The 144179-nt window shown below is 45.4% G+C and overlaps 1 pseudogene; it reads right to left on the bottom strand.

Moving 5' to 3' along the window:
• Nucleotides 1-56289: 56289 nt before the first annotated feature.
• LOC143817693 (piwi-like protein 1) lies at nucleotides 56290-106353 on the bottom strand (annotated as a pseudogene).
• Between the last annotated feature and the right edge of the window lie 37826 nt (nucleotides 106354-144179).

Here is a 144179-nt window from a genome sequence, read left to right as displayed (position 1 = left end):
GCTCCAACACCGCTAGTTGCCGTCCAGAAGTGCTGTACGCACAGTCAACAGTCGCTCCTCTGTGTTTGGGGTTCAGTAACGTCAGCTGTTCCCCTGCTGTGTGTGTGGCAATCCCTCCTACCTCCTCCAACCTCCTCCAACCTCCTCCTCCTCCACCTGTCCCTGGGCTCCAACACCGCCAGTTGCCGTCCAGAAGTGCTGTACGCACAGTCAACAGTCCCTCCTCTGTTATTGGGGTTCAGTAACGTCAGCTGTTCCCCTGCTGTGTGTGTGGCAATCCCTCCTACCTCCTCCAACCTCCTCCTCCTCCTCCACCTGTCCCTGGGCTCCAACACCGCCAGTTGCCGTCCAGAAGTGCTGTACGCACAGTCAACAGTCCCTCCTCTGTTATTGGGGTTCAGTAACGTCAGCTGTTCCCCTGCTGTGTGTGTGGCAATCCCTCCTACCTCCTCCAACCTCCTCCTCCTCCACCTGTCCCTGGGCTCCAACACCGCCAGTTGCCGTCCAGAAGTGCTGTACGCACAGTCAACAGTCCCTCCTCTGTTATTGGGGTTCAGTAACGTCAGCTGTTCCCCTGCTGTGTGTGTGGCAATCCCTCCTACCTCCTCCAACCTCCTCCAACCTCCTCCTCCTCCACCTGTCCCTGGGCTCCAACACCGCCAGTTGCCGTCCAGAAGTGCTGTACGCACAGTCAACAGTCCCTCCTCTGTTATTGGGGTTCAGTAACGTCAGCTGTTCCCCTGCTGTGTGTGTGGCAATCCCTCCTACCTCCTCCAACCTCCTCCAACCTCCTCCTCCTCCACCTGTCCCTGGGCTCCAACACCGCCAGTTGCCGTCCAGAAGTGCTGTACGCACAGTCAACAGTCCCTCCTCTGTTATTGGGGTTCAGTAACGTCAGCTGTTCCCCTGCTGTGTGTGTGGCAATCCCTCCTACCTCCTCCAACCTCCTCCTCCTCCACCTGTCCCTGGGCTCCAACACCGCCAGTTGCCGTCCAGAAGTGCTGTACGCACAGTCAACAGTCCCTCCTCTGTTATTGGGGTTCAGTAACGTCAGCTGTTCCCCTGCTGTGTGTGTGGCAATCCCTCCTACCTCCTCCAACCTCCTCCAACCTCCTCCTCCTCCACCTGTCCCTGGGCTCCAACACCGCCAGTTGCCGTCCAGAAGTGCTGTACGCACAGTCAACAGTCCCTCCTCTGTTATTGGGGTTCAGTAACGTCAGCTGTTCCCCTGCTGTGTGTGTGGCAATCCCTCCTACCTCCTCCAACCTCCTCCTCCTCCTCCACCTGTCCCTGGGCTCCAACACCGCCAGTTGCCGTCCAGAAGTGCTGTACGCACAGTCAACAGTCCCTCCTCTGTTATTGGGGTTCAGTAACGTCAGCTGTTCCCCTGCTGTGTGTGTGGCAATCCCTCCTACCTCCTCCAACCTCCTCCTCCTCCACCTGTCCCTGGGCTCCAACACCGCCAGTTGCCGTCCAGAAGTGCTGTACGCACAGTCAACAGTCCCTCCTCTGTTATTGGGGTTCAGTAACGTCAGCTGTTCCCCTGCTGTGTGTGTGGCAATCCCTCCTACCTCCTCCAACCTCCTCCTCCTCCACCTGTCCCTGGGCTCCAACACCGCCAGTTGCCGTCCAGAAGTGCTGTACGCACAGAGCCAAACACCTCGCCTATGTGTTAGTGGGGTTCAGCACCGCCAGCTGTTCCCCTGCTGTGTATACGGCAACGTGTACTGCGACCACCACGCAGGCACAACAAGTTAAATTTAAGGGAACCTGTCCCCCCCCCCCATGCGTTTGTTACTGAAGGAGCCACCTTGTGCAGCAGTAATGATGCAAAGGGAAAAAGTGCCTCTTTTCGTGGTGCTCCTTGCATATGCTGAACCTAACACTTATGAAATGTGTCCCCTCACAGCGTTCAACCGTCCGGTAGGTGGAACTTTCCTTTGTCATGTGACGCAGCACAGCCGTCATTTTTACCCCCTTGTCGCCGTGCGCCGCCTCCTCAGCGTTGTTTGAATCTGTCCCGGAGCCTGCGCTGTTAGGTTACCCCTTGGCCATGCACACATTTTGCGCTGCCCGTCTTCTGACATCATTTGCTGTCAGGCTGGCTGCGCCTGTGCGGGTGCGCTGTCCGAGATTCAGCCTCGCGGTGTCGTCTAATGTAATCCCACCGCGGGCCTGGGATCCGTGTCCATGCGCAGTGCATATCCTCGCCTCTCACTCCCCTCCCTACGGCTTCTAATGACTGTTCGGTGTCAGCTGGTCCCTAATAGCATGCCACGGCCGTGACACCGCACAGTCTTTAGAAGCCGTAGGGAGGGGAGTGAGAGGCGAGGATATGCACTGCGCATGGACACGGATCCCAGGCCCGCGGTGGGATTACATTAGACGACACCGCGAGGCTGAATCTCGGACAGCGCACCCGCACAGGCGCAGCCAGCCTGACAGCAAATGATGTCAGAAGACGGGCAGCGCAAAATGTGTGCATGGCCAAGGGGTAACCTAACAGCGCAGGCTCCGGGACAGATTCAAACAACGCTGAGGAGGCGGCGCACGGCGACAAGGGGGTAAAAATGACGGCTGTGCTGCGTCACATGACAAAGGAAAGTTCCACCGACCGGACGGTTGAACGCTGTGAGGGGACACATTTCATAAGTGTTAGGTTCAGCATCTGCAAGGACCATAATTAAAAGAGCTAAGTTTACCTTTTCCAGCATTAGTGCTGTACACGATGGCTCTTCCAGCTACAAACGCCTGGGGGGGGGGGTTAAAGGTTTCCTTTCAACTTGCTCCAGTGCAGGCTTCGGCCTACACTCCGCTCCCCCTGCTCCTCCTGCTGTCCCTGGGCTCTAACACACCGCCAGTTGGGGCCCAGATGTGCTAGCTGCACAGAGAAAAACACCTCGCCAATGTGTCAGTGGGGTCCAGCACCGCCAGCTGTTCCCCTGCTGTGTAGCCGGCAACGTGTCCTGCAAAAGCCACGCAGACACAACAGACCCAAAGCTGCCGCCAGTGCAGGCTTCGGCCTACACTCCCCTCCCCCTGCTCCTCCTCCTCCTGCTCCTCCTCCTGCTGTCCCTGGGCTCTAACACACCACCAGTTGGGGCCCAGATGTGCTAGCTGCACAGAGAAAAACACCTCGCCAATGTGTCAGTGGGGTCCAGCACCGCCAGCTGTTCCCCTGCTGTGCAGCCGGCATCGTGTCCTGCAAAAGCCACGCAGACACAAGAACTGAAATTGAAGGGAACCTGTCCCCCCTCCCCCAGGCGTTTTTACGTTATCCAGCCACCTTGTACAGCGGTAATGCTGCATGTGTGCAAGGTGGCTCAGAAACGTATTCTCCTCGCACATGTGGAACTGAAAACACGTCTGAAATGTGTCCTCTGTGTGACCAGTTAACCGTCCCGGTGGTGTGACTTTCCTTTGTAATGACACGCTGCAACCCCCTTGGTAGCGCTGCCCGTCTTCTGGCATCATTGTTTGGCTGGCTGCGCCTCTGCGGCCGCCCTGACCCACACAACGCCCCTCGGTGTCTTATTTATTGGGACTGCGAGGGTGTGATTCATGGGCAGGATCAGTGCATCAGTTCGCCTGTCCCTCCTCTCCTTCCGCCTTCTTCGGACTGTGCGGCTTCATGGCCGTGGCATGCGATAAGGGATCAGATGACGCCGCACAGTCTGAAGCGGGTGTAAGGACCCGAGTGTGAGAGGCCAACATATGTGCTGCGCCAGGCCCTGAATCCCAGCCCCGCAGTGTTTTAACAATGTTAAGACACTGCGGGGCTGGGATTCATGGTCATCGCGAACCGCACCGGCCGACATTACATGATGCCAGAAGATGGGCAGCGCTAACGGCGCTAGGCCAGGGGATAACACGACAGCGCAGACTCCTGTACAGCAAATAACAACGCTCGGGAGGCTGCACCCAGCACCAAGGTGGGATTCTTGACACCTGTGCTGCGTCTCATTACAAAGGGAACTCGCGCCTCCATTACACAGTTTGACTGTATAAAGGGCTGAATGTTATACGTGTTCCATTCAGCGTGTGCAAGGAGAAAAATTACAAGAGCAACCTTTGACTTGCGCAGCACTGCTGCTGCATAAGCTGTGGCTCTTCTACTTTGTAACCCCTGAGGGGGGGTTAAAGGTGACTTTTGAAATCGGTTCAATTAGGCTTCGGCCTACACTCTGCTCCACCTGCAGAGCCCGGGCTCCAACAACGCTAGTTGCTGTCCGGAAGTGCTGGCTGCACAGAGCCAAACACCTCGCCAATGTGTCAGTGGGGTCCAGCACCGCCAGCTGTTCCCCTGCTGTGTAGCCGGCAACGTGTCCTGCAAAAGCCACGCAGACACAACAGACCCAAAGCTGCCGCCAGTGCAGGCTTCGGCCTACACTCCCCTCCCCCTGCTCCTCCTCCTCCTGCTCCTCCTCCTGCTGTCCCTGGGCTCTAACACACCGCCAGTTGGGGCCCAGATGTGCTAGCTGCACAGAGAAAAACACCTCGCCAATGTGTCAGTGGGGTCCAGCACCGCCAGCTGTTCCCCTGCTGTGCAGCCGGCATCGTGTCCTGCAAAAGCCACGCAGACACAAGAACTGAAATTGAAGGGAACCTGTCCCCCCTCCCCCAGGCGTTTTTACGTTATCCAGCCACCTTGTACAGCGGTAATGCTGCATGTGTGCAAGGTGGCTCAGAAACGTATTCTCCTCGCACATGTGGAACTGAAAACACGTCTGAAATGTGTCCTCTGTGTGACCAGTTAACCGTCCCGGTGGTGTGACTTTCCTTTGTAATGACACGCTGCAACCCCCTTGGTAGCGCTGCCCGTCTTCTGGCATCATTGTTTGGCTGGCTGCGCCTCTGCGGCCGCCCTGACCCACACAACGCCCCTCGGTGTCTTATTTATTGGGACTGCGAGGGTGTGATTCATGGGCAGGATCAGTGCATCAGTTCGCCTGTCCCTCCTCTCCTTCCGCCTTCTTCGGACTGTGCGGCTTCATGGCCGTGGCATGCGATAAGGGATCAGATGACGCCGCACAGTCTGAAGCGGGTGTAAGGACCCGAGTGTGAGAGGCCAACATATGTGCTGCGCCAGGCCCTGAATCCCAGCCCCGCAGTGTTTTAACAATGTTAAGACACTGCGGGGCTGGGATTCATGGTCATCGCGAACCGCACCGGCCGACATTACATGATGCCAGAAGATGGGCAGCGCTAACGGCGCTAGGCCAGGGGATAACACGACAGCGCAGACTCCTGTACAGCAAATAACAACGCTCGGGAGGCTGCACCCAGCACCAAGGTGGGATTCTTGACACCTGTGCTGCGTCTCATTACAAAGGGAACTCGCGCCTCCATTACACAGTTTGACTGTATAAAGGGCTGAATGTTATACGTGTTCCATTCAGCGTGTGCAAGGAGAAAAATTACAAGAGCAACCTTTGACTTGCGCAGCACTGCTGCTGCATAAGCTGTGGCTCTTCTACTTTGTAACCCCTGAGGGGGGGTTAAAGGTGACTTTTGAAATCGGTTCAATTAGGCTTCGGCCTACACTCTGCTCCACCTGCAGAGCCCGGGCTCCAACAACGCTAGTTGCTGTCCGGAAGTGCTGGCTGCACAGAGCCAAACACCTCGCCAATGTGTCAGTGGGGTCCAGCACCGCCAGCTGTTCCCCTGCTGTGTAGCCGGCAACGTGTCCTGCAAAAGCCACGCAGACACAACAGACCCAAAGCTGCCGCCAGTGCAGGCTTCGGCCTACACTCCCCTCCCCCTGCTCCTCCTCCTCCTGCTCCTCCTCCTGCTGACCCTGGGCTCTAACACACCGCCAGTTGGGGCCCAGATGTGCTAGCTGCACAGAGAAAAACACCTCGCCAATGTGTCAGTGGGGTCCAGCACCGCCAGCTGTTCCCCTGCTGTGCAGCCGGCATCGTGTCCTGCAAAAGCCACGCAGACACTTGCTCTTGTACCTTCTGCTCCCCATCCTGGTTCCAGTACCGTCAGCTGGTTCCGGGCAGAGCCTTTGGCTTAGGTGCCTCCCTTTGGTATCCGAGTTCCACCAACGTCAGGTGGTCCTTGGTAGTGCTTTCAGGCACGGGTACCTCCTGCTTAGTAACCGGGTTCCAGTAACGTCAGCTGGTCCTCGGTAGTTCCATTGGCTCTTGGACCTTCGGCTACCCATCCGGGTTCCAGCACCGTCAGCTGGTTCTCGGCAGTGTCTTTTGCTCTTGTACCTTCTGCTCCCCATCCTGGTTCCAGTACCGTCAGCTGGTTCCGGGCAGAGCCTTTGGCTTAGGTGCCTCCCTCTGGGTATCCGAGTTCCACCAACGTCAGGTGGTCCTTGGTAGTGCTTTCAGCACAGGTACCTCCTGCTTAGTAACCGGGTTCCAGTAAAGTCAGCTGGTCCTCGGTAGTTCCATTGGCTCTTGGACCTTCGGGTAGCCATCCGAGTTCCAGTTCCATCAGCTGGTTCTCGGCATTTTCTCAGCCTTCTTGTACCTTCTGCTACATTTCCAAGTTCAAGAGACTAAACACAATGACCCAGAAGACCACCCCTAAGATGACGACGACACCAGAGACGACAACCACCGTGATGACGACGACCCTGGAGACGATGACCCCGAAGACCACCCCGATGACGACGACCCCGGAGACGACGACCCTGAAGACCACCCCGATGACGACGACCCCGGAGACGACGACCCTGGAGACGACGACGACCTGGAAGACCGAGAAGCAGAAGAACAAGAGGCTGCAGAACAAAGAGCAGAAGGACATTAAGCATAACACAAAATATCAGAGCAAAAAATATTATGTAAATTATAAGCAGAAGAAGACTAAGCAGTGTATGGGGGTGAGTCCGTTCCTCCTCGTGGTGCCCCTGGATAAAGCCTGATGCTGCAGGCCAAACTGAACGCGGACAAATGTAACTGTTTTGTGACAGGCAGAACGGAAGGTGTAATCTTCAAACTTTTATAGATAACAACTACGGGAATGCCTGTCACAAATAAGAATATGATGAAGAAGTTGAATATGATGAAGATAATAGTAAAATAAAAAGAATATGAACAATGTAACCCAAAAAATAATAGGTAGAAGATGAAGAAGAAGATGAATAAGGTGAAGAAGTTGATGTCAAAGAAGCTGATGATGAGGATAATTAAGAAGAAAGCGTGGGAGAAGTAAAAAAGAAGGTGAAGGGCGTGGAAGTAGTGAAACATCAATATCTGACATAAAAAAAAAAAAAAAAACATAGTCAAATTCTTTCTAACGCCGAACTTCATAAAAAAAAAAAAAAAATCCTGCTATTCTATTACATTGGGCTAAACCTCTGTCCCTTTAATATCTCCGCCACGTCCCCCAATACATCCTACAATATTTTTAGTTGTTTTCCTTCATGTAGAATGAACCTACAAGTGTATAAAGGGTTTATTTTAATTCCGATATTTTCGTCCCATTGACTTGCATTGGGATCGGGTATCGGTATCGGATTGGATTCCGATACTGTGACGGTATCGGCCGATACTTTCCGATACCGATACTTTCCGATATCGGAAAGTATCGCTCAACACTACTGATGACAGTTTCACTTTAACCCCTTTCTGTCATTAGACGTACTATTCCGTCCATGTGGGGTGGGCCCTACTTCCCAAGGACGGAATAGTACGTCATACGCGATCGGCCGCGCTCACGGGGGGAGCGCGGCCGATCGCGGCCGGGTGTCAGCTGCATATCGCAGCTGACATCCGGCACTATGTGCCAGGAGCGGTCACGGACCGCCCCCGGCACATTAACCCCCGGCACACCGCGATCAAACATGATCGCGATGTGCCGGCGGTGCAGGGAAGCATCGCGCAGGGAGGGGGCTCCCTGCGGGCTTCCCTGAGCCCCCCGCAAGCAACGCGATGTGATCGCGTTGCTGCGAGGGTCTTACCTCCCTCCCTGCCTGCTCCAGACCCGGATCCAAGATGGCCGCGGATCCGGGTCCTGCAGGGAGGGAGGTGGCTTCACAGAAGCCTGCTCAGAGCAGGCACTGTGAAGCAGCCTGCACTTCTCGCAGATCGGTGATCTGTCAGAGTGCTATGCAAACTGACAGATCACCGATCTGTATTGTCCCCCCCTGGGGCAAAGTAAAAAAGTAAAAAAAAAATTTTCCAAATGTGTAAAAAAAAAAAAAAAAAAAAAAAAATTCCAAAATAATGAAAAAAAAAAAATATATATTATTCCCATAAATACATTTCTTTACCTAAATAAAATAAAAAAAACAATAAAAGTACACATATTTAGTATCGCCGCGTCCGTAACGACCCGACCTATAAAACTGGCCCACTAGTTAACCCCTTCAGTAAACACCGTAAGAAAAAAAAAAAACGAGGCAAAAAACAACGCTTTATTATCATACCGCCGAACAAAAAGTGGAATAACACGCGATCAAAAAGACTGATATAAATAACCATGGTACCGCTGAAAATGTCATCTTGTCCCGCAAAAAACGTGCCACCATTCAGCATCATCAGCAAAAAAATAAAAAAGTTATAGTCCTGAGAATAAAGCGATACCAAAATAATTATTTTTTCTATAAAATAGTTTTTATCGTATAAAAGCGCCAAAACATAAAAAAAATGATATAAATGAGATATCGCTGTAATCGTACTGACCCGACGAATAAAACTGCTTTATCAATTTTACCAAACGCGGAACAGTATAAACGCCTCCCCAAAAAGAAGTTCATGAATAGCTGGTTTTTGATCACTCTGCCTCACAAAAATCGGAATAAAAAGCGATCAAAAAATGTCACGTGTCCGAAAATGTTACCAATAAAAACGTCAACTCGTCCCGCAAAAAACAAGATCTCACATGACTCTGTGGACTCAAATATGGAAAAATTACAGCTCTCAAAATGTGGTAACGCAAAAAATATTTTTTGCAATGAAAAGCGTCTTTCAGTGTGTGACAGCTACCAATCATAAAAATCCGCTAAAAAACCCGCTATAAAAGTAAATCAAACCCCCCTTCATCACCCCCTTAGTTAGGGAAAAATAAAAAAATTAAAAAATGTATTTATTTCCATTTTCCCATTAGGGCTAGAGTTAGGACTAGAGTTAGGACTAGAGTTAGGACTAGAGTTAGGACTAGAGTTAGGGCTAGGGTTAGGGCTAGGGTTAGGGCTAGGGTTAGGGCTAGGGTTAGGGCTAGGGTTAGGGCTAGGGTTAGGGTTGGGGCTAGGGTTGGGGCTAGGGTTGGGGCTAGGGTTAGGGCTAGGGTCAGGGCTAGTGTTACGGCTAGTGTTAGGGCTAGGGTTATTGCTAGGGTTAGGGCTAGGGTTGGGGCTAGGGTTGGGGCTACAGTTAGGGTTGGGGCTAAAGATAGGGTTAGGGTTTGGATTACATTTACGGTTGGGAATAGGGTTGGGTGTGTCTGGGTTAGAGGAGTGGTTAGGGTTACTGTTGGGATTAGGGTAAGGGGTGTGTTTGGATTAGGGTTTCAGTTATAATTGGGGGGTTTCCACTGTTCGGGCACATCAGGGGCTTTCCAAACGGGATATGGCATCCGATCTGAATTCCAGCCAATTCTGCGTTGAAAAAGGAAAACAGTGCTCCTTCCCTTCCGAGCTCTCCCGTGTGCCCAAACAGGGGTTTACCCCAACATATGGGGTATCAGCGTACTCAGGACAAATTGGACATCATCTTTTGGGGTCCAATTTCTCCTGCTACCCTTGGGAAAATACAAAACTGGGGGCCAAAAAATAAGTTTTGTGGGAAAAAAAAGATTTTTTATTTTCACGGCTCTGCGTTGTAAACTGTAGTGAAACACTTGGGGGTTCAAAGTTCTCACAACACATCTAGATTAGTTCTTTGGGGGGTCTAATTTCCGATATGGGGTCACTTGTGGGAGGTTTGTACTGTTTGCGTACATCAGGGGCTCTGCAAATGCAACGTGACGCCTGCAGACCAATCCATTTAAGTCTGCATTCCAAATGGCGCTCCTTCCCTTCCGAGCTCTGTCATGCGCCCAAACAGTGGTTCCCCCCCACATATGGGGTATCAGCATACTCAGGACAAATTAGACAACAACTTTTTGGGTCCAATTTATCCTGATACCCTTGTGAAAATACAAAACTGGGGGCTAAAAAAATCATTTTTGTGAAAAAAAAAAGAATTTTTATTTTCACGGCTCTGCGTTATAAACTGTAGTGAAACACTTGGGGGTTCAAAGTTCTCACAACACATCTAGATAAGTTCCTTGGGGGGTCTAGTTTCCAATATGGGGTCACTTGTGGGGGGTTTGTACTGTTTGGGTACATCAGGGGCTCTGCAAATGCAACGTGACGCCTGCAGACCAATCCATTTAAGTCTGCATTCCAAATGGCGCTCCTTCCCTTCCGAGCTCTGTCATGCGCCCAAACAGTGGTTCCCCCCCACATATCGGGTATCAGCATACTCAGGACAAATTGGACAACACATTTTGGGGTCCAATTTATCCTGTTACCCTTGTGAAAATACAAAACTGGGGGCTAAAAAATCATTTTTGTGAAAAAAAAAAAGAATTTATTTTCACGGCTCTGCGTTATAAACTGTAGTGAAACACTTGGGGGTTCAAAGTTCTCACAACACATCTAGATAAGTTCCTTGGGGGGTCTAGTTTCCAATATGGGGTCACTTGTGGGGGGTTTGTACTGTTTGGGTACATCAGGGGCTCTGCAAATGCAACGTGACGCCTGCAGACCAATCCATTTAAGTCTGCATTCCAAATGGCGCTCCTTCCCTTCCGAGCTCTGTCATGCGCCCAAACAGTGGTTCCCCCCCACATATCGGGTATCAGCATACTCAGGACAAATTGGACAACAAATTTTGGGGTCCAATTTATCCTGTTACCCTTGTGAAAATACAAAACTGGGGGCTAAAAAATCATTTTTGTGAAAAAAAAAAAAGAATTTATTTTCACGGCTCTGCGTTATAAACTGTAGTGAAACACTTGGGGGTTCAAAGCTCTCAAAACACATCTAGATAAGTTCCTTAGGGGGTCTACTTTCCAAAATGGTGTCACTTGTGGGGGTTTTTAATGTTTAGGCACATCAGGGGCTCTGCAAACGCAACATGGCATCCCATCTTAATTCCAGTCAATTTTGCATTGAAAAGTAAAATAGCGCTCCTTCCCTTCCGAGCTCTGCTATGCGCCCAAACAGTGGTTTACCCCCACATATGGGGTATCGTCGTACTCAGGACAAATTGCACAACAACTTTTGTGGTCTAATTTCTTCTCTTACCCTTGGGGAAATAAAAAAATGGGGGTGAAAAGATCATTTTTGTGAAAAAATATGATTTTTTATTTTTACGGCTCTGCATTATAAACGTCTGTGAAGCACTTGTTGGGTCAAAGTGCTCACCACACATCTAGATAAGTTCCTTAGGGGGTCTACTTTCCAAAATGGTGTCACTTGTGGGGGGTTTCAATGCTTAGGCACATCAGGGGCTCTCCAAATGCAACATGGCGTCCCATCTCAATTCCAGTCAATTTTGCATTGAAACGTCAAATGGCGCTCCTTCCCTTCCGAGCTCTGCCCTGCGCCCAAACAATGGTTTACACCCACATATGGGGTATCAGCGTACTCAGGACAAATTGCACAACAATTTTTGGGGTCCAATTTCTTCTCTTACCCTTGGGAAAATAAAAAATTGGGGGTGAAAAGATCATTTTTGTGAAAAAATATGATTTTTTATTTTTACCGCTCTGCATTATAAACTTCTGTGAAGCACTTGTTGGGTCAAAGTGCTCACCACACATCTAGATAAGTTCCTTAGGGGGTCTACTTTCCAAAATGGTGTCACTTGTGGGGGGTTTCAATGTTTAGGCACATCAGGGGCTCTCCAAATGCAACATGGCGTCCCATCTCAATTCCAGTCAATTTTGCATTGAAAAGTCAAATGGCGCTCCTTTCCTTCCGAGCTCTGCCATGCGCCCAAACAGTGGATTACCCCCACATATGGGGTATCAGCATACTCAGGACAAATTGTACAACAAATTTTGGGGTCTATTTTCTCCTGTTACCCTTGGTAAAATAAAACAAATTGGATCTGAAATAAATTTTGTGTGAAAAAAAGTTAAATGTTCATTTTTATTTAAACATTCCAAAAATTCCTGTGAAACACCTGAAGGGTTAATAAACTTTTTGAAAGTGGTTTTGAGTACCTTGAGGGGTGCAGTTTTTAGAATGGTGTCACACTTGGGTATTTTCTATCATATAGACCCCTCAAAATGACTTCAAATGAGATGTGGTCCCTAAAAAAAAATGGTGTTGTAAAAATGAGAAATTGCTGGTCAACTTTTAACCCTTATAACTCCGTCACAAAAAAAAATTTTGGTTCCAAAATTGTGCTGATGTAAAGTAGACATGTGGGAAATGTTACTTATGAAGTATTTTGCGTGACATATGTCTGTGATTTAAGGGCATAAAAATTAAAAGTTGGAAAATTGCGAAATTTTCAAAATTTTCGCCAAATATTCATTTTTTTCACAAATAAACGCAACTTATATCGAATAAATTTTACCACTATCATGAAGTACAATATGTCACGAGAAAACAATGTCAGAATTGCCAAGATCCGTTGAAGCGTTCCAGAGTTATAGCCTCATAAAGGGACAGTGGTCAGAATTGTAAAAATTGGCCCGGTCATTAACGTGCAAACCACCCTTGGGGGTGAAGGGGTTAATGATAAAATTGCTTCTGGAAAGAATAAAGGCGCATATACAGTGAAAATAAAAGTAAATACTCAATTGATCTTTATAGCAAGATTGTGAGCCCTCTTAATTGCCACTTCTAGAGATGAGCAAATATTTGAATGTTCGGTTCGGATTACAATTGCCGAAATTGCAATATTCACCGATTAATTTGTTGAATATTTGCTGAACATATGAACAAATGCATGTGCAACACCTTATAATGGCCCCAAATTCTGCCAAAACACATCAAATGAGGGACAGATGAAATGTCATAGTAAGACGAGGTGGGTGAGGGACCGGTGTAGGCCTCCTTTGCTTGAAGCCCTGCAACCACATGCAACACCTCTACCTGCATTCATGCTGAGCCACACTCGGGTGGTGCAAATATCAGTTTTGTAGACTACCATTGTCAGAAAAATTTAAGGACAGTAACTCTGGTAGTTGAGTCCAAGGAGGTGAAGGCCTGAGGGTCTCGGAGGCCTACTGCTACAGGTAACATGCATGAAAGAGACCCAACCAGGAGTCTACACATTTTCAAAAATTAGTGGCAGACACTATCAAAGTGGCATCAATTTCACCACAGTAGAAATAATATAATAGGGACTGAGAGGTCTTCCACTACACCCAGTCCAGCAGATGGACACCCAACCAGGAGAGCTCACATTTTAAAAATGAGGGCCTGACACCACCGAAGTGGAATAAATGTCACGAGAATAGAAATAGCATAATTGGGATCAACACATCTTCCACTACAGCTAACCCAGCAGATGTAGACCAAGCATGACCGTTCACATTTCCACATTAATGCATCACACTAAAAAAATGCAATATATCCTAGTCTGTACAGTCTGCGATTGAGGTGCAAAAGTCCTCGGACATCCATGACTTTTTCATCTTGATAAAAGTTAGGCGGTCTACACTTTCAGGGGACAGCTGGCTGCACTTATCCATCAGGACAAAAAACAGCAGAATCTGACTCAAAGCCTATTAGTGACGCCATATGGCGGGCTTTGAGTCAGATGCTCTGCATTTCTGTGTGAACATGCCACATACAGTTTATTTGTCTGCACTGGTGTGCCATGCGGCCAATCCCTGATTGTAGGCTGGCTGCCTCATCGGTATTATTGCACCTTTGTAGTTGCCATTTTAACTTGGGTCCGCTGCACCTTGATAGTGCATTTGTTTGGAGGCCGCGACAGGTAAGCACCTTTACCTGTGCACTGGGTTCTTTTTTTTTTTCTAGAAGTTAGTGGAGGTTTTTCCTCTTATGGTGTTTTTTGTATAGAGTAGGACTGGCAAAATACAAGGACCTTTGATGCGGGTTGCCGGCTTAAGTATTGTGGCCATAATATGAACCAATACCTTGCATACATTATTATGTTTTTGTGCACTTTTTATTTTTCGGGGTGCAGTTGGACCCTAGTTGGCTCTGTATACTGTGGCCACTGTTCACACAGGATGCATTAGTCAGCACTGATTAAGCCCGCCATATGGCGTCACTAATAGGCTTTGAGTCAGATGCTCTGCATTTCTGTGTGAACATGCTACATACAGTTTATTTGTCTGCACTGGTGTGCCATGCGGCCAATCCCTGATTGTAGGCTGGCTGCCTCATCGGTCAGATGTCCCGTACTGTATGATGTTGAATGCAATAATGGCCTCTGGATCAGGCCTCTATAACAATAATGCTACAAACTATTTTAAAGTCAAGTCCCCCACTGTATGATACTAAGAACAGAATAATTTTTATGGCTTCTGGATCAGGCCTCTATAGCACTCTAGATGCTACAAACTATTTTAAAGTCACATCACCTACTGTATGACACTAGAAACAGAATAATTTTTTGGTGGCCTCAGGATCAGGCTTCTATAACACACTAGATGCTAAAAAGTATTTTAAAGTCAGGTCCCCTACTGTATGACACTAAGAACAGAAGAATTTTTTGTGGCCTCTGCAATTAGGCCTCTATAACACACTAGATGCTATAAACTAGATGTCCGCTCTTTATGTGGAAAGGGACATATGATTTCAGCAGCCAAAGGCACACGCCATGGTGTCAGGAAATTGTGGATGTTTCCTGCTTCCTGCGCCCTGATTGGCTAGTTGAAATATGCACACATAAAGTTAGGGAAAAAAGTTTACAAGAGCCTCTGAGCCTGAGCCTCTGAGCTCTGCAAACCCCATCCTCTCATCAAACACATGCAAAGCACTCATGATACAACACCATTATCATTGCAAAAGTGCTGAAAATACTTTTGTGGCAATACAAATATTTTCCCGCACTTATTACCAAATGCTACCAATTTTTACCGATTTTATAACATTTTGCTTGTGTTTCCGATCACAAATCCGAATGTGCCATATTCGTGCCAAATTTATGTTTGGAGATTGTTTTCTGAACAAATTTTCAGTACTTATGCTGGCTAACAGATGTAAATCATTCAGCTGCGGCAATAAAAACTAAATTTCCGAGCACTAAAAAATACTCGAAGGACAGCGGAGCGTGCTCGGGAAATCTCGAGTAACGAGTATATTCGCTCATCACTAATAATGATTCTTAAATTTCCCAGTGTCAACAATTCATTGATTTGACTACACTTATCTATGAAGATATTGTGCATAGTTTACAATGACGATGAAATTAAACATTTGTGAAGAAAAATTAAACATGATGTGAAGAACAAGTAGAAAATGAAATCTTTGGACTTAAAATGTCTGGAAACTATGAATATACTGTGTGCCAGTAACTGAGTTAGACAATACAGTTTGCTGTCATAAAAGGCTCCTTATTATAATTTGGCTACAGAATTTGAGTCATGCAATGGAATATGGTTATCACTACAGTGAATCTCTGCATTGCTTTATGTTCTGCAGAATAAGTCTCTCCATAGAATTCTCAACAGCAGAACAATTAGAATCTACTTTTATGTTTGCTACATTAATACCTACCTTACTGCCTACAATGCTCTGCAATAACCATGAGTATGTTCCAGAATATCTTTACATATCAAGATTTCTTTATTAGTACAGTCAGCTAGTATTTTGTTAATCATATTTTTAAGAAATATGCCCTGAAAGTTTTATTTTATTAATATCTTTTAGAAACTTCATATTCTGATATTTATTGCATTTAAATATAATGTATCACGTAACAAGCAATTTTACGGGGAGTCTAACCATGCAAAACTGCTGACAGAGATAGACAGGAGACTTGGACACCTGCTTGAGCATATTGTACCTTCATGTTCTGTTTTCATTGCAACATGACTACAGAAATTAAGTTTTATTCTGTCATGCACTGGTCCATAACACAAAAGGGCACTTGGCCTTTCTACATTCTTGATTAACAGTTGTAGCATCCAATCTGGAGCCTGTTAGAGTTATCATTCAAGGACGGAGGGGAGAAGCTTTGGAGCCCTTAATAGAGAGGAAAGATGAGAAAGCTTCATCATCTGGGATCATCTCCAAAGCACTTGCAGGAGAGGTAAATGCCAAAATAAAATTTAATTTATTTAGTCAAGCGGCAAGAAAAGAAAGTCTTGCTATAGTACCATGGCTTGCAGGCAGCTACCCTATAAATCAATGTCCAACCCACTAACAAGCTTTGGTACGTGGCTAATTAAAGAGTCGGACATTATTGAAAAGAATATCTACCTGTAAAATAGGGTACTAGCTACATATTTTTCTTTCTTTGAAGACAAATAATTGACTTTACCATCACTGGTAATAGCTCAGAATACGTTAGAGAGGTGCACAGCAGTAAGCCCCTGCCTGAACAATAGTACAATATAAATTCAAACTGTAAAGTGTAGTTACTCTTTAAAGAAAGAGCTCTAATTTAGTTACTGTGAAAAAAGTTTAGCTACACTTTATGGAAAGGGAGCTTATTTAGTTACAGTAAAAAAAAATAAGTTTAGCTACTCTTTGAGAGAGGAGAGCTAATTTACATAGTTTTATTTTCATGGGACATTGGCAATCAGAGTCCATATACTGTTGGTGTAATTAACGCAAACCTGTCAGCAAAATTTCACAAAACTACAGGCATGATGCTCGTGCTCTGGGGCATGTCTGTAGGAAGAATCTTATCTTCCTGCTCTAAGCCAGAAAAAACAAGGAAATACCTGCCCACAGGACCACCCAGAAGCACAAACATGTTCCTCATCACAGAGACAGAGCGAGACAGACTGTTTGTGCTTCGGGGCGGGCCTGTGAGCAAATCTTTCTTTTTTTTCTTTGGCTTAGAGCAGGAAGATACAACTCTGTCTACAGCTACAAGAACCAAAAGACAGATTTCTTCACTCCAGGTATCATTTTAGTCAGTTTAACACTGCCAACCTGACAATGTCTGTAGTTTACATATCAACATCCTGCTGACAGGCTTGCGTTAAGGAATGCCAGTTCCTCCCTCTCCTTCCAATCCTCAATTAAAAGGGTGACATTATAATTGCCAGTGGTTTGGATGGTCCTTGCAATATATATTGATTTTTATTGATTTTCATTAACTAGACTGTAATGAGTGTGCTGGATAGCTTTACACTTGTTGGACAAAATTGTTCCCTCAAAAGGGATGCAGTTGGACACCAATAGGTACAATGGATTTCTACTCACTGAGAGTCACCATGCTTAATAGTTAAAGAGTCTCTTTATAAGGTAGCAGGCTTTATCGGGGTAGATAGTTGATATATAGCAGCAAGCCAACATTGTTGACACTTTTCTCATACTTGCAATCGTCTGCTAGCAAACACTTTAGCAGCACAACCTTCACTCAGACACCATCTTGTTGATGCTTTTGCAATGGAGCGCAGCATGCGTCCACTGTGCTGGTCATCATCTTTTCTCGCAGTTACTTCTCTTGGTAGCAATGCTCTGAAGTAGATTTTATCTGACATTGCCAGTTGCTATTTGTGTGTCAATCCTCTCTCAGGAATTAGGCTATATACATTGTGCCAGGCTTGGACAGGCCCACAGGGGAACAGGGGAATCCCCCGGTGGGCCCCTGTGTAGATCTGGGCCCCCAACCTTACTATATAGGTAGTACTTGGTATAATTCATATGATTTACTCTATATAGAAAAAAAACAGCATCTCATCATTCATTAACCACGCTACCTAGTTTATTATTATATAGATATATAGGTAAATTTGTGAACGAAGGTACTGTAATATTTGTATGCAGATGAAAAGTGGGCCCCCCAAAGTCATTGTTACGGTTGGGCCCTTGGCACCCTGGTGCAACACTGCATGGTGCATCTAATTTTTGCTCTTATAGTGGTTAAATTTCTCTTTATTGGCAGGTATTCTCTTCTCTCAATGAAACATCATATTTTCTCAATTCTGTAATGGCATTTTTTTCATCAAAAGGGCTAAACTCTTTCCCCTTGGGCAGACTACACCTCTGGCAATATCTAGGTCACTGGGGTAGCACTCCAATTTGCAAATGTTATTTGCTACTTTTGTATATTGCAGACATCTTATGCTGGCCTGCCTTTTTCTCCTGCATATGACTTCACAGTGAATTAGTAGATTATCCTTTCTACAATACAGCAATGTATTTTATTCCATTTATAATATATTACTAGTGATAAGCGAACGTGTTCGCCACTACTCAGTATTCGCACGAGTATCACTATGCTCTGTGTACTTGGAGAGCACCGAGTATTTCCGGGATTATTCGGCCGGAGCTCGTGTCTCCGCCCTGCAGTTCTGGTGCTCTTTAGAGTGCCAATGACAGTGCAGGGATTGTCAGCCATGCACTGCAATGCCGCAGCCATCTTTGTTGTGGTATTACAGTGATTGGCTGGCCGCACAGCATCATCAGGTCTATAAGAGACCTGGAGCCGCCCTGCTCCCCGCATTCTGCTCCGAACGTAGTGAGTGTAGGGAAAGCTGCTGCTGAGATCAGGTCAGAATCGTCCTTTTAATAGTTAGTGTAGGTCTGTGACTGTTCTGTCCACAACTCCTGAGAAACCAACAGTCCTTTTTAGGGCTAAGTTCGGGGTCCCAAAATTGCAGCGCTAGGTACGCAGGGGAGTCTATGTGTGCATATCCACATCAGTGCAAGGCCTGCAGGCACTGTATGTGTGTACATAGCTCTCACTGCATACCTCCAAAAGCTCCATTCCTGTCTGAAGCTGCTGCTTATTTACTATATACCTAGCTGCAGTTATCTGTGGCTTTTTTTTTCTTCACCTTATACCTGCTCCTTTTATTCTAAAGCAATCCTAATACAGCCAGGTTATTGTAATCGAAGAAAGTGCAAATCTACCATTTTTTTTGTTCCAGACACCAGATATGAGTGCGCCAAAAATTTTTTTGTGTGTGTGTTATAGCCAACTTGTTTACACAATTTAGTTGTACCCAAAAAAATCAAAGCCACATTTAGATCAGTCTGTTATCTGAGGCTGACGACTGGTGTATCTGTGGTGGAAAAATTGTAGCTTCGCAGGCATAAGTTTCATAGTTCTGTCTGCTATCCTTGTTGTACTCATTTTAAACTTTTTGCCAAATTTCACATACAAAAAAAATATATATATACAGTCTGTTATCTGTGGCTGCGGCGTGGTATATCTGTGGTGGAAAAATCGTAGTTTCGGCGGCATACATATGATAATTCTGTGTGCTAGCCTTATTCTCCTTTTTATTTCTATTTTTGTAAATTCACCAAAAAAAAAAATATTTTATACAGTCTGTTATGTCAGGCTGAAGACTGGTGTATCTGTTTTGGAAAAATCATAGCTTCACAGGCATAAGTTGCATAGTTTTGTCTCCTAGCCTTGTTCCTCTCGTTATTTTAATAAAAAAATCAATCACCAAAAATAAAAAAAAATGTATAAAGTCTGTTATGTCAGGCTAAGGCCTTGTGTATTTGTGGTGGAAAAATTGTAGCTTCTCAGGCACAAGTTTCATAGTTCTGTCTGCTAGCCTTGTTCTACTTATCTTTAATTTTTTTGCAAATTTCACATATAACATAAAAAAAAAATACATAGTCTGTTATCTGTGGCTGCGGCTTGGTGTATCTGTGGTGGAAAAATCATAATTTTGCAGGCATATGTATCATAGTTCTGTGTGCAAGCCTTGTTCTACTTTTTTTTCAAAAATTCACCAAAAAACAAAAAAAATATACAGTCTGTTATCTGTGGCTGTGGCCTGGTGTATCTGTGGTGGAAAAATCGTAGTTTCTCAGGTATATGTTTCACATTTCTATGTGCTAGCCTTGTTCTTTTTTTTTTTCAAAAATTCACCCAAAAAATTATGTATATATATTTTATACAGTCTGGTATGTCAGGCTGAGGTCCGGTGTATCTGTGTAGGAAAAATCGTAGCTTCGCAGTCATAAGTTGCATACTTCTGTCAGCTAGCCTTGTTCCAATCTTCTTTTTAAAAAAATTCTCCAAAAACCCCCCAAAAATGTATACAGTCTGTTATGTCAGGCTGAGGCCTGGTGTATCTGTGGTGGAAAAATCATAGTTTTGCAGGCATACGTAGCACAGTTCTGTCTTCTAGCTTCGTTTTACTCACTTTTAATTTTTTGCCAAATTTGACATACAAGAGAAAAAAAAATTATACAGTCTGATATCTGTGGCTGCGGTCTGGTGTATCTGTGGTGGAAAAATCGTAGCTTCGAAGGCACAAGTTTCATAGTTCTGTCTGCTTAGCCTTGTTGTACTTATCTTTAATTTTTTTGCAATTTTTTTGGAATACTTGGGTACTCGGCCAGAACAACGAACCGAATGTAAGTCTATGGGAGACCTGAGTATTTTTACCTCGATACCCCCGGGGGTCCTTTTTTAAGGTCTAAAAATGTCTGAAAATGATGGAAACACTGCCTAAATGACACAGGGACCTCATGGGGATCGCCCCTGGAAGCACTCCTGACTCCGAGTTCACAGCCAAAATCATTTTTTTCTGAGATTCATGCCATTTTTCCTGATGCCACAAAAACACATGAAAACAAAACCAAAACGGGTTTTGCTTGGAAATATGTCAAGGTACATCCTTTGAAGGTTAATGACTTGCCTGTAAGGCAAAATATTTAACCCCAGACCGAAAATCCACTTCATACTATGAATTTTGTGCTTCATACTCCTTTGTTTTATACATTGGCAGGAAGGCAAATCCTGATGCATAGTCATATGCACCCCATTAGGTCTTGGAACCCACATACTGGATGCGCCCATGAAAATCCACTTCACAATATGCATTGTGTGCTCCATACTCCTTTAATTTATGCATTGGGAGGAAGGCGAGCCATGCTGCATAGTCAGTCATATGCACCCCATTAGGCCTTGGAACCCACATACTGAATGTGCCCATGAAAATCCACTTCACAATATGCATTTTGCACTCCCGTACTCCTTGGTTTTACACATTGGCGGCAAGGCCAGCCCTGCTGCACCCCTGCTGCAGTCATATGCACCCCATTAGGCCTTGGAACCCACATACTGGATGTGCCCAGGAAAATCCACTTCACAATATGCATTTTATGCTCCATACTCCTTTGTTTTTTGTACATTGACAGGAAGGCGAGCCCTGCTGCATAGTCAGTCATATGCACCCCATTAGGCCTTGGAATCCTCATACTAGATGGGTCCAGGAAAATCCACTTCACAATATGCATTTTGTGCTCCATACTCCTTTGTTTTATACATTGGCAGGAAGGCGAGTCCTGATGCATAGTCATATGCACCACATTAGGCCTTGGAACCCACATACTGGATGGGCCCATGAAAATCCACTTGACAATATGCATTTTGTGCTCCATACTCCTTTGTTTATTCATTGGCAGGAAGGCGAGTCCTGATGCATAGTCATATGCACCCCATTAGGCCTTGGAACCCACATACTGGATGGGCCCATGAAAATCCACTTCACAATATGCATTGTGTGCTCCATACTCCTTTGTTTTATACATTGGCAGGAAGGCGAGCCCTGCTGCATAGTCAGTCATATGCACCCCATTAGGCCTTGGAACCCACATAATGGATGTGCACATGAAAATCTACTTCACAATATGCATTGTGTGCTCCATACTCCTTTGTTTTATACATTGGCAGGAAGGCGAGCCCCGCTGCATAGTCATATGCACCCCATTAGGCCTTGGAACCCACATACTGGATGGGCCCATGAAAATCCACTTCACAATATGCATTGTGTGCTCCATACTCCTTTGTTTTATACATTGGCAGGAAGGCGAGCCCCGCTGCATAGTCATATGCACCCCATTAGGCCTTGGAACCCACATACTGGATGGGCCCAGGAAAATTTACTCATATTTGTTAATGGTATGATGGTTCCCTCTGCACAATTATTTACAGGAGAATTTTGCAATTTTATTTGACATGTTTTTAACACTAAGGTTCAGATACGGCTTTAAAAAAGCAAATACTTGCAATACAAGGCAATTTTATTGCAAACTACAAAATTCAAGAAATAGTGTGATTGAATAGTGTGAGTGCATACAGTTTTGTATGTGTTAACATGCACAGGTTAATAAGTACATATAAGGATTAAAAAATATAGTGATTACGTTTATATGAAGATTGACTACATACAGTATAGTGAGATCATCACCAAGAGGCTTTTAAACATCATCGGTCTGGAATGTCAGAGAAGCAACACCAAGACAGAGAACCGCTGGGAGATTACCTACACTGCATGAGCATCCCGAAATATGCAGGTATCAGCACACTGTACATGTACAGGTACCCCAGTTTTGGCATCGTCTTAGTCATGTTTCTCTGGTCCTATATAGTGAATAACACTATGTAGTAACTCTAGTTTCACCCACACCTTCAAGTGGCCACTTTTCAAGGTTGCATGAAACTGAGATATCATGGAGTCATCAGACGAGGGGCCATAAACCCCTAGAAAATAAAAGCCACAAGGATTTAGATCAAACCACCACCGGCATAGTTTCAGTAAAACTTAATGTTTTACAATGACAAACAGCAAACATATAGAGGCTTAGAACTGTTTGTGAAATGAATAAACAAACATTTATCTAGATTGTGTCACTATGAGCATTGTCTGTCACATCTCTAAATGTTTTACAAGAAATGCAGCTATGTGTCTGAATGCATTCGGTATACAGTATTTCAATCTTGCTTACAAATCGCCATTTGTATATTCTCGATTTGTACATTTGAGGCAGACAAAGTTAAGGCTTGTAAGGAGAGAAACAAATATAGTGGACAAAGCTATATTTTTAATGAACTACTGAGGCAATGTAACAGCATTGCTTTATCAAATTTATATGAAGTGTATTGTGTCCAATGTTAGCAACCAGGCAACACAAAAAGGAGCTTTTCAAGCGAGCTCTTTAAGGTACACAAATGTTATGAAGTGTTTTCCAACAAGGATGTGGTTTCACCAATGGGGGTACCTTTTGTAAAAACAGACTCGTGCCATCACAGCCCCCCTGGACCAAACTTCACCGGCCTATAACAGTACAAAGCACGTTCATCCTGGTGATCTTGTGGCAGTTAAACAAGAGACATTGCAGGAGAAAAAGTTAGAAGTAGGCCCAATGGAATGCCATGCCTAATTCCCCAATGTGGGGTCCTTTTTGGACTGATTAAAATAGTGCCATCACAGCCCCCTAGACCTAACTGCCCCGTACAGACCTCTTTCACCCTGGTGATCTACTGGCAGGAACTTGACAGATTGCAGGAGATAGAGTTATGAAGTAGGCCCAAAGTAATGTCATGCCCAATTCCCCAATGTAAAATCCATTTTTAAAAAAAATAAAAGAGTGGCATGACAGCCACCTTGGCCAAAATACACAGCACAGTGCACGTTGACCCTGATAATCAAGTGTCAGGTACAGGACAGATTGCAGGAGACCGAGTTAAGAAGTAGACCCATTGTAACGTCATGCCAAATTCCCCAATGTGTTGTCCTTTTTTTAAAAAAATAAAAGAGTGCCATCACAGCACCCTTGGCCAAAATGCACCGTACAGACCAAGTTCACCCTGGTGATCTACTGGCAGGTACAGGACAGATTGCTGGAGACCGAGTTAAGAAGTGGGCCCAAAGAAATGTCATGCCCAATTCCCCAATGTGTTGTCCTTTTTGGGCTTAAAAATATAGTGCCATCACAGCCCACTTGCCCAAAATTCACCGGCCTATAACAGTACTGAGCACGTGCACCCTGGTCATCTAGTGGCAGTTAAAGGACACATTGCAGGATACAGACTTAAGAAGTAGGCCCAATGTAATGTAATGCCCAATTCCCCAATGTGGGGTCCTGTTGTTACAAAATGAAATAGTGCCTTCACAGCCCCCCGTGCCCAAAAATCACCAGCCTATAACAGTACTGAGCATGTGCACCCTGGTCATGTCGTCGGAGATAAGGAAGAGACATTGCAGGAGACAGAGTTAAGAATTAGGGCCAATGTATTGGTGTGGGTCTCTGAGACTTTTAATGCAGTGCATGATCTGCCAAACAATTCCCCAATGGGGGTACCTTTTTTAAAAAAAACACTAGTGCCATCGCATGCCCCTAGCCCAAACTTCAACAGCCTATAACAGTACTGAGCACGTTGACCCTGGTGATCTATTGGCAGGTACATTTTAGATTGCAGGAGACCGAGTTAAAAAGTCAGCCCAATGGAATATCATGCCCAATTCCCCAATGTGGGGTACATTTTTTAAAAAATACAAGAGTGCCATCATAGCCCTTTTGGCCAAAATGCACTGTACAGACCATGTTCACCCTGGTGATCTACTGGCAGGTACAGGACAGATTGCAGGAGACAGAGTTAAGAAGTAGGCCCAATGTAATGTCATGCCCAATTCCAAATTGTAAAATCCTTTTTTTTTTAAATAAAAGAGTGCCATCACAGCCCCCTTGGCCAAAATGCACCGTACAGAGCACGTTCACCCTAGTGATCTAGTGGCAGGTACATTTTAGATTGCAGGGGACCGAGTTAAGAAGTAGGCCCAATGTGATGCCATGGCCAATTCCCCAATGGGTTGTCCTTTTTTAAAAAAAATAAAAGAGTGCTATGACAGCACCCTTGGCCAAAATGCTCCGTACAGACCACGTTCACCCTGGTGATATAGTGGTTCTGGATGAGGAGGATGAGGGTAAGGAGGAGGATAAAAACAAACAGACTAAATCTAGAAGCGTATACCCATGTGTGGTTGTGAAGAGGTGCATGAGAATACACCTCCCCAAAAGAGAGAATGTATTTGAGGTTATGTTTCGCTGTTTTCACTTGGTGGTGTACAGAAGTCTTTCCCAATCCAGACCTTGTTCATTTTGATAAGAGTCAGCCTTTCAGCATTTTCAGTTGACAGACGGATGCGCTTATCTGTTATAATTCCACCAGCGGCACAAAAAACCCTCTCTGATAGAACGCTAGCAGCAGGGCAGGCCAGTACCTCCAAGGCGTAGAGAGCCAGTTCATGCCACGTGTCCAGCTTGGATACCCAAAAATTAAAAGGCACAGATGAATCATGGAGGACGTTTGTACGATCGGCAAGGTACTCCCTCACCAACTTCCCAAACATTGCACTTCTTGTGAGAGCACCCCTTGCCTCTGTGCCACCATGATGGGAGGGTCTGAGAAAACTGTCCCATGACTTTGCCATTGTTCCCCTGCCTAAGCTGGATTGTACTTCTGCCTCTCTCGCTTGGAGTACTTGGTTGTACAACAAACTCTGAAGTCTGCTGCCAGCGTTCTCACATGGGAACTTTCTAAGTAATTCTGCTACAAGGGCCCTGTGGTACTGCAACATTTTAGTACACCTCTCTGCCTCAGGCAGAAGAGAATGAAAGTTCTCCTTGTAGTGTGGGTCTAGAAGTGTCACCAACCAGTAATTAGTGTCACCCAAAATTTTGATAATCCGAGGGTCACGTGAATTGCTGCACAACATAAAGTCAGCTATGCATGCCAGACTGCTAACAGGCAAGACTTCCTTGTCCTCACCAACAGGATGACTGATCATGCTGTCCTTCTCCTCTTCATCCTCCTCCTCCTTGTCCTCAGGCTATCCCCGCTGAACAGAAGCTAATACAGATTTGTTTGTAGTACCATCTAGAGCACATGAAAATATCTCCTGTTCTTCCTCCTCCTTATAGCCTACCAATCCACATTGAGAAGACATGAAGTTGGGCTGAGTGTAATCCCCCTGCATGTTTCCTTGCTCCATGTCCTTGTGCTCCGCCTGCAATGCATCCTCTTTGATTGTGAGGAGAGAGTTTTTCAGAATGCTAGAAGCTGGATGGTGATGCTAATTATGGCGTCATTGCCGCTCAACATCTTGGTGCATTCCTCAAAGTTTTGGAGGATGTTACATATGTCTGACATTCATGTCCACTCCTGAGGTCTTATGTGTGGAGTCTGACCTGAAATTCGACGGCCTTGTTGATGTTGGTAGTCAACAGTGGCCCTCTTCTGCTTACAAATCCTTTCCAACATATGCAGCGTAGAGGTCCAGCACGTGGGGACATCACACAACAGTCGGTGAGCTGGAAGCTGAAACTGCTGCTGAAGCACGGCAAGGGCAGCTGAAGCTGTAGCTGACTTTCTAAAATGGGCAGACAGATGGCATACTTTCACTAGCAGATCCGGCAGCTCCGGGTAGTTTTTCAGAAAACGTTGAATCACGAGGTTAAGCACATGTGCCAAGCAAGGTACGTGTGTGAGCTCACCTTGCCTCAGAGCCGCCACCAGGTTCCAGCCATTGTCACACATGACCATGCCTGGCTGTAGGTTCAGTGGTGTCTTCAAAATATCTGACTGCTCTTTCAACACTGTCCACAACTCTATTGCATTGTGCAGTTTTTCACCTATGCAGATTAGCTTCAGCACAGCCTGTTGCCGCTTGGCTGAGGCAGTGCTGCAGTGCTTCCAGCTTCTGACTGATGTGTTGATTTCAGAGATGGAGGATGAAGAGGAGGAGGAGGAGGTGCAGGAGCTGTAGACTGTGGGGGCAACCTTGATTGAAGTTGGGCCAGCAATCCTCGGTGTGGGGAGGATGTGTTCCATCCCAAGGTCCGACTGGGTCCCGGCTTCCACTATGTTAACCCAGTGTGCCATCATTAAGATATACCGTCCCTGCCCACAAGCACTTGTCCACGTATCAGTGGTTAGATGGACTTTCCCAGTAACAGCATTGTTGAGGGCACGGGTAATGTTGTGGGACACATGCTGGTGTAATGCGGCTAGTACGGCTCACCAGGAGAAATAGTGGCGACTGGGGACCGAGTACCTTGGGACGGCCGCCGCCATCAGGTTGCGGAAAGCGTCCATTTCACCAAGCCTAAAAGGCAGCATTTCTAGTGCAAGCAGAAGAGAAATATTATAATTGAGGACTGTGGCCTGTGGGGCGTTGGCTGGGTATTTCCGTTTGCGTTGCAAAGACTGGGTTGTAGACAACTGAACGCTGTGCTGGGACAAGGGCGGGGGCGGGCTTGCTGATAGTGGGCCACAATAGGTGCAGGGCTAGGGGCATCTTCACTTGCACGGTGTACTGGGGATTGGCTTCTATGCAAAACAGTGGAAAAAGCAGTGGTGTGACCAGCAGGCAGTGGTCCTGTAGCCTGGGGTTCGGCCCACAAAGTCGAGAGCTTTGCTTGCATGTGCCTGATCATGCTGGTGGTGATCAGGCTGGTTGTTTTGCTACCCCTGCTGATGCGGGCATGGCAGGTGCAGCAAATGGCCTGTTTGGGGTTATCGGCAGAGTCTTTAAAAAATAGCCAGACTCGCGAAGATCTCACAGGTGGAATGGCAACTTCACTCATGTTGATGTTACAGGAAACGAATGCACACCTTCTGTCTGTGGCCACCACACTGCTTCTTCCTGCCTGTTGGGGGATATGCTTCCTTTCCCATTTGTGCTGCTGTCCTTGCTATGTATGTCCTCCTGCCAGGTTGGGTCAGTCACTATGTCATCCACCACCTCGTCTTCCACATCCACACCCTGCTCCTCCTCCTGACTTTCTGGCAATTGTGTCTCATCATTGTCCACCTCTTGTGACAGTTTCCCACCATCGCCTTTGTGTGACGGGGCCTGGTCAAAGCTTTGGACAGCTCTACATGCGATCTCATCTTTCCCCACTTCAAGTTGACCAGCGGAGATTTCTGAATCTTGAAATGAAAAACTGAACAGCTCTTCAGAGTGTCCAAGTGTGAGATCAGTTGTCTCAGGGCACTCGGCATGGTGGGAGGAAGGAGGATCAGGGTGAGGAATATCCTGGCCACACTCACGGCTACTCAGACTTGACCATGTGGAAGACAAGGTGGTGGTGGTGGCTAAGTGACTGGAAGCATTATCTGCTATCCAACCAACAACCGTTTCACACTGCTCTGGCATCAATTGTGGTGTGCTGCGTTCCCCTGAAACTGGGACAGGAAGGTCGAGAGAGAAGATGTGGGTCTTTGCTGTTGCCCGCTTTCACCTTGCCCACGGCCTCGTCCTCTGGATGCACCATCAGCATCACGTCCACTTCCCCGTCCCTTGCCCCTTGCCTTTACCATTTTAAATGGACTACTGCACTATTACTACTATTTCAAATGCTCAACACAAATGTCTTTATTACTAGCGAAATGATATGTGATCAGTATGCTTGCAAATCTACGATTTTTCAAACCAATACACCAGGCAGGCCTCAGCCTGACCTAACAGACTGTATTCAATTTTTGTTTCTGTTTTTGTAAGTTAATTTATGCGAAATAGCGCTATATAGAATTTGAGTATCACACAGCCACAAAGTAAGTATACCAGCCTCCAATGCCCAAACTTAGAGCACAGAGATATATGACGGCTGTAACGGAAATACCACACTGGCAAATCTGTGGCCTTTCAAATTTTTTTTATGCTAAATAGCGCTGTATAGAATTTGAGTATCACACAGCCACAAAATAAGTACACCAGCCTCCAGCGACTAAACTTGGAGCACAGAGATATATCAGGCCTTTTTCAGTGAATTTAAAACACCCAAAAAAAAGTGGCACAAGGGTAGCACACACAACTGTGCTACGTATGCATGACAAACTATCACTTTTCAACAGGCCTCAGTCTGACAGAACAGACTGTATATACATATTTGTTTTGGGTAGGTGTTGGAACTTGAGGGAAAAAAAAGGTATATAGACAGTAAATAAGCTGCAGCAGGCAGTTATGGAGCTTTGGGAAGGATATAGTGGGAGCAATGGACGCACATACAATACCTGCAGGCCTTGCACTGATGTGGATATGCTGTGCCCTGCCTGCCTAGCGCTTTATTATCAAGACCCACAAATTAGCCCTAAAAAGGACTGTTGGTTTCTCAGGAGTTGTGGATGTAAGAGTTGCAGACCTACACTATCTCTAAAACCACGATTCTGACCCTATCTCTGCAGCAGCTCTCCCTACTCTCGCTGAAACAGGAACAGAATGCAACGAGCAGGGAAACGCCTGGTCTCTTAAACTCGGGATCATACTGTACGGCCCAGCCAATCACTGCACGACCACAACAAAGATGGCTGCGGCGTTCCATGGCATGACAGACAATCCCTGCACCATTATTGGGTCTCTAAAGTCCATCAAAAACACGGGGTGGAGACTGCAGTTACCGCCGAATAATCCCGGAAATGGTCGCTGTTTGGCGTGTACCCCGATACTTGGGCGAGTAACAAATAGTGGCGAGTACGTTCGCTCATCACTAATAGTCTGTTATCTGTGACTGCGGCCTGGGGTATCTGTGGTGGAAAAATCGTAATTTTGCAGGCATACGTATCATAGTTCTGAGTGCTAGCCTTGTTCAACTTTTTTTTTTCAAAAGCTCACCAAAAAACAAAACAAAATTATGCAGTCTGTTACCTGTGGCTGTGGTCTGGTGCATCTGTATTGGAAAAATCGTAGCTTTGCAGTCATAAGTTGCATAGTTCCGTCTGCTAGCCTTGTTCCACTCTTTCTTTAAAAAATAAAATTCTCCAAAAATCCCACTAAAATTTATACAGTCTGTTATGTCAGGCTGAGGCCTGATGTATGTGTGTTGGAAAAATCATAAGTTAGGTTTGTAGTCATAAGTTGCATAGTTCTGTCTGCTAGCCTTGTTGCACTCTTAAAAAAAAAATTCTGCAAAAACCCCCAAAAAATGTATACAGTCTGTTATGTCAGGCTGAGGCCTGGTGTATCTGTGGTGGAAAAATCGTAGTTTTGTAGGCACACATAGCACAGTTCTATCTGCTAGCTTCGTTTTACTCATTTTTAATTTTTTGCCAAATTTGACATATGAGAGAAAAAAAATTATACAGTCTGTTATCTGTGGCTGCGGTCTGGTGTATCTGTGGTGGAAAAATCGTAATTTTGCAGGCATACGTATCATAGTTCTGAGTGCTAGCCTTGTTCAACTTTTTTTTTTCAAAAACTCACCAAAAAACAAAACAAAATTATGCAGTCTGTTACCTGTGGCTGCGGTCTGGTGCATCTGTATTGGAAAAATCGTAGCTTTGCAGTCATAAGTTGCATAGTTCCGTCTGCTAGCCTTGTTCCACTCTTTCTTTAAAAAATAAAATTCTCCAAAAACCCCACTAAAATTTATACAGTATGTTATGTCACGCTGAGGCCTGGAGTATTTACGTGGTGGAAAAATTGTAGTTTCGCAGGCATACGTAGCATAGTTCTGTGTGCTAGCCTTGTTCAACTCTTTTTTAATTTTTTTCAAAAATTCACCAAAAATCCCCCAAAATTTAGACAGTCTGTTATGTCAGGCTGAGTCATGTATCTGTGGTGGAAAAATCGTAGCTTCACAGGTATAGATTGCATTGTTCTGTCTGCTACCCTTGTTCCACTCATTTTTTTAAATCAAAAATAACCAAAATAAAAAAAAAATGTATACAGTCTATTATGTCAGGCTGAGGCCTTGTGTATCTGTGGTGGAAAAATCACAGCTTTGCAGGCATAAGTTTCATAGTTCTGTCTGCTAGCCTTGTTGTACTCATTTTAAATTTTTGGAAAATTTCACATACAACAGAAAAAAAATTATAGTCTGTTGTCTGTGGCTGCAGCCTGGTGTATCTGCGCTGGAAAAATCGTCGTTTTGCAGGCATACATATCATAGTTCTGTGTGCTAGCCTTCTTCTACTTTTTTTTTCAAAAATTCACCACACACAAAAAAAAAGTAAACAGTCTGTTATCTGTAGATGTGGCCTGGTGTATCTGTGGTGGAAAAATCATAATTTTGCCGGTATACGTAGCATAGATCTGTGTGCTAGCCTTTATGTACTCTTTTTTCTTTTGTCAGGAATTCACCAAAAACCAAAAGCATTTTTATACAGTCTGTTATGTCAGGCTGAGGCTTGGTGTATCTGTGGTGGAAAAATCGTAGTCTCGCAGGCATACGTAGCATAGTTCTATGTTCTAGCCTTGTTCTATTTTTTTTTAAATTCATCAAAAAACAAAAAATATTTTATACAGTTTTTTATCTATGGCTGCTTCCTGGTGTATCTGTGGTGGAAAAATCCTAGTTTCGCAGGCATACATAGCAAAGTTCTGTGTGCTAGCCTTGTTCAACTCTTTTAATTTTTCTCAAAAATTTACCAAAAATCGTAGCTTCGCAGATGTAAGTTGCATAGTTCTGTCTGTTAGCCTTTTTCCACTCTTTAAAAAAAAATTCTCTAAAAAACAAAAAAATATATATACAGTCTGTTATGTCAGGCTGAGGCCTGTTGTATCTGTGGTAGAAAAATCGTAGCTTTGAAGGCATACCGATCAGATATAAATTTGCTCCAAATAAATACTTTTGTGTTGTGCTTTTGAAATAGTTCAGTAGTCCATTTAAAATGGGCAAGGCAAGGGATGGGGAAGTGGACGTGATGCTGATGGTGCATGCAGAGGATGAGGCTGTGGCCAAGCTGAAAGTGGGCCACAACAAAGATCCACATCTTCTCACTCGATTTTCCTGTCCCAGTTTCTAGGGTATCGCAGCACACCACTATTCAAGCCAGAGCAGTGTGAAATGGTTGTTGGTTGGATAGCAGATAATGTTTCCAGTCACTTAGCCACCACCACCACCAAGTCCTCCATACAGTCAAGTCTGAGTAGCCATGAGTGTGGCCATATTCCTCACCCTGATCCTCCTTCCTCCCACCATGCCGAATGCCCTGAGACAACTGATCCCACACTTGGACAATCCAAAGAGCTGTTCAGTTATCCCTTTCAAGATCCCGGACTTTCGGCCGGTCAACTTGAAATGGGGCCAGATGAGATCGCATGTAGCGATTCCCAAAGCTTTGACCAGCCCCGGTCAAATAAAGGCGATGGTGGGAAAGTGTCACAAGAGGTGGACTATGATGAGACACAATTGCCAGAAAGACAGGAGGAGGAGCAGGGTGTGGATTTAGAAGACGAGGTGGTGGATGACATAGTGACTGACCCATCCTGGCAAGAGGAAATGCAGAGCAAGGACAACAGCACATATGGAGGAGATATATCACCCCAATAGGCAGGAAGAAGAAGTGTGGTGGCCACAGCAGAAGGTGTGCATCCATTCCCCGTTACACCAACATGAGGGAAGTTGCCATTCCAACTGTTAGATCTTCCTGAGTCTGGTTATTTTTTAAAGACGCTGCCGATAACCCCAAACAGGCCATTTGCAGCACCTGCCATGCACACATCAGCAGGGGTAGCAAAACTATCAGCCTGACGACCACCAGCATGATCAGGCACATGGCAGCAGAGCACTTTGTGGGCCAAACCCCAGGCTCCAGCAACATTGTCTGTAGGTGACCCCACTGCTTCTTCCACTGTTTTGCGTAGAACCCAAGCATAAGTACACCATGCATGTGAAGATGCCTCTAGCCCTGCACCTGTCGTTGCCCACAGTCAAGCCTGTCCACATCCTTGTCCTAGCACAGCCTTCAGTTGTCTATACCCCAGTAATTGGAACACAAGCGGAAATACCCAGCCAACGCCCCACAGGCCACAGTCCTAAATTTTAACATTTCTCTTCTGCTTGCACTCAAAATGTTGCCTTTTAGGTTCATTGAGACAGAAGCTTTCCGCAACCTGATGGCGGCGGCAGTCCCAAGATACTCGGTCCACAGTCGCCACTATTTCTCCATGTGTGCCGTACCAATATTACACCAACATATGTCCCACAACATTACCCGTGCCCTCAACAATGCTGTTACTGGGAAAGTCCACTTAACCACGGACACGTGGACAAGTGCTTGTGGGCAGGGACGGTACATCTCACTGATGGCACACTGGGTTAACATGGTGGAAGTCGGGACCCAGTCGGACCTTGCGATGGAAAACATCCTCCCCACGCCAAAGATTGTGGGCCCTACGTGAATCAGGGTTGCCCCCACAGTCTACAGCTCCTGCACCTCCTTCTCCTCCTCAGCCTCCATCTCTGAAATTAACACATCAGTCAGAAGCTGGAAGCACTGCAGCACTGCCTCAGCCAAGCAGCAACAGGCTGTTCTGAAGCTAATCTGCATAGGTGACAAACCGTACAATGCAGAAGATTTGTGGACAGCGCCATAATTAGCATCACCATCCCGCTTCTCAGCATTCTGAAAACCTATCTGCTCACAATTAAAAAGAATGCATTGCAGGCAGAGGATGAGGTCATGGAACAAGGAACCATACGGGGGGATTACACTCGGCCCAGCCTTATGTCTTCCCAATGTGGATTGGTAGGCAATGAGGAGGAGGAGGAAGAACAGTAGCTACTTTCATGAGCTACAGACGGTACTACAAGCACAGCTGTCATACCATATGTTGAGCGGGGATGGCCTGCAGACAGGGAGGAGGAGGGGGATGAGGATGGGAAGGAGGAGGACAGCATGGTCAGTCGTCTTGTTGGTGAGGAAAGGGAAGTCTTGCCTGTTAACAGTTTGGCACGCATGGCTGACTTCACGTTGAGCTGCGTTTTAAATTAAATTAAATTATAAAAATTTTGGGTGACACTCATTACTGGTTGGTGACCCTTCTAGACCCACGCTACAAGAAGAACTTTCAATATCTTCAGCTAGAGGCAGAGAGGTGTACTAAAATGTTGCAGTACCAGAGGGCCCTTGTAGCAGAATTACTTAGAAAATTACCATGTGAGAACGCTGGCAGCAGACGTCAGAGTTTGTTGTACAACCAAGGATTCCAAGCGAGAGAGACAGAAGTACAATCCAGCTCAGGCAGGGGAACAATGGCAAAGTTCTGGGACAGTTTTCTCAGACCCTCCCATCGTACCTTGCAGATTGTACAAACGTCCTCCGTGATTACTCTCTGCCTTTTATTTATTGGGTATCCAAGCTGCACACGAGGCATAAACATTGCTCTCTATGCCTTGAAGGTCCTGGCCTGCCCTGCTGCTAGCGTTCTGTCAGAGTGGGTTTTTAGTGCCGCTGGTGGAATTATAACAGATAAGCGCATCCGCCTGTCAACTGAAAATGCTGTCAGGATGACTCTTATAAAAATGAACAAGGGCTGGATTGGGCAAGATTTCTGTACACCACAAAGTGAAAACAGCGAAACATAACCTCTAATACATTGTCTTTTTTGTGGAGGTGTATGGTCATGCACCTCTCCCCAACCACACATGGCTATCTGCTTCCTGAGTTTGTCTGTTTGGTGTTATCCTCCTCCATAGGCCGGGGACACACACAACGTATAAAAATACGGTCCGTTTTACACGGACGAGAATCGTCCAAATGTTGCCAAAACAGTGATCCGTGTGCAGTGCGAGGATGCGATTTCCTCGCATCAAATTATCCGTGTGACGTCCGTGTGACATCCGTATGGCATCCGCACTGCGATATTTTCTTGTAGGCTTGGAAAACCGACATCTAATGGATTTATGTGCTCAAATGTTCGTTAAAACATATATACAGTATGTATATATATATATATATACACTCACTGGCCACTTTATTAGGTACACCTGTCCAACTTCTTGTTAACACTTAATTTCTAATCAGCCAATCACATGGCGGCAACTCAGTGCATTTAGGCATGTAGACATGGTCAAGACAATCTCCTGCAGTTCAAACCGAGCATCAGTATGGGGAAGAAAGGTGATTTGAGTGCCTTTGAACGTGGCATGGTTGTTGGTGCCAGAAGGGCTGGTCTGAGTATTTCAGAAACTGCTGATCTACTGGGATTTTCACGCACAACCATCTCTAGGGTTTACAGAGAATGGTCCGAAAAAGAAAAAAAATCCAGTGAGCGGCAGTTCTGTGGGCGGAAATGCCTTGTTGATGCCAGAGGTCAGAGGAGAATGGGCAGACTGGTTCGAGCTGATAGAAAGGCAACAGTGACTCAAATCGCCACCCGTTACAACCAAGGTAGGCCTAAGAGCATCTCTGAACGCACAGTGCGTCGAACTTTGAGGCAGATGGGCTACAGTAGCAGAAGACCACACCGGGTACCACTCCTTTCAGCTAAGAACAGGAAACTGAGGCTACAATTTGTACAAGCTCATCGAAATTGGACAGTAGAAGATTGGAAAAACGTTGCTTGGTCTGATGAGTCTCGATTTCTGCTGCAACATTCGGATGGTAGGGTCAGAATTTGGCGTAAACAACATGAAAGCATGGATCCATCCTGCCTTGTATGGAGCATCTTTGGGATGTGCAGCCGACAAATCTGCGGCAACTGTGTGATGCCATCATGTCAATATGGACCAAAATCTCTGAGGAATGCTTCCAGCACCTTGTTGAATCTATGCCACGAAGAATTGAGGCAGTTCTGAAGGCAAAAGGGGTCCAACCCGTTACTAGCATGGTGTACCTAATAAAGTGGCCGGTGAGTGTATATATGTCATTTAGACACACACATATATATATATATATATATATATATATATATATAAACTGTATTCATATTTAATTCAGCACGAGATATGTGAAAAGCTGGTAATTCAATTGCCGGCTTTTCATTTCTCCTTCCGAAACCCGACATGATATGAGACATGGTTTACATACAGTAAACCATCTCATATCCCTTTTTTTATGCATATTCCACACTACTAATGTTAGTAGTGTGTATGTGCAAAATTTGGGCTCTGTAGCTTGTCAAATAAAGGGTTAAATGGCGGAAAAAAATGGCGTGGGCTCCCGCGCAATTTTCTCCGCCAGAGTGGTAAAGCCAGTGACTGAGGGCAGATATTAATAGCCTAGAGAGGGTCCATGGTCATTGCCCCCCCCGGCTACAAACATCTGCCCCCAGCCACCCCAGAAAAGGCACATCTGGAAGATGCGCCTATTCTGGCACTTGGCCAGTCTCTTTCCACTCCCGTGTAGCGGTGGGATATGGGGTAATGAAGGGTTAATGTCACCTTGCTATTGTAAGGTGACATTAAACCAGATTAATAATGGAGAGGCGTCAATTATGACACCTGTTGTGAACTCTATTTTTGGGCTCCCTCTAGTGGTCACAAGCGGTACTGTGTAGTGTTGTCTTTCTGCAGGTTGGCAGCATCAGTTGGTTCGTTATCCTTGGTTGGTTTCCTGTTTAGCTCACCTGGATACTCAGTTCCTTGCCTGCTCTCAATGTATTCAGTGCTCTTCAGATTCCTTGTGACTACCTTGCTCCCAGTCTCTCCAAGACATGATAAGTTTTTGTTTGTTTATTTTTTGATTATCAGCATTCATCATGTTTCTTGTCCAGCTTGCTAAAATGTGATTTCCTCGCTTGCTTGTTGCTCTAGGGGACTGAGTTTCTCCCCCCACACCGTTAGTTGATGCGGGGGTTCTTGAAATCTCAGTGTGGATATTTTGTAAGGGTTTTTTACTGACCGCACAGACCCCTTTTCTATTTTCTGCTATCTAGTATTAGTGGGCCTCATTTGCTGAATCTGCTTTCACCCCTGTGTATGTGCCTTCCTCTTACCTCACCGTTATTATTTGTTGGGGGCTTCTATATCTTTGGGGATTATTTCTCTGGAGGCAAGTGAGGTCTTTCTTTCTCTCTAGGGGTAGTTAGTTCCTCAGGCTGGCTCGAGACGTCTAGGATTTTAGTCACGTTCACCGGCTACCTCTAGTGTGTTGGATAGGTTCAGATTTGCGGTCATTCCAGTTTACCACCTCCCTAGAGCTTGTCCTATGTTTTGTTACTTAGCTGGAGTATTTTGTGATCCTCAACCACTAAGGATCATAACAGCAGAGCAGGCCAAAAAGTGTTTAATGCATCGCAGAAGTGGGATAAAAAGAAGACCTGAGTACATTTTTTTTTTCCTCCCGCTTTTCCTTTGCTGCAGTCTGTTTAGCTTCTTTCATCCCCTTGAACTCTGGGTGGTTTTGAGCTCAGCTGCAGACATGAATGTTCAGACTCTGGCTTCTAGTGTGGATCATCTTGCTGCACGGGTGCAAAGTATTCAGGATTTTGTTATTCATAGCCCTATGTCAGAACCAAAGATACCCATTCCTGAGTTGTTTTCTGGAGATAGATCTAGGTTTCTAAATTTTAAGAATAATTGTAAGTTATTTCTATCTCTGAGACCTCGTTCCTCTGGTGATTCCGCTCAGCAAGTTAAAATTGTTATCTCCTTGTTGTGTGGCGACCCTCAAGATTGGGCTTTCTCTCTGGCACCAGGAGATCCTGCATTGCTTAATGTAGATGCATTTTTTCTGGCTCTTGGACTGCTTTATGAGGAGCCTAATCTTGAGAATCAGGCAGAAAAAGCGTTGCTGGCTATCTCTCAAGGTCAGGATGAAGCAGAGGTGTATTGTCAAAAATTTCGGAAATGGTCGGTGCTTACTCAATGGAATGAGTGTGCCCTGGCTGCAAATTTCAGAGAAGGTCTTTCTGAGGCCGTTAAGAATGTTATGGTGGGGTTTCCCACCCCTACAAGTCTGAGTGATTCTATGGCTTTAGCCATTCAGGTTGATCGGCGTTTGCGGGAGCGCAAATCTGCTCATCTTTTGCGGTATTTTCTGAACAGAGACCTGAGTCTATGCAATGTGACCGAACTCTGACAAGAATTGAGCGACAAAGTCATAGACGTCAAAATGGGCTGTGCTTTTACTGTGGTGATTCTACTCATGTTATCTCAGCATGCTCTAAACGCTTAAAAAAAAATCGCTAAACCTGTCACCATTGGTACTATGCAGCCTAAATTTATTTTGTCTGTTACTTTGATTTGTTCTTTGTCGTCCTACCCGGTTATGGCTTTTGTGGATTCGGGTGCTGCCCTGAATCTGATGGATTTGTCGTTTGCCAGGCGCTGTGGTTTTGTCCTGGAGCCTTTGGAATTTCCTATTCCTCTGAGGGGAATTGATGCTACGCCATTGGCTGAGAATAAGCCTCAGTATTGGACGCAAATGACCATGTGCATGACTCCCGTACATCAGGAGGTGATTCGCTTTCTTGTTCTGCATAATTTGCATGATGTTGTCGTTTTGGGTCTGCCATGGCTGCAGGCTCATAATCCAGTTTTAGATTGGAAAGCTATGTCTGTTTCAAGTTGGGGTTGTCAGGGAATTCATGGCGATGCTCCGTTGGTGTCTATTGCTTCTTCCACTCCTTCTGAGGTCCCTGAGTTTTTGTCTGACTACCAGGATGTATTTGATGAGCCCAGGTCCAGTGCCCTGCCCCCTCATATGGATTGTGACTGTGCTATAAATTTAATTCCTGGTAGTAAATTCCCTAAGGGACGACTTTTTAATCTGTCTATACCAGAGCATGCCGTGATGCGGAGTTATATAAAGGAGTCTTTGGAGAAGGGACGTATTCGCCCATCCTCTAACCCTCTTGGTGCAGGATTTTTTTTTGTGGCCAAGAAGGACGGTTCTTTGAGACCTTGTATAGATTATCGTCTTCTGAATAAAATCACAGTCAAATTTCAGTATCCTTTACCACTATTGTCTGATTTGTTTGCTCGGATTAATGGTGCCAGTTGGTTCACCAAGATAGATCTCCGTGGTGCATATAACCTTGTGCGCATTAAGCAGGGAGATGAATGGAAAACAGCATTTAATACGCCTGAAGGCCATTTTGAGTACTTGGTGATGCCTTTTGGACTCTCTAATGCTCCTTCTGTGTTTCAGTCCTTCATGCATGACATCTTCCGAGAATATCTGGATAAATTTATGATTGTTTATCTGGATGACATTTTGGTCTTTTCTGATGATTGGGAGTCCCATGTGAAGCAGGTCAGGATAATGTTTCAGGTCCTGCGTGCTAATGCTTTATTTGTGAAGGGCTCAAAATGCCCCTTCGGAGTACAGAAGATCTCCTTTTTGGGTTTTATTTTTTCTCCTTCTACTGTGGAGATGGACCCAGTCAAGGTCCAGGCTATTCATGACTGGACTCAGCCCACGTCTGTTAAGAGTCTTCAGAAGTTCTTGGGTTTTGCTAATTTTTACCGTCGTTTCATCGCTAATTTTTCTAGCGTGGTTAAACCTTTGACGGATTTGACCAAGAAGGGTTCTGATGTGACTAATTGGTCTCCTGCGGCCGTGGAGGCCTTTCGGGAGCTGAAGCACCGGTTTTCTTCGGCTCCAGTCTTATGTCAGCCAGATGTCTCTCTCCCCTTCCAGGTCGAGGTTGATGCTTCTGAGATTGGAGCAGGGGCTGTTTTGTTGCAGAGAAGCTCTGATGGCTCTGTGATGAAGCCATGTGCTTTCTTTTCAAGAAAGTTTTCGCCTGCCGAGCGGAATTATGATGTTGGTAATCGGGAGTTGTTGGCTATGAAGTGGGCATTTGAGGAGTGGCGACATTGGCTCGAAGGAGCTAAACATCATGTGGTGGTCTTGACTGATCACAAAAATCTAATTTACCTTGAATCTGCCAAGCGCCTGAATCCTAGACAGGCTCGTTGGTCGTTGTTTTTCTCCCGTTTCAACTTCGTGGTCTCATACCTGCCTGGTTCGAAGAACGTGAAAGCTGATGCACTTTCTAGGAGTTTTGTGCCTGACTCTCCGGGAGTTTCTGAGCCGGCTGGTATTCTCAGAGAGGGAGTGATTTTGTCTGCCATTTCCCCAGATTTGCGACGAGTGCTGCAGAAATTTCAGGCGGATAGACCTGACCGTTGTCCACCAGAGAGACTGTTTGTCCCGGATAGATGGACCAGTAGAGTTATTTCCGAGTTTCATTCTTCGGTGTTGGCGGGTCATCCTGGGATTTTTGGTACCAGAGATTTGGTGGCTAGGTCCTTCTGGTGGCCTTCCTTGTCGCGGGATGTGCGTTCCTTTGTGCAGTCTTGTGGGATTTGTGCTCGGGCTAAGCCTTGCTGTTCTCGTGCCAGCGGTTTGCTTTTGCCTTTTCCTATTCCGAAAAGGCCTTGGACGCACATTTCCATGGATTTTATTTCAGATCTTCCAGTATCTCAGAAAATGTCTGTCATCTGGGTGGTGTGTGATCATTTTTCCAAGATGGTCCATTTGGTGCCCTTGCCTAAGTTGCCTTCTTCCTCCGATTTGGTTCCTCTATTTTTTCAGAATGTGGTTCGCTTGCACGGCATTCCTGAAAATATTGTGTCTGATAGAGGATCCCAGTTTGTGTCCAGGTTTTGGCGGACTTTTTGTGCTAAGATGGGCATTGATTTGTCTTTTTCGTCGGCCTTCCATCCTCAGACTAATGGCCAAACCGAGCAAACTAATCAGACGTTGGAAACTTATTTGAGATGTTTTGTTTCTGCTGATCAGGATGATTGGGTGACTTTTTTGCCATTGGACGAGTTTGCCCTTAATAATCGGGCTAGTTCTGCTACTTTGGTTTCGCCTTTTTTCTGCAATCCTTGTTTTTCCTCGGGTCAGGTTGAGCCTTCTGACTGTCCTGGGGTGGATTCTGCGGTGGATAGGTTGCAGCAGATTTGGAACCATGTGGTGGACAATTTGAGGTTGTCACAGGAGAAGGCTCAGCGCTTTGCCAACCGCCGCCGCGGTGTGGGTCCCCGACTTCGTGTTGGGGATTTGGTGTGGCTGTCTTCTCGGTATGTTCCTATGAAGGTCTCCTCTCCTAAATTCAAGCCTCGTTTCATCGGTCCTTATAAGATCTCCCAACATCGTTTGCCATTCATAATGTGTTCCATAGGTCTTTGTTGCGAAGGTATGTGGTACCTGTGGTTCCTTCTGTTGAGCCTCCTGCTCAAGTACGTGGAGTACGTGGTGGAGAAGATCTTGGATTCTCGTATCTCTAGACGGAGGCTTCAGTATTTGGTGAAGTGGAAGGGCTATGGTCAGGAGGATAATTCCTGGGTTGTCGCCTCTGATGTTCATGCGGCCGATTTGGTTCGTGCCTTCCATGCGGCTCATCCTGATCACCCTGGGGGTCTTGATGAGGGTTTGGTGACCCCTCCTCAAGGGGGGGGGGTACTGTTGTGAACTCTATTTTTGGGCTCCCTCTAGTGGTCACAAGCGGTACTGTGTAGTGTTGTCTTTCTGCAGGTTGGCAGCATCAGCTGGTTCGTTATCCTTGGTTGGTTTCCTATTTAGCTCACCTGGATACTCAGTTCCTTGCCTGCTCTCAATGTATTCAGTGCTCTTCAGATTCCTTGTGACTAGGGTTGAGCGAAACGGGTCGATCATTTTCAAAAGTCGCCGACTTTTGGCTAAGTCGGCGTCTCATGAAACCCGATCCGACCCCTGTGCTTGTCGGCCATGCGGTACGCGACTTTCGCACCAAAGTCGCGTTTCAATGACGCGAAAAGCGCCATTTCTCAGCCAATGAAGGTGAACGCAGAGTGTGGGCAGCGTGATGACATAGATCCTGGTCCCCACCATCTTAGAGAAGGGCATTGCAGTGATTGGCTTGCTGTCTGCGGCGTCACAGGGGCTATAAAGGGGCGTTCCCGCCGACCGCCATCTTACTGCTGCTGATCTGAGCTTAGGGACAGGTTGCTGCCGCTTCGTCAGAAGCAGGGAGAGCGTTAGGCAGGGTCCACTAACCACCAAACCGCTTGTGCTGCAGCGATTTCCACTGTCCAACACCACCTTCGGTGTGCAGGGACTGTGGAAGCTATTTTTTTTTTTTTTTCCCCTCAGCGCTGTAGCTCATTGGGCTGCCCTAGAAGGCTCCGTGATAGCTGTATTGCTGTGTGTACGCCACTGTGGAAACCAACTGCTTTTTTCAAAGCACATATCCTCTTGTTCCTTCCTTTCTGCACAGCTATCTTTTTTGTTTGTCCACACTTTTTATTTAATTTGTGCATCAGTCCACTCCTATTGCTGCCTGCCATACCTGGCTTAGATTACTGCAGGGAGATAGTAATTGTAGGACAGTTTTTTTTTTTGTTTTGTTTTTTTTTTGTGGGAGATTAAGATTGGCATTTCTGCTACAGTGCCATCCCTGTGTGTGCCATCTCTCACTGAGTGGGCCATAGAAAGCCTATTTATTTTTTCCGTGATTTGTGTTCTAAAATCTACCTCAACACAAAAACACTACATCAATCAGTGGGAGAAAAATATTGGCCTCAGTCAGGGCTTGTGTGCCACTGCTGTGTGTGCTATCTCTCATTCAGTGGGCTATAGCAAGCCTATTTTTTTTTTTTTTTTTTAATATTATTTGGTTTCTAAAGTCTCCCTGAAAAAAAAAAAAAAACCTAAAAAAACAGTGTGAGAGTAATATTGCCCTTTCAGCTTGTGTGCCAGTCTTGACTCCTGGGTGTGCCACCTCTCTCCCTCTCATTCAGTGGGCCATAGAAAGCCTATTTATTTATTTTTTTAAATATTATTGGGTTTCTAAAGTCTCCCTTAAAAAACAAAAAATACATAAAAAAAAAAGTGGGAGAGTAATATTGCCCTTTCAGCTTGTGTGCCAGTCTTGACTCCTGGGTGTGCCACCTCTCTCTCTCATTCAGTGGGCCATAGAAAGGCTATTTATTTTTTTGTTTTTTTTAATATTATTTGGTTTCTAAAGTCTCCCTGAAAAAAAAAAAACCTAAAAAAACAGTGGGAGAGTAATATTGCCCTTTCAGCTTGTGTGCCAGTCTTGACTCCTGGGTGTGCCACCTCTCTCTCTCATTCAGTGGGCCATAGAAAGGCTATTTATTTTTTTTTTAAAATATTATTGGGTTTCTAAAGTCTCCCTTAAAAAACAAAAAATACATAAAAAAATAGTGGGAGAGTAATATTGCCCTTTCAGCTTGTGTGCCAGTCTTGACTCCTGGGTGTGCCACCTCTCTCCCTTTCATTCAGTGGGCCATAGAAAGCCTATTTATTTTTTCCGTGATTTGTGTTCTAAATTGTACCTCAACACAAAAACACTACATCAATCAGTGGGAGAAAAATATTGGCCTCAGTCAGGGCTTGTGTGCCACTGCTGTGTGTGCTATCTCTCATTCAGTGGGCTATAGCAAGCCTATTTTTTTTTTTTTTTTTTTTTAATATTATTTGGTTTCTAAAGTCTCCCTGAAAAAAAAAACAAACCCTAAAAAAACAGTGGGAGAGTAATATTGCCCTTTCAGCTTGTGTGCCAGTCTTGACTCCTGGGTGTGCCACCTCTCTCCCTCTCATTCAGTGGGCCATAGAAAGCCTATTTATTTTTTTTTTTAAATATTATTGGGTTTCTAAAGTCTCCCTTAAAAAACAAAAAATACATAAAAAAACAGTGGGAGAGTAATATTGCCCTTTCAGCTTGTGTGCCAGTCTTGACTCCTGGGTGTGCCACCTCTCTCTCTCATTCAGTGGGCCATAGAAAGGCTATTTATTTTTTTGGTTTTTTTAATATTATTTGGTTTCTAAAGTCTCCCTGAAAAAAAAAAAAAACATACAAAAAACAGTGGGAGAGTAATATTGCCCTTTCAGCTTGTGTGCCAGTCTTGACTCCTGGGTGTGCCACCTCTCTCTCTCATTCAGTGGGCCATAGAAAGGCTATTTATTTTTTTGGTTTTTTTAATATTATTTGGTTTCTAAAGTCTCCCTGAAAAAAAAAAACCTAAAAAAACAGTGGGAGAGTAATATTGCCCTTTCAGCTTGTGTGCCAGTCTTGACTCCTGGGTGTGCCACCTCTCTCCCTCTCATTCAGTGGGCCATAGAAAGCCTATTTTTTTTTTTAAATATTATTGGGTTTCTAAAGTCTCCCTTAAAAAACAAAAAATACATAAAAAAACAGTGGGAGAGTAATATTGCCCTTTCAGCTTGTGTGCCAGTCTTGACTCCTGGGTGTGCCACCTCTCTCTCTCATTCAGTGGGCCATAGAAAGGCTATTTATTTTTTTTAAAAAATATTATTGGGTTTCTAAAGTCTCCCTTAAAAAACAAAAAATACATAAAAAAACAGTGGGAGAGTAATATTGCCCTTTCAGCTTGTGTGCCAGTCTTGACTCCTGGGTGTGCCACCTCTCTCTCTCATTCAGTGGGCCATAGAAAGGCTATTTATTTTTTTTTTTAAATATTATTGGGTTTCTAAAGTCTCCCTTAAAAAACAAAAAATACATAAAAAAACAGTGGGAGAGTAATATTGCCCTTTCAGCTTGTGTGCCAGTCTTGACTCCTGGGTGTGCCACCTCTCTCCCTTTCATTCAGTGGGCCATAGAAAGCCTATTTATTTTTTTTTTAAAAATATTATTGGGTTTCTAAAGTCTCCCTTAAAAAAAAAAAAAAACATACAAAAAACAGTGGGAGAGTAATATTGCCCTTTCAGCTTGTGTGCCAGTCTTGACTCCTGGGTGTGCCACCTCTCTCCCTTTCATTCAGTGGGCCATAGAAAGCCTATTTATTTTTTCCGTGATTTGTGTTCTAAATTGTACCTCAACACAAAAACACTACATCAATCAGTGGGAGAAAAATATTGGCCTCAGTCAGGGCTTGTGTGCCACTGCTGTGTGTGCTATCTCTCATTCAGTGGGCTATAGAAAGCCTATTTATTTATTTATTTTTTTTCTTATTATTTGGTTTCTAAAGTCTCCCTGAAAAAAAAAATACATAAATTAGGTGGGAGATTAATATTGACATTAGTGCTTGAGTGACAGTCCTGCGTGTGTGTCATCTCTGTGATTTTGTGCCACAGAAAACAGAGTGTGTAACATTGTGCCTGATTTTCCTTGTGGTCTCACCAACCTGTTAAGGGATATTGAAATCATACTGAAGTTATAGCTCACCGTGTAAGTTGTTTGACAGCAACAAATAAAGTTACTTTGGTTAAGATTTTAAAACAATGAGGAAGTCTGGTGCAAGAGGTCGTCGTGGGCGTTCATTGTCAGCTGGTAATGATGGTAGTGGTAGTGGAGCATCAGGTGGTCGTGGGGATAAAAATATTCCACCTAAGTCTGGAGCTGTGGAGCCAGTTTCGTCGTCAGGCTACACAAGGCCTCGAACGCTCTCTTTTCTGGGAGTAGGAAAACCGCTTTTAAAGGCGGAGCAGCAACAGCAAGTTTTGGCTTACATTGCAGACTCAGCCTCTAGCTCTTTTGCCTCCTCTTCCGAAACTGGTAAATGTAAAAGCAGCGCGTCGCTTGTGGATGTTCACGGTCAGGGACAAGTCGCTTCCTTGTCCTCCTCAGCAAAAACTACAACAAGAGAGAAGGATGCAGCAGGCGACACAACGGGTCACTCCATGGAGCTCTTTACACATACCGTCCCTGGCTTAGAAAGTGAAACATTTAACAGGCCATGCCCATTACAAGTATATTCTGACATGGAGTGCACTGATGCACAGCCACAGCCAGAGTACTATGCTGCTCCTTTGACTCAGACCACCACATTGCCCTCTCAGGGTACAGATCCACAATCAGACCCTGATGAGACTATGTTGCCCCGCCACGAACGCTATACCACCGACCGACACAGTGACACAGACGAAGTTGCACACGAGCTCGAAGAGGAGGTAATAGATGACCCAGTTATTGACCCCGATTGGCAGCCATTGGGGGAACAGGGTGCAGGCGGCAGTAGTTCAGAAGCGGAGGTGGAGGAGGGGCCGCAGCAGGCATCAACATCGCAACAGGTTCCATCTGCCGGGCCCGTATCTGGCCCAAAACGCGTGTCAAAGCCAAAACCTGTTGGAGCACAGCGTTGCCATCCGGTTAAAGCTCAGTCTGCAATCCCTGAAAAGGGATCCGAGTCTAGGAAGAGTGCAGTCTGGCATTTTTTTAAACAACATCCAACTGATCAGCGCAAAGTCATCTGTCAAAAATGTTCAACTAGCTTAAGCAGAGGTCAGAATCTGAAAAGTCTAAATACTAGTTGCATGCATAGACACTTAACCACCATGCATTTTCAAGCCTGGACTAACTACCAAACGTCCCTCAAGGTTGTAGCACCCTCGGCCAATGAAGCTAGTCAGCAACGCAACATCCCTTCCGTCACTGTAAGGCCACCATTTTCCGCACCACCGGCAGTATCTGTGCAGGTTTCTTTGCCAGCCAAAAGCAGTCAGGGTCAGGGAATCACCAGTTTTGTAGGAGGAAATATTGCATCTAGGGCACCGGCGGAAACAATACCGTCTCCAACCGTCTCTCAGTCTGCCATGTACACCGGCACACCCGAAAGTTCCACGATCTCCAGCTCTCCAGTCCAGCTCACCCTACATGAGACTCTGGTTAGAAAAAGGAAGTACTTATCCTCGCATCCGCGTACACAGGGTTTTAACGCCCACATAGCTAGACTAATCTCGTTAGAGATGATGCCCTACCGGTTAGTTGAAAGCGAAGCTGTCAAAGCCCTGATGGAGTACGCTGAACCACGATACGAGCTACCCAGTCGACACTTTTTTTCCAGAAAAGCCATCCCAGCCCTGCACCAGCATGTTAAACAGCGCATCGTCCATGCACTCAGGCAATCTGTGAGTACAAAGGTGCACCTGACTACAGATGCATGGACCAGTAGGCATGGCCAGGGACGTTATGTGTCCATCACGGCACACTGGGTGAATGTGGTGGATGCAGGGTCCACAGGCGACATCAATTTAGGGACAGTTGTGCCTAGCCCACGGTCTAGGAAACAGTTGGCTGTAGGCGTTCGCACCCCCTCCTCCTCCTCCTCCTCGTCCTCCTGCAGAAGCTACAGCTCTTCCACAGAACGCAGTCTGCCAACCACTCCATCGGCAGATGACACTGTTGCACACCAGTTGTCCCATTATGGGCCAGCTACTGCCAAGCGTCAGCAGGCTGTATTGGCTATGAAGTGCTTGGGCGACAACAGACACACCGCGGAAGTTCTGTCCGAGTTCTTGCAACAAGAAACACAGTCGTGGCTGGGCACAGTAGATCTTGAGGCAGGCAAGGTAGTGAGTGATAACGGAAGGAATTTCATGGCTGCCATCTCCCTTTCCCAACTGAAACACATTCCTTGCCTGGCTCACACCTTAAACCTGGTGGTGCAGTGCTTATTGAAAACTTATCCTGGGTTCTCCGACCTGCTCCTCAAAGTGCGTGCACTTTGCTCACATATCCGACGTTCACCTGTACACGCCAGCCGTATGCAGACCTATCAGCGGTCTTTGAACCTTCCCCAGCATCGCCTAATCATAGACGTTGCAACAAGGTGGAACTCAACACTGCACATGCTTCAGAGACTGTGCGAGCGTGCTGTTATTTATTTGTGGGAGGATACACGGGCAGGCAGTAGGATGGCAGACATGGAGTTGTCAGGTGTGCAGTGGTCTAAGATACAAGACATGTGTCAAGTCCTTCAGTGTTTTGAGGAATGCACACGGCTGGTTAGTGCAGACAACGCCGTAATAAGCATGAGCATCCCCCTAATGCGTCTGCTGATGCAAAGTTTGACGCACATAAAGGAGCAGGCGTCTGCACCAGAGGAAGAGGAAAGCCTTGATGACAGTCAGCCATTGTCTGGTCAGGGCAGTGTACAGGACGAGGTAGCGGGCGAAGAGGAGGTGGAGGACGAGGAGGATGATGGGGATGAGTATATTTTTAATGCCGAACCTTTCCCGGGGGCACAGGAAATTGGTTGCGTGTCACGGCCGGGTTCTGGTTTTTTGAGGGACACAAGTGACGTAGATTTGCCTGCAACTGCCCCTCAACCAATCACAACCGGAGATTTGACAACTGGAACTTTGGCCCACATGGCGGATTATGCCTTACGTATCCTAAAAAGGGACACACGCATTACGAAAATGATGAACGATGACGATTACTGGTTGGCCTGCCTCCTTGATCCACGCTATAAAGGCAAATTGCAAAATATTATGCCACATGAGAACTTGGAACTAATATTAGCAACCAAACAATCAACTCTTGTTGACCGTTTGCTTCAGGCATTCCCAGCACACAGCGCACGTGATCGTTCTCACACGAGCTCCAGGGGGCAGCAGACTAGGAGTGTTAGGGGTGCACACATCAGAAGTGGCGTTGGACAGAGGGGTTTTCTGACCAGGTTGTGGAGTGATTTTGCTATGACCGCAGACAGGACAGGTACTGCTGCATCAATTGAAAGTGACAGGAGACAACATTTGTCCAGTATGGTTACTAACTATTTTTCATCCCTTATCGATGTTCTCCCTCAACCGTCATTCCCATTTGATTACTGGGCCTCCAAATTAGACACCTGGCCAGAATTGGCAGAATATGCATTGCAGGAGCTTGCTTGCCCGGCAGCAAGTGTCCTATCAGAAAGAGTATTCAGTGCTGCAGGTTCAATATTAACCGAAAAAAGGACTCGTCTGGCTACCCAAAATGTTGACGATCTAACATTCATTAAAATGAACCACAACTGGATTTCAAAATCTTTTGCCCCACCTTGCCCGGCCGACACCTAGCTTTCCTATGAAAAGCTCTTGCCTGTGAATTACTTTTCTAATGTCTAATTTGCTGCAGCTGATTGTACAGCATACGACATGTTTACACCTCCCTAAATGGCAAAACTCCCCACACGGGGCCGTGGTATCGCGACTTGGCGCAAGCACCCGTGAGACTGCTGTTTGTCTGAAGAGGTGGGTGTGCTCGCTTTTGGTTGACGGCATTGCTACTGGGTCCCTCATAGTACAATGTAGTGTCTCTGGCGGTGGTGGTGCGCACCCAACGTCAGACACACCGTTGTAACATGAGGGGCCCTGGGGCGGTCCCGCCGGCCTCAAGAGAGTTCCCCCCTACCCCAGCTCAAAATGTGCTCTACCACGTCCAAAATTATGTCGCACAGCTCCACCAATCTTTAGTCTATTCGCTGACATCATTCAATGTCTGGCACTGACAATACAAATTTGTAGACATCTATGATGCAACTTAAAGTAGTCTGTGTCTGTGTCCTATATTGGCACCATTAAATAGTTACTGCCAAATTACTATGTCAGAAACTCAGTAGATGAGCCCACCCCTGTACCTAAGTATGCCACCTTTTTTTTTGTTGTGGTTGTTTTGCGAGACATTAACATCTATTTATATTTTGGGAGTACTGGGACAGACACTCCTTGCACTACTCCTCCACTCACCACCAAGCTGCCTGTGTATCCATGTAACCGCTGTAAAGCTGCCATGAGCCTATTGTTTGTTATTTTAGGCCTTTGAAGCCTGTCTGCGGTCCCTCCTTCCACTAGTCCTCCACTGACCAGACCACTGCTGCCCGTGTACCCCTGGAACCAATTATTAAGTGCCTACAGCCAGCCCATTTTCTTATGTTAGGCCTTTGAAGCCTGTCTGCGGTCCCTACTTTAAATACTCCTCCACTCACCACCAAGCTGCCTGCCCGTCTATCCATGTAACCGCTGTAAAACTGCAATGAGCCTATTGTTTGTTATTTTAGGCCTTTGATAGCCTGTCTGCGGCCCCTACTTGCAATACTCCTCCACTGACCACACCAATGCTGCCCGTGTACCCCTGGAACCTATTTAAAAGTTCATAGAGCCTAGTTATATATTTTATTTACTATTAATAAGGCCATGATGGACTACGCTGTACCACGCTACAAGCTAACCAGTCGACACTTCTTTTGCGAGAAAAGCCATCCCAACCCTCCACCAGCATGTAGAAGACCGCATTGTCCATGCACTCTGGCAATCTGTGAGTACAAAGGTGCACCTGACAACAGACGCATGGACCTGTAGGCATGGCCACGGAAGATTACGTGTCCATTACGGCGCAATGGGTTAATGTGGTGGATGCATGGTCCACAGGGGACAGCCTACTAAGTCTGTCTGCAGTCCCTAATTCAAATTGTCCTCCACTGTCTAAATCGGAGCTTCCACCTTCTGGCTTTCGGCCTATAGTATCAGAAATTAAACTGCATTTGGCCTTCAACTTTGGTTAGGGCCTACTAACGGCTTCTGCCCCTCCCTGGTGTTGCCCTCAACTAAATAAAGCTGAGCTTCAACCTTCTGCTCCAAATTACCATTTTGAAAAATGCAATAGGCTTTTCCGGCCTACTAAAGGTGTCTGTCTGTGTGCCCCTGCCTGGTGTTGCCCTCAACTAAATAAAGCTGAGCTTCAACCTTCCGGCTCTCATTAAGTGGTTTTAAAAAAAAAAAATGGTGGTTAGGGCCTACTAACGGCTTCTGCCCCTCCCTGGTGTTGTCCTCAACTAAATAAAGCTGAGCTTCAACCTTCCGGCTCTCATTAAGTGGTTTTAAAAAAAAAAAATGGTGGTTAGGGCCTACTAACGTCTGTGTGCCCCTGCCTGGTGTTGCCCTCAACTAAATAAAGCTGAGCTTCAACCTTCTGCTCCAAATTACCATTTTGAAAAATGCAATAGGCTTTTCCGGCCTACTAAAGGTGTCTGTCTGTGTGCCCCTGCCTGGTGTTGCCCTCAACTAAATAAAGCTGAGCTTCAACCTTCTGCTCCAAATTACCATTTTGAAAAATGCAATAGGCTTTTCCGGCCTACTAAAGGTGTCTGTCTGTGTGCCCCTGCCTGGTGTTGCCCTCAACTAAATAAAGCTGAGCTTCAACCTTCTGCTCCAAATTACCATTTTGAAAAATGCAATAGGCTTTTCCGGCCTACTAAAGGTGTCTGTCTGTGTGCCCCTGCCTGGTGTTGCCCTCAACTAAATAAAGCTGAGCTTCAACCTTCTGCTCCAAATTACCATTTTGAAAAATGCAATAGGCTTTTCCGGCCTACTAAAGGTGTCTGTCTGTGTGCCCCTGCCTGGTGTTGTCCTCAACTAAATAAAGCTGAGCTTCAACCTTCCGGCTCTCATTAAGTGGTTTAAAAAAAAAAAATGGTGGTTAGGGCCTACTAACGGCTTCTGCCCCTCCCTGGTGTTGCCCTCAACTAAATAAAGCTGAGCTTCAACCTTCTGCTCCAAATTACCATTTTGAAAAATGCAATAGGCTTTTCCGGCCTACTAAAGGTGTCTGCCCCTCCCTGGTGTTGTCCTCAACTGAACAAAGCTGAGCTTCCACATTCTGGCTTTCGCCCTATACTATCAGATATTAAACTGCATTTGGCCTACTAGTGTGGTTAGGCCCTTGAAACAGTGTCTGCTGCTCTTGGGTTTGCTACTCCACTGAACAAAGCAATGCCACCTGTTTAGTCCTGTTACCAATTTTGAACTGCATGTAGCCTACTTTATTCTTTGGCCCTATATCTGTTTCCTCCTCATCCTGCCCATTGCCCAGCCACTGCTAAATGAGTCTGCTGGTACATTGACCTAGACCACTACATTCCCCTTGTACTCTACACAGCCAGAATCTGTCCCTGCTGAAAGTAAGGTTCCCCTTCCCGCATGTTATACCACCTTACACAGGGACAAAGAGGAAGGTGCAGATGAAAGTGCAGGTTCCTTCATCAGGTGGGGGGGCATACTCGTTGGCGACGTCACTGGCACAGGGCCCCTCAGAGTACGCAAAAGTGTCGCTGCTGGTGGGAGGCGCCCCCGCCATGCAAACACACCGCCGTACTTTGAGGGGCCCTGTGCCAGTGGCAATGCGAACGAGTGGGCCCCCCCCTGCTTGCTCAGGATCACAGCACTTGCAACTTTTAAATACTTACCTTTCCCTGCAACACCGCCGTGACGTAGTCCGCATTTCCTGGGCAAACGAAAAACTTGAGCCAGCCCTACTCCCCCCACAACTTTCCCCCAATTCCCTATGCCCAACTATTATTATACAGTTAATTAAGATTGGCAAGCTTCAGAAACAAGAATGGATGTTTTTGGCATTAAAATGGGCACTGTAGGTGTTTTCCTGGCCTCCACTCACTGCCGACTATGCTTCCCCATTGACTTGCATTGGGTTTCGTGTTTCGGTCGATCCCCGACTTTTAGCGATAATCGGCCGACTGCACTCGACTCGACTCTGGACAAAATCGGGTTTCCCAAAACCCTACTCGATCTTAAAAAAATGAAAGTCGCTCAACCCTACTTGTGACTACCTTGCTCCCAGTCTCTCCAAGACAAGCTAAGTTTTTGTTTGTTTATTTTTTGATTATCAGCATTCATCATGTTTCTTGTCCAGCTTGCTAAAATGTGATTTCCTCACTTGCTTGTTGCTCTAGGGGACTGAGTTTCTCCCCCCACACCGTTAGTTGGTGCGGGGGTTCTTGAAATCTCAGTGTGGATATTTTGTAAGGGTTTTTTACTGACCGCACAAACCCCTTTTCTATTTTCTGCTATCTAGTATTAGTGGGCCTCATTTGCTGAATCTGCTTTCACCCCTGTGTATGTGCCTTCCTCTTACCTCACCGTTATTATTTGTTGGGGGCTTCTATATCTTTGGGGATTATTTCTCTGGAGGCAAGTGAGGTCTTTCTTTCTCTCTAGGGGTAGTTAGTTCCTCAGGCTGGCTCGAGACGTCTAGGATTTTAGTCACGTTCACCGGCTACCTCTAGTGTGTTGGATAGGTTCAGATTTGCGGTCAGTCCAGTATACCACCTCCCTAGAGCTTGTCCTATGTTTTGTTACTTAGCTGGAGTATTTTGTGATCCTTAACCACTAAGAATCATAACAGACACCTATCCATTATTAATCCAATAGTACGAAATGGTTAAAAAAACACACACACATTATTTAAAAGTATTTTAATGAAATAAAGACACAGGGTGTTGTAATATTTTATTAGACTCTTAATCCACCTGAAGGCCCTTGTCACCTGAAACAAAGTTTCAAAAAAACAACAATATTCCATACCTTCCGTCGTTCTGTCCCACGTTGTAAATCCATCTGAAAGGGTTAATTAATTTTACAAGCAGAAGCCTGTTAATGCATCCGCCCCTGCCTGTAAAAACCCGGGGAATGAATGGGAAGCAGGGTGACCTGTAGTTACCTTGAGTCACGGTGAGGTGCCCTCTGCTGGATATCCTCATATGAACTCGAGCGTGGGAAAAATTCCAAGGCTCCAGTTTATGAGGACATCCAGCAGAGGGAGCCCACGCCAATTTTTTTCCGCCATTTAACCCTTTATTTGACAAGCTACAGCGCCCAAATTTTGCACATACAAACTACTAACATTAATAGTGTGGAATATGCATAAAAAAAGGGATATGAGATTGTTTACTGTATGTAAACCATGTCTCATATCATGTCGGGTTTGGGAAGGAGAAATGAAAAGCCGGCAATTGAATTACCGGCTTTTCTCTAACACCGGTGCGTATTTCTCGCAATGCACACGCATGGTCCGTGTGTAATCTGATTTTTTCTCGCACCCATAGACTTGCATTGGCGAGTCTCGGCCGAGATGCGCTGACAATCGCAGCATGCTGCGATTTTACTCGGATCCTGAATACGGCGGAGAAAATATCGGATGATGGGAGCTGCACCATAGATTAACATTGGGCCGAGTGCTATGCGATTTTTTATCGCATAGCACTCGTCCGTATTACGGTCTAGTGTGACCCCGGCCTTATTCTCATCCTCATCATCCACAACCAGTACAACACCAGGGTGAATGTATTCCGTGATGCAAAAGTCACTCAATCTTTGTGCAAGGGTGTTTTTCTGATGCCCGTTACTAATTAGAAACCAAAATAAACTCACAAGGGGAAATTGTCATCAAAATGAGATGTACGTATATTTTTCCCATTTATTCTTATATATTCCAGTTTTAATATCTCTGCACCGTCCTTTTATAACCCAGTGTATACCTCTACTATATGAAAATATTAAAATAATATTAGATATATTTTTTTATATCCCTGTCTCTGAGCTGTTTCTAGGGACAAATATATCTCGTTGGACACAATCTAGCATCATATATATGAACCTGTGTTTGCCCCTCCCTTTTGTTATTTACTTTCATCAGTGGATTCTGTGGATTTTTTTTTCAGTATGATTTATCTTTATGTCTCCTCATTCTCCACCACTAGATCACCAGGCTTCCCGTTTTCTGTGCCGCTACAGGCAGTCCAATTTTTGGCAAGGGCTTCTATGATGGCCATAGTATATTTTTAAAAAATGTATCCCCCTTGGGGAAATGTTTGTCAGCCCATGCACTGCGTGTATGGGCATTACAAGTCTAGGAGACATTGGGCCTAGTTTTTAATGAGGCCTTCAGCAATGTCTCCTCATTCTCCACCACTAGATCACCAGGCTTAACATCTTCTGTGCTGCTATAGGCAGTCCAATTTTTGACAAGGGTGTCTATGATGCTGTCAAGGGAAGCCTAGGTAGGCAAGAGCTAATAACCCAGGCCACTGCGATTTCCCTCAACTCTGGGAAACCCTGACTGACCCTCTCCCAGAATTTACACTGATGGTGTGCATGTCTGGGCCTCCATCCTCACCCTGTCTCCTGTTTCAACCCTAGGCTGAAACCTCCCCCACCACCCAGTGAAGAGACCTCACACCAATACCCACAGTTAGCACAGACAAGGATAACGGAAAATATGCACCACGCCGCAGTCACACAGGAATACACAATAATTGCTCAGGGCAAAACAAATACAAATAAAGGAAGGAGAAAATATGACAAAAGGGAAATACACCACCAGATAAGAAACTCCTTCTCCTAGACCACCACTCCAGATCGAGATAACCAAGCACAAGACAGAAGCTATAATCGGCGACGCCCAATGTTCAGGAGAACTATTTAAAGGCAGTGGGCGTGACCCAGCTTCCAATCCGAGCACCAGCTAAATTAACCCCGGTACAGCTAGATAAAATCTAGCCAATGCCACTGAGTCCATAGTGGACAAAAGCGGAATTACCGCTGTCTGTCGAACGCCCTAGTATGAACAGCGTCCAACATGACAGATGCCCATAGAATATTTTTAAAAATGTATCCCCCTTGGAGAAATATTTGTCAGCCCATGCAATGTGTGTATTGCCATTACAAGTGTAGGAGACACACTCCTTTAAATTGGGTTTAGTTTTTAATGAGGCCTTCAGCAATGTCTCCTCTTTCTCCACCACTATATCACCATTCACCATGCTTAACGTGTTCTGTGCTGCTATAGGCAGTCCGATTTTTGGCAAGGGTGTCTATGATGACCATAGTATATTTTAAAAAATGTATCCCCCTTGGGAAATGTTTGTCAGCCCATGCACTGTGTATGGGCATTACAAGTCTAGGAAACACACTCCTTTACATTATGCCTATTTTTTCATGAGGCCTTCAGCAGTGTCTCCTCATTCTCCACCACTAAATCACCACGCTTAACGTGTTCTGTGCTGCTACATGCAGTCCAATTTTTGCCAAGCCTGTCTATGATGTCCATAAAAGATTTTTTTAAAAGGTACCCCCCATGGTGAAATGTTTCTCAGCCCATGCACTTCGTGTATTGGCGTTAGAAGCCTAGTAGACCCGCTCCTTATCATTGGGCCTAGATTTTAATTGTCCTAGCTGGGCAGGGGAGTCTATGTGCACATTTGCTTGGTCATGCTGCAGACTACAGCCATGTCATTGCAATACAAGAGTGTGAAAATGTAATTTTTTTACCAATTTTGTGGGGGACCAGGCATCAGATGGGAGTGAACCTAAAAATCTGTCTTTTTTGGGGGGTACTATCTAATATTTTGTAGTGTCTTATAACATTTTTGGACACCAGTTTGCTGCTCCAAAAAACTTTAGCTTGCCCCCCAAAAATTAGCCACAGTTGTTATATTTATCACTGCGTGTTGTACACCACACGCATCGCTTATCATTGCACTAAATATCTTAAAATTTTAGTACTCCAATTTTATTTTTAGGTGTCATAGTCAACTTTTTGACAAAATTTTGGTGTGCCAAAAAAAAGGCAACATTTTGATCAGCCTGTCTCTGGCTGATGCCTGATGTATCAGTGTTGTCAAAATCCTTGCTTTGCAGGCATACATTGCAGTCTTCTGTATGCTACCTTTGGTCTACTCAGTATTTATTGTTTTAAAAAATAAAAAAAATTATACAGTCTGTTATCTCCATCACACGCCTGGTGTATCTGTGGTGTAAAAATCTTCTGTTTGCAGGCATATGTTGCATTGTTCTGTCTGATAGCATTGATGTACTCAGTTTTTATTGTTTAAAAAAAAAATTCAAGAAAATTTATACAGTCTGTTATGTCCGGCTGAGGCTAGTCTTGTTCAACTTATTTTTATTTAAAAAAAATCTGAAAAAAAAACAAACAAAAAAATATACTATCTGTTATGTCAGGCTGAGGCCTGGTGTATCTGTGGTGGAAAAATCATTGCTTCGTTGGCATAAGTTGCATGGTTGTGTCTGCTAGCCTTGTTAAACTCATTTTTATTTTTTTTCAAAACATCAGAAAAAAACTAAAAAAAATGTATACAGTCTGTTTTGTCACTCTGAGGCCTGGTGTATCTATGGTGGAAAAATCGTAGCTTAGCAGGCTTAAGTTGCATAGTTCGGTCTGCTAGCCTTCTTCTACTCTTTTTTTTTCTTTTTCAAAAATTCACCCAACCCCCCAAAAAAACTCCTTGACTTCAACCAACACCCTGTTCATCTTGATGCACATTTGCTGTGTGATCTTGATCAGGTTCTGCAGAAGAGCGATCGCCGCATCCTAATTTCTCCAGGTGTAAAAGAGAAGCCAATTATTCATATCTCGGAGGCTGATCAGAACAGGACCCCCCTGCTCTCGCAACCAATCAGCAAACTCTGGATTATATTCAGCAGATTTGTCTTTTTGCATGATTTATTTCTGGAGGTGCGATTATCCCTTCGAACTGTAGCAGTTCGGTATCGAAATTCAGCACCCAGTCACGTAGCTCTTTCTGAACACTCTCATCCTTGCGCATGTAGTTCATGAACTTCCCAACTTGCCGCTCCCTCTGTTCTGATGGTAAGCGGGTGTGAACGGCCAGATCTTTCGTGCCATTGAAGTCATTTTTCATTCTGTCTGTCAGACCTGTTAGGTTACAGAACTCTGGCACCAGTATGATTGCTCCGTCTGTGGCTCCTGGCTTGGGCCTCTGGGGATGTTCGCGATTAGCATCTGGATCATGTCTTTCACTTGTTCATTGTATCGGTTATTAGTCCACAAAGCTGATCTCACTCACTTCCATCTGCCTTCTTGAAGGTGGATGCTGTAGTCATATTCCAAGCGATCTCGTCTATATGGTAGGTTTTAGTGTTGGACTTGGTGAGGACGATCTGTCCGATCAGCTCCTTGCAATAGATGTCCTGGAACCTCTGAGGGCCACACGAGGAGTAAAGGCTGCTCATGATGTCATGCACAGTCTCGTTCCTGAGGACTTTATGGCTGACATCAATGCTCAACATAATGCTGGACTCGAACTGGAGGATGGAGGTGGAAAACCCCAGGCAGATGGCGAGTTGGTGGGCTCTAACTTCGGTGGCGTCGCTCAGGTTGTAATAGTTTCATCCTATCTGCTTCATATCCATTATCTTCAGGAGTCTTCGGAAAATGATGTTATAGAAATGGAAGCAGGTGGGTGAGGTCGGTGGAAGCTCGTTTGTCAAGGCGATTGTTATCCACACGTTCTCTCCATTTCTAGTTTGGCTTAACACCTCGATGACGTTATTCAGTCTTTTTGGTAAAAACAACATGGTTCCATCAAATGCTCGCGCCTTCCCGATGGTTTCTTTATGCTGGTACAGGAGGCCATACCGCAAAAGCTTGGACTCCATGGCGGGGTTGAAGGCAACGTGATACTGGTACAGGGCCCACTGTGGTCGGGACACCACCTTGGTGTAAACAAAAAAGAGGAGAAGCCAGCACTGCTTATGGTCAGGACACAATATATAAGGACCTGATCAGCCTTTACCTGCACTTCCCCTTTCCGGCACCAAGGGAGTGATTCTGAAATGTTCCAGGTACAGTTTGCATGTTATGGTAATGTTATTTAATGTGATCTTTCCTTTTTTTTTTTCTTACTCTCAATACACTTAGGAGGCCGTAATGGCACAATGTAAATAAAATACGTAGAGTAGGACTGCCCCATTATGAGAATGCCGTGAAGTGGTGGGGTAGCTCAAAGAATTGATCAATTGTTTGCTAAATGTCTCATATATGAAATACAGATAGAATTTAGTATGTGCATGTGCACCTTATGTATTGTGTCCTGACCATAAGCAGTGCTGGCTTCTCTTTTTTGTTTCTACATTGGTAAGTGGCTGACCACCACTGTTGCCGTGCACGCTGGGTTAGGTACTCCTTTCTTTATGTGTTCATTGTGATTGATAGGCTGCTGTTCACACACACAGCAGCCCTGCCCTGCCTCAGGCTCTAGTTAATTGTGCACCTGTGTCTCAGCCTGTCTCACCCTTTAACTTTGGTGCTGGTTTGGCAGTGTGGAAGCCAGATCTGAAATGTCTGCACAGGACCTGATCGGCTTTTACCTGCGCTTCCCCTTTCCGGCACCAAGGGAGTGATTCTGAAAAGCTCCAGGTACAGTTTGCATGTTATGGTGATGCTGTTTAGCGTGGTCTTTCCTTTTTTTTTTTTACTTTCAATACACTTAGGAGGCTGCAATGGCACAATGTAAATAAAATACATAGAGCAGGACTGCCCCATTATGAGAATGCCGTGAAGTGGTGGGGTAGCTCAAAGAATTGATCAATTGTTTGCTAAATGTCTCATATTTGAAATACAGATAGAATTTAGTATGTGCATGTGCACCTTATGTATTGTGTCCTGACCATAAGCATTGCTGTCTTCTCCTCTTTTTTGTTTCTACATTGGTAAGTGGCTGACCACCACTGTTGCCGTGCACGCTGGGTTAGGTACTCTTTTCTTTCTGTGTTCATTGTGATTGATAGGCTGCTGTTCACACACAGCAGCCCTGCCCTGCCTCAGGCTCTAGTTAATTGTGCACCTATGTCTCAGCCTGTCTAACCCTTTAACTTTGGTGCTGGTTTGGCAGTGTGGAAGCCAGATCTGAAATGTCCGCACAGGACCTGATCGGCTTTTACCTGCGCTTCCCCTTTCCGGCACCAAGGGAGTGATTCTGAAAAGCTCCAGGTACAGTTTGCATGTTATGGTGATGTTGTTTAGCGTGGTCTTTCCTTTTTTTTTTTTTTTACTTTCAATACACTTAGGAGGCCGCAATGGCACAATGTAAATAAAATACGTAGAGCAGGACTGCCCCATTATGAGAATGCCGTGAAGTGGCGGGGTAGCTCAAAGAATTGATCAATTGTTTGCTAAATGTCTCATATTTGAAATACAGATAGAATTTAGTATGTGCATGTGCACCTTATATATTGTGTCCTGACCATAAGCAGTGCTGGCTTCTCCTCTTTTTTGTTTCTATATTGGTAAGCGGCTGACCACCACTGTTGCCGCGCACGCTGGGTTAGTTACGCCTTTCTTTCTGTGTTCATTGTGATTGATAGGCTGCTGTTCACACACAGCAGCCCTGCCCTGCCTCAGGCTCTAGTTAATTGTGCACCTGTGTCTCAGCCTGTCTCACCCTTTAACTTTGGTGCTGGTTTGGCAGTGTGGAAGCCAGATCTGAAATGTCCGCACAGGACCTGATCGGCCTTTACCTGCGCTTCCCCTTTCCGGCACCAAGGGAGTGATTCTGAAATGCTCCAGGTACAGTTTGCATGTTATGGTAATGTTATTTAATGTGGTCTTTCCTTTTTTTTTTTTACTCTCAATACACTTAGGAGGCCGTAATGGCACAATGAAAATAAAATACGTAGAGTAGGACTGCCCCATTATGAGAATGCCGTGAAGTGGCGGGGTAGCTCAAAGATTTGATCAATTGTTTGCTAAATGTCTCATATTTGAAATACAGATAGAATTTAGTATGTGCATGTGCACCTTATGTATTGTGTCCTGACCATAAGCATTGCTGGCTTCTCCTCTTTTTTGTTTTTACCAGCTTGGTGTGGTTGATCATAAGAGCAATCTTGGTTCCAGAGGTGCCAGCTTTCGATTTTTGGACATGTTCGATAGTCTGCTGGGTGTTCACCCCGACGTAATGGAAGTCACACGTACGGCTGCCCTATTCCCGACAGACACTTCTGCAAGTCCAGCTGACACCTGCAGAACCTCGGGCGATGGTCTCTCTGCTGCTGCTGACGGCAGACCTCTCTGGCACCCTCTTCCAAAAAGCAAAGGCTCAGGTGCTGGTTGCTGAGATCTGACTACTGGCTGGGGTCCTTGGGCCTGCTTTACCTGTCCAGTTGGTCTTTGTGGGGCCTGCTCCTGCACACAAGCTCGGCCACGGGCCCGGGATCTCTCTCATCAGCTCATCTTTTACTGTACTTCGTACATAAACCACGCACTAGTGTGTATTGTGCCTAGTCTTTAATGAGGCCTTCAGCAATGGTTCCTCATTCTTCACCACTAGATCACCATGGTGAACATGTCATATGCTGCTACAGCCATAAATTTTTGGGCAAGGGTGTCTATGATCCTACCCTAAATAATTTTTTTAAGCTGTAACCGCTGTGGGGAAATGTTTGTCAGCCCATGCACTTAGTGTATGGGCATTACAAGTCTAGGAGAAACGCTCCTTCAAATTGGGCCTAGTTTTTAACCCCTTACTGACATCGGATGGTATAGTACGTCCGATGTCAGCTCCCCTGCTTTGATGCAGGGCTCCGCGGTGAGCCCGCATCAAAGCCAGGACATGTCAGCTGTTTTGAACAGCTGATATGTGCCCGCAATAGCGGCGGGTGAAATCGCAATTCACCCGCCGCTATTAACTAGTTAAATGCCGCTGTCAAACGCAGACAGCGGCATTTAACTAACGCATCCGGCCGGGCGGCCGGAAATGACGTCATCGCCGACTACCGTCACATGATCGGGGGTCGGCGATGTGTCAGGACAGTAACCATAGAGGTCCTTGAGACCTCTATGGTTACTGATCGCCAGTAGCTGTGAGCGCCACCCTGTGGTCGGTGCTCATAGCACACCTGCAATTCTGCTACATAGCAGCGAACAGCAGATCGCTGCTATGTAGCAGAGGCGATCGTGCTGTGCCTGCTTCTAGCCTCCCATGGAGGCTATTGAAGCATGGCAAAAGTTAAAAAAAAAGTTAAAAAAATGTGAAAAAAAATAAAAAAATATAAAAGTTTAAATCACCCCCCTTTCGCCCCAATCAAAATAAATCAATAAAAAAATAATCAAACCTACACATATTTGGTATCGCCACGTTCAGAATCGCCCGATCTATCAATAAAAAAAGCATTAACCTGATCGCTAAATGGCGTAAAAAGAAAAAAAATCAAAACGCCAGAATTACGTTTTTTTGGTCGCCACGACATTGCATTAAAATGCAATAACAGGCGATCAAAAGAACGTATCTGCACCGAATTGGAATAATTAAAAACGCCAGCTCAGCATGAAAAAAATATGCCCCCATCCGACCCCAGATCATGAAAATTGGAGACGCTACGAGTATCGGAAAATGGCGCAATTTTTTTTTTTTTAGCAAAGTTTGGAATTTTTTTTCACCACTTAGGTAAAAAATAACCTAGTCATATTAGGTGTCTATGAACTCGTAATGACCTGGAGAATCATAATGGCAGGTTAGTTTTAGCATTTAGTGAACCTAGCAAAAAAGCCAAGCAAAAAACAAGTGGGATTGCACTTTTTTTGCAATTTCACCGCACTTGGAATTTTTTTCCCGTTTTCTAGTACACGACATGGTAAAACCAATGATGTCTTTCAAAAGTACAACTTGTCCCGCAAAATATAAGCCCTCAAATGGCCAAATTGATGGAAAAATAAAAAAGTTATGGCTCTGGGAAGGAGGGGAGTGAAACACAAACACGGAAAAACAAAAAATCCCACGGTCATGAAGGGGTTAATGAGGCCTTCCTCTACCTCTCATCATTTTCCACCACTAGATCACCAGGGTTCACGTGTTCCGTGCTGCTACAGACAGTCAATTTTTTTGCAAGGGTGTCAATGATCCCTATTAAATATTTTTTTTAAAAATTATCCCCCATGGGGAAATGTTTTTCAGCCCATACACTTAGTATATGGGCATTACAAGTGTAGGAGACACCCTCCTTTAAATTGGGCCTAGATTTTAATGAGGCCTTCCTCCACCTCTCATCATTTTCCACCACTAGATCACCAGGGTTCATGTGTTCGGTACTGCTACAGACCGTCAATTTTTTGGCAAGAGTGTCTATGATCCCCATTAAATATTTTTTTTTTTTTAATTACCCCCCATGGGGAAATGTTTGTCAGCCCATACACTTAGTGTTAGTGTATGGGCATTACTAGTCTAGGAGACCTGCTCCTTTGTAATGGGACAGTTTTGTTATGAGACCCTCCTCCATATTTCTTCCAAGGGGGATTGGGTGCATGCAAAATTGGGTCAAGGCAGCCCTTGCATTCAATTCATAAGGAAACAGTATGGCAGGACCAAGTGAAGAAAGTGAAGTTGGTTTTCCTGTGGCAATCCATTAACTGGGTTCAAAGGCTTATTGGGGTGCATATGACTTGGTAGCACGGCAGAGAGCAACCCCAGGCACAAGTAGTAACCAGGCTCATCTTGGGACACCTCAAAGCCTTCTGTCTTAGTTGCTTCCTTAGCCAACTCCTCATGTGTTGGTGGCAGGTAGTGTTCCAGGAGAGATTCAGACCTAGTTAGTGTAGAATCCACACAGTCGCTCATGATCTTCACAACACGGCTTTCCAGGACAGTGTTAATGCTGTCATATACAACAGCCCTAGTCATCTCCACACCATCCTGTACAGCTCCCTTCATTTTATCCACTACTCCTGTGATACTATGGACTACAGCATCTCTGGCACCAACAACGGCTTCTGAGACATTAGCCTCAACCTTTCCAGGAGGCTGATGCAGAGTAAGCAACCAGTACTTGGGTTCAAAGGCTTATTGGGGTGCATATGACTTGGTAGCAGGGCAGGCCTTGCAGTTAACACATAAAAAAACAGTATGGCAGGACCGACTGAAGAATGTGAAGTGGGTTTTCCTGCGGCCATCCAGTACCTGGGTTCAAAGGCTTATTGGGATGCATATGACTTGGTAGCAGGGCAGGCTTTGCAGTCAATACATAAGAAAACAGTATGGCAGGACCAACTGAAGAGCGTGAAGTGGGTTTTCCTGTGGCCATCCAGTACCTGGGTTCAAAGGCTTATTGGAGTGCATATGACTTGGTAGCAGGGCAGGCCTTGCAGTTAATACATAAGAAAACAGTATGGCAGGACCAACTGAAGAATGTGAAGTGGGTTTTCCTGTGGCCATCCAGTACATGGGTTCAAATGCTTATTGGGGTGCATATGATTTGATAGCAGGGCAGGCCTTGCATTAAATGCAACATTTTTTCAGGAAGCCCCCTGTACCTCTCGTGAAAGGGGTATTGGGGTGCGTTGTAATTGTTGACAGCCCAGCCACTCACTGCATAGGCAATAACAGCATAGGAGACCCGCTGTTTAATAATGGCCCTTTTTTATATTCTTACCTTCCGGCGTCCCCCGCAGCCTTCCTGCGGCCTTCCTGATGCTCCTGATGCTGCTGGCAGCTCCCGTTCCCAGTAATGCCTAGCGAGACAATGACCTGTGATAACATATCGGTCTCATGAGACCGCTACATCATCGGGTCATTTCGCAAAGGCATTACTGGGAACCAGAGCTGCTGGCTTCATCGCGAGCATCGAAGGCTGCGGGGGACGCCGGAAGGTAAGAATATTATTTTAAACATTATATCTTTTTACTATTGATGCTGCATAGGCAGAATCAATAGTAATAAGAGAGAGAGAGAATTTCCCTGACGGGAAATTCTTCTGCACATGCTCAGTTTCAAAAGACGGCATCCGTCGCGGGATTCCTGCTTTTGACAGTCAGTGATGCATCCTGCGTCCATAGGCTTCCAATATAGCCAACGACGGACAGCGCAGGATTTACCACTGAACAATTTTTCGACGTACAGAAAAATGTTCCTGTGTGCGTTGTCTCCACCCGACAGACAGCAATTTTACAATTTTACTATGGATCCAGTGCATGACGGATGAAACGGAAGGCCATCCGTCACAATGTCGCTAATACAAGTCTATGCGAAAAAAAAAGATCCAGCAGAAACATTTGCTGGTTCTGTGTTTTTTTCACAAAACGACGCATTGTGATGGAAAAAGAAAGACAGAAGTGTGAAAGAGGCCTTATATGGCACACACCACATGGCCAGCTAGGGTTGTAAAATGTTACAATTACATTTCCCAGTGAATGCATTTGTATTGGTTGAAAGCAATGTTAAAGTTGAAAAACGCATCAAAAAATGCTGCGTGTGAACATAGCCCAAGTGTTGGAGGAACATTTTGGTCTGGGGTTAATTATTTTGCCTTGTATACAAGTCATCACCCTGGAAAGGATGCACCTCAACATATTTCCCAGCAAAACCCATTTTGCTTTTGTTTTTGTATGTTTTTTGGTGCACCTGTAAAAATGGCGTCAAACTCTGACAACATTGCTTACAGCTGTGACCTAGGAGTCAGAAATGATTCCAGGGGCGATCCCCATGATGTTCCCATGTGATTTGAGCAGTGTTTCCATCATTGTCAGACATTTTTAGACCTTAAAAGGACCCCCGGGGGGATCGCGGTAGAAATACTCAGGTTTCCCATAGATTTACATTGGGCTCGCGGCTCGGGTCGAGTACCCGAGTATTCCAATTTGCTCGACCCGAGCAAAGAGCACCTGAGCATTTTAGTGCTCACTCATCACTATTTATTACAATTACACAATATATGTGAAAGAAGGCTCGGGACGATCTATCACAGAACTGATCTCGGTGTCACATCAGCACACCAGTGCACACAATATTGCCCAGTTCCTAACCTGAAATGCTATTGCTCTAGTTGCATTTATTTTTCTTTTTTTTAAAGAAAAATGGTAATCTAGCCCTTTTAATGGAACATCATAGCATTGCTAAAACTTTCTGTTGATAATGTTTTCCTTATTGGATATGCTCTTATTTTTGTTTAAAAAGAAAGAGTGGGCTTGCAAAGTTAAATCTGAACGAGAGGTAAAACTCACACCCCCACCAGCGCCACCACCGCATTCAACTATACTGGCATCTATGACGCCGCTACAGTTGAATGCAATGATGGAGGAGAGAGCGTCTGCTGACGCCCCCTCTCCCATCATTCCGCAGTGCAGCGGCAGCCACCGAGACAGCAGCAGGGAGCAACGTGGGCTCGAGGAGAGGTGAGGAGTGTATTTTTTTTTACTGGACTGTGGGGCCATTCTCAGGGGGAGGAGAGATGCGGGCTATGCTGTATACTACTATGTGGGCTGTGCTGTATACTGCTAAGTGGGCTGTGCTGTATACTGCTAAGTGGGCTGTGCTGTATACTGCTACGTGGGCTGTGCTGTATACTGCTATGTGGGCATGCTGTATACTGATACGTGGGCATGCTGTATACTGCTACATGAGCTGTGCTGTATACTGCTACGTGGGCTGTGCTGTATACTGCTACATGGGTTGTGCTGTATACTGCTACATGGGCTGTGCTCTTTACTGCTACGTGGGCTGTGCTGTTGTCATGTCGGACGCTATTCACACTAGGACGTCCGACAGACAGCGGTAATTCCACATTCGTCCACTATACGCTCAGTGGCGCCGGCTAGACTTTATCCAGGTTGTCCGGGGTTAATCTAGCTGGTAATTGGGTTGGAGGATGGATCAAGTCCATGGCCTTTAAATAGTCTAGTCCTTAGTCTGAGGGATATCGCAGGGGCCTGGGTAATCAGCTGTAGCTCCGGGTCGTCACCATCAATGCTACTCCACTCCCACAGGGGGAGATTACTGAGTTTGTGGCTGAGGTTAAACTCCACATTGGGGTCCTACATTCTGAGCAAGTGACATGTAGGGTGCTCAGTAATCTTCCTGCACAAATGGTTCTGGGTTTTCCATGGTTGTCTGTGCACAACCTGGTGATTGACTGGAAAACTCAGGACATAATTCAGTGGAGCGGATTCTGCCAGGAGAATTGCCTGGCCACATGTGTTTCCGCTGTGACTCCTAGCATTCCTGAGTCACTGCTGGATTTTGCAGATGTGTTCTCTGAGAAGGGTTGCTCAGAATTGCCACCACATCGATCCTATGACTGTACTATTAGGTTTAAACCAGGGGCCAAATTGCCGAAAGCTAGGATGTTTAACATCTCTGGTCCTGAGAGGCAAGCTTTAAAAGACTACATTGCTGACAGTTTGAGCAAAGGGCACATCAGGCCTTCGTCCTCGTCGGTGGCAGCAGGGTTCTTCTTCGTTAAGAAGAAAGATGGCGGACTACGCCCGTGTCTGGATTTCAGGGAGTTAAACCAGATTACGGTCCGTGATCCATACCCTATGTCACTGATACCAGATTTGTTCAACCAGGTGGCTGGTGCTAAGTGGTTTTCCAAGCTGATCTCAGGGGGCGTACAACCTCATAAGAGTCCGTCAAGGTGATGAGTGGAAGAAGGCTTTTAATACTCCTGAGGGTCATTTTGAAAATTTGGTGATGCCATTTGGGTTGACAAACGCGCCTGCTGTATTTCAACATTTCATAAATGATGTGTTCTCGCATGTACTGGGGAAATTCGTTATTGTGTACCTAGATGACATTCTCATTTATTCATGCAATCGTGATACTCATTTAGAGCATGTGAGGCAGGTGTTACAGCTACTCAGAGAAAATAAGCTCTATGCAAAACTGGAGAAATGTGTTTTTTTGGTTCAGGAGTTGCCTTTCTTGGGTTATATTGTGTCTGCTTCAGGGTTTAAAATGGACGCCGCTAAGGTGCAAGCGGTGCTGCATTGGAAACGGCCTGATAACCTAAAAGCACTCCAGCGGTTCCTTGGATTTTCTAATTATTGTAGAAAATTTATCAAAGATTTTTCTACCATTGCTAAACCGCTTACTGACATGATGAAAAAGGGTACCAATTTCTTCGCCTGGCCTGAGGCTGCTGTGCGCGCATTCGAATTTCTGAAGAATAGTTTTGCTTCGGCCCCCATTTTGGTGCAACCGGACATATCAAAACCATTTACCATGGAAGTCGATACGTCTGAGGTTGGAGTGGGGGCGGTGCTGTCACACGGCTCATCCTTGGGCGAGTTGCGTCCATGCGCCTACTTTTCCAAGAAGCTGTCGCCCGCCGAACGTAACTACGATATCGGCAACAGGGAGTTGTTGGCTATCAAGTTGGCTTTTGAGGAATGGCGACACTTCTTGGAGGGGTCGGTCCACCAGGTTACAGTTATCACCGACCATAAAAATCTGCTTTATTTAGAGTCAGCCAAGTGTCTGTCCCCCAGGGAGGCTCGCTGGGCATTGTTTTTCACGCAATTAGACTTTATCCAGGTTGTCCGGGGTTAATCTAGCTGGTAATCGGGTTGGAAGCTGGGTCACGCCCATGGCCTTTAAATAGTCATTCTGGACTTTGGGCGTCGCCGATTATAGCTTGTGTCTTGTGCCTGGTGATCTCGGTCTGGTGTGGTGGTCTAGGAGAAGAAATATCGTATCTGGTGGTGTATTATCCTTCGTCATATTTCTCCTTCCTATATTTGTATTTGTTTTGACCTGTGCACATTAGTGTTTTCCTGTGTGTCTGGGGCATGGTGCGTTTTTAGTTTTCCCTGTCTGTGCTTTCTGTAGGGGTTGGTGTGTGGTCTTATCACTGGGTGGCGGGTGGAGGTTTCAGCATAGGACTGAAACAGGAGTCAGGGTCAGGCCTGGAGGCCCAGACAAGTACACCATCAGTGTAAATTCTGGGAGAGGGACAGACAGGGTTTTCCCTAGTCTGAGGGATATCACAGGGGCCCGGGTAATCAGCTGTAGTCTACCCAGTACCCGCGTGACATCTGTATACTGCTACGTGCGCTGTGCTGTATACTACTGTGTAGGCTGTACTGTATACTACTGTGTGGGCTGTGCTGTATACTACTGTGTGGGCTGTGCTGTATACTACTGTGTGGGCTGTGCTGTATACTACTACATGGGCTGTGTTATCTGCTATGTGGGTTGTGCTATATACTATGCGGGTTGTGCTATATACTATGCGGGCTTTGCTATATACTATGGGGGTATATTATATTCTATGGGAGAGGCCGTGTTATATACTATGTGGCTGTCTTATATACTATTGTGGGGGTATATTATATTCTATGGGGGATGCTGTGTTATATACTATGGGGGTATATTATATTCTATGGGGGAGGCTATGTTATATACTATGGGGGGCTGCATTATATTCTATGGGGGCTACATTATATATTATGGGGAGGTGGGCTGTATTATATTCTATGTGGCCTGTATTAAATTTTATGAGGGATGATTGTATCATACTCTTTGATGGGGCTGCATAATATTCTGTGGGAAGGTGGGCTGTATTATATTCTATTTGGGGCTACATTATTTTCTATGGGGGGCTGTATTATATTTATATTCTTTGAGGGGTGATTGCATCATACTCCATGAGGGGGCTGCATTAAATTATGAGGGGGGGCTGCATTATATTCTATGGGGTGGCTGCATTATACTCTGGGATGGCTGCATTATACTCTGGGGTGGCTGCATTATATTCTGTAGGGTGGTGGCTGCATTATACTATATGTAGGCTGCATTATACTGTATCGAGGACTATGGGGAATATGTTATACTATACGAAGAACTATGGGGTGCATTATACTATGGGAAGTGAATTGTACTACATGGATGACTATGGGAAGTGTATTATGCTATATGAAGGACTGAGCAGTGAATTTTAATATATGGAGGACTATAGGGAGTATATTATACTATATGGAGGACTGTGGTGCACATTATAATATATGGAGGACTACGGGGTGTATTTTACTAAACAAGTAAAATGCTGCATATTCAGATTGTTTTTGCTGGGACAAAAATCATTGTTCTCAGCAGCACATCACCAGCAAATGAATACTGCACTTAAGCAGCGACACACAGTTTCTCCAGCACTGATTCTGGGGAGAATCTGTGTGTCCGGGGGAGAAGGCAGCAGCAGCAGGGGCCAGGAGATCGCTGCATACCTGCCTGTGCTGGACGCTGAGCTGTCTGTGGTGCACAAGGAGGACCTGTGTGATGTCAGAAGTGGGCGGGCTGGAGCATCACATGGCAGCTCAGAGCCCTCCCTCTTCTGACATCATCATAGGTCCTTCAGACTCCCACCTAGAATCTGCAGCTTCCTCTTATGTCCTGCGCGTGCGCTGTGGAAAGGCAACAAGAGAGAGGGCTCTGTGTGTGCAGCCATGGGATGCTCCAGCTTTTACCTCACCACAGGCTGGCTCCCACAATTAAGAGGTTAGTCTTTACAAAACACAATAAAGCACTGTGCCACTCCTTTGGTGAACTATAACTCCCAGCATGCCATAGGATCTGCAGGACATGCTGGGAGTTATAGTTCTCCCATGGGATTTTAAAGCAGCACTCCAGTGTTATTTTGCAGTGCTGGAGTGGTGCTTTCACTATAAGCCCTGTGCCCCCATTCTTATACTCACCCTCCAGTGTCTTCATATAGTATACAGACACCACACTGGTCCCGCAGCTTCCAACATAATAACATACTATTATATATAATAACACCACATATAATAGTGTTATTTATGTTATTAAATATTTTACCACATTTTTTTTGCTTCAAATATTTTTTTCCCTATTTTCCACCTCTAAAACCTGGGTGCGCCTTATAGTCCGGTGCGTCCTATAGTCTGAAAAATACGGCATTTATTTATTTTTTTTACAAATAGCAGTCAAGGGCACCTCTACTATAATCTATTGAGTATTTCACGTCCTATATTAACATTTACCTTATAAGACACAGTAAAATCTTCCACCTCTTCTAGCGACCACTGAAATTTTCAGCAGATTGGATCTAGTTGGAAACAGATATATGCTAAGGGATGAGATTGTATTATGGAGTATCCTTCAATAATATACAGACACATGTATATTAAAACATATTAAAAATCATAAACACCCAGGGGAATTTCTTAGAGGAGAATTTTCGGTGTCACTAGGAACTCTTTATCTCTTGTGGCTCAGTTAGCTCCTCCGTTCCTTGGTTCTTCAGTGATTCTCCATACAGTGAATCTGGGTATTGAACTGGTGTTCTTGAAAACCGGTGTATTAACGATGAGAGTGCGGGTAGTAAGCACTGCCCCGGCCGGCAGCAGAACTCACCAAAGCCGTCACTCGTTATCGGCGTGGAGTAGGTGTGCGCTGTAGAAAGTAGCCGCTCGGTTCACTGACAGTGCAGGACCTTGCGTGACGTCACGGTCACGTGATAGCACACGTGACTGGCTATGGATAGCACAAAGGACCAATTCCAACTAGTTTCGGAACAGACGTGTTGAAGGATCATTATCTGCTGCAAGAATTCAATATAGCAAGTGCCACTGGTGTCTAGATATCTACTTTAAAAAAAAGTATTTACCTGATTGCTAAATGGCGTAGTGAGAAAAAAGTCAAAACTTCAGAATTACATTTTTTTGGTTGCCGCAACATTGCATTAAAATGCAATAATGGGCGATCAAAAGATTATATCTGCACCAAAATGCTATCATTAAAAATGTCAGCTTGGCATGCAAAAAATAAGCCCTCACCTGACCCCAGATCGCAAAAAATGGAAACACTACGGGTAACGGAAAATGGCGCAATTTTTTTTTTTTTTAGCAAAGTTTGGCTTTTTTTTCACCACTTAGATAAAAAAGAACCTAGACATGTTTGGTGTCTATGAACTTGTAATGACCTGAAGAATCAAAATGGTGGTCAGTTTTAGCATTTAGCGAACCTAGCAAAAAAGCAAAGCAAATAAACTGTTTGGTATTGCACTTTTTTTGAAATTTCACCGCACTTGGAACTTTTTCCTGTTTTCTAGTACATGACATTGTAAAACCAATGGTGTCATTCAAAAGTACAACTTGTCCCGAAAAAAATAAGCCCTCACTTGGCCATATTGACTGAAAAATAAAATAGGTATGGCTCTGGGAAGGAAGGGAGCGAAAAGCGAAAACACAAAACCGAAAAAAGCTCAGGTCATTAAGGGGTTAAAATAGTCATGTGACAGCAAATTTCACAGATGTTTTTGGTCATGCTACTTATCTGAGAATCGCTGTTGGATGACACAGGTCTGTTGTGAACTCTGTTTTTGGGCTCCCTCTTGTGGTCACAAGTGGTACTGTGTGAGTGTCATCCTGCAGGTCTGAGGCTGGATCAGCTGTCTTGTTATCTGTTAGCTGGTTCCTATTTAGCTCACCTGGACTTTCAGTGGGTGCCTGCTGTCGTTGTATTCAGTGCTATTCTGTTTGCTCCTGTCTACATCCGTTATCAGTCTCTCCAAGAGAAGCTAAGTTTTGTTTGCTTATTTTTGCTCATCTGTGTTCAAGATGTGTCCTAGTATATTATGTGTTTAGTCCAGCTTGCTAATATGTGATTTCCCTGCTTGCTGGTGCTCTGGGGTGCTGAGTTGTTCCCCCCACATCGTTAGTTGGTGTGGGGGTTCTCGCATTCTCTGCGTGGATATTTTTGCATAGGGTTTTCTACTGACCGCACAGATCCCTTGCTATTTTCTGCTATCTAGCGTTAGTGGGCCTCATTTGCTTAATCTGTTTCATCTCTGCGTTTGTCTTTTCCTCTTGACTCACCGTTATTATTTGTGGGGGGCTTCTATATCTTTGGGGTTATTTCTCTGAGGCAAGTGAGGTCTTTACTTTCTCTTAAGGGGTAGTCAGTTTCTCAGGCCGTGAAGAGATGTCTAGGATTTCAGGAAACGTTCCACGGCTACCTATAGTGTGTTTGGTTAGGATCAGGTTTGCGGTCAGTCCAGTTACCACATCCCCAGAGCTCGTCCTATTATCTCTGACTTAGCTGGTTAGATTTGTGATCCTAAGCCACTGGGATCATAACAGTACAGCAGGCCTGAAAAGTGTTTAATGCATCGCAGAAGTGGGATAAGAGAAGTCCTGAGTACAATTTTTTTTTTTCCTCTCCCTTTGCTGCAGTCTGTCCAGCTTCTCTCATCCCCTTAATCTCTGGGTGGCTTTGAGTTCAGCTGCAGACATGGATATTCAGAGTCTGACTTCTAGTGTGGATCATCTTGCTGCAAGGGTGCAAAGCATTCAGGATTTTGTTGTTCACAGTCCTATGTCTGAGCCAAAAGTACCTATTCCTGAGTTGTTTTCTGGAGATAGATCTAGGTTCCTGAATTTTAAGAATAATTGTAAATTATTTCTTTCTTTGAGACCTCGTTCCTCTGGTGATTCCGCTCAGCAAGTTAGAATTGTTATCTCCCTGTTACATGGCGACCCTCAAGATTGGGCTTTCTCCCTGGCGCCGGGAGATCCTGCATTGCTGAATGTGGATGCGTTTTTTCTGGCGCTTGGATTGCTTTATGAGGAACCTAATCTTGAGAACCAGGCAGAAAAGGCCTTGCTGGCTCTCTCTCAGGGCCAGGATGAAGCTGAGGTGTATTGTCAAAAATTTCGGAAATGGTTGGTGCTTACTCAATGGAATGAGTGTGCCCTGGCTGCAAATTTCAGAGGTCTTTCTGAAGCCATTAAGAGTGTTATGGTGGGGTTTCTCACGCCTGCAAGTCTGAGTGACTCAATGGCTTTGGCCATTCAGATTGATCGGCGTTTGCGGGAGCGCAAATCTACGCACCATCTGGCGGTGTTTTCTGAACAGAGACCTGAGACTATGCAATGTGACCGAATTCTGACCAGAATTGAGCGGCAAAATCATAGACGTCAAAATGGGTTGTGCTTTTACTGTGGTGATTCAACTGTTATCTCAGCATGCTCTAAGCGCGTAAAAAAAATTGTTAAATCTGTCACCGTTGGTACTATACAGCCTAAATTCATTTTGTCTGTTACTTTAATTTGTTCTTTGTCATCCTACTCGGTTATGGCTTTTGTGGATTCAGGTGCTGCCCTGAACCTGATGGATTTGTCGTTTGCCAGGCGCTGTGGTTTTGTCCTGGAGCCTTTGGAATTCCCTATTCCACTGAGGGGTATTGATGCTACACCATTGGCTGAGAATAAGCCTCAGTATTGGACTCAAGTGACCATGTGCATGACTCCTGTACATCAGGAGGTGATTCGCTTTCTTGTGCTGCATAATTTGCATGATGTTGTCGTTTTGGGTCTGCCATGGCTGCAGGCCCATAATCCAGTTCTGGATTGGAAAGCTATGTCTGTTTCAAGTTGGGGTTGCCAGGGGATTCATGGCGATGCTCCTTTGGTGTCAATTGCTTCTTCCACTCCTTCTGAGGTCCCTGAGTTTTTGTCGGACTACCAGGATGTATTTGATGAGCCAAGATCCGGTGCCCTGCCTCCTCACAGGGATTGTGATTGTGCTATAAATTTGATTCCTGGTAGTAAGTTCCCTAAGGGACGACTTTTTAATTTGTCTGTACCAGAACATGCCGCAATGTGGAGTTATATAAAGGAGTCTTTAGAGAAGGGACATATTCGCCCGTCCTCCTCCCCTCTTGGTGCGGGATTCTTTTTTGTGGCCAAGAGGGATGGTTCTCTGAGACTTTGTATAGATTATCGTCTTCTAAATAAAATCACGGTCAAATTTCAGTATCCTTTGCCATTGTTGTCTGATCTGTTTGCTTGGATTAAGGGGTCCAGTTGGTTCACCAAGATAGATCTTCGTGGTGCGTATAACCTTGTGCGTATTAAGCAGGGGGATGAATGGAAAACAGCATTTAATACGCCCGAAGGCCATTTTGAGTACTTGGTGATGCCTTTTGGACTCTCTAATGCTCCTTCTGTGTTCCAGTCCTTCATGCATGACATCTTCCGAGAATATCTGGATAAATTCATGATTGTGTATCTGGATGACATTTGGTCTTTTTTGAGGACTGGGAGTCCCACGTGAAGCAGGTCAGGATGGTATTTCAGGTCCTGCGTGCTAATGCCTTATTTGTGAAGGGCTCAAAATGTCTCTTCGGAGTACAGAAGGTTTCCTTTTTGGGTTTTATTTTTTCTCCTTCTACTATTGAGATGGACCCAGTCAAGGTCCAGGCTATTCATGACTGGACTCAGCCTACATCTGTTAAGAGTCTTCAGAAATTCTTGGGTTTTGCTAATTTTTACCGTCGCTTCATTGCTAATTTTTCTGGCGTGGTTAAACCCTTGACGGATTTGACCAAGAAGGGTTCTGATGTGACTAATTGGTCTCCTGCGGCCGTGGAAGCCTTTCGGGAGCTGAAGCGCCGGTTTTCTTCGGCTCCAGTTTTGTGTCAGCCTGATGTCTCTCTTCCTTTTCAGGTCGAGGTTGATGCTTCTGAGATTGGAGCAGGGGCTGTTTTGTCGCAGAGAAGCTCTGATTGCTTTGTGATGAAGCCTTGTGCTTTCTTTTCAAGAAAGTTTTCGCCTGCCGAGCGGAATTATGATGTTGGTAATCGGGAGTTGTTGGCTATGAAGTGGGCATTTGAGGAGTGGCGACATTGGCTCGAGGGAGCTAAGCATCGTGTGGTGGTCTTGACTGATCACAAAAATCTGATTCATATCGAGTCTGCCAAGCGGCTGAATCCTAGACAGGCTCGTTGGTCGTTGTTTTTCTCCCGTTTCAATTTCGTGGTCTCGTACCTGCCTGGTTCGAAGAACTTGAAGGCTGATGCTCTTTGTAGGAGTTTTGTGCCTGACTCTCCGGGAGTTTCAGAGCAGGCTGGTATCCTCAGAGAGGGAGTGATTTTGTCTGCCATTTCCCCAGATTTGCGACGAGTGCTGCAGAAATTTCAGGCGGATAGACCTGACCGTTGCCCACCAGAGAGACTGTTTGTCCCAGATAGATGGACCAGCAGAGTTATTTCCGAGGTTCATTCTTCGGTGTTGGCAGGCCATCCTGGGATTTTTGGTACCAGGGATTTGGTGGCTAGGTCCTTCTGGTGGCCTTCCTTGTTGCGGGATGTGCGTTCCTTTGTGCAGTCCTGTGGGATTTGTGCTCGGGCTAAGCCTTGCTGTTCTCGTGCCAGCGGTTTGCTTTTGCCTTTGCCTGTCCCGAAGAGGCCTTGGACGCACATTTCCATGGATTTTATTTCGGATCTTCCAGTCTCTCAGAGAATGTCTGTCATCTGGGTGGTGTGTGATCGTTTTTCCAAAATGGTCCATTTGGTTCCCTTGCCTAAGTTGCCTTCCTCCTCCGATTTGGTTCCTCTATTTTTTCAGAATGTGGTTCGCTTGCACGGTATCTCTGAAAATATTGTGTCTGACAGAGGATCCCAGTTTGTGTCCAGATTTTGGCGGATCTTTTGTGCTAAGATGGGCATTGATTTGTCTTTTTCGTCGGCCTTCCATCCTCAGACGAATGGCCAAACCGAGCGAACTAATCAGACCTTGGAAACTTATTTAAGATGTTTTGTTTCTGCTGATCAGGATGATTGGGTGACTTTTTTGCCATTGGCCGAGTTTGCCCTTAATAATCGGGCTAGTTCTGCTACTTTGGTTTCGCCTTTTTTCTGCAATTCTGGTTTTCATCCTCGTTTTTCCTCGGGTCAGGTTGAGCCTTCTGACTGTCCTGGGGTGGAATCTGTGGTGGATAGGTTGCAGCAAATTTGGAACCATGTGGTGGACAATTTGAAGTTGTCACAGGAGAAGGCTCAGCGCTTTGCCAACCGCCGTCGCGGTGTGGGTCCCCGACTTCGTGTTGGGGATTTGGTATGGCTGTCTTCTCGGTATGTTCCTATGAAGGTTTCCTCTCCTAAATTCAAGCCTCGCTTCATCGGTCCTTATAATATTTTGGAAATCCTTAACCCGGTGTCATTTCGTTTGGAACTCCCAGCGTCGTTTGCCATTCATAACGTGTTCCATAGGTCTTTGTTGCGGAGGTATGTGGTGCCTGTGGTTCCTTCTGTTGAGCCCCCTGCCCCGGTGCTGGTTGAGGGCGAATTGGAGTACGTGGTGGAGAAGATCTTGGATTCTCGTATTTCTAGATGGAGGCTTCAGTATTTGGTTAAGTGGAAGGGCTATGGTCAGGAGGATAATTCCTGGGTTGTCGCCTCTGATGTTCATGCGGCCGATTTGGTTCATGCCTTCCATGTGGCTCATCCTGATCACCCTGGGGGTTTTGATGAGGGTTCGGTGACCCCTCCTCAAGGGGGGGGTACTGTTGTGAACTCTGTTTTTGGGATCCCTCTTGTGGTCACAAGTGGTACTGTGTGAGTGTCATTCTGCAGGTCTGAGGCTGGATCAGCTGTCTTGTTATCTGTTAGCTGGTTCCTATTTAGCTCACCTGGACTTTCAGTGGGTGCCTGCTGTTGTTGTATTCAGTGCTATTCTGTTTGCTCCTGTCTACATCCGTTATCAGTCTCTCCAAGAGAAGCTAAGTTTTGTTTGCTTATTTTTGCTCATCTGTGTTCAAGATGTGTCCTAGTATATTATGTGTTTAGTCCAGCTTGCTAATATGTGATTTCCCTGCTTGCTGGTGCTCTGGGGTGCTGAGTTGCTCCCCCCACATCGTTAGTTGGTGTGGGGGTTCTCGCATTCTCTGCGTGGATATTTTTGCATAGGGTTTTCTACTGACCGCACAGATCCCTTGCTATTTTCTGCTATCTAGCGTTAGCGGGCCTCATTTGCTTAATCTGTTTCATCTCTGCGTTTGTCTTTTCCTCTTGACTCACCGTTATTATTTGTGGGGGGCTTCTATATCTTTGGGGTTATTTCTCTGAGGCAAGTGAGGTCTTTACTTTCTCTTAAGGGGTAGTCAGTTTCTCAGGACGTGAAGAGACGTCTAGGATTTCAGGAAACGTTCCACGGCTACCTATAGTGTGTTTGGTTAGGATCAGGTTTGCGGTCAGTCCAGTTACCACATCCCCAGAGCTCATCCTATTATCTCTGACTTAGCTGGTTAGATTTGTGATCCTAAGCCACTGGGATCATAACACAGGTCGCCATGTAGGCCCTACCTTATGAAAACTGCAGACACAGTCGTTCCTCAACAACAGCTAGCAGAAGCCTCACTGGTAGAGATGGGCAAACCCATAGATGTTCAGGTCCAGCGGGTTCGGCAGAGCATTTTAAATAGTTTGTTCAGGTTCTAGAATCTTACCAGAACTTGAACCTGAACCTGGACCCCATTCAAATAAATGGAGTGCCCAAACATTGCTGACAGCAGCGAGAGCAGGTGTATGATGATAAGAGTATTCACCAGCCGCCGCCTGTCCAATAAGTAAATAAATACATTTTAAAAATGACATGTGGTTCCCTCCATTTTTGACGACCACAGCAGGCAAAACTGACAGCTGCAATCGGCAGCCATCAGCTATCATCATTATCTTGGTTGGTTATCAAAAATAGAGATGTCCCAATACCATTTTGTAAATGACAACCAGTAAAGCTACATCAGACAGCTGGGGGCTGGTATTTTCAGACTGGAAAGGGGGCAATGGATATGCCGGGTTTGTCCCACTTGCCCTGGTGCGGTGGCAAGTAGAGTAATATTTGTAGTATTGATGTCAGCTTTGTAATGTTAGCTGACATGAAGCACACAGGTTAGTAACAAAAGACACCCCATTACAAACCCCATAATAAGATTGCAATAACGACACAGCAAGAATAAAGTCCCTTATTTGAGATAAAATACCAGCCCCCAGCTGTCAGCTTTAGCTTGGCTGGATATCAAAATGAATGGGACCCTACACCATTTTTTTTAAATTATTTATTTAAATAATTTAAAAAAAAAACAGCCTAAGAACCTCTCTATTTTTTTTAACCAGCCAAGATATCGCTGACACCTGATGGCTACATCACACAGCTGTCAGTTATGCTTGTACTATTTGTCAAAAATAGAGGGGACCGCACAACTTTTTTAATTTATTTATTTAGTTCAGAGGTGCCGACTGGTGAATACTCTCATCATCATACACCTCGCTGCTAACAGAGAGCAGTCGTACCATGATGATAGTAGTACTGCTGGCTTTCGCGCTGTCATCTGTATGACAGCCAGGGTGTGAACCGCAGCACACTGACTGATGGTAAGTCTGATCAGAGCTGGTGTTTCTTGTGCTGTCACACAGATGACAGCGTAAGAAACAGCCAATGTTCAGGCTGCTGAACCTGAACAGCATCAGGGATTTTCTAGAGAAATTCATGTTCAGGGTCCATGCATGGACACTAGGTGTTCGTTACGGACCTCGAACTTTACTGATCGGGTTCGTCCATCGCTGCTCACTGGCGAAGCAAGGTTCAAGTTCGGTACAGTTCTGGTGCCCAAATAGAACTTTGGACTAAAGTTCAGTTTGGTACCTGAACCTGAACTTCCACTGATCCTCTCATCCCTAGTCCTAAACTTTAGATGTTATAATATTATTTGCTGCTGATAGGAGCCATGGAAGAGCAGGGTCATGCTCCAAGTTTTATTATAGGCCATAATGGTTATTTATCAAGGTTATGCATGTACAGTCTCTCATGCTAATCCTCTCTAATTTGTTCACGCAAACCTAGAAGAAACCTTATAATACAATCCCTAAATAAAATATTCAAAACCAGCACTATTAATTTGCTGAGACTTTTGGGTATACTGCAAATTTGTAACATTTGTAATGCTTCATTAACACAGACAGAAAGAGTCTGAACATGAATATGTTTTAATAAGTGATAGCACCTCTATGGCAGTAGTAAAAAGCAGTGGTGCAACTGTGTATTTTCCCTTTTACTCCATCAAACCTGCAACGCTGATTACAGGTGAAGGATTTTGTCTTTTTTCCTAATTTAACGAGATATTTTGATGGCAATTTGCATAGCTCTAGAACAAAATATCCTTTCAGTATAACTCATCAGTAAGATTTAATTGCTATTTTGTCTCATTTTTAGCACAAGGTAGCTCTGACTTTCAGCAAGTTCTCAAATTTTGAAACTTCAAAGGAGTATGAATATTTAAACCTCAGCTAAGCAACCATCAATTCTTGCTCTGTGTTCTATGTCTTTCTCCTGTGGAGTGCAGATCCCTCTCTCATAGCACGTTCGTCTTGCAACTATGAAATAGACTTTGGTATAAATCTAAATATAAAACAAAATTTTTACTAGGCTAAAAAAAACCTTTCCTTTACTTTTAAATATGAAATGCGCTAGTTCGTTGTGAGATATAAAATCTGAAAAAAAAATAACATTTACCCCTCACTGGTTGCACAAATGTCTGCAGGTGAGCTATTTGAGACTACATCTGTGGAAAAGCTGTTGTGAGAGACCAGAAGCTCAAACTCTGGGTATATTGGCCATATATAGAAAAAAAATATTAATTTGATGAGCCACATTCTTTGCAGGATGAGATGATATTTTTAGTGATACCACTTTTTTCTAAACACTTTTTGAGCATTTTTTAACATATTTGGCATGTTATTTATTTAGTTGTTTTAAATGGCATTAAGTGTATGGGTTATGGTACAGTTTTATAGCTTGGGACAAAACAAATGTTGGGATAAGAAATGTGCACTTTTTTATTTACTTTATTGTGAATATAAAAGAGTACTTTTACTGGCAAAATATTTTTTCATAATTTATTTTTTTTATTTGCAATTTTTTCCCTGTTTTTTGTCCTCAATTTTCCCCATACAATAATATTGTCTGATAATTAGCACCATAAAATAATTCTGACCAACATCTTGTAGTAATGTCTCCCATCCTTGTCCTCATATTGAGGTAATGTTCCTGTCCTGTTCCCTATCCTGTAATAATGACCACCATCCTGGTCCCCATGTTGCAGTAGTGCCCCCATCCCAGTCCCCATATTGCACCAATATCTCCCATCCATGACCCAAAATAGCAGCATGTCCCCCATCCTGGTCCCCATATAGCAGCCATGTCCCCCATCCATGTTTCCATAAAGCAGCCATGTCCTCCAGCCTGGTCCCCATATAGAAAAAGGTAATACACGTCACTCTGCAGTGGAGATAGGTGCACGGAAAGGGGTACCACTCCCTTACATAAATTAGAAAAAATATCCGGCACTCAAATATAGATGCAAATAGAATTTATTTTAATGCAATCCCAGGTTTTATGTAACGTTTCGGTCCGTAACATAGACCTTCTTCAGACTGGAATTGAAAAAGTAAACAAACGATAAGAAACAATACATATATACACGCCTCATGCAGATACAACATCATAACAAGTAGTAAATTCAAAACATGACACTGGAAGAGGCTATAAACATATAATCAGAATAAATGGTCATATACTGATATCTGTCTGTGGAGATCACATCACTGTGGAAATATGTGTCATTAATCAAATCCATAGCATAGAAATAAATTGACATAAAATTGAATGTAAACATAAATATAAATAGAAAACAAATGCAACATTACAGGCAAATGTCAACCGACACAATGTAACGGAAATCCTGAGCAACAATAGAAAAACAAAATATATAGAAAAATACAACCAGCTGTACTGTCCTACTGCGTACATTTGTTTATAACTGAAAAAAAGTTTTTGGCTCAAGGTTCCGTACGAAAGGAAAAGGTATGGCAATATTGAAAAAAAATTTCTTTTATATTAGAAAAAAAATAGCTATACTGCATATGATGTGTAGTCACAGACATATGGGTAATACATCATATACAGACAAAAATAAGTAAGAAAAAAGTAAGAAAAAAATAAGAAAAAAGTCTCAATGCAGCGAGGCCAAAGTCACTATAGTAAAAGAAGTCCACATAGATAAATGTATAGGGGTATACATGAAAAACTAACTGAAAATAAAAATGAAACAATAAAAATATGTAAAATTTGAGAAAAAAATGAAAATAAAATAGATGGAAAAAATATAATGACCAAAGTGCAATGTCTAAAGAAGAACTAGCTGTGCCAGTGTCACTAAGTGAGGCAGGAATAATGGATAGTAGGTGAAGACCATTATGTAAAGGTGAAATTTACCGGATTGCTGTGGTAAGTCAGAGTCCTGAAAAAGCAGCGCGTGGTAAAGGATGTGCTCCTGTGTAGAGAAGGCGCCATTGGTACGGGAGTTGCGTATGGTCCCCATATAGCAGCCATGTCTCCAAGCCAGGTCCCCATATAGCAGCCATGTAGCCCAGTTTGGTCCCCATATTGCAGCCATGTACCTCAGCCTAGTCCCGCTACAGCAGCCACATCCCCAAGCCTAATTATCATATAGAAGCCATGTTCCCCAGCCGGGCTTCCATACAATAGCCATGTGTCTCAGCCTGTTCTTCACATTGCAGCCATGTCCCCCAGTATGGTCACCTTAAAGTAACCATGTCCAAAACCTAGTTTCCATATAACAGCCATGTCCACCAGCCTGGTCCCCTTTTAGCAGCCATTTTCGCCAGCCTGGTTCCCATATAGCAGCCATGTTCCCCAGCCTGGTTCCCATACAGCAGCCATGTCCCCCATCCTGGTCCCTTTATAGCAGCCATGTCACCCAGCATTGTCTCCATATAGCAGCCATGTCCCCCAGCCCCCAGCCAGGTATCCATATAGAAGCTATGTACCCCAGCTTTGTCACCATATTGCAGCCATGTACCCCAGCCTGGTCTCCATATAGAAGCTATGTACCCCAGCTTTCTCACCATATTGCAGCCATGTCCCCCAGCCTGTTTCCCATATAGCAACCATGTCCCCCAGACAGGTCCCCATATAGCAGCCATGTACCTCAGACTAGTCCCTCTATAAAAGCCATGTCCCCCAGCCTGGTGCCCATATAGCAGCCATATCCCCCAATCTGGTCCCATTACAGAAGCAATGTCCCTCAGCTTGGTGCACATATCAGCCATGTCCACCAGCATGGACCCCTTATAGCAGCCATGTCACCCAGCATTGTCTCCATATAGCAGCCATGTCCCCCAGCCCCCAGCCAGGTCTCCATATAGAAGCTATGTACCCCAGCTTTGTCACCATATTGCAGCCATGTACCTCAGCCTAGTCCCTCTATAAAAGCCATGTCCCCCAGCCTGGTGCCCATATAGCAGCCATATCCCCCAATCTGGTCCCATTACAGAAGCAATGTCCCTCAGCTTGGTGCACATATCAGCCATGTCCACCAGCATGGACCCCTTATAGCAGCTATGTCCCCAGCCCGGTCTCCATATAGCAGCCTTGTCCCCCAGCCTAGTCCCCATATAGCAGCCATATCTCCCAGCCTGGTCTTCATATAGGAGCCATGCCCCCAGCCCAGTCCTCATAAAGCAGGGCTCTCCCCCAGCTTAGTCCCCATATAGCAGCCATGTTCCTCAATCTGATCCCTATAAAGCAGCCATGTCCCTTAGCTTAGCCCCCATATAGCAGCCTTGTCCCCAGCCTGGTCCTCATTTAGCAGCCTTGTCCTCTAGCCTACTCCCCATATAGTAACCATGTCCCCCAGCATGGTCCCCATATAGTAACCATGTCCTCCAGCCCGGTTTCCATATAGCAGACATGTCCCCCAGCCGATCGTCATATAGCAGCCTTGTACCCCAGCCTGGATCCCATACAGCAGTGAAGTCCCGAGCCCAGTCCTCATGTCCTTGCCCCTAGCTTAGTCCCATATAGCAGTCATGTGCCTCAGCCTGGTCCCCATATAGCAGCCATGTCCCCAGCCTAGTTCCCATATAGCAGCCATGTCTCCCATCTTGGTCCCCCTATAGCAGCCATGTCTCCCATCTTGGTCCCCATACAGCAGCCATGTCCCTAGCCTAGTCCCCATATAGCAGCTATGTCTCCCACCTTGATCCCCATATACAGTAGCAGCCATGTGCTTCAGCCTGTTCCCGAAATAGCTGTCATATACCCCAGCGTGGTCCCCATATAGCAGCTATGGCCCCAGCCTAGTTCCCATATAGCAGCCATGTCCCCAGCCTAGTTCCCATATAGCAGCCATTTCCCCTGCTTGGTCCCCATAGCAGCCATGTGCTTCAGCCTTGTCCCCATACAGCTGCCATATACCCCAGCCTAGTCCCCATATAGCAGCCATGTCCCCCAGCTTGGTCCTCATATACAGCTCTGGCAAAAATTAAGAGACCGCCACATAAAAACCCTGTCATGGGCAGCCCAATCTCGAGACCTGAACCCCATTGAAAATCTCTGGAATGCAATCAAGAGGATGATGGATAGTCACATGCCGTCAAACAAAGAAGAACGGCTTACATTTTTGTGCCAGAAGAAGTGAAAGACTGGTGGAAAGCATGGCAAGATGCATGAAAGCTGTGATTAAAATCATGGTTATTCCACAAAATATTGATTTTTGAACTCTTCCTGAGTTACAACATTAGTATAATTGTTTCTAAATGATTATGAACTAGTTTTCTTTGCATTATTTGAGGTCTGAAAGCAATGGTTTTTTTTTAATTTTGACCATTTCTCCTTTTCAGAAAAAAAATACAAAATGTATTGCTTGGAAATTCGGAGGCATGTTGTCATTAATTTATAGAATAAAATAACAATTTACATTTTACTCAAAAATATATCTATGAACAGAAAAATCAGACAAACTGAACATTTTGCAGTGGTCTCTTAATTTTTGTCAGAGCTGTAGCAGCCATGTCCCCCAGCCTGGTCCCCATATAGCAGCCATGTCCCCAGCCTTGTCCTTATATAGAAGATTTGTCCCCCAGCCTAGTCCCCATATAGCAGCCATGTCCCCAGCCCAGTCCCCATATAGCAGCTATGTCCCCAGCCTTGTCCTCATATAGCAGCCATGTCCCCAGCCCAGTCCCCATATAGCAGCCATGTCCCCCAGCTTTGTCCCCATATAGCAGCCATGTCCCCCAGACTGGTCCCCATTTAGCAGCCATGTCCCCAGCCCAGTCCCCATATAGAAGCTATGTCCCCCAGCTTTGTCCCCATATAGCAGACATGTCCCCCAGCTTTGTCCTCATATAGCAGCCATGTCCCCAGCCCAGTCCCCATATAGCAACCATGTCCCCCAGACTGGTCCCCATTTAGCAGCCATGTCCCCCACCTTGTCCTAATATAGCAGCCTTGTCCCCAGCCTAGTCCCCATATAGCAGCCATGTCCCCAGCCCAGTCCCCATATAGCAGCTATGTCCCCCAGCTTTGTCCTCATATAGCAGCCATGTCCCCCAGTTTTGTCCTCATATAGCAGCTATGTCCCCCAGCTTTGTCCCCATATAGCAGCCATGTCCCCAGCCCAGTCCCCATTTAGCAGCCATGTCCCCCAGACTGGTCCCCATTTAGCAGCCATGTCCCCCATCTTGTCCAAATATAGCAGCCTTGTCCCCAGCCTAGTCCCCATATAGCAGCTATGTCCCCCAGCTTTGTCCCCATATAGCAGCCATGTCCCCCCAGCTTTGTCCTCATATAGCAGCTATGTCCCCAAGCTTTGTCCCCATATAGCAGCTATGTCCCCCAGCTTTGTCCCCATATAGCAGCTATGTCCCCAAGCTTTGTCCCCATATAGCAGCCATGTCCCCCAGACTGGTCCCCATTTAGCAGCCATGTCCCCCATCTTGTCCTAATATAGCAGCCTTGTCCCCAGCCTAGTCCCCATATAGCAGCCATGTCCCCAGCCCAGTAGCCCAGTACCCATATAGCAGCTATGTCCCCCAACTTTGTCCCCATATAGCAGCCATGTCCCCCAGCTTTGTCCCCATATAGCAGCCATGTCCCCAGCCCAGTCCCCATATAGCAGCCATGTCCCCAGCCCAGTAGCCCAGTACCCATATAGCAGCTATGTCCCCCAGCTTTGTCCCCATATAGCAGCCATGTCCCCCAGACTGGTCCCCATATACCCATGATTCCCTTTTGTGCACATTACACATTAAAAAAAATCCTTCTCACCTGTCCTCCGCTCTTTTGGTGAATGGTGTCCCCTTCTTCTTCCACAGTCGGGACAGCACATCGCAGTGACGTAATACTACGTCAGCTTCAGACCTCTGATTGGCTGAGGGCTGCTATTGGCATTGCAGAGCAGACAGCTGGTTTTCAAATGAATGTGCTTACAAGGAGAGAAGCACTGGCATCGGCGGCCCATGGACCGGTTCACATCGTTACGTGAGCTCGCCTGCCCGCGGACGGCATGAATCAGCCTAAGGGGCAGCATGCAGTCCACGGACTGCATGTTTGAGACCCCTGCTTTAGACATTTCACACTATAGGTTGTACAGAAAAGAATCTTAAAAAGCATAACCATTGGCAGATTACAGCTGATGTCATTACCAGACATTTTCGTATGCTGTTTACATGCAGCAAAATGCCCTGTGGCAGATATGAAAAAATGAATAATTCAGCGATTGTATTAGTGGAAAATTTTCTCTAATGGAGCCTAGTGAAGATCTCCAGCTGTGATACTGGATTATACATTCTAATACTGGATGCCTGCTCTCTGGGGACTCCTAGGAAATAATTGGGAATAATGGGATTAACCTGTTCAGTATAGACATTTTGCAGTCAGTGGCTCCATTTAGCAACATATTTCATTTAAAATATTCAAACTATACAGTACAAGCTTCCTTACTTATCCAAATGTTGTAATGATTCTACACATATAGCGAGATCAAAAAAGAAAATATTTTTTCTGAATATTTGATATGCATTAATTGTAAATGTACTGTATGTGATTTAACACATTCTATTCTTCATATAGCTCTTGAAGCTCTATATATGAAGTTCAATAAATATTTCCCTGTGCAAAAGTAGTCGAGAAATAATAACAATGAAGTAAACTTTCTTTCTTGAGGCACAGAATGCTTTCCAATGTGACAGATAGTACTCAATGCTGTGGCTCCTTACATTGGACCAACATATGATAGCACTTTTAACCCTATGAAATGCCTTTAGAGTCTTTCAGCAAACAATGACTGTCCAAACCTAGCACAACACCATGTATGAACATAACCCTAAAAAAATCTTACCTTTATTGTCCGAATCTGCCACTGCATTTTCAGAAATCGTTCTTTATTCAAAAATGCTTATGAGGTACTCAGTACACCCTTGGTTAAAAAATAACTTTATTTCCTATTTGTTTTTCATCTGTCTCTGCCCTCTGCTTCCTTGATTGACAGTTATTGCTTTACAAAAGCCAGGGATGGGCAGAGGTAGATGGAAAATAAGTATCCGTGAAAGTTTGTTGAAATATTCGGTTATGTCAATGGTGTACCAAGCACCTCATAAGCTTTATTGAATGACGAGTGTATTGATAAAGTATTAATAAAAATGTTATCAGAGCTTTGTGCCTTGCAAGGTACTGTGTTTTGGTTTAAACACTGTTTTTATACTGACAGATTTAATTTATGTCACCATGCCCAGGTGTCGGTGGATTGCTTTGATGACTTGAGTGCTAACATTGACCTCCAGGTCTTCTAACTTTAGAAGCCTACAGAATCCTATTAGGCATATTCCACAGCACTTTACAATTAAACGGTGACAAATTCAGACAAAGACAGGAAGACAGTTAGGAGTGGGATACCTGCTCGCAAGCTTACAATCTACAAGGAAATAGGAAGGACACAATAGGTGAAAAGTGCTTATTATTTCAGATCCTACAATTGTAGTAAGTAGGGATTTTCATGTAAATCAGCATGATCTGGTCATCAGCCAGTGTGTTTAAGTGCAATTATCAAATGTCGTTATCATGTGAATGAAGGGTGTGGAGACAGATGAATAGGAAGGAGCAGATTTTGAATAATATTTAGAAGGAGGGAACAAGGGAGAGTTAGGTTAGTGAGTTGAGTTTTTGAGTTTGGTTAAAGGGATGTGTCTTGAAAGCACACTTAAAAACGTGGGGGCTAGGAATCAGTTAGATTGTCTGGGGTAGTGCATTCCGGAGAACAGGCGCAGCATGGGAGAAGTCTTGAATACGGAGGTGTGAGGTGCAGATTATGGAGGATGTTAGTGATAGGTCAGCATCAGAGCGGAGAGCACGTGTGGACAGAGATGAGGGAGGAGATATAGGGTGATACAGAACTGTGGTGGGCTTTGTGAGTGAGAGATATGAGTTATATTGTATTCTGCAGCAAATGGGCAACCAGTGTAATGACTGGAACAATGTAGAGGCATCAGTAAAGCAGCTGGACAGAAATACGACCCTGGCTGATTGAAGAGGAGAACGTTTGGTTAGAGGGAGACCAATCAGAAGAGAGTTCCAGTAGTCCAGACGAGAATGAATAAGAGCGACAGTAAGAGTTTTAGCAGTTTCAAAGGTGAGAAAAGGTCGGATTCTGAAGATGTTTTTAGGATGCAAGTGACATGAGTGAGTGAGCGGTTTCATATAGAGAATAAAGAAAGGTCTGTGTCAAATATAACCACAAGGCAGTGGGCATGCTGCTTGGGAGTTGTGACTGAACCCTCCAAGGTCATTTCAATGTCAAGTACAGTTAGGTTAATTGAGGGAAGAAGCACAGGAAGTTTAGTTTTGGAGAGATTCAGTTTTAGATAGAGGGAAGACCTGATATTAGAGACAGCGGACACACAATCCTTGGTATTTTGTATTAGGGTGGGGGTGATGTCAAGGGAATAAGTGTATAATTGGGTGTCCAGCATAGAGATGATACTGGAATCCAAATCTACTGATTCTTTGTCCATTAGGGGCTGTGCATAGAGAGAAGAGGAGGGGCCTAGGACTGAGCAATGAGGAACTTTGATAGTAAGGAGAAGAGGAGAGTGTAAGGTCCAGCAAAAGATACAGTGAAGGAGCTGTCAGAGAGGCAGGAGGAGAACCAGGAGAGAACAGTGACCTTGAGCCTGATAGAGCGAAGCATAGTGAGGAGGAGTTGGTTATCCACAGTGTCAAATCCACCAGAGAGATGCAGGAGAATTAGCAGCGAGCAGTGACCTTTGGATTTAGCAGTTAATAGATCGTTAGGGACTTTAGTAAGGGCAGTTTCAGTGCAGTATAAATAGTGGAATACGCATTGTAAAGGGTCAAGAAGAGTGTTATCTGAGAGATAGAGTATTAGACGGGAGTGGACCAAGCGTTCCAGGAGTTCAAAGATGAAGGGAAGATTAGAGACAGGTCTGTAGTTAGCAAAGCAGTTCAGGTCGAGGGATGATTTTAAAGTTAAAGGTTTATGATTTTGTGTTTAAATGAGGGAAAGATACTGGAAGAAAGCGAGAGGTTAAATATTTTGGTTAGGTGAGTGGAGATGAGAGGGAATAGAGTCATGGTTGCAGGTTGCAGGCCCAGAAGCGAGAAGAAGCGAGGAGCCGGGTAACTTCTTCTTGTGTAGCAGGCTTAAATTGGCAAGTACATGAATGTAGAATAATACCTGAAAGTGACAGCTTTATATAAGTTTCAATGGAATAAGATCAAGAAAAAAAATCACTATTTTGGCCATTATTAGTATGTGACCCTTGAGTTTGTGTCGATGCAACACCCCTATTCCACAGCTACTGGCCAAGTGGAGCAAGACATTGAATTATCTCCTTGGCAGAAGCCACTTTATTCCTAAGTCAGAAATCCTCTTCAGATCTAAGGGCCCAAAGTTGTGCTCCATACCATGTAGTCATTGTTCAATATGTACCTTCATTGAACACATAGATTAATTTGTGGACTTCACAGGTCATCAGACCTTTAAAATAGTGCATAATATTATTTATAGTATTATTGGGGTGACATATTACTTCATGTGCCCGTGTAATCTTATGTTGGTATAACCACCATTTAAAGCTTAAATACAGAATAAAAGAATGTAAAAAGGACAGCAAAGTGACAGTCAAGATTAATACCAATGACTGCATTGCATTTTAAAAGTACAAACACATTCCAAACAATTACCAGAAATACCAAACTAACAGATGGCAAGAATTGAGAATGCATGATATTGACATAGTATCCTTAGGTGCCCATGGTGTAGATGTTCATCATCGATTTGATCAAGTGGAGGTGAATTGGATTATGATACTTCAAATGACTTATCCTCATGATCTCAACTAAAATTCAAACTGTGGAGACATGAGGGTCAGTGGGAGCTCTAGTCCACTGACCTGGCTGTCTTTGGAAAGACTGCATGGACTAGGCCTCCCAACTTTTGTCAGGCATCCACAGAGAGGAGGTAATGACAAGCTTAGGAAGCTTACAGTCCATTGAGGTACCTGGCCAGGTGACCTGATTATCCCAACCTGGTTTCTCCAAACGTCTCCATGGGGCAAGGAGACCTGATTGTCCCAACCTGGCTTCTCTGATTGTCTCCATGGGTTCAATGATTGTCAATAGATCAGATCTGTTTTCATCCAGCTGGGGCTGTGGTCCCTTAAGATGGCATAATGTAGAGTGTCAATTCTGTATTCCTTAGGTTGGAGCCATGGTGCCTTTTCACTTGTAATGGTTCCCTGGCTACTGTTCTGTAGAGACTTTAAAGAAGGAGAGAGGTCCCTTTCTATTCCCACATTTGTCCACCAGGTCATCATCCACAAGTCAGGTAAAAGGTGGGATGAGGTTAACTCTTATTGTTCCAGTATTCAGTCAATCTGCATACATTTGTCTTTCAGTGTTTGCAGGTCAACAAGCTGCACAGACTAATACCATGGGTAATCAACATTTCAGCAAACATTGATTGTTCAATGACACTGCCTACCTGTCCTACAAGGATTGCAGCACACTAAGCTGCAACAAACAAGACTTATATGAGACCTTATGTCTCCTCACCCACCAAAAAAATACATCTGGCCTAATTAAGAAAAAAAGTTGTGTCCTAACATATTCTTTGCATCTTTTCTGTAATTCCTTTTTCATCAATTTTCAACTATTTTATGTATTATCACCCTTTGCTGCTGACTTGATTTGCTTTTAAGGCAATTCTGGTAAGGTTACACTGTTGGTTTGGACAGATAGATAACGAAAGATAACGAGAAATGAAGCAGAAAGAAATGGGAAGGAAGAAAATAAAATCTAAAAGTAAAAAAAGTGAGAGATATGGATGGAGAAAAGGAAAGAAACAAAAGCAAGGATATAGAGAGATAAAGGAAAAAAATATATTCAAATTGATTTACACTTCCCTCTTTTTTGCACACACCACGTGTTTCCCTTCAAAATTTACTGTACTGTATTTTTCTGTATCAGGGTTGGTCAAAACATAAATCATCCATGCAGAACACTTGAAACTATATTTATTGCTCATTCCCACTTGCAAATTAATCGGATGAATGCAATCCTTTAAAAATTGGATTGCATTTGTACCAATTTAATCCAATGCATTTCTTTTTCCTACTCAGAATGGAACATTATCAGACAGGAAAAAAATTGCAGCATGCTGCAATTGCATGTTGATTTCAGATGGCACATACCATATACAAGTGCTTCCCATTAAATTAGAATATCATCAAAAAGTTAATTTACTTCAGTTCTTCAATACAAAAGGTAAACATCATATATTATATAGAGTCATTACAAACAGAGTGATCTATTTCAAGTGTTTATTTCTGTTAATGTTGATGATTATGGCTTGCAGCCAATGAAAACCCAAAAATCATTTTCTCAGTAAATTAGAATGATTAACAAAAAACACCTGCAAAGGCTTCCTAAGTGTTTAAAAAGGTCCCTTAGTCTGTTTCAGTAGGTTCCACAATCATGGGGAAGACTGCTGAATTGATAGATGTCCAGAAGAAAGTCATTGACACACTCCACAAGGAGGGTAAGCCACAAAAGGTCATTGCTAAAGAAGCTGGATGTTCACAGAGTGCTGTATCCAAACATATTAATGGAAAGCTGAGTGGAAGGCAAAAGTGTGGTAGAAAAAGGTGCACAAGCAACCGGGATAAACACAGCTTTGAAAAGAATGTTATGAAAAGACCATTCAAAAATTTTGGGGAGATTCACAAGGAGTGGACTGCTTCTAGAGTCATTGCTTCAAGAGCCAGCACACACAGATGTATACAGGGCATGGGCTACAATTGTCGCATTCCTTTGGTCAAGCCACTCATGACCAATAGACAACACCAGTAGAATTGCATTAAATTTGGAAATCAAGGTCCCAGAGTCTGGAGGAAGAGTGGAGGGTACACAATCTAAGCTTCTTGGGGTCTAGTCTGAAGTTCCCACAATCAGTGAAGGTTTGGGGAGCGATATTATCTTCTGGTGTAGGTCCACTGTGTTTTATCGAGGCCAAAGTCAGTCAGCTGTCTACCAGGACATTTTAGGGCACTAAAATGCTTCCTTCTGCCGACAAGCTTTTTGGAGATGGAAGTTTTGTTCTCCAGCAGGGATTGACACCTGTCCTCACTGCGAAAAGTACCAATACCTGGTTTGAAAAACAACAGCATCACTGTGCTTGATTGACCAGCAAACTCACCTGACCTTAATCCCATAGAGAATGTATGGGGTATTGTCAAGAGGAAGATGAGAGACACCAGACCCAACAATGCAGACGAGCTGAAGGCTGCTATCAAAGCAACCTGGGCTTCCATAACAACTCAGCAGTGCCACAGGCTGATCGCCTCCATGCCACACTGCATTGATGCAGTAATTGATGCAAAAGGAGCGAGCCCCAACCAAGTATTGAGTGCATTTACTGAACATACATTTCAGTAGGCCAACATTTCGGATTTTAAAATAATTTTTAAAGCTGATCTTATAAATCATTCTAATTTACTGAGATAATGAATTTAGTTTTCATTGGCTGTAAGCCATAATCATGAACTAATTAAAAGAAATAAACACTTGAAATACATCACTTAGTTTGTAATGACTCTATATAATATGAGTTTCACTTTTTGCAGTGAAGAATTGAAATAAATTAACTTTTTGATGATATTCTAATTTAATGAGAAGCATTTGTAAGTCTATGGGTGGTAACTGAGTGCAGTGCGGTTCCCGACTACGTTGGCATTGGAGGAGATGGAGAAATTAATTTAACTCTATTTAATTTTAGAGTACACTCTAATTGCAATCTAAATTAATGTACTCTTTTTAGGATGGACATGGCATGTGGTGAACGAGCAGGCTCTTGCCTGTGCATCCTTACAAATGTCCATCTACAATTAAACACAAAGGTTTCCAAAAAGGATGTTGCAATAGTAAATGCAGGGTCAAAACTCTATCAATATATTCAACACCTAGGGTCCCAACCCAATATATTAAATTAATGAGAGGGACAAGAGAGTATATTAAACCATATAAAACATTCATTTATTAGTAGAATTAAAATTGTTTAAACAAAGTAGCACTACCAAAATGCAGGACAAAATATGGGGCAGTAAAATGAAGGTATAGCCAGAAAAACATGCCAGATAATTGCACAAAAATAAAGAGAAATAACTGTGCTACATATTATTAACACATAGTATGGTAAGTTAACTAAGGGTTAATGCCTGTGCAAATATAAAGCAATAGCTGCAGGAAAGACACCGATGCGCCAGTGCAGTAAATTAATGGGGTATGTTTAACAATTCACGGTCTCCATAGCCGCATGTGGCATACTCAATAGAGATGTAGAGAAAGAATATATGTACTTAAGAGTTTTAAAGTGCCCACTGTGCAAGGAGGAAAAGTGCTGTGCAGTGCAAAGGCAAATACCTATATGATTAAATGAGTGTAGACCCCGACCTACCACCCCTTATTCATGTTTCGCCGTATCTTCATCAGGAGACGTTGTCTAGAGCAGAGCAAGGGCTAGTATATGTATAATAGATTAACCAATCAAATGTGCCGCTTAGTGAGAGCCTTTGGTCCGTAATCAGCGCATGTCCAGGTGCAACCGCACCACGTGGGGGCACTTTCTCCTGCTCCTGTGGAATGCAAGCAATCCATCGCTGCTAAGCAACGGGATCGCTTGCGAACACACAATGGCGCATCGGGAATGCCTATATGAGGTCGGACCCGGGCATGTGCACAGGACACCAATAGAGAATATTTTACATGACGGAACCAAGTGTCTATATGAAGAGGAACAGACCTTGGAATGAGCATAATACATGAAAAAGTAAAGATGAGAGAAAGATCAGAACAATTACAGTGTATAGAATAGTGTGTAATTAATGTGCCCGATTAATTAAATATAAACTAACAGGGACAGAAAGTGATGTTATGTAACTAAGAGAAACTCCCAGTAAAAGAATATGAAAGGAAAAGAAGTGTAATTAGTGTGTAAGAATTCTTAGCAAAACATGATTAAACATATTGTAATAATATTGTAATAAATGGGCATTAACCCCTTCTGACCTGTGATGCCACGTAGGCGTCATGAAAGTCGGTGCCAATCCGACCTGTTATGCCTATGTGGCGTCATGGCTGGATCGCGTTCCTGCAGATCGGGTGAAGGGGTTAACTAAAATTTCACCCGACCTGCAGGGACAGGGAGAGTGGTACTTCAGCCCAGGTTGGGTGGCTTTGCCCCCACGTGGCTACAGTCGCTCTGATTGGCTGTTGAAAGTGAAACAGCCAATCAGAGCAATTTGTAATATTTCACCTATGAAACTTGGTGAAATATTACAATCCAGCCATGACCGATGCTGCAATATCATTGGCTATGGCTGGAGACTGCAATATGCCCCCTCCACTGACTGACAGAGATGATCTGTCGCTGCTGTCAGTCTTTCCTCCCCTCCGTTCTGTCCTCTGCTGCCCTCCTCTCCCCTCCGCCTGCCCCCAGCCTTCCCTCCATTCCCCTGCTGTCCGATTCCACCCCTCCATAATTACCGAGTCCCGGTGTCCCTCCTGGTGTCCGTCCGTCTTCAGCGATGGGCGCCACCATCTTCCAAAATGGTGGGCACATGTGCTGTGCGCCCGCCGAATCTGCCGGGCTGCAGATTCATTCCAGGTACATTTTGATCTCTGTGATAGAACCTATCAGAGTGATCAAAATAAAAAATAGCAAATAAAGCCCTCCTTATCACCCCATAGGTAGGGAAAATAATGAAATAAAGAAAATATATTTATTTCTATTTTTCCACTAGGGTTAGTGTCATGATCTCAATGGCAAGAGATCATAGCATCAGCATATATAGGAACTAGCTCTTGGAAGATGGAAACTGAGCTGACCATGAACTAAACCTAACGCACAACTAGCAGTGGCCGGGTAGCATGCCTACGTTGATTCTAGATGCCCAGCACCAGCCGGAGGACTAAATAAAGCTAGCAGAGGGAAATATTAGTCCTAGCTCACCTCTAGAGAAATACCCCGAAAGGAGACAGAGGCCCCCCACATGTATTGGCGGTGAATCAAGATGAAATAACAAACGTAGTATGAAAATAGGTTTAGCAAATTTGAGGTCCACTTACTACATAGCAGAAGACAGAAAGGACACTTTCATGGTCAGCTAAAAACCCTATCAAAACACCATCCAGAAATTACTTTAAAACTCTGGCATTAACTCATAACACCAGAGTGGCAATTCCTGTTCACAAGAGCTTTCCAGACACAGTAACGAAACTACAGCTGTGAACTGGAACAAAAATGCAAAAACAAACATGGACAAGAGTCCAACTTATCTAGTAGTTGTCTAGGAGCAGGAACAAGCACAGAGAGGCTTCTGATAACATTGTTGACCGGCAAGCAACTAACAGAGCAGCAAGGTTATATAGCGACTCCCACATCTTGATGGGAACAGGTGAACAGAGAAGATGAAGACACCAGTTCAATTCCACCAGTAGCCACCGGGGGAGCCCAGAATCCAAATTCACAACAGTACCCCCCCCTCAAGGAGGGGGCACCGAACCCTCACCAGAACCACCAGGGCGATCAGGATGGGCCCTATGAAAGGCACGAACCAGATCAGAGGCATGAACATCAGATGCATTCACCCAAGAATTATCCTCCTGGCCGTATCCCTTCCACTTGACCAGATACTGGAGTCTCCGTCTGGAAACACGAGAGTCCAAGATTTTCTCCACAACGTACTCCAACTCACCCTCAACCAACACCGGAGCAGGAGGCTCAACGGAAGGCACAACCGGTACCTCATACCTGCGCAATAATGACCGATGAAAAACGTTATGAATAGAAAAGGATGCAGGGAGGTCCAAACGGAAGGAAACAGGGTTAAGAATATCCAATATCTTATACGGGCCGATGAACCGAGGCTTAAACTTAGGAGAAGAGACCCTCATAGGGACAAAACGAGAAGACAACCACACCAAGTCCCCAACACGAAGACGAGGACCAACACGACGACGGCGGTTAGCAAAAAGCTGAGTCTTCTCCTGGGACAACCTCAAATTGTCCACCACCTGCCCCCAGATCTGATGCAATCTCTCCACCACAGCATCCACTCCAGGACAATCCGAAGATTCCACCTGACCAGAGGAAAATCGAGGATGAAACCCCGAATTACAGAAAAACGGGGACACCAAAGTGGCAGAGCTGGCCCGATTATTGAGAGCGAACTCCGCCAAAGGCAAAAAAGCAACCCAATCATCCTGGTCAGCAGACACAAAACACCTCAGATATGTCTCCAGGGTCTGATTAATCCGCTCAGTCTGGCCATTTGTCTGAGGATGGAAAGCGGACGAAAAAGATAAATCTATGCCCATCCTAGCACAGAATGCCCGCCAAAATCTAGACACGAATTGGGTCCCTCTGTCAGAAACGATATTCTCAGGAATACCATGCAAACGAACAACATTTTGAAAAAACAGAGGAACCAACTCGGAAGAAGAAGGCAACTTGGGCAGAGGAACCAAATGGACCATCTTAGAGAAACGGTCACACACCACCCAGATGACAGACATCTTCTGAGAAACAGGCAGATCTGAAATAAAATCCATCGAGATGTGCGTCCAAGGCCTCTTAGGAATAGGCAAGGGCAACAACAATCCACTAGCCCGAGAACAACAAGGCTTGGCCCGAGCACAAACGTCACAAGACTGCACAAAGCCTCGCACATCTCGTGACAGGGAAGGCCACCAGAAGGACCTTGCCACCAAATCCCTGGTACCAAAAATGCCAGGATGACCTGCCAACGCAGAAGAATGAACCTCAGAGATGACTCTACTGGTCCAATCATCAGGAACAAACAGTTTATCAGGTGGGCAACGATCAGGTCTATCCGCCTGAAACTCCTGCAAGGCCCGCCGCAGGTCTGGAGAAACGGCTGACAATACCACTCCATCCTTAAGGATACCTGTGGGCTCAGAGTTACCAGGCGAGTCAGGCTCAAAACTCCTAGAAAGGGCATCCGCCTTAACATTCTTAGAACCCGGTAGGTATGACACCACAAAATTAAACCGAGAGAAAAATAATGACCAGCGCGCCTGTCTAGGATTCAGGCGCCTGGCGGTCTCAAGATAAACCAAATTTTTGTGGTCAGTCAATACCACCACCTGATGTCTGGCCCCCTCAAGCCAATGGCGCCACTCCTCAAAAGCCCACTTCATGGCCAAAAGCTCCCGATTCCCAACATCATAATTCCGCTCAGCGGGCGAAAATTTACGGGAAAAGAAGGCACAAGGCCTCATCACGGAGCAGTCAGAACTTTTCTGCGACAACACTGCCCCAGCTCCGATCTCAGAAGCGTCGACCTCAACCTGAAAAGGTAGAGCAACATCAGGCTGATGCAACACAGGGGCAGAGGAAAAACGGCGCTTAAGCTCCCGAAAGGCCTCCACAGCATCAGGGGACCAATCAGCAACATCAGCACCCTTCTTAGTCAAATCGGTCAATGGCTTAGCAATATCCGAAAAACCAGCAATAAATCGACGATAAAAGTTAGCAAAGCCCAAAAATTTCTGAAGACTCTTAAGAGAAGAGGGCTGCGTCCAATCACAAATAGCTTGAACCTTGACAGGATCCATTTCAATGGAAGAGGGGGAAAAAATATATCCCAAAAAGGAAATCCTCTGTACCCCAAAAACACACTTAGAACCCTTCACACACAAAGAATTAGACCGCAAAACCTGAAAAACCCTCCTGACTTGCTGGACATGAGAGTCCCAGTCATCCGAAAAAATCAGAATATCATCCAGATACACAATCATAAATTTATCCAAATAATCGCGAAAAATATCATGCATAAAGGACTGGAAAACTGACGGAGCATTTGAAAGACCAAAAGGCATCACTAAATACTCAAAGTGGCCCTCGGGCGTATTAAATGCGGTTTTCCACTCATCCCCCTGCCTGATTCGCACCAAATTATACGCTCCACGAAGGTCAATCTTAGAGAACCACTTGGCCCCCTTTATGCGAGCAAACAAATCCGTCAGCAACGGCAATGGGTATTGATATTTAACAGTGATTTTATTCAAAAGCCGATAATCAATACATGGTCTCAAAGAGCCGTCTTTTTTTGACACAAAGAAAAAACCGGCTCCTAAGGGAGATGACGATGGACGAATATGTCCCTTTTCCAAGGACTCCTTTATATATTCACGCATAGCAGCATGTTCAGGCACAGACAGATTAAATAAACGACCCTTTGGGTATTTACTACCCGGGATTAAATCTATGGCACAATCGCACTCTCGGTGCGGAGGTAACGAACCAAGCTTGGATTCTTCAAAGACGTCACGATAGTCAGACAGGAACTCAGGAATTTCAGAGGGAATAGATGATGAAATGGAAACCACAGGTACATCCCCATGAGCCCCCTTACATCCCCAGCTCAACACAGACATAGCTTTCCAGTCGAGGACTGGGCTGTGAGATTGCAGCCAAGGCAATCCTAGCACCAAATCATCATGTAGATTATACAGCACCAGAAAGCGAATAATCTCCTGGTGATCCGGATTAATACGCATAGTTACTTGTGTCCAGTATTGTGGTTTATTATTAGCCAATGGGGTGGAGTCAATCCCCTTCAGAGGAATAGGAGTCTCCAAAGGCTCTAAATCATACCCACAGCGTTTGGCAAAGGACCAATCCATAAGACTCAAAGCGGCGCCAGAGTCGACATAGGCGTCCGTGGTAATAGATGACAAAGAGCAAATCAGGGTCACAGATAGAATAAACTTAGACGGTAAGGTGCAAATGGAAACAGATTTACCAAGCTTTTTAGTGCGCTTAGAGCATGCTGATATAACATGAGTAGAATCACCACAATAGAAACACAACCCATTTTTCCGTCTAAAATTCTGCCGCTCGCTTCGGGACAGAATTCTATCACACTGCATACTCTCTGGCGATTTCTCAGTGGACACCGCCAGATGGTGCACTGGTTTGCGCTCCCGCAAACGCCTATCGATCTGAATAGCCATTGTCATGGACTCATTCAGACCCGCAGGCACAGGGAACCCCACCATAACATCCTTAATGGCATCAGAGAGACCCTCTCTGAAAGTCGCCGCCAGGGCGCACTCATTCCACTGAGTAAGCACAGACCATTTACGGAATCTTTGGCAGTAAATTTCCGCTTCATCTTGCCCCTGAGATAGGGACATCAAAGTTTTTTCTGCCTGAAGCTCCAAATGAGGTTCGTCATAAAGCAACCCCAAGGCCAGAAAAAACGCATCCACATTGAGCAACGCAGGATCCCCTGGTGTCAATGAAAAAGCCCAGTCTTGAGGGTCGCCCCGGAGCAAGGAAATCACAATCCTGACCTGCTGTGCAGGATCTCCGGCAGAGCGAGATTTCAGGGACAAAAATAATTTGCAATTATTTCGAAAATTCTGAAACCCAGATCTATTCCCCGAGAAAAATTCCGGCAAAGGAATTCTCGGCTCAGATACCGGTGCATGACAAACAAAATCTTGCAAATTTTGTACCTTCGTGGCGAGATTATTCAAACCTGCAGTTACACTCTGAAGATCCATTGCAAACAGGTGAACACAGAGCCATTCAAAGGAGAGAAAAAAAAAAAAAAAAAAAAAATTTCAGCAGACTACTTATTTCTCTCCTTTCTCAGCCAAGGATTTTAACCCTTTAGTGGGCCGGTCAAACTGTCATGATCTCAATGGCAAGAGATCATAGCATCAGCATATATAGGAACTAGCTCTTGGAAGATGGAAACTGAGCTGACCATGAACTAAACCTAACGCACAACTAGCAGTGGCCGGGTAGCATGCCTACGTTGATTCTAGATGCCCAGCACCAGCCGGAGGACTAAATAAAGCTAGCAGAGGGAAATATTAGTCCTAGCTCACCTCTAGAGAAATACCCCGAAAGGAGACAGAGGCCCCCCACATGTATTGGCGGTGAATCAAGATGAAATAACAAACGTAGTATGAAAATAGGTTTAGCAAATTTGAGGTCCACTTACTACATAGCAGAAGACAGAAAGGACACTTTCATGGTCAGCTAAAAACCCTATCAAAACACCATCCAGAAATTACTTTAAAACTCTGGCATTAACTCATAACACCAGAGTGGCAATTCCTGTTCACAAGAGCTTTCCAGACACAGTAACGAAACTACAGCTGTGAACTGGAACAAAAATGCAAAAACAAACATGGACAAGAGTCCAACTTATCTAGTAGTTGTCTAGGAGCAGGAACAAGCACAGAGAGGCTTCTGATAACATTGTTGACCGGCAAGCAACTAACAGAGCAGCAAGGTTATATAGCGACTCCCACATCTTGATGGGAACAGGTGAACAGAGAAGATGAAGACACCAGTTCAATTCCACCAGTAGCCACCGGGGGAGCCCAGAATCCAAATTCACAACAGGTTAGGGTTGCAATTAGGGTTAGGGTTGCAATTAGGGTTAGAATTAGGGTTAGGGTTGCAATTAAGGTTAGGGTTAGGGTTGCAATTAGGGTTAGGGTTGCAATTAGGGTTAGGGTTAGAATTAGGGTTAGAATTAGGGTTAGGGTTAGAATTAGGCTATGTGCACACGATGCGGATTGGCCACTGCAGATTCGAGGTAGTTTTCCATCACGTTTACAGTACCATGTAAACCTATGAAAAAACAAATCCGCTGTGCCCATGGTGCAGAAAATACCATGCAGAATTGCTGTGTTGTATTTTCTGCAGCATGCCAATTCTTTGTGCGGATTCCGCAGCGTTTTACACCTCTTCCTCAATAGGAATCTGCAGGTGAAATCCACAAAAAAAACCCTAGAAATCCGCTGTAAATCTGCAAGTAAAATGCAGTGCATTTTACCTGTGGATTTTTATAAAACGGTGCCGAAAAATCCACACACGAATTTGCAACGTGGGCACATAGCCTTATGATTAGGGTTGGAACAAGACTTAGGGTTGGAATTAGGGTTAGGGTTGGAATTAGGGTTAAGATTAGGGTTAAGGGTGTGTTGGGGTAAGGGTTAGGCTTGTGGTTGGGGTTATGGTTAGTGTTGGATTAGGGTTGATTGTGTGTTGGGGTTAGGGTTGTGGTTAGGGTTGGGATTAGGGTTAGGGGTGTGTTGGGGTTAGGGTTGTGGTTTGGGGTGTGTTTGGGTTAGGGTTGTGATTACGGTTATGATTAGAGTTGGGATTAGGGTTAGGGGTGTGTTGGGGTTACTGTTGGAGTTAGAATTAAGGGGTTTCCACTGGTTAGGCACATCAGGGGGTCTCCAATTGCAACATGGCGCCACCATTGATTCCAGCCAATCTTGCATTCAAAAAGTCAAATGGTGCTGCCTCCCTTGCGGCCAAACAGTGGTTTAGCAACGTGACGCCTGTAGACCATTCCATCAAAGTCTGCATTTCAAAACATCACTACATCCCTTCCGAGCCATGAAGTGTGCCCAAACAGTGTTCCCCCCACATATGGGGAATCAGCATACTCAGAACAAACTGGACAACAACTTTTGTGGTTCAGTTTCTCCTGTTACCCTTGTGAAAATAAAAAATTGCGGGCTAAAAAATCATTTTTGAGGGAAAAAAATGATTTTTTATTTTCATGGCTCTGCGTTATAGACTTCTGTAAAGCATTTGGGGGTTCAAAGTGCTCACACATCTAGATAAATTACTTTGGGGGTCTAGTTTCCAAAATGGTGTCACTTGTGGGGGAGCTCCAATGCTTAGGCACACAGTGGCTCTCCAAATGCGACATGGTGTCCGCTAACGATTGGAGCTAAATTTTCATTCAAAAAGTCAAATGGCACTCCTTCCCTTCCGAGCCTTGCTGTGTGCCCAAACAGTGGTCTACCCCCACATGTGAGGTATCGGTGTACTCAGGAGAAATTTCCCAACAAATTTTAAGATCCATTTTATCCTGTAGCCCATGTGAAAATGAAAAAAATTGAGGCTAAAATAAATTTTTTGTGGAAAAAAAAGTACTTTTTCATTTTTACGGATCAATTTGTGAAGCACCTGGGGGTCGAAAGTGCTCACTATGCATCTAGATAAGTTACTTGGGGGTCTAGTTTTCAAAATATGGTCACTTGTGGGGGAGCTCCAATCTTTAGGCACACAGGGGCTCTCCAAACGCGACATGGTGTCCGCTAAAGATTGGAGCCAATTTTTCATTCAAAAAGTCAAATGGTGCTCCTTCCATTCCGAGCCCTGTCGTGTGCTCAAACAGTGACTCCCCTCACATATGGAGTATCGGCGTACACAGGACAAATTGTACAACAACTTTCGGGGTCCAGTTTCTTCTTTTACCCTTGGGAAAAAAAAATTGTTGCTTAAAGTTCATTTTTGTGACTAAAAAGTTATATGTTCATTTTTTCCTTCCATGTTGTTTCTGCTGCTGTGAAACACCTGAAGGGTTAATAAACTTCTTGAATGTGGTTATGAGCAAGATGAGGGGTGCAGTTTTTAGAATGGTGTCACTTTTGGGGTATTTTCAGCCATATAGACCCTCAAAGTGACTTCAAATGTGAGGTGGTCCCTTAAAAAAAATGGTTTTATAAATTTTGTTGTAAAAATGAGAAATCGCTGGTCAAATTTTAGCCCTTATAACTTCCTAGCAAAAAAAAAATTGTTTCCAAAATTGTGCTGATGTAAAGTAGACATGTAGGTAATGTTATTTATTAACTATTTTGTGTCACATAACTCTCTGGTTTAACAGAATAAAAATGCAAAATTTGAAAATTGCTAAATTTTCACCAAATTTCCGTTTTATTCACAAATAAACACAAACATTATCGACCTAAATTTACCACTAACATGAAGCTCAATATGTCACGAAAAAACAATCTCAGACTCGCTAGGATCCGTTGAAGTGTTCTTGAGTTATTACCTCATAAAGGGACACTGGTCAGAATTGCAAAAATGGCCATGTCATTAATTTCAAAATAGGCTGGGTCATGAAGGGGTTAATAAGGGAGTGAAGGAAAGGAGAGAAAATACGTATAAATAATAGTAAAGTGATGGGTTAGATAAATTAAAACATCAAAATACATTCCAATACAGGTCAGCAGAATGTCCATTTCAGATTACAAGGGATGATGATCCCAATGGCTCCTAAATAAAAATGAGGATCACAGAGGATCATCCAATTCAACGTCACTGAAGATGACAATTCGGAAAATTACTAAAAGGTCCAAACCTGACCAGTCCCCATGCTGGTCGAGTTCAAGAGATGTCCCAGGCTAAAGGGAATCAATCATTAAAGAAATACCAGGTAAGGCTGGTTTCACACTTGCGTTTTTATCTGCATGCATTTTTTAAAAAAACGCATGTGTGAAAAACGCATGTAAACGCGGTAAAACGCATGCGTTTTTAGACGCATGCGTTTTTATAGAAAAACACAAGAAAACACAAGAAAACACAAGAAAAAACAAGAAAACCCTAACCCTAACCCTACCCCTAACCCTAACCCTAAACGTGACTGAAATACGTGGCACTGAAATACGTGCAACTGAAATACGTGGTACTTAAATACGTGGCACTTAAATACGTGGCACGTGGCACTTAAATACGTGGCATGTGGCACTTAAATACGTGGCACGTGGCACTTAAATACGTGGCACGTGGCACTTAAATATGTGGTACTTAAATACGTGGCACTTAAATACGTGGCACGTGGCACTTTAATACGTGGCACGTGGCACTTAAATATGTGGCACGTGGCACTTAAATACGTGGCACGTGGCATACGTGGCACTGAAATACGTGATACGTGGCACTTAAATACGTGGCAATATGACTGTCAGAAAATGTTCATTAAACGGTTAGGGGTGAGGTTAGGGGTAGAGTTAGGGTTAGGGTTTGGATCCCTTTATCACCTTGATGGTGGTGGGTGGCTTTTCAGTGTGTTTTCTGTTTTTTTTCTATAAAAACGCATGCGTTTTTAGCGCAAACAAACGCATGTGCTTAAAAACGCATGCGTTTACATAGACAGCAATGCATTTTTTTGCCGCGAAAAAACGCATGCGTTTTTTCGCGGCAAAAAAACGCGCAAGAAAATACTGCAGGTAGCATTTTTGAAAATGAACGCATGCAGACAAAAAACGCATGCGTTTGAAAACGCGACCAAACGCATGTGCAAAAAAACGCATGCGTTTTCAATGTTAAATATAGGAAAAAAACGCATGCGTTTTTTGTGCAAAAAACGCTGCAGACAAAAACGCAAGTGTGAAACCAGCCTTAGGCTACGTTCACATTTGCGTTGTGCGCCGCAGCGTCGGGCGCCGCAGCGTCGCCGCATGCGTCGCCGCATGCGTCATGCGCCCCTATATTTAACATGGGGGCGCATGGACATGCGTCGCACTTGCGTTTTGCGCCGCATGCGTCGCTGCGGCGCCCGCGTCTGGGCGCAGAGGACGCAGCAAGTTGCATTTTTGCTGCGTCCAAAATCAATTAAAAAAGGACGCATGCGGCGCAAAACGCAGCGTTGTGCATGCGTTTTGCTGCGTTTTTGTTTGCGTTGTGCGCTGCGGCGCACAACGCAAATGTGAACGTAGCCTTACATCTGAAAAGAAAAAAGCACAAGAATTAAAAAAACACACAGACATATACTAACATAATATAAAACATACCCATAGGATAGAGGACGTTAGAGGATGGACCCAAAGCCATGACTTTCATTTAATCCCTCAGGCACTAATGTGTTAAGCCTAAAAATCCAACCGGCTCTCTACCTGGGACAGGATTTTGAATAAATTACCACCCTTCATTCCCAAAGATACCTGATCGATAGCCATAATCCGAAGTCCCCTTGCATCAGAGTCATGTGCTTCTTTGAAGTGTCTGGGGAGAGTCTTTAATTGTTCCCCTTCCTTAGCATCATTAGATTTTTCAATGTCGAGTACATGTTCACAGATTCTGATATGCAATTCTCTGGTTGTTATTCCTATTTATACCTTATTACAGGGACAGTTAGCGTGGTAAATTACTACCTGAGAGGTACAGGTTAGATATTTTCTGATCTGGAAGGTTTTAGTTTGGTCCGAGTTAGAGAAATCAGTCCCCTTGATGGTATTAGCACAGGCCTTGAATCTCTTACAAGGAAAAAAGCCCTGTGCTGTACCTAAAAAATTAGTTTGAAGAGTTTTTTTAGAGGGGTACTGACTTCTTACTATAAAGTCAGACGAGTTCTTAGATCTTTTTGCTGTGATGAGGGGTCTAGGAGTATGTGTTTTTTTCAAAATGGAGTCAGTAAGTAATATATTCAATCGATTATGAGTGATCTTGGTCAGCTCACTCCACTGCTCATTATATGGTGTAATTAATCTTGCGTTGTTCTCCATTATTGTTTCTGTTTTGTTACAGTAATTGATTTCTAGTTACCTTTTTGGCTTCTCTATAAGCATGTCTAATTTGTCTGTGTCCATATCCCCTCTCCCGGAATCTAGAGTATAAATCAGTTGCTTGTTCCTGATAGGTTTGATCAGTAGAGCAGATTCTTTTAGCTCTAAGATATTGACCCACTGGAATTGCTCTTATTGTAGATTTTAAATGAGAGGATTTAGCTGTGGGCTTTCTAAAGATATTAGTCAAGATAGAGCCATCACGGTTAACTGTAATATCAATAACCAGAAAGGTAACTTTTTGTCCATAGGAATAGGTAAGATGAATAATCAAATTGTTACTATTGAGCACAGATATTAGATCCTCAAGTACATTGACAGTACCCTCCCACACGAACATAATGTCGTTGATATATCTTATCCAATTATGGATCTTGTCAATACCAGGGATAGATGAGCATTGGAAGATGTCATGTTCCCAAAGGCCTAAAACAAATTAGCATATGAGGATGCACAGGCCGCCCCCATAGCTGTACCTTGTGTCTGAAGGAACACCTGATCTTTAAAGGTAAAGCAGTTGTGGGTTAAAACAAATTCAAGTGCCGTAAGAAGGAATGTTATCAGAGGGGAATCCAAATTGCTGTTATGTAGGAACCAGGAAACAGCAGCTAGACATTGGGCATGTCGGATAGAGGTGTATAACGCCTCAACGTCCGCTGTAACAAGTATCATTTACTCATCAAGATGGAGTTGGTCCAATCTTCTCAGTGCCGCCGTAATATCCAATACACGACGGTAGGGAGATGACTATGGGTTTGAGATAATAATCAATAATTTTACACATTATTTCAATTAGTCCTTCATTACCGGAAACAATTGGGCAACCAGGCGGATCAGTTGGGTGCTTATGCAATTTTGGTAGTATATAAAAAGTTGGTAATTTAGGTTTCATATTCTCCACTACTTCAAGGAGTTTTTGGGGATGATACTTTCTTTCCACAAGGATGCTTACAAGATCCTGTTGGTAATCCAATAGGGGGATATAAGTGTTAGGTGTCGAATTCCCAATGCTGCACAGGGGGAATCTCGAACCACCTCCGCTGCGGTCTCCCATTCTTCTCCAGCCGCAGTGGAGCCTGCTCAGCAGAGACGTCGGTCCCAGCGTCTGGGTCAGGCAGATACTTGCGCTTGGCTACTGTTGCCCTTCTAGGCTCAGCCATTGTAGCCAGTGCTTGTCAGCGGTGAGCAGACACTTCTGGGACTAAGTCCTGCTTTTCTCCTTCTGAGCATGCCCAAGGGAAGACCTCTCATTGGAGGTTGGGGGTCACATGCTCAGGTCCTGTAGCAGCTCCTATTGGTCCACTAGGAAGGTCCTGAAGAAGCTGCAACTATAAAAGGTTTGCATGGCTGCACGGCCATGCGCTAGTATCATTTGTTTATGGCTAATGCCCGTGGATGCTCTACCACTCTGGTTACATGTGGTGTGTCTAGATCTGGGACTGTACACTCAGGCAGGCAGCTAGCGTCAGTGGGAACAATTAGCTGCTTGGCTTAACATCTGGTTCCTTCATGTGTGCGGTTAGCACAGAAGAGTTCCAGAGCAAGCACAACCCTAGTTAGGGTATTACTCTCTGAGTAACTTGCGACTCTGTGAAGCAACAGAGCTCACTACTATTTCACACGGAGTGAAGTCGAATCCCTGTGTGAGTTCAGTGTCCATCCGCCATTACATAGCAGCAGGTACCATCTCTGCACAGTGGACCTCGGGCTGCGAACGCACCTCGTATCTATCCCTTTATTTGGTGCGTTCCGCTAGCCCTAACAATAAGTGAGTCTTTTATAGCAATTCTGATCTAGAAGTAATGTATATGTCTGTTTTTCATATAGCTCAATCGGCCAAATGACCAGATTGCCCCCTTTGTCAGCCATCCTGAAGAGGACATCATCCCACCCCTGTATATAATCCCATCCCTTAAAAATCTTCCTGTCATTTATATCAGCGGGCTTTGGCCGATATTTTTTATTGATATTTTCAATGTCTTTAGTTACCAATTTAACAAAGACTTCAACAGCCACACAGATATTAATGTTAGGAAATCTTTTTGATTTATTGAAAAGAAAAGTAGAGAAAGTGCTCATCATCTCAGGGGTATTATTCTCTTCCGCCAGAGACTCCAATATGGCAAGGGCTTCAGCCTCTTCCTCGGAATTAAGTGACAAGTCCATATTCGATTTTTCATGAAATCTCTTTAGAATGAGTTTTCTCGCAAATAAATGTACATCTTTTATGGTAGTGAAGACATTTATGGTTTGAGGGGGACAAAAAGTTAAACCCTTCTCCAATAAAGCAGTGTGTTCAACAGATAATTCATGGGAAGACAGGTTGATTACCTTTGGGTGATCATTCCTTCGATTTCCATGACCATAACCATGTCTCCCCTGAGACCTGCCTCTGCTGCCAAAGCAGGTTTTAATACGCTCAGGATTAACATAATCCTGTCCCTGAATGGAAGTAGCAGTATTGGATACAGAGAACATAGACAAACAGAGGGGCTCCTAGTGGATACCTTTTTAGTATTGTGAGTTTCCTGGGTCCTATTCTGCCGGCGAAAGACCTTTTTTTGTTCATAGTCTTGTATATCACGCTGATATTTTTTCATTTTGGCTGAGCTGATTTGTTGTTCCTATTTTTCAGATTCAAGATTTAAATCATGATAAAATGTACTCCGTTCATCAGAAGTCAATTTAGTAGTCTGGTCTTTCTGTATCTGATTTAACTCCAAATCAATTTCAATGAGCAGAGTGGAATTCTTGGTGTCAATAATTTCCATAAATGATTTGTGCCCTCATATGCTAATTTGTTTTAGGCCTTTGGGAACTTGACATCTTCAAATGCTCCTCTATCCCTGGTATTGACAAGATCCATAATTGGATATATCGACGACATTATGTTCGTGTGGGAGGGTACTGTCAATGAACTTGAGGATCTAATGTCTGTGCTCAATAACAACAATTTGATTATTCATCTTACCTATTCCTATGGACGAAAAGTTACCTTTCTGGATATTTATATTTAAGTTAACCTCGATGGCTCGATCTTGACTAATATCTTTAGAAAGCCCACTGCTACAAACTCCATATTGCACTCTAAATCCTCTCATTTATAATCTACAATAAGAGCAATTCCAGTTGGCCAATATCTTAGAGCTAAAAGAATCTGCTCTACTGATCAAACCTATCAGGAACAAGCAACTGATTTATACTCTAGATTCCAGGAGAGGGGATATGGACACAGACAAATTAGACATGCTTATAGAGTAAGTAAAAGTAACTAGAAACCAATTACTGTACCAAAACAGAAACAATAGAAAAGAAATGGAGAACAACGCAAGATTAATTACACCGATTAATGAGCAGTGGAGTGAGCTGACCAAGATCATTCATAACACAGGTCTGCAAAAAAAAATTTTTCAAGAGCTGTTTTGGTTATTCCACATAATCTTTATGTATTTAAGTGCGCTAAATCCGAAAATGACCTCCGTTTTGTCATAGTACATCACGTTTTCGAACAATTTAAGTAACTATGTTAAATAAGACAATACCTCAAAATAAATGAAAATAGACTTTTTTATTACAAATGTTTCATGAAAATCATTTTTTAACTACAATGAGCTCACTAACACACTAAAATCGATTCTTCTTCCCTGTGAGGCTTCTCTTTGTACATTTACGCTTGTGAGTAGCATCTGGAATGTCTCTCTGAAGCGTCCAACAGTAGTCTGCTATCATTGTAATGCTCCATCTTCCCTGGTATCTTCTTTCCATCTCTTTAATGTCCTGGTGGAATCGTTCACCTTGCTCTTCACTCACAGCTCCCAAATTTTCAGGAAAGTTGTCAAGGTGGGAATGCATTTTCAAACTCATCAGGCAACCTAAAGCTTGAAATACTTTCAGCATTCGTCCGACAATTTTTTTGTAGTCAGGGTCTTGCATATCTTTAATGCATTGATGTGAATTAATTAATAGTAATTTTGACTTTCAAAACCCTAAGTTAAAAAAAATGCCAAAATTGAGAAAAATATACTAAATTTCAAGAGGATTTTGCATTTTGTGGCAAAGACTGACGTCCAGGATTTTTTTCAATATTTTTTTCGTTTTCAGCACACCAAAATACATGGAAATTAGATGAAAATAATCAAACAGCTTTTAAGTCACAGACCTGTATAATCGATGGAATATACTACTTACTGACTCCATTTAAAAAAAAAACACTTACTCCTAGACCCCTCATTATAGCAAAAAAATTTAAGAACCTGTCTGACGTTTTGGTAAGAAGTCATTACCCCTCTAAAAAAACTCTACAAACTAATTTTTTAGGTACAGCACAGGGCTTTTTTTCCGTGTAAGAGATTCAAGGCCTGTGCTAATACCATCAAGGGGTCTGATTTCTCTAACTCGGACCATACTAAAACCTTCTGGATCAGAAAATATCTAACCTGTACCTCTCAGGGAGTAATTTACCACACTAGCTGTCCCTGTAATAAGGTATACATAGGAATGACAACCAGAGAATTGCATATAAGAATCTGTGAACATGTATGCGACATTGAAAAATCTATTGATGCTAAGTAAGGGTAACAATTAAAGACTCTCCCCAGACACTTCAAAGAAGCACATGACTCTGATGCAAGGGGACTTCGGATTATGGGAAGCGATCAGGTATCTTTGGGAATGAAGGGTGGCAATTTATTAAAAATCCTGTCCCAGGTAGAGAGCGGGTGGATTATTAGGCTTAACACCTTAGTGCATGAGGAATTAAATGAAAGTGATGGCTTTGGGTTATTCCTCTAACCTCCTCTATCCAATGGGTTTGTTTTATATTATGTTAGTATATGTCTTTGTGTGGTTTTTTTAATTCTTGTGTTTTTTCTTTTTAGATATAACCTGGTATTTCTTTAATGATTGATTCCCTTTACCCTGGGACATCTATTGAATTGAACCAACATGGGGACTGCCTGGATTTGGACCTTTTAGTAATTTTCCAGATTGTCATCTTCAGTGACTTTGAATTGGATGATCCTCTGTGGGCATTCCCTCATTTTTATTTAGGAGCCATTGGGATCATGATCGCTTGTGATCTGAAATGGACATTCTGCTGACCTGTATTGGAATGTATTTTGATGTTTTAATTTATCTAACCCGTCACTTTACTATTATTTACACTCCTTTCCTTCACTCCCTTATTAATGCCCACTTATTACAATATTATTACAATATGTTAAATCATGTTTAGCTAAGAATTCTTACACACTAATTGCACTTCTTTACTTTTCATATTCTCATACTGGGAGTTTCTCTTAATTAAATATCATCACTTTGTGTCCCTGTTAGCTTATATTTAATTAATCGGGCACATTAATTACACATTCTATACACTGTAATTGTTCCGATCTTTCTCTCATCCTTACTTTTTCATGTATTGCGCTAATTCCACGGTCTGTTCCTCTTCATATAGACACTTGGTTCCGTCATGTGAAATATCCTCTATTGGTGTCCTGTGCGCATGCCCGGGTCCGACCTCGCACAGGCATTCCCGATGCACCATAGTGTGCTCGTAAGCGATCCCGTTGCTTAGCAGCGGTGGATTGCTTGCGTCCCACAGGCGCAGGAGGAAGTGCCCCCATGTGGTGCGGTCACACCTGCGTATGCACCGATTAGGGACCAAAGGCTCTCACTAAGCGGCACATTTGATTGGTTAATCTATTTTACATACACTAGCCCTTGCTCGGCTCTAGACCACGCCTCCTGATGTAGATACGGCGAAACGCGTGTCGGGGCGGCAGGTCGGGGTCTACACTCATTTAATCATGTAGGTATTTGCCTTTGCACTGCACAGCACTTTTCCTCCTTGCCCAGTGGGCACTTTAAAACTCTTAAGTACATATATTCTTTCTCTACATCTCTATTGAGTATGCCACATGCGGCTATGGAGACAGTGAATTGTTAAACATACCCCATTAATTTACTGCACTGGCGCATCAGTGTCTTTCCTGCAGCTATTGCTTTATATTTGCACAGGCATTAACCCTTAGTTAACTTACCATACTATGTGTTAATAATATGTAGCACAGGTATTTATCTTTAATTTTTGTGCAATTATCTGGCATGTTTTTCTGGCTATACCTTCAATTTACTGCCCACATTTTGTCCTGCATTTTTGGTAGTGCTACCTTGTTTAAACAATTTTAATTCTACTAATAAATGAATGTTTTATATGGTTTAATATACTCTCTTGTCCCTCTCATTAATTTAGTATATTGGGTTGGGACTAGGGTTGAGCGACTTTTATTTTTATAGGATCGGGTCGGGTTTCACGAAACCCGACTTTCTCAAAAGTCGGGTCGAGTGAAATCAGCCGATCCTATAAAAAAGTCGGGGTCAGGGTCGGCCGAAACGCGAAACCCAATGCAGTGCAATGGGATACTATGGTTCCCAGGGTCTGAAGGAGAGGAAACTCTCCTTCAGGCCCTGGGATCCATATTTACGTGTAAAATAAAGAATTAAAATAAAAAAAATTGATATACTCACCCTCTGACGCACCCTGGTAGTAACCGGCATCTTCCGTTCCGCTGCCGGAAAGAAGCCGAGGGTGAGTATATTCCTATTAGGTATATACTCACCCTCGTATGCGCCCTGCTTCTTTCCGGCAGCCTTCCTTCTTAAGAATGAACGCGTGAAGGACCTTCCGATGACGTCACGGCTTTGTGATTGGTCGCGGCGGCCCACGTGACCGCTCAGCGACCAATCACAAGCCGTGAAGCATTCGAAAGGTCTTTCAAGCGCCATTTTTAGGAACGGAAGATGCCGGTTACCAGCGGCGATGTCCAGGCTGCGTCGGAGAGGTGAGCATATCAATATTTTTTATTTTAATTCTTTATTTTACACTTAAATGTGGATTCTGATACCGATTTCCGATATCGCAAACATATCGGAACTCGGTATCGGAATCCCGATATCAGATTCAGAAGATCGCCGACCTCATGGCCGACCCCACACAGGGGTCGGGTCGGGTTTCATGAAACCCGACTTTGCCAAAAGTCGGCGACTTCTGAAAATGTTCGACCCGTTTCGCTCAACCCTAGTTGGGACCCTAGGTGTTGAAAATGTCCATTTACAGTCTGCCATTTTATAATTGTACATGTGCATCTTTAACCCTTTTACGACATATGACTTAAAAATAATAATTCCTTCCCCTTTAATGCAAGTTCCATTGCTGAGGCCTCATCTTTTCTGGCATATGGTAGCTGATTTTATCAGCTCACATGTGCTCCTAACAGTCTCAGGTGGAATCACGATCCACTTGCAGCTGTTAACATGTTAAATGCTGCTGTCAATCTCTGATAGTGGCACTTAACATTTTTACATTGAAGCGCGTCACTAGCTCTACCCATTGGCTCCCCTGTCACATGTCCACGCCAATGGGTTGGCATAACCCAATCTCTACAGGAAACCCCCATTGCTGTCACTGCCAATCTGCTATGAGCGTGGCCTCATGGCCAACACTTATAACAGATGATATATTCTGCTACACATATGTCACAATCCATGTTTGGGTCTGTGGCAGATCTGGCATCTCAGATTAAAACTTTTTTCCTTTTAGGCTATCGGGAGTTAATGCAGTTTTTCCCCGGTGGCTGCTGGTGTAATTACATTGCAACCTAGTCTGCTGATGTTGGTGTTGACCACTCCCACCTTCATTTAAAGGATCACCTGATACATCAGCTGACTGTTGGTTATACAGGTCCCTTTGGAGCCCAACCTGGCTGGAGAAGGAGCATGCTGAGTCCTGTGGATCTTCAGCTGAAAACTGATATCTAGTGCCTAACTCTTCTGTGTGGCGCATTGCAGCAGAGAAAGCTAAGTGTGGTGTTTATTGTTGATTTGTCCCTTTGTTGCCTGTAACTTCCCCTGTGTTGCATTAGTGCAGTGGTGGGACCAGTGCTCTCACCTGCCAGTTCCCTACCTAGGAATTAGAGCAGGGCAAGTGAGGGACTAGGTATCCTACTCGGCGACGGGTTGAAAGAACCCATATATGGACGCTAGTAAGAGCAGAGCACATCCTCAGGTGAATGCAGGAGGTGTCCTTTCCCCATTCACTACTGACAGGGCCCACCATTGTTAAAGTGTCCCCGATGTACCCTTGTGTGTTTTGCCGTTTGATGAGCATCTATTTGTCGGGTCATGTCACGCTAGGACAGTCACTTGGTGACAACATGGCATAGCTTAAGCAATCATAAGCTGCTTTTTTTGCAATTTCACCACATTTGAATTTTTTTTTTGTTTTCTAGTGCTTTACATGGTAAAATTAATGGTGTGGTTCAAAAATACAACTCGTCCTGCAAAAACAACCCCTCACATCTCCTTATTAATGGAAAAATAAAAAAGTTATGGCTCATGGAAGAAGGGGAGTGAAAAATTATATCAAAAAATTGCCCCGAGGTTGAAGGTGTTAATAGCCTTGGTTTATTGGCATTAGGAATTCTTCACCAGCTCTATTATACACCTGTTTTGGCCTGCTTGTCTCAAAAGCCCTTGAAAAAGCTGACTGCGAAATGTGCTTTGAGCAGTCTGATCTTTGTTTTTTTTTGTTATATTTCAGCATTCTGGGTAACTTGTTCTGGCCTTATATATCAATTAATTAATTATTTTTAATTGCTCTTGCACTTTATTTGTTAGAACATTACTGCTTATTATTGTGTTGCCACATGCTGGTTATAACAAGATATTACTGATACAAATACAACTGCTGTACCTTATTTTTATCAACATCTAATCTTTTTTTTTTCTAATCATGTATTTCAAGCTGTCAACACTGTTTTTTGTTGTTTTGAGCAGTTTTAACATTGGTCAGTTGTATTTTTGTACTAATATGTTCTAATATTTATTTTTAAAAAAACTACACTGTTTGCTCATATTCACTTTGTGTTTATATTTTTATGAATATTATACCTACAAAGAACGACTGTTTTTCAATACAATAGAAATAAACTTTACTGACTTGAAGGATAAAATCACAATTATATTAAAAAGGTGAATACATCATGAAGGAAAGACCAAAGAAGATATGGATATAATTAAATGAAAAAATCTCAAATACATGAATAATGCACTTATTTAGCAATAATAATAATAAGAATCTTTATTTTTATATAGCGCTAACATATTCCGCAGCACTTTACAGTTTTGCACACATTATCATCACTGTCCCCTATGGGGCTCACAATCTAAATTCCCTATCGGTATGTCTTTGGAATGTGGGAGGAAACCGGAGTACCCGGAGGAAACCCACGCTAACACAGAGAGAACATACAAACTCCTTGCAGATGTTGTCCATGGTTAGCAATGATATAATATGTCCTGGTGCATAATGTATCCCTATATATATAATGGTTGGAGGCAGGTAAGGCATTTACAAAAATAACATTTCCATCACAAACAAATCTACATTCAGGTAAGTGAATATAAAACTAAGTTTAATGAGACCTTCAAGTAATATTGATGTGAAAAATCAGTATAAAATATAGATTTTGCTAAAGGGATGGCAGCAAACTAAGCGAAGTGCAAAATATATTCAAAACCTATGATAAATACATAATATATAATGAATATAAAAAAAATGAAAAATTACACGAGTATAGGTACACTGTCCCAATAGTCATTAACAACTAAATGTGAACTAAAAAAATGCCAGAACTAAAGTCATACTGTATATATATACTAGACTGTGGCCTGATTGTAATGCATCGGGTATTCTAGAATATGCATGTCCCCGTAGTATATGGACAATGATGATTCCAGAATTCGCGGCAGACTGTGCCCGTCGCTGATTGGTCGAGGCAACCTTTATGACATCATCGTCGCCATGGCAACCATTATGACATTATGTCGATACTGTGCCTGGCGGCCTCGACCAATCAGAGATGCGGGATTTCCATTATGACATCATCGTCGCCATGCTATGCCCGTCGCTGATTGGTCGAGGCCAATCAGCGAATGAATAAACGGGACAGACAGACAGAAAAACCCTTAGACAATTATATATATAGATATATACAGTACAGACCAAAAGTTTGGACACACTCTCTCATTTAAACATTTTTCTGCATTTTCATGAACATTGTACATTCACACTGAAGGCATCAAAACTATGAATTAACACATGTGTAATTATATACTTAACAAAAAAGTGTGAAACAACTGAAAATATGTCTTATATTCTAGGTTCTTCAAAGTAGTCACCATTTGATTTGATGACTGCTTTGCACACTCTTGGCATTCTCTTGATGAGCTTCAAGAGGTAGTCACCAGGAATGGTCTTCCAACAATCTTGAAGGAGTTCCCAGAGATGCTTAGCACTTGTTGGCCCTTTTGCCTTCACTCTACGGTCCAGCTCACCCCAAACCATCTCGATTGGATTCACGTCTGGTGACTGTGGAGTCCAGTTCATCTGGCGTAGCACCCCATCACTCTCCTTCTTGGTCAAATAGCCCTTACACAGCCTGGAAGTGTGTTGGGGGTCACTTTCCTGTTGAAAAATAGCATGCCGCTGCAAGATGCTGTGGTAGCCATGCTGGTTCAGTATGCCTTCAATTTTGAAAAAATCCCCAACAGTGTCACCAGCAAAGCACCCCCACACCATCACACCTCCTCCTCCATGCTTCACGGTGGGAACCAGGCATGTAGAGTCCATCCATTCACCTTTTCTGCGTCGCACAAAGACACGGTGGTTGGAACCAAAGATCTCAAATTTGGACTCAGCAGACCAAAGCACAGATTTCCACTGGCCTAATGTCCATTCCTTGTGTTCTTTAGCCAAAACAAGTCTCTTCTGCTTGTTGCCTGTCCTTAGCAGTGGTTTCCTAGCAGCTATTTTACCATGAAAGCCTGCTGCACAAAGTCTCCTCTTAACAGTTGTTGTAGATATGTGTCTGCTGCTAGAAGTCTGTGTGGTATTGACCTGGTCTCTAATCTGAGCTGCTGTAAACCTGCGATTTCTGAGGCTGGTGACTCAGATAAACTTATCCTCAGAAGCAGAGGTGACTCTTGGTCTTCCTTTCCTGGGGCAGTCCTCATGTGAGCCAGTCTCTTTGTAGCGCTTGATGGTTTTTGCCACTGCACTTGGGGACACTTTCAAAGCTTGCCCAATTTTTTGGACTGACTGACATTCATTTCTTAAACTAATGATGGCCACTCGTTTTTCTTTACTTAGCTGCTTTTTTCTTGCCATAATATAAATTCTCACAGTCTATTCAGTAGGACTATCAGCTGTGTATCCACCAGACTTCTGCACAACACAACTGATGGTCCCAACCCCATTTATAAGGCAAGAAATCCCACTTATTAAACCTGACAGGGCACACCTGTGAAGTGAAAACCATTCCCGGTGACTACCTCTTGAAGCTCATCAAGAGAATGCCAAGCGTGTGCAAAGCAGTCATCAAAGCAAAAGGTGGCTACTTTGAAGAACCTAGAATATAAGACATATTGTATATATATATATATATATATATATATATATACTAGATGGTGGCCCGAGGTATTCTAGAATATGTATGTAGTTTATTTATGAAGTTTTCAGAATAATGCAATTTATACAAAGGGTTTGGCCAACCGGCCGGCCTTGATCAATTAGTGAAGCGTGGTTCAAATTCTGCACCAATTCGCGGCCAGGCGTGACCAATCAGTGAAGCCAGGGCCGGCTCCAGATTTTTGAGGGCCCCAGGCGAAAGAGTCTCAGTGGGCCACCTCTTTAACATATACCACGATTCATGATGCACAGATACAGCAGAGAAATATAGCACAGCCAAGTAGCGTATAACACAGCCTATGTAGTATATAACACAGCCCACATAGTATATAGCACAGCCACGTACTATATAACACAGCCCACGTAGTATATAACACAGCCTCGTAGTACATAGCACAGCCACGTAGTATATTGGCCAGCCACGTAGTATATAGCACAGCCCACGTAGTAAATAGCACAGACATGTAGTATATTGCCCAGCCATGTAGTATATTGCACAGCCACATAGTATATAGCACAGCCCACGTTGTAAATAGCACAGACACGTACTATATTGCCCATCCACGTAGTATGTTGCCCAGACACGTAGTATATTGCACAGACACGTAGTATATAGCACAGACACATAGTATATAGCACAGCCCACGTAGTTCATAGCACAGACATGTAGTATATAGCACAGACATGTAGTATATTGCCCAGCCACAAAGTATATTGCCCAGCCACGTAGTATATTACCCAGCCACGTAGTATATTGCCAAGCCAAGTAGTATATTGTCCAGCCACATAGTATATTGCTGTCACGGGGAGACTAGTTGAGCGAGAGTTAATAAACCGGGCCCCTGTAATTTCCCTCAGACTAGGGAAATCCTGACTGACCCTCTACCTGGAGTTTACACTGATGGTGTGGATGTCCAGGCCTCAAACCTCACCCTGTCTCCTGTTTAAACCCTAGGTTGAATCCTCCGCCCACCACCCAGTGAAGAGGTAATACACCAATACCCACAGTTAGCACAGACAAAGATAAAGGAAAATATACACCACGCCGCAGTCACTCAGGAATACACTATAAATGTGCAGGGAAAAATAAATACAAATATAGGAAGGAGTAAATAAGACTAAGGAAAATACACCAACAGCAACGAATCTCCAACCACCAGCTCTCCACTCCAGACCTAGATAACAACGCACAAGACAGAAGCTATAATCGGCGAAACCCAATGATCAGGAGAACTATTTAAAGGCAATGGGCATGGCCCAGCTTCCAATCCGAGGATCAGGTAAATTAACCCCGGAACAGCTAGCTAAAATCTAGCCGACGCCAATGAGCAAATAGTGGTCAAAAGCGGAATTACTGCTGTCTGTCGAACGACCTGGTTTGAACAGCGTCCGACATGACAGTACCCCGCCTTCTACGAGGGACCCCAGGGCCCTCACGGCTTATAGGACCCGGCTTGTCTGGATGGCGACGATGAAAAAACCTGACCAGTCGATCCGCATGAATATCCGAGGCTGGTACCCAGGACCTCTCCTCAGGCCCATAACCACGCCAGTGTACCAAGTAATGTAAAGTGCGACGCACTACACAAGAGTCAACCACCTTGGAGACTTCAAACTCCAAATTACCATCCACCAAGACTGGAGGTGGCGTAGGCGCCGCATCCACAGAACCCACCACCTTCTTTAGAAGAGACCTGTGGAACACGTTGTGTATCTTATACACCGTAGGGAGCTCCAATCAGTACGCTACTGGGTTAATGATGGCGGTGACCCTAAATGGACCAATAAACCGTGGACCCAATTTAAGGGACGGTATTTTGAATCTTATGTTTATTGTGAATAACCACACCCAGTCATCCACACTCAGGTCCGGACCTGGCACACGCCTACTGTCAGCCACACATTTGTACCTAGCACCCACACTCAACAGGCGCTGTTTAACTCCCCTCCAGACTGATGACAATTGTGCTCCTAACTGATCCTCCTCAGGAACGCCGGAAGAGTCCCTCTGACTCAAGGTACAAAATTGAGGATGTAACCCGTAAACACAAAAAAACGGAGACTCTCCAGACTCCCCACCAGCAGCGACACTTTTGCGTACTCTGAGTGGCCCTGTGCCAGTGACGTCGCCAACGAGTATGCCCCCCGCACCTGATGAAGGAACCTGCACTTTCATCTGCACCTTCCTCTTTGTCCCTGTGTAAGGTGGTATAACATGCGGGAAGGGGAACCTTACTTTCAGCAGGGTCAGATTCAGGCTGTGTAGAGTACAAGGGGAATGTAGTGGTCTAGGTCAATGTACCAGCAGACTCATCTAGCAGTGGCTGGGCAATGGGCAGGATGAGGAGGAAACAGATATAGGGCCAAAGAATAAAGTAGGCTAAATGCAGATCAAAATTAGTAACAGGACTAAACAGGCGGCATTGCTTTGTTCAGTGGAGTAGCAAACCGAAGAGCAGCAGACACTGTTTCAAGGGCCTAACCACACTAGTAGGCCAAATGCAGTTTAATATCTGATAGTATAGGCCGAAAGCCAGAATGTGGAAGCTCAGCTTTGTTCAGTTGAGGACAACACCAGGGAGGGGCAGACACCGTTAGTAGGCCGGAACAGCCAATTTCATTTTTAAAAATCGTAATTTGGAACAGAAGGTTGAAGCACAGCTTTATTCAGTTGAGGACAACACCAGGCAGGGGCAGACACCTTTAGTAGGCCGGAACAGCCAATTTTTAAAAAAAACAGCAGTTAATAAGAGGCAGAAGGTAGAAGCTCAGCTTTATTCAGTTGAGGACAACACCAGGCAGGGGCAGACACCTTTAGTAGGCCGGAACAGCCAATTTCATTTTTAAAAATCGTAATTTGGAACAGAAGGTTGAAGCACAGCTTTATTCAGTTGAGGACAACACCAGGCAGGGGCAGACACCTTTAGTAGGCCGGAACAGCCAATTTCATTTTTAAAAATCGTAATTTGGAACAGAAGGTTGAAGCACAGCTTTATTCAGTTGAGGACAACACCAGGCAGGGGCAGACACCTTTAGTAGGCTGGAACAGCCAATTTTAAAAAAAACAGCAGTTAATAAGAGGCAGAAGGTAGAAGCTCAGCTTTATTCAGTTGAGGACAACACCAGGCAGGGGCAGACACCTTTAGTAGGCCGGAACAGCCAATTTCATTTTTAAAAATCGTAATTTGGAACAGAAGGTTGAAATACAGCTTTATTCAGTTGAGGACAACACCAGGCAGGGGCAGAGACCTTTAGTAGGCCGGAACAGCCAATTTCATTTTTAAAAATCGTAATTTGGAACAGAAGGTTGAAGCACAGCTTTATTCAGTTGAGGACAACACCAGGCAGGGGCAGACACCTTTAGTAGGCCGGAACAGCCAATTTCATTTTTAAAAATCGTAATTTGGAACAGAAGGTTGAAGCACAGCTTTATTCAGTTGAGGACAACACCAGGCAGGGGCAGACACCTTTAGTAGGCCGGAACAGCCAATTTCATTTTTAAAAATCGTAATTTGGAACAGAAGGTTGAAGCACAGCTTTATTCAGTTGAGGACAACACCAGGCAGGGGCAGACACCTTTAGTAGGCCGGAACAGCCAATTTCATTTTTAAAAATCGTAATTTGGAACAGAAGGTTGAAGCACAGCTTTATTCAGTTGAGGACAACACCAGGCAGGGGCAGACACCTTTAGTAGGCCGGAACAGCCAATTTCATTTTTAAAAATCGTAATTTGGAACAGAAGGTTGAAGCACAGCTTTATTCAGTTGAGGACAACACCAGGCAGGGGCAGACACCTTTAGTAGGCCGGAACAGCCAATTTAAAAAAAAAACAGCAGTTAATAAGAGGCAGAAGGTAGAAGCTCAGCTTTATTCAGTTGAGGACAACACCAGGCAGGGGCAGACACCTTTAGTAGGCCGGAACAGCCAATTTCATTTTTAAAAATCGTAATTTGGAACAGAAGGTTGAAGCACAGCTTTATTCAGTTGAGGACAACACCAGGCAGGGGCAGACACCTTTAGTAGGCCGGAACAGCCAATTTCATTTTTAAAAATCGTAATTTGGAACAGAAGGTTGAAGCACAGCTTTATTCAGTTGAGGACAACACCAGGCAGGGGCAGACACCTTTAGTAGGCCGGAACAGCCAATTTAAAAAAAAAACAGCAGTTAATAAGAGGCAGAAGGTAGAAGCTCAGCTTTATTCAGTTGAGGACAACACCAGGCAGGGGCAGACACCTTTAGTAGGCCGGAACAGCCAATTTCATTTTTAAAAATCGTAATTTGGAACAGAAGGTTGAAGCACAGCTTTATTCAGTTGAGGACAACACCAGGCAGGGGCAGACACCTTTAGTAGGCCGGAACAGCCAATTTCATTTTTAAAAATCGTAATTTGGAACAGAAGGTTGAAGCACAGCTTTATTCAGTTGAGGACAACACCAGGCAGGAGCAGACACCTTTAGTAGGCCGGAACAGCCAATTTCATTTTTAAAAATCGTAATTTGGAACAGAAGGTTGAAGCACAGCTTTATTCAGTTGAGGACAACACCAGGCAGGGGCAGACACCTTTAGTAGGCCGGAACAGCCAATTTCATTTTTAAAAATCGTAATTTGGAACAGAAGGTTGAAGCACAGCTTTATTCAGTTGAGGACAACACCAGGCAGGGGCAGACACCTTTAGTAGGCTGGAACAGCCAATTTAAAAAAAAACAGCAGTTAATAAGAGGCAGAAGGTAGAAGCTCAGCTTTATTCAGTTGAGGACAACACCAGGCAGGGGCAGACACCTTTAGTAGGCCGGAACAGCCAATTTCATTTTTAAAAATCGTAATTTGGAACAGAAGGTTGAAATACAGCTTTATTCAGTTGAGGACAACACCAGGCAGGGGCAGAGACCTTTAGTAGGCCGGAACAGCCAATTTCATTTTTAAAAATCGTAATTTGGAACAGAAGGTTGAAGCACAGCTTTATTCAGTTGAGGACAACACCAGGCAGGGACAGACACCTTTAGTAGGCCGGAACAGCCAATTTCATTTTTAAAAATCGTAATTTGGAACAGAAGGTTGAAGCACAGCTTTATTCAGTTGAGGACAACACCAGGCAGGGGCAGACACCTTTAGTAGGCCGGAACAGCCAATTTCATTTTTAAAAATCGTAATTTGGAACAGAAGGTTGAAGCACAGCTTTATTCAGTTGAGGACAACATCAGGCAGGGGCAGACACCTTTAGTAGGCCGGAACAGCCAATTTCATTTTTAAAAATCGTAATTTGGAACAGAAGGTTGAAGCACAGCTTTATTCAGTTGAGGACAACACCAGGCAGGGGCAGACACCTTTAGTAGGCCGGAACAGCCAATTTCATTTTTAAAAATCGTAATTTGGAACAGAAGGTTGAAGCACAGCTTTATTCAGTTGAGGACAACACCAGGCAGGGGCAGACACCTTTAGTAGGCCGGAACAGCCAATTTAAAAAAAAAACAGCAGTTAATAAGAGGCAGAAGGTAGAAGCTCAGCTTTATTCAGTTGAGGACAACACCAGGCAGGGGCAGACACCTTTAGTAGGCCGGAACAGCCAATTTCATTTTTAAAAATCGTAATTTGGAACAGAAGGTTGAAGCACAGCTTTATTCAGTTGAGGACAACACCAGGCAGGGGCAGACACCTTTAGTAGGCCGGAACAGCCAATTTTTTAAAAAAACAGCAGTTAATAAGAGGCAGAAGGTAGAAGCTCAGCTTTATTCAGTTGAGGACAACACCAGGCAGGGGCAGACACCTTTAGTAGGCCGGAACAGCCAATTTCATTTTTAAAAATCGTAATTTGGAACAGAAGGTTGAAGCACAGCTTTATTCAGTTGAGGACAACACCAGGCAGGGGCAGACACCTTTAGTAGGCCGGAACAGCCAATTTCATTTTTAAAAATCGTAATTTGGAACAGAAGGTTGAAGCACAGCTTTATTCAGTTGAGGACAACACCAGGCAGGGGCAGACACCTTTAGTAGGCCGGAACAGCCAATTTAAAAAAAAACAGCAGTTAATAAGAGGCAGAAGGTAGAAGCTCAGCTTTATTCAGTTGAGGACAACACCAGGCAGGGGCAGACACCTTTAGTAGGCCGGAACAGCCAATTTCATTTTTAAAAATCGTAATTTGGAACAGAAGGTTGAAGCACAGCTTTATTCAGTTGAGGACAACACCAGGCAGGGGCAGACACCTTTAGTAGGCCGGAACAGCCAATTTCATTTTTAAAAATCGTAATTTGGAACAGAAGGTTGAAGCACAGCTTTATTCAGTTGAGGACAACACCAGGCAGGGGCAGACACCTTTATTAGGCCGGAACAGCCAATTTTAAAAAAAAACCAGCAGTTAATAAGAGGCAGAAGGTAGAAGCTCAGCTTTATTCAGTTGCAGCTTCTTGGCAATATTATAAAGAAGACGCGACAGGACAACACTCGGTGGATGCCATATCTGTGTTTTCAATGGAAAAAAACCTTTCAGTTAACTACTTGCAGGAGAAAGTTTTTGTAGCTGGTGGCCAATTTTTTTTTAAAAAAGCAGTTAATAAGAGGCAGAAGGTAGAAGCTCAGCTTTATTCAGTTGAGGACAACACCAGGCAGGGGCAGACACCTTTAGTAGGCCGGAACAGCCAATTTCATTTTTAAAAATCGTAATTTGGAACAGAAGGTTGAAGCACAGCTTTATTCAGTTGAGGACAACACCAGGCAGGGGCAGACACCTTTAGTAGGCCGGAACAGCCAATTTCATTTTTAAAAATCGTAATTTGGAACAGAAGGTTGAAGCACAGCTTTATTCAGTTGAGGACAACACCAGGCAGGGGCAGACACCTTTAGTAGGCCGGAACAGCCAATTTAAAAAAAAAACAGCAGTTAATAAGAGGCAGAAGGTAGAAGCTCAGCTTTATTCAGTTGAGGACAACACCAGGCAGGGGCAGACACCTTTAGTAGGCCGGAACAGCCAATTTCATTTTTAAAAATCGTAATTTGGAACAGAAGGTTGAAGCACAGCTTTATTCAGTTGAGGACAACACCAGGCAGGGGCAGACACCTTTAGTAGGCCGGAACAGCCAATTTCATTTTTAAAAATCGTAATTTGGAACAGAAGGTTGAAGCACAGCTTTATTCAGTTGAGGACAACACCAGGCAGGGGCAGACACCTTTAGTAGGCCGGAACAGCCAATTTAAAAAAAAAAACCAGCAGTTAATAAGAGGCAGAAGGTAGAAGCTCAGCTTTATTCAGTTGCAGCTTCTTGGCAATATTATAAAGAAGACGCGACAGGACAACACTCGGTGGATGCCATATCTGTGTTTTCAATGGAAAAAAACCTTTCAGTTAACTACTTGCAGGAGAAAGTTTTTGTAGCTGGTGGCCAATTTTTTTTTAAAAAAGCAGTTAATAAGAGGCAGAAGGTAGAAGCTCAGCTTTATTCAGTTGAGGACAACACCAGGCAGGGGCAGACACCTTTAGTAGGCCGGAACAGCCAATTTCATTTTTAAAAATCGTAATTTGGAACAGAAGGTTGAAGCACAGCTTTATTCAGTTGAGAACAACACCAGGCAGGGGCAGACACCTTTAGTAGGCCGGAACAGCCAATTTTTTAAAAAAACAGCAGTTAATAAGAGGCAGAAGGTAGAAGCTCAGCTTTATTCAGTTGAGGACAACACCAGGCAGGGGCAGACACCTTTAGTAGGCCGGAACAGCCAATTTCATTTTTAAAAATCGAAAATTTGGAACAGAAGGTTGAAGCACAGCTTTATTCAGTTGAGGACAACACCAGGCAGGGGCAGACACCTTTAGTAGGCCGGAACAGCCAATTTCATTTTTAAAAATCGTAATTTGGAACAGAAGGTTGAAGCACAGCTTTATTCAGTTGAGGACAACACCAGGCAGGGGCAGACACCTTTAGTAGGCCGGAACAGCCAATTTCATTTTTAAAAATCGTAATTTGGAACAGAAGGTTGAAGCACAGCTTTATTCAGTTGAGGACAACACCAGGCAGGGGCAGACACCTTTAGTAGGCCGGAACAGCCAATTTTTTTAAAAACAGCAGTTAATAAGAGGCAGAAGGTAGAAGCTCAGCTTTATTCAGTTGAGGACAACACCAGGCAGGGGCAGACACCTTTAGTATGCCGGAACAGCCAATTTCATTTTTAAAAATCGTAATTTGGAACAGAAGGTTGAAGCACAGCTTTATTCAGTTGAGGACAACACCAGGCAGGGGCAGACACCTTTAGTAGGCCGGAACAGCCAATTTCATTTTTAAAAATCGTAATTTGGAACAGAAGGTTGAAGCACAGCTTTATTCAGTTGAGGACAACACCAGGCAGGGGCAGACACCTTTAGTAGGCCGGAACAGCCAATTTTTTTAAAAAACAGCATTTAATAAGAGGCAGAAGGTAGAAGCTCAGCTTTATTCAGTTGAGGACAACACCAGGCAGGGGCAGACACCTTTAGTAGGCCGGAACAGCCAATTTTTTAAAAAAACAGCAGTTAATAAGAGGCAGAAGGTAGAAGCTCAGCTTTATTCAGTTGAGGACAACACCAGGCAGGGGCAGACACCTTTAGTAGGCAGGAACAGCCAATTTCATTTTTAAAAATCGTAATTTGGAACAGAAGGTTGAAGCACAGCTTTATTCAGTTGAGGACAACACCAGGCAGGGGCAGACACCTTTAGTAGGCCGGAACAGCCAATTTCATTTTTAAAAATCGTAATTTGGAACAGAAGGTTGAAGCACAGCTTTATTCAGTTGAGGACAACACCAGGCAGGGGCAGACACCTTTAGTAGGCCGGAACAGCCAATTTCATTTTTAAAAATCGTAATTTGGAACAGAAGGTTGAAGCACAGCTTTATTCAGTTGAGGACAACACCAGGCAGGGGCAGACACCTTTAGTAGGCCGGAACAGCCAATTTTTTTAAAAAACAGCAGTTAATAAGAGGCAGAAGGTAGAAGCTCAGCTTTATTCAGTTGAGGACAACACCAGGCAGGGGCAGACACCTTTAGTAGGCCGGAACAGCCAATTTCATTTTTAAAAATCGTAATTTGGAACAGAAGGTTGAAGCACAGCTTTATTCAGTTGAGGACAACACCAGGCAGGGGCAGACACCTTTAGTAGGCCGGAACAGCCAATTTCATTTTTAAAAATCGTAATTTGGAACAGAAGGTTGAAGCACAGCTTTATTCAGTTGAGGACAACACCAGGCAGGGGCAGACACCTTTAGTAGGCCGGAACAGCCAGTTTTTTTTAAAAAAACAGCATTTAATAAGAGGCAGAAGGTAGAAGCTCAGCTTTATTCAGTTGAGGACAACACCAGGCAGGGGCAGACACCTTTAGTAGGCCGGAACAGCCAATTTTTTTAAAAAAACAGCAGTTAATAAGAGGCAGAAGGTAGAAGCTCAGCTTTATTCAGTTGAGGACAACACCAGGCAGGGGCAGACACCTTTAGTAGGCCGGAACAGCCAATTTCATTTTTAAAAATCGTAATTTGGAACAGAAGGTTGAAGCACAGCTTTATTCAGTTGAGGACAACACCAGGCAGGGGCAGACACCTTTAGTAGGCCGGAACAGCCAATTTCATTTTTAAAAATCGTAATTTGGAACAGAAGGTTGAAGCACAGCTTTATTCAGTTGAGGACAACACCAGGCAGGGGCAGACACCTTTAGTAGGCCGGATGTCATGATCTCAATGGCAAGAGAACATAGCATAAGCATATATATGAACTAGCTCTTGGAAGATGGAACTGAGCTGACCATGAACTAAACCTAACGCACAACTAGCAGTGGCCGGGTAGCATGCCTACGTTGATTCTAGATGCCCAGCACCAGCCGGAGGACTAACTAAAGCTAGCAGAGGAAAATATTAGTCCTAGCTCACCTCTAGAGAAATACCCCGAAAGGAGACAGAGGCCCCCCACATGTATTGGCGGTGAGTTAAGAAGAAATAACAAACGTAGTATGAAAATAGGTTTAGCAAATTTGAGGTCCACTTACTACATAGCAGAAGACAGAAAGGACACTTTCATGGTCAGCTGAAAACCCTATCAAAACACCATCCAGAAATTACTTTAAAACTCTGGCATTAACTCATAACACCAGAGTGGCAATTCCTGTTCACAAGAGCTTTCCAGACACAGTAACGAAACTACAGCTGTGAACTGGAACAAAAATGCAAAAACAAACATGGACAAGAGTCCAACTTATCTAGTAGTTGTCTAGGAGCAGGAACAAGCACAGAGAGGCTTCTGATAACATTGTTGACCGGCAAGGAACTAACAGAGCAGCAAGGTTATATAGCGACTCCCACATCCTGATGGGAACAGGTGAACAGAGAAGATGAAGACACAGTTCAATTCCACCCGTAGCCACCGGGGGAGCCCAGAATCCAAATTCACAACAGTACCCCCCCCTCAAGGAGGGGGCACCGAACCCTCACCAGAACCACCAGGGCGATCAGGATGGGCCCTATGAAAGGTACGAACCAGATCAGAGGCATGAACATCAGATGCATTCACCCAAGAATTATCCTCCTGGCCGTATCCCTTCCACTTGACCAGATACTGGAGTCTCCGTCTGGAAACACGAGATTCTAAGATTTTCTCCACAACGTACTCCAACTCACCCTCAACCAACACCGGAGCAGGGGGCTCAACGGAAGGCACAACCGGTAGCTCATACCTGCGCAACAATGACCGATGAAAAACGTTATGAATAGAAAAGGATGCAGGGAGGTCCAAACGGAAGGAAACAGGGTTAAGAATCTCCAATATCTTATACGGGCCGATGAACCGAGGCTTAAACTTAGGAGAAGAGACCCTCATAGGGACAAAACGAGAAGACAGCCACACCAAATCCCCAACACAAAGCCGAGGACCAACACGACGGTGGCGGTTGGCAAAAAGCTGAGTCTTCTCCTGGGACAACCTCAAATTGTCCACCACCTGCCCCCAGATCTGATGCAATCTCTCCACCACAGCATCCACTCCAGGACAATCCGAAGATTCCACCTGACCAGAGGAAAATCGAGGATGAAACCCCGAATTACAGAAAAACGGGGACACCAAAGTGGCAGAGCTGGCCCGATTATTGAGAGCGAACTCCGCCAATGGCAAAAAAGCAACCCAATCATCCTGGTCAGCAGACACAAAACACCTCAGATATGTCTCCAGGGTCTGATTAATCCGCTCGGTCTGGCCATTCGTCTGAGGATGGAAAGCGGACGAAAAAGATAAATCTATGCCCATCCTAGCACAGAATGCCCACCAAAATCTAGACACGAATTGGGTCCCTCTGTCAGAAACGATATTCTCAGGAATACCATGCAAACGAACAACATTTTGAAAAAACAGAGGAACCAACTCGGAAGAAGAAGGCAACTTGGGCAGAGGAACCAAATGGACCATCTTAGAAAAACGGTCACACACCACCCAGATGACAGACATCTTCTGAGAAACAGGCAGATCTGAAATAAAATCCATCGAGATGTGCGTCCAAGGCCTCTTAGGAATAGGCAAGGGCAACAATAATCCACTAGCCCGAGAACAACAAGGCTTGGCCCGAGCACAAACGTCACAAGACTGCACAAAGCCTCGCACATCTCGTGACAGGGAAGGCCACCAGAAGGACCTTGCCACCAAATCCCTGGTACCAAAAATGCCAGGATGACCTGCCAACGCAGAAGAATGAACCTCAGAGATGACTCTACTGGTCCAATCATCAGGAACAAACAGTTTATCAGGTGGGCAACGATCAGGTCTATCCGCCTGAAACTCCTGCAAGGCCCGCCGCAGGTCTGGAGAAACGGCTGACAATACCACTCCATCCTTAAGGATACCTGTGGGCTCAGAGTTACCAGGCGAGTCAGGCTCAAAACTCCTAGAAAGGGCATCCGCCTTAACATTCTTAGAACCCGGTAGGTATGACACCACAAAATTAAACCGAGAGAAAAATAATGACCAGCGCGCCTGTCTAGGATTCAGGCGCCTGGCGGTCTCAAGATAAATCAAATTTTTGTGGTCAGTCAATACCACCACCTGATGTCTGGCCCCCTCAAGCCAATGGCGCCACTCCTCAAAAGCCCACTTCATGGCCAAAAGCTCCCGATTCCCAACATCATAATTCCGCTCAGCGGGCGAAAATTTACGGGAAAAGAAGGCACAAGGCCTCATCACGGAGCAGTCAGAACTTCTCTGCGACAACACTGCCCCAGCTCCGATCTCAGAAGCGTCGACCTCAACCTGAAAAGGTAGAGCAACATCAGGCTGACGCAACACAGGGGCAGAGGAAAAACGGCGCTTAAGCTCCCGAAAGGCCTCCACAGCATCAGGGGACCAATCAGCAACATCAGCACCCTTCTTAGTCAAATCGGTCAATGGCTTAGCAATATCCGAAAAACCAGCAATAAATCGACGATAAAAGTTAGCAAAGCCCAAAAATTTCTGAAGACTCTTAAGAGAAGAGGGCTGCGTCCAATCACAAATAGCTTGAACCTTAACAGGATCCATTTCAATGGAAGAGGGGGAAAAAATATATCCCAAAAAGGAAATCCTCTGTACCCCAAAAACACACTTAGAACCCTTCACACACAAAGAATTAGACCGCAAAACCTGAAAAACCCTCCTGACTTGCTGGACATGAGAGTCCCAGTCATCCGAAAAAATCAGAATATCATCCAGATACACAATCATAAATTTATCCAAATAATCGCGAAAAATATCATGCATAAAGGACTGGAAAACTGACGGAGCATTTGAAAGACCAAAAGGCATCACTAAATACTCAAAGTGGCCCTCGGGCGTATTAAATGCGGTTTTCCACTCATCCCCCTGCCTGATTCGCACCAAATTATATGCCCCACGAAGGTCAATCTTAGAGAACCACTTGGCCCCCTTTATGCGAGCAAACAAATCAGTCAGCAACGGCAATGGGTATTGATATTTAACAGTGATCTTATTCAAAAGCCGATAATCAATACATGGTCTCAAAGAGCCGTCTTTTTTTTACACAAAGAAAAAACCGGCTCCTAAGGGAGATGACGATGGACGAATATGTCCCTTTTCCAAGGACTCCCTTATATATTCTCGCATAGCAGCATGTTCAGGCACAGACAGATTAAATAAACGACCCTTTGGGTATTTACTACCCGGGATTAAATCTATGGCACAATCGCACTCTCGGTGCGGAGGTAACGAACCAAGCTTGGATTCTTCAAAGACGTCACGATAGTCAGACAGGAACTCAGGAATTTCAGAGGGAATAGATGATGAAATGGAAACCACAGGTACATCCCCATGAGCCCCCTTACATCCCCAGCTCAACACAGACATAGCTCTCCAGTCGAGGACTGGGTTGTGAGATTGCAGCCAAGGCAATCCTAGCACCAAATCATCATGTAGATTATACAGCACCAGAAAGCGAATAATCTCCTGGTGATCCGGATTAATACGCATAGTTACTTGTGTCCAGTATTGTGGTTTATTATTAGCCAATGGGGTGGAGTCAATCCCCTTCAGAGGAATAGGAGTCTCCAAAGGCTCTAAATCATACCCACAGCGTTTGGCAAAGGACCAATCCATAAGACTCAAAGCGGCGCCAGAGTCGACATAGGCGTCCGTGGTAATAGATGACAAAGAGCAAATCAGGGTCACAGATAGAATAAACTTAGACGGTAAGGTGCAAATGGAAACAGATTTACCAAGCTTTTTAGTGCGCTTAGAGCATGCTGATATAACATGAGTAGAATCACCACAATAGAAACACAACCCATTTTTCCGTCTAAAATTCTGCCGCTCGCTTCGGGACAGAATTCTATCACACTGCATACTCTCTGGCGACTTCTCAGTGGACACCGCCAGATGGTGCACTGGTTTGCGCTCCCGCAAACGCCTATCGATCTGGATAGCCATTGTCATGGACTCATTCAGACCCGCAGGCACAGGGAACCCCACCATAACATCCTTAATGGCATCAGAGAGACCCTCTCTGAAAGTCGCCGCCAGGGCGCACTCATTCCACTGAGTAAGCACAGACCATTTACGGAATCTTTGGCAGTAAATTTCCGCTTCATCTTGCCCCTGAGATAGGGACATCAAAGTTTTTTCTGCCTGAAGCTCCAAATGAGGTTCGTCATAAAGCAACCCCAAGGCCAGAAAAAACGCATCCACATTGAGCAACGCAGGATCCCCTGGTGTCAATGAAAAAGCCCAGTCTTGAGGGTCGCCCCGGAGCAAGGAAATCACAATCCTGACCTGCTGTGCAGGGTCTCCGGCAGAGCGAGATTTCAGGGACAAAAATAATTTGCAATTATTTCGAAAATTCTGAAACCCGGATCTATTCCCCGAGAAAAATTCCGGCAAAGGAATTCTCGGCTCAGATACAGGTGCATGACAAACGAAATCTTGCAAATTTTGTACCTTCGTGGCGAGATTATTCAAACCTGCAGTTACACTCTGAAGATCCATTACAAACAGGTGGACACAGAGCCATTCAAAGATTAGAAGGAGAGAGAGAAAAAAAAAAAAAAAAATTTCAGCAGACTACTTATTTCTCTCCTTTCTCAGCCAAGGATTTTAACTAGTGTTGAGCATTCCGATACCGCAAGTATCGGGTATCGGCCGATACTTGCGGTATCGGAATTCCGATACCGGGATTCCGATACTTGGCGCGTATCGGATACCGGAATCGGAAGTTCCATGATTCAAAATTCAGAAATTCAGCCAATGAGAAAGATTCCAAGTGTGGGCACATCCTGTTTAGCATGGAGGGCATGAAACTACTGGCAAGGCTGTGATTGGCTGCTTAAATGATGTCATGATGCAGTTTAAAAGTCGCTGGCACCATTTTGCGATCACTCTGCTGTGAATTCAGTTAGTGACAGGACGCTGTTTGCTGACTGAGGGACAGTTTAGAGATAGCGATTTGCTTCTTTGTGCTTTCCAAAGGCTAATTTAGCAACCGCTGTGTTCACCTACTAATCACCTTCCTTTTGCCTTGTAGCGCTGTTTTCACAGCGATCTGCAAGGTCTCTCTGTGTGTGTGTGTGAGTGCAGCCCACTCTCTAGTCTGAGTGCAGCCACATAGGCCATCCATAGCTGGTTGTATTCAGTTCAGGGAGGGTGGTTCATTGCCTCATACTGTCCTTTTTTTTTTTTTTTTTGAAGTAGTGCAGGCTGCTGCACATTTTTTCCAAAAATTCCTATTAGTGTCTTTCCACCCGTCTCCAGCTAATTTGTGGAAAAACACTACATAGGATAAAGTAGAGGAGGGTTTTTGGGCCTTGCAGCGCCGTTTACGGCTGTCTGCACGGTCTCCGTGTGACTGCAGCTCGCCCTGTAGTCTGTGAGCAGCCGTAGCTTGGTTGTCTCCAGCTCAGGGTTGTTCACTGCGTCATACCGCCAAATCAATTTTCATTTTGTTTTCAAGTAGTGTAGTCTGCTGCTAATTAATTTAAAAAAATCCTATTAGTGTCTTTCCACCCGTCTCCAGCTAATTTGTGGAAAAACACTACATAGGATAAAGTAGAGGAGGGTTTTTGGGCCTTGCAGCGCCGTTTACGGCTGTCTGCACGGTCTCCGTGTGACTGCAGCTCGCCCTGTAGTCTGTGAGCAGCCGTAGCTTGGTTGTCTCCAGCTCAGGGTTGTTCACTGCGTCATACCGCCAAATCAATTTTCATTTTGTTTTCAAGTAGTGTAGTCTGCTGCTAATTAATTTAAAAAAATCCTATTAGTGTCTTTCCACCCGTCTCCAGCTAATTTGTGGAAAAACACTACATAGGATAAAGTAGAGGAGGGTTTTTGGGCCTTGCAGCGCCGTTTACGGCTGTCTGCACGGTCTCCGTGTGACTGCAGCTCGCCCTGTAGTCTGTGAGCAGCCGTAGCTTGGTTGTCTCCAGCTCAGGGTTGTTCACTGCGTCATACCGCCAAATCAATTTTCATTTTGTTTTCAAGTAGTGTAGTCTGCTGCTAATTAATTTAAAAAAATCCTATTAGTGTCTTTCCACCCGTCTCCAGCTAATTTGTGGAAAAACACTACATAGGATAAAGTAGAGGAGGGTTTTTGGGCCTTGCAGCGCCGTTTACGTCTGTCTGCACGGTCTCCGTGTGACTGCAGCTATATCCGTTGTCAGTTCAGCCCCAAAAAAATAAATAAATAATAAAGTTCACCAAACACACCAGTTACACCACTTTACATTTGTGTAGGCCACATTAGCTCATATTCAAGTCTAGTCCACACTTTAGAAAATTAGTGTGTCTTATACCTGTTAGGAGGAGTTGCTCAGGAATAAGCACACAAAGCCGTTAGTACTTTTCTGCTTATCTTTATCAGTCAACCAAGATGAAGAAGGCAGTGAGTAAGGCACGTGGGCGTGGGCGTGGGCGCGGAGCAGGGAGGGGACGTGGGGATTCTGTGCCTGCTGCGGGCACCGGTGAGTCATCAGCACCCACTTTCACAAGGGAACAGTCGTTCATGCGCAGCTTTGTCGCCGAGCGCCGTACACCGCTGCTGCGTCAAGACCAAATTGAAGCCGTTGTGGGATGGATGGCAGCTAATGCATCAACTTCCATTAGTGCCACATCCTCTCAGACACAGAGCACTGGAGAGCAGCCATCTGTCTCTTCACCACCTGCAAAATTGCCCAGGCAGACAGAGATCCCAGGACAGGAGCAGTCTCTACTTCTGTTCTCTGAATCATCTCTTGGCTTGGAAACAGGGGGCCAGCCAAGCAGCATTGGAGAAATGGAAGAAGAGGCAGGGTGCAGTGATGCCCAACCGCTTTTTCTGTCTTCCTCTGAAGAGGCGGGTGGGCCAGTGGCTCCGGTCACCACCTCGCAGGCCGCATCAGCTGATGATGACACTCAGGTGCCACTTACTGGTGCGTGCTCTGCTGCTGAGACTACCCAGGAGGAGCAGTTGGGGGCAGAGGGTAGTGTAGATGATGAGGTCCTTGACCCATCTTGGCGTCAGGGACAGGAAGGTGGTGGGAGCAGCTCTGAGGAAGAGATTCCCCGTACGGCCCAAAGAGGGAGAGGGAGGGGGAAGACTGCGGATCCTGCAGCCTCCGCTTTGGCACCCGTAAGGAGCATGTCTCTTCCAAAAGTCAAAAGGGGGGCTCCCAAGACTTGCAGTGCCTGGTCCTTTTTTGACACAGTTGCAGATGACATTTGCTATGTCAGATGCAAGGTGTGTCATCAAAAAATCAAAAGAGGTCAAAAAGTCGCCAACCTCAATACCTCCAACATGTGGAAACATGTGCGCAACAGGCACCCGGCGGAGTTAGACAAACACACTGAAGAGCTAGGCCAACCAACAGCGGCAGCTACCACCTCTTCAGCTCGTGTTGCCTCTTCCTCTAGCTCACACGCAGCTGGTTCGGCTTCCTCCCAGGATCGCCGTGGAAGAACCTCTGGCCCTGTTGTCCAGAGACCCGCTGTCATTCCACCCGCAGCACCACTTTCCCAGTCAACCACACACTCCCAGCCCAGTCTACAGCCATCGGTAGTACAGGCATGGGAGAAAAGGCGGCCTTTCTCGTCAAACCACCCACGAGCACAGGCTCTGACTGCAGGCATTGCCAAACTTCTGTCACTGGAAATGCTGTCATTCAGGCTGGTGGAGACTGACAGCTTCCGTGACTTGATGTCATTGGCAGTCCCACAGTACAGTGTGCCCAGCCGCTTTTACTTCAGCAGGCAAGCCATCCCTGCCCTGCACAAGCATGTTGAGGGACACATAAAACACGCGCTACTGAACGCCGTCAGTAGCAAGGTCCACCTCACCACCGATGCGTGGACCAGTCAACATGGACAGGGGCGATACCTTTCCCTCACTGCCCATTGGGTTAATGTAGTTGAGCCGGGTACAGACCGTGCGAGTGGCGCAGGACGTGTCCTGCCCACTCCAAGGATTGCAGGAATCCATTCTGTACGCATTGACTCCTCCTCTTACACCAGTTCCTCAGAATCATCGCTGCAGGAGCCGTCACAGTCCACCTCCACATGGACCCGTGATGAACGTGTACCTGTTACGACCGACATGAGCACAGCCGTGGCCAAACGTCAACAGGCCGTCTTGAAATTAATTTTTTTGGGGAATCGTAGCCACACAGCGCAGGAGCTCTGGAATGCCATCAAGCAGGAGAGCGATGTGTGGTTTGAGCCAGCGAATCTCCAGCCAGGCATGGTAGTGTGTGATAATGGCCGAAATCTGGTGGCAGCCCTGGGCCTCGGCAACCTCACTCACATCCCATGTCTGGCACATGTGCTCAATTTGGTCGTGCAGAGTTTTTTGAGGGACTATCCGGATCTTGATGCACTGCTGCACAAGGTCCGCCTAGAGTGTGCTCACTTGCGGCGTTCCAGCACGGCAAAAGCGCACATTGCGGCTCTGCAGCGCCGACACCGCCTGCCGGAACATCGCATCATATGTGACCTACCTACCAGGTGGAATTCCACGTTACATATGTTGGAGCGGTTGTGTGAGCAGCAGCAAGCTGTAATGGAGTACCAGCTGTATCAGGCGCAAAAAAGTCGCAGTCAGCGCCGTACAGACTTCACAACCACAGAGTGGGCCACTATGAAGGATGTCTGCCAGGTTTTGCGTCCCTTTGATTATTCCACGCGGATGGCGAGTGCAGATGATGCACTAGTCAGCATGACTGTCCCCCTTATCTGCCTGCTTGAAAAATCACTGCAAGCGCTAAGGGATGATGTTGTGGAAGAGGTGGAGGATGAGGATTCACCACTTCCATCATCTTCTGGACAGTCAGCGCCACGTGGTTCCTCACAAACGCGTAGGCAGGGGACAGTTTGTGAGGAGGATGAGGAGGAGTCAATGGAGGAGGAAGACATCCGTCCAGAGGAGGGAGTTCCCGAATTGTCCAGTACTCAGTGTGTACAGCGAGGGTGGGGTGATGACGAGCGGGCAGAGATCACGCCTCCAGCTGGGGACAGCGTTTCTTGGGCAGTTGGCAGTCTGCAGCACATGGTGGATTACATGCTGCAGTGCCTGAGAAACGACCGCCGCATCGACCACATTCTCAACATGTCTGATTATTGGGTGTTCACCCTCCTCGATCCTCGCTACCGGGACAACGTAGAAAGCCTCATCACACCGTTGAACCGGGAGCGAAAAATGCGGGAGTACCAAGACACACTGGTCAGTTCCATCATCTTCTCCATTCCAACTGAGAGAAGTGCTGCTACTGCATTCCAAAGCAGCTCAGTGCGTCCAGGCAGTGGTGGAGGCTCTGCACAAAGAGGGAGCAGAAGCAGTGCCTCTGCCCAAGGCAAGACCAGTATGGCCCAACTGTGGCACAGTTTTGTGTGCCCCCCACAAAAGTCTACACCATCACAGACGGCTCCAGTCAGCAGGAGGCAACGGTTCCGTCAGATGGTGACAGACTACATGTCTTGCCCTCTTGCTGTACTCCCAGACGGCTCTTCCCCTTTCAAGTTTTGGGTCTCAAAGCTGGATACATGGCCAGAGCTAAGCCAGTATGCATTGGAGGTGCTGTCTTGCCCTTCGGCCAGTGTATTATCGGAACGTGTCTTTAGTGCTGCAGGTGGTGTACTAACTGACCGTCGCATGCGACTATCCTCCGATAACGTTGACCGGCTTACTTTCCTGAAAATGAACAAGGCCTGGATCTCGCAGGAATTTGCCACTCCTCCTCCTGATTAAAAAATTAGGTCACTGTATACGTTATCCAGGTCTCCTGTTGTGTTCATCTTTCTACCACCTGAACTTAAATTCCTGGGCTCCAACACCGCCAGTTGAGGCTCAGACGTGCCGTCTGCACAGTGAAAACATACGACCCAGTGTTATTGGGTTTCAGTAACGTCAGCTGATCCCCAGCTGTGTAGCCGGCAATGTGTCATGCGACCGCCACGCTGACACAACAACTGAAATGTAAGGGAATCTGTCCCCCCCCCCCCCAAGGCGTTTGTTACTGAAAGAGCCACCTTGTGCAGCAGTAATGCTGCACAAGGAAAAAGGTAGCTATTTTGGTTTTGCTCCTTGCACACGCAAAACTTAACACTTATAAAATGTGTCCACTGATACCGTAAAACCGTCCCGGAGGTGGGACTTTCCTTCGTAATATGACGCAGCACAGCCGTCATTCCTACCCCCCCGGCGCCGCGCCCCGGCTCCTCAGCGTTGTTTGATTCCGTCCCGGAGCCTGCGCTGTTATGTTATCCCGTGGCCAGGCACACTTAGCGCTGCCCGTCTTCTGGCATCATTTGGTGTCAGGCTGGCTGCGCCTGTGCGGCCACGCTGGCCGAGAGCCCGCCTCGCAGTGTCTTCTGATTTAATCCCACTGGGGGCCTGGGATCTATGGACATGCGCAGTGCATATCTGAACCTCCACCTCTCACTCATCTCCCTATGGCTTCTTCAGACTGTTCGGTGTCAGCTGGTCCCTAATAGCATGCCACGGCCGTGACACCGCACAGTCTGGAAAAGAAGCCGTAGGGAGGGGAGTGAGAGGCGAGGATATGCACTGCGCATGGCCATGGATCCCAGGCCCCCAGTGGGATTACATCAGAAGACACTGCGAGGCGGGCTCTCGGCCAGCGCGGCCGCACAGGCGCAGCCAGCCTGACACCAAATGATGTCAGAAGATGGGCAGCGCTAAGTGTGCCTGGCCACGGGATAACATAACAGCGCAGGCTCCGGGACGGAATCAAACAACGCTGAGGAACCGGGGCACGGCGGCGGGGGGGTAGTAATGATGGCTGTGCTGCGTCATATTACGAAGGAAAGTCCCACCTCCGGGACGGTTTCACGGCTTCAGGGGACACATTTTATAAGTGTTTAGTTCTGTGTTTGCAAGGAGCATGATGAAAAGAGCCACCTTTTCCTTTTGCATCTTTTGTGCTGCACAAGCTGGCTCTTTCAGCTACAAACTCCTTGGGGGGGGGGTTAAAGGTTCCCTTTCGACTTTCTCAGGCTTCGGCCTACATTGTGTTCCTCTGCTTTTCCACCTGCCCCTGGGCTCCAACACCGCTAGTTGCCGTCCAGAAGTGCTGTACGCACAGTCAACAGTCGCTCCTCTGTTATTGGGGTTCAGTAACGTCAGCTGTTCCCCTGCTGTGTGTGTGGCAATCCCTCCTACCTCCTCCAACCTCCTCCAACCTCCTCCTCCTCCACCTGTCCCTGGGCTCCAACACCGCCAGTTGCCGTCCAGAAGTGCTGTACGCACAGTCAACAGTCCCTCCTCTGTTATTGGGGTTCAGTAACGTCAGCTGTTCCCCTGCTGTGTGTGTGGCAATCCCTCCTACCTCCTCCAACCTCCTCCAACCTCCTCCTCCTCCACCTGTCCCTGGGCTCCAACACCGCCAGTTGCCGTCCAGAAGTGCTGTACGCACAGTCAACAGTCCCTCCTCTGTTATTGGGGTTCAGTAACGTCAGCTGTTCCCCTGCTGTGTGTGTGGCAATCCCTCCTACCTCCTCCAACCTCCTCCTCCTCCACCTGCCCCTGGGCTCCAACACCGCTAGTTGCCGTCCAGAAGTGCTGTACGCACAGTCAACAGTCGCTCCTCTGTTATTGGGGTTCAGTAACGTCAGCTGTTCCCCTGCTGTGTGTGTGGCAATCCCTCCTACCTCCTCCAACCTCCTCCAACCTCCTCCTCCTCCACCTGTCCCTGGGCTCCAACACCGCCAGTTGCCGTCCAGAAGTGCTGTACGCACAGTCAACAGTCCCTCCTCTGTTATTGGGGTTCAGTAACGTCAGCTGTTCCCCTGCTGTGTGTGTGGCAATCCCTCCTACCTCCTCCAACCTCCTCCAACCTCCTCCTCCTCCACCTGTCCCTGGGCTCCAACACCGCCAGTTGCCGTCCAGAAGTGCTGTACGCACAGTCAACAGTCCCTCCTCTGTTATTGGGGTTCAGTAACGTCAGCTGTTCCCCTGCTGTGTGTGTGGCAATCCCTCCTACCTCCTCCAACCTCCTCCTCCTCCACCTGCCCCTGGGCTCCAACACCGCTAGTTGCCGTCCAGAAGTGCTGTACGCACAGTCAACAGTCGCTCCTCTGTTATTGGGGTTCAGTAACGTCAGCTGTTCCCCTGCTGTGTGTGTGGCAATCCCTCCTACCTCCTCCAACCTCCTCCAACCTCCTCCTCCTCCACCTGTCCCTGGGCTCCAACACCGCCAGTTGCCGTCCAGAAGTGCTGTACGCACAGTCAACAGTCCCTCCTCTGTTATTGGGGTTCAGTAACGTCAGCTGTTCCCCTGCTGTGTGTGTGGCAATCCCTCCTACCTCCTCCAACCTCCTCCAACCTCCTCCTCCTCCACCTGTCCCTGGGCTCCAACACCGCCAGTTGCCATCCAGAAGTGCTGTACGCACAGTCAACAGTCCCTCCTCTGTTATTGGGGTTCAGTAACGTCAGCTGTTCCCCTGCTGTGTGTGTGGCAATCCCTCCTACCTCCTCCAACCTCCTCCTCCTCCACCTGCCCCTGGGCTCCAACACCGCTAGTTGCCGTCCAGAAGTGCTGTACGCACAGTCAACAGTCGCTCCTCTGTTATTGGGGTTCAGTAACGTCAGCTGTTCCCCTGCTGTGTGTGTGGCAATCCCTCCTACCTCCTCCAACCTCCTCCAACCTCCTCCTCCTCCACCTGTCCCTGGGCTCCAACACCGCCAGTTGCCGTCCAGAAGTGCTGTACGCACAGTCAACAGTCGCTCCTCTGTTATTGGGGTTCAGTAACGTCAGCTGTTCCCCTGCTGTGTGTGTGGCAATCCCTCCTACCTCCTCCAACCTCCTCCAACCTCCTCCTCCTCCACCTGTCCCTGGGCTCCAACACCGCTAGTTGCCGTCCAGAAGTGCTGTACGCACAGAGCCAAACACCTCGCCAATGTGTTAGTGGGGTTCAGCACCGCCAGCTGTTCCCCTGCTGTGTATACGGCAACGTGTACTGCGACCGCCACGCAGACACAACAAGTTAAATGTAAGGGAACCTGACCCCCCCCCCCCAGGCGTTTGTTACTGAAGGAGCCACCTTGTGCAGCAGTAATGATGCAAAGGGAAAAAGTGCCTCTTTTCGTGATGCTCCTTGCACATGCTGAACCTAACACTTATGAAATGTGTCCCCACACAGCGTTAAACCGTCCGGTAGGTGGAACTTTCCTTTGTCGTGTGACGCAGCACAGCCATCATTTTTACCCCCTTGGCGCCGTGCGCCCCCTCCTCAGCGTTGTTTGAATCTGTCCCGGAGCCTGCGCTGTTAGGTTAGCCCTTGGCCATGCACACATGTTGCGCTGCCCGTCTTCTGACCTCATTTGGTGTCAGGCTGGCTGCGCCTGTGCGGGTGCGCTGGCCGAGATCCCGCCTCGCAGTGTCGTCTAATGTAATCCCACCGCGGGCCTGTGATCCGTGCCCGTGCGCAGTGCATATCCTCTCCTCTCACTCCCCTCCCTACGGCTTCTTCAGACTGTGCGATGTCAGCTGGTCCCTAATAGCATGCCACGGCCGTGACACCGCACAGTCTGAAAAAGCCGTAGGGAGGGGAGTGAGAGGAGAGGATATGCACTGCGCACGGGCACGGATCACAGGCCCGCGGTGGGATTACATTAGACGACACTGCGAGGCGGGATCTCGGCCAGCGCACCCGCACAGGCGCAGCCAGCCTGACACCAAATGAGGTCAGAAGACGGGCAGCGCAACATGTGTGCATGGCCAAGGGCTAACCTAACAGCGCAGGCTCCGGGACAGATTCAAACAACGCTGAGGAGGCGGCGCACGGCGCCAAGGGGGTAAAAATGATGGCTGTGCTGCGTCACACGACAAAGGAAAGTTCCACCTACCGGACGGTTTAACGCTGTGAGGAGACACATTTCATAAATGTTAGGTTCCGCATGTACAAGGACCATAATTAAAAGAGCTAAGTTTACCTTTTCCAGCATTAGTGCTGTACACAATGGCTCTTTCAGCTACAAACGCCTGGGGGGGGGGGGGGGGTTAAAGGTTTCCTTTCAACTTGCTCGAGTGCAGGCTTCGGCCTACACTCCGCTCCCCCTGCTCCTCCTGCTGACCCTGGGCTCTAACACCGCCAGTTTTTGCCCAGATGTGCTAGCTGCACAGAGAAAAACACCAGCCAATGTGTCAGTGGGGTTCAGCACCGCCAGCTGTTCCCCTGCTGTGTAGCCGGCAACGTGTCCTGCGACCGCCACGCAGACACAAGAACTGAAATTGAAGGGAACCTGTCCCCCCTCCCCCAGGTGTTTCTATGTTTTACAGCTACCTTGAACAGCAGTAATGCTGCATGTGTTCAAGGTGGCTCAGAAACTTATTCTCCTTGCCCATGTTGAAGTGAACACGTCTAAAATGTGTCCTCTGTGACCATTAAAACGTCCCTCAGGTGTGATTTGACTTTGTATTGACACACGCAACAAGCTCCTTGGTAACGCTGCCCGTCTTCTGGCATCATTGTTTGGCTGGCTGCGCCTCTGCGGCCGCCCTGACCCACACAACGCCCCTCGTTGTCTTATTTAATGGGACTGCGAGGGTGTGATTGATGGGCAGGATCAGTGCATCAGTTCGCCTGTCCCTCCTCTCCTTCCGCCTTCTTCGGACTGTGCGGCTTCATGGCCGTGGCATGCGATAAGGGATCAGATGACGCCGCACAGTCTGAAGCGGGTGTAAGGACCCGAGTGTGAGAGGCCAACATATGTGCTGCGCCAGGCCCTGAATCCCAGCCCCGCAGTGTTTTAACAATGTTAAGACACTGCGGGGCTGGGATTCATGGGCATCGCGAACCGCACCGGCCGACATTACATGATGCCAGAAGATGGGCAGCGCTAACGGCGCTAGGCCAGGGGATAACACGACAGCGCAGACTCCTGTACAGCAAATAACAACGCTCGGGAGGCTGCACCCAGCACCAAGGTGGGATTCTTGACATCTGTGCTGCGTCTCATTACAAAGGGAACTCTCGCCTCCATTACACAGTTTGACTGTATAAAGGGCTGAATGTTATACGTGTTTCATTCAGCGTGTGCAAGGAGAAAAATTAAAAGAGCAACCTTTGACTTGTGCAGCACTACTGCTGCATAAGCTGTGGCTCTTCTACTTTGTAACCCCTGAGGGGGGGTTAAAGGTGACTTTTGAAATCGGTTCAATTAGGCTTCGGCCTACACTCTGCTCCACCTGCAGAGCCCGGGCTCCAACAACGCTAGTTGCTGTCCGGAAGTGCTGGCTGCACAGAGCCAAACACCTCGCCAATGTGTCAGTGGGGTCCAGCACCGCCAGATGTTCCCCTGCTGTGTAGCCGGCAACGTGTCCTGCAAAAGCCACGCAGACACAACAGACCCAAAGCTGCCGCCAGTGCAGGCTTCGGCCTACACTCCCCTCCCCCTGCTCCTCCTCCTCCTGCTCCTCCTCCTGCTGTCCCTGGGCTCTAACACACCGCCAGTTGGGGCCCAGATGTGCTAGCTGCACAGAGAAAAACACCAGCCAATGTGTCAGTGGGGTCCAGCACCGCCAGCTGTTCCCCTGCTGTGCAGCCGGCAACGTGTCCTGCAAAAGCCACGCAGACACAAGAACTGAAATTGAAGGGAACCTGTCCCCCCTCCCCCAGGCGTTTTTACGTTATCCAGCCACCTTGTACAGCGGTAATGCTGCATGTGTGCAAGGTGGCTCAGAAACGTATTCTCCTCGCACATGTGGAACTGAAAACACGTCTGAAATGTGTCCTCTGTGTGACCATTTAACCGTCCCGGTGGTGTGACTTTCCTTTGTAATGACACGCTGCAACCCCCTTGGTAGCGCTGCCCGTCTTCTGGCATCATTGTTTGGCTGCCTGCGCCTCTGCGGCCGCCCTGACCCACACAACGCCCCTCGGTGTCTTATTTATTGGGACTGCGAGGGTGTGATTCATGGGCAGGATCAGTGCATCAGTTCGCCTGTCCCTCCTCTCCTTCCGCCTTCTTCGGACTGTGCGGCTTCATGGCCGTGGCATGCGATAAGGGATCAGATGACGCCGCACAGTCTGAAGCGGGTGTAAGGACCCGAGTGTGAGAGGCCAACATATGTGCTGCGCCAGGCCCTGAATCCCAGCCCCGCAGTGTTTTAACAATGTTAAGACACTGCGGGGCTGGGATTCATGGGCATCGCGAACCGCACCGGCCGACATTACATGATGCCAGAAGATGGGCAGCGCTAACGGCGCTAGGCCAGGGGATAACACGACAGCGCAGACTCCTGTACAGCAAATAACAACGCTCGGGAGGCTGCACCCAGCACCAAGGTGGGATTCTTGACACCTGTGCTGCGTCTCATTACAAAGGGAACTCTCGCCTCCATTACACAGTTTGACTGTATAAAGGGCTGAATGTTATACGTGTTCCATTCAGCGTGTGCAAGGAGAAAAATTACAAGAGCAACCTTTGACTTGCGCAGCACTGCTGCTGCATAAGCTGTGGCTCTTCTACTTTGTAACCCCTGAGGGGGGGTTAAAGGTGACTTTTGAAATCGGTTCAATTAGGCTTCGGCCTACACTCTGCTCCACCTGCAGAGCCCGGGCTCCAACAACGCTAGTTGCTGTCCGGAAGTGCTGGCTGCACAGAGCCAAACACCTCGCCAATGTGTCAGTGGGGTCCAGCACCGCCAGCTGTTCCCCTGCTGTGTAGCCGGCAACGTGTCCTGCAAAAGCCACGCAGACACAACAGACCCAAAGCTGCCGCCAGTGCAGGCTTCGGCCTACACTCCCCTCCCCCTGCTCCTCCTCCTCCTGCTCCTCCTCCTGCTGTCCCTGGGCTCTAACACACCGCCAGTTGGGGCCCAGATGTGCTAGCTGCACAGAGAAAAACACCAGCCAATGTGTCAGTGGGGTCCAGCACCGCCAGCTGTTCCCCTGCTGTGCAGCCGGCAACGTGTCCTGCAAAAGCCACGCAGACACAAGAACTGAAATTGAAGGGAACCTGTCCCCCCTCCCCCAGGCGTTTTTACGTTATCCAGCCACCTTGTACAGCGGTAATGCTGCATGTGTGCAAGGTGGCTCAGAAACGTATTCTCCTCGCACATGTGGAACTGAAAACACGTCTGAAATGTGTCCTCTGTGTGACCATTTAACCGTCCCGGTGGTGTGACTTTCCTTTGTAATGACACGCTGCAACCCCCTTGGTAGCGCTGCCCGTCTTCTGGCATCATTGTTTGGCTGCCTGCGCCTCTGCGGCCGCCCTGACCCACACAACGCCCCTCGGTGTCTTATTTATTGGGACTGCGAGGGTGTGATTCATGGGCAGGATCAGTGCATCAGTTCGCCTGTCCCTCCTCTCCTTCCGCCTTCTTCGGACTGTGCGGCTTCATGGCCGTGGCATGCGATAAGGGATCAGATGACGCCGCACAGTCTGAAGCGGGTGTAAGGACCCGAGTGTGAGAGGCCAACATATGTGCTGCGCCAGGCCCTGAATCCCAGCCCCGCAGTGTTTTAACAATGTTAAGACACTGCGGGGCTGGGATTCATGGGCATCGCGAACCGCACCGGCCGACATTACATGATGCCAGAAGATGGGCAGCGCTAACGGCGCTAGGCCAGGGGATAACACGACAGCGCAGACTCCTGTACAGCAAATAACAACGCTCGGGAGGCTGCACCCAGCACCAAGGTGGGATTCTTGACACCTGTGCTGCGTCTCATTACAAAGGGAACTCTCGCCTCCATTACACAGTTTGACTGTATAAAGGGCTGAATGTTATACGTGTTCCATTCAGCGTGTGCAAGGAGAAAAATTACAAGAGCAACCTTTGACTTGCGCAGCACTGCTGCTGCATAAGCTGTGGCTCTTCTACTTTGTAACCCCTGAGGTGGGGTTAAAGGTGACTTTTGAAATCGGTTCAATTAGGCTTCGGCCTACACTCTGCTCCACCTGCAGAGCCCGGGCTCCAACAACGCTAGTTGCTGTCCGGAAGTGCTGGCTGCACAGAGCCAAACACCTCGCCAATGTGTCAGTGGGGTCCAGCACCGCCAGCTGTTCCCCTGCTGTGTAGCCGGCAACGTGTCCTGCAAAAGCCACGCAGACACAACAGACCCAAAGCTGCCGCCAGTGCAGGCTTCGGCCTACACTCCCCTCCCCCTGCTCCTCCTCCTCCTGCTCCTCCTCCTGCTGACCCTGGGCTCTAACAAACCGCCAGTTGGGGCCCAGATGTGCTAGCTGCACAGAGAAAAACACCTCGCCAATGTGTCAGTGGGGTCCAGCACCGCCAGCTGTTCCCCTGCTGTGCAGCCGGCATCGTGTCCTGCAAAAGCCACGCAGACACTTGCTCTTGTACCTTCTGCTCCCCATCCTGGTTCCAGTACCGTCAGCTGGTTCCGGGCAGAGCCTTTGGCTTAGGTGCCTCCCTTTGGTATCCGAGTTCCACCAACATCAGGTGGTCCTTGGTAGTGCTTTCAGGCACGGGTACCTCCTGCTTAGTAACCGGGTTCCAGTAACGTCAGCTGGTCCTCGGTAGTTCCATTGGCTCTTGGACCT

The sequence above is a fragment of the Ranitomeya variabilis genome, chromosome 3 (genome assembly GCF_051348905.1).
Source record: "Ranitomeya variabilis isolate aRanVar5 chromosome 3, aRanVar5.hap1, whole genome shotgun sequence".
Lineage (NCBI taxonomy): Eukaryota > Metazoa > Chordata > Amphibia > Anura > Dendrobatidae > Ranitomeya > Ranitomeya variabilis.
Note: the sequence above shows the minus strand (reverse complement) of the source record. Positions and strands in the feature narration are given on the sequence as shown.